The sequence below is a fragment of the Sus scrofa genome, chromosome 6 (assembly GCF_054392235.1).
Source record: "Sus scrofa isolate SSC_HxYL_T2T_F1_AM1 chromosome 6, Sscrofa_HxYL_maternal_Yorkshire_Landrace_v2.0, whole genome shotgun sequence".
In the NCBI taxonomy this organism is placed as follows: domain Eukaryota; kingdom Metazoa; phylum Chordata; class Mammalia; order Artiodactyla; family Suidae; genus Sus; species Sus scrofa.
The window spans coordinates 61,526,819-61,670,997 of NC_139388.1; the positions used below are offsets into that span (position 1 = coordinate 61,526,819).

Consider the following 144,179-nt stretch of genomic DNA (forward strand, 5'->3'; position numbering starts at 1 on the left):
AAATACTGAAAGACAACTGTGAATGCTAGTGGAGAGCGTCCACAAAGAAACAAAGAAGCACACCAGGACAAGGATGCTCTTGGTAGCTGTGGTCTCAGGGGAGGGTCTAGCAGGCTGAACTTTCCCGTGAATGTATCGGACCCGCTGCTTGTGCCTGTGCAGGAAAAGAACCATGGAACCACTGGTCCAGACCATCAGCCCCAAACGGAAACCATCATGGAATAATACAAATGGCACATAGACGGTCTCTGTGTTTTGGATGTAAACCACTGAGTAACAGTAGGAATGATCTATATACTTTGTTCTGCTCGTCTCGTTCCATCTGTCAGTTGTATAAAAAGGAGTAAAAATATTGAGCATCATGTTCAAGACCCAGCAGAGGATACTGAAGGTGCCCAGGTACCTGGGAGCTTTTCCCTGAAGCTGTGCCCACCTGGAGTCCCTGGGACTGATCATGATCACCTGAAAGACACTCAAGATGCAGGTGGTGCCAATGGACACACCTCTACTCACTCTGTGAATGTAAAAAAGAAGTTTGCATCCAAAATCATCGAGGAAGTGTTTTGACCCCAAAGCTGCCAGTGTTTCAGGGATTCCCTTGGAGAGCAGAACTAAGAGGTTGGCCAAAGTCATGTGCTTGAGAATCAGATCTGTGGACCTGGATGTGCCTCCTGTGAGGTAAAGGAAGAGAAAATGGTAGAGGAGAGAGCAATTCCCCAGGAGGCCAGCTGTGGTCTGTAACAAAAAGATCATTCCTATTGCCCAGTCCTTGGTGTCCATTCTGTCACATCCCGGGGATGAGCTTCTTCTTCTGAGCCAGGGACTATAAGGTAGAATTCTGTCACATCAGTGGAACTTGATCTTCTTGGGTCATCATCTTCACTTTGATTAGTTCCCACTAAAAAGTTATATGCAGTTCTTCACTTTAAACTTGTGTCTGGCAGTTGAGTGTGTAAGAGCATGAGAGCTTAAAAATATGGATTAGTATTAAAGTCATGTATGTAATATGTCTTGTCTATAAATTTACGCATCAATACCTGTATTTTCGTTGAGAACACACAGTACACTGAGGCAGATTAAGGTGAATGATGTTCCAAGTTTCAAGCCTTTAAAAAAAAGGTGGAGTCTAGAACCTTTTTAGATGGGTGAAATAACATTTAAACCAAATTATATTTCTAAAATTCTTATTATTTGATTGAAGTATATTTGACTTGATATTGTGTTAGTTTCTGATGTATAGCACAGCCATTTGGTTATACATCTATATGTATATATGTATGTTTACATCATTTTTCAATTCTTTTTTTTTTTCTTTCTGCTTTTTATGGCCAAACCCGTGGCAGCATATGGAGTTTCCCAGGATAGGGGTCATTTTTCAATTCTTTTCTGTTACAGTTTATTGGACGTTATTTAATATAGTTCCCTGTGGTATACAGTAAATAATTTGTTTATTTTATATTTGGTAGTATATATCTTTTAACACCATACTCCTAATATATCCCTCCCCTACCTTTTCCTGTTTTGTAACCATAAGTTTTTTTTTCTATGTGTGGGTCTGTTTTTCTTATCTTCATTTGTCCTGTTTTTTAGACTTCATATGTAAATGATGTCATAAAATATTTGTTTTTGTCTGCCTTAGTTCACTTATTATGATAATGTCTAAGTATATTCATGTTACTGCAAATGGCATTATTTTGTACTTTTTTAATAGCTAGTATTCCATTTAATACTTGTACCAAATCTTCTTTGATCCTTATCCACTGTACCACAAGGGAACTCCTGGTAGTATAAACATCCTCTTTGTAACAAGTTTTGCTTGACCTGTAAATACTTCTTATTAGGTCCATACCAATTATGAATAAAGTTTTAAGTAACTTTTAAGTAAAATGTGGATACCCTGATTTTAGCATACTTCCTGAGGCCTGCTCTTTGAGAAATGGAAATTTTAAAATACACTCTAAGCTTTCTATTCATTTGGCAACAGAAATACTAATTGGATTTATGGCAAAAAATGAAGGACATCTATCAGAAGCATCACTGAAGACTATATCAGATCTTGAACTATTATACTTGAAATATCAATATGTGATAAGGCAGTGTGGCTTAGAAGGTAAACATTGCTAATTACAAATCAGTAACCAATGGGTTAATTAACATGTCATGAAAAGTATCGATCTATCTGAAACATGAATATATCACATGTATGGAAAATGAAAATTTTAAACATGAATATATCACATGTATGGAAAATGAAATTTTAAAATTTTTTTTTAGCTTGAAATTTGGAGAATATTTTGAAACCAGAGACTAGGCCACATGCTACTTTTGTGCCTGATAGCTGCTATCTGAAATCTACTTTTTTTTGAAGTCTATTTTTGAAGCTACTTTTTCTTCAAATTCCCTTCTAATTTGAATGAAAATGGTCTGACCAAAATTAGCCAACCGTGGATGTTTTCAATAGGAAAAAATGTCTCTGGTAAGTACTTTATACAGCCAGAGTTAGAGAAAATATATCTGTCTCAGCAATTGCCAGTTGTATACACCGTTTCTATAGAAAAGTAGATGAAGGTTCCTGTAGGTTCATTCTAGTTTTTATTAACGATGGAGGTGCTGGTGGCACACCTGTGGTGATCCTAGTAATGTAATTAATGATTTCTAAAAGGTAACCTGACTACGGATACATTTCTGAGCTCCAGTCAGTAGTTTCATTAAAATCTGGTTTCATATCATTTGGATTAGAGTGACAATCACTGTTGCTAAGAATGACAGTAGCATTAGGAGGCATTGGGAACTGAAGTCTGGTCTAGCATCCTCATCTCTCTGAGAGCTCAGCTCAGTCGTCAGAATTCTTCCTCCTTTTGTGTTGCTTTGGCACCAAATTCTGTCAAAGCAGAAGAATCACTTTCTCCTGTCTAATCACTTACCCAGACTCCCGATACCACTTGCTTCTTGCAGATTCTTGCACTCAGATTGAAATAGCAAGTACTCACTTGGCTCTGCCTGGTTGCCTGGACCGTGGGCTCAATGTGCTGGTCACAACCCCCTGCTCCTGTGACAGGGAGGGAGGCAGGCAGGCCCCTAGATATGGATTGTGGTCTGTGACCTCCCCTCCCCTCAGGATTGCAATTACTTTTTCACTTGGAGTTGGCATGATGGGAGACAGGCTTGGGGGATGGGGAATATTTGTGAAAACCTTTATTCCCAGTTGCTAATTATACAACAACAATTAAAAGTTTGAAGTTATTACTTCTAAAGGGACTATTGCAATTTTGGGGGAAAGGCTCTATTCTCCTTGATCCCTGGAGGATGACAGGGACTCAAATGGAAGCAGCAGTAAGCCGTGAGCTGACACAGGAAGCCCTGAAAGGGGATTCCATGTGTCTCATTGTGTATTTTGCTCCCTTGAGAAGTATTTGTATGAAAAGTGAGTTGTTTCCTTCTTGAGACCACGGAGCGGTGCCTTTGTATAGGTTATGAGCCGAGAAATGGGACCAATAAAGATCTGAGAAAGATTTTCTAAGTGTAACAATTAAAAACAGGAATTTGTTGCAGTAACTTATTTAGCACCATAGCCCTTACATACAAAACCACTGGACTTTTTGCACAATTCATTGCTGATTAATATGGAAATCTGCATGATATGGAAGGTTTCTTGCAAATCATGCTTTATGAATAGTGACTCTTCCCTCCCCTCCCATATCAGGGGTAGAAAGTCTGAAGAGAAGAATAGCCATAGAAAGATAGAAATTTATATATGTTTCTCACATATAAAAGCACTGGGATTGGATGGTTAAAGGGGGCAGTTTTTCAATTTCTTGCCTCTCGGAAAAGTCAGTGTTCCTTCCTTAAATTAGGAGCAAAGAATATTTGTCAATGCTACAGGGCCGGAGGGTCTCCCAATTAGGGAAGAAGACTTTGGTCGATGTCACTGTGAAACAGGAGGAATTTCTCAAGACTGGAGGGGCTCAGGGTCGTGTCACACTATGGTCAGCAAGTCCATAGGCCTACGTGATGGGAATCAACATTTGCCAAAATATGTTGCGCGCTGTGCTCAGAGAATGAATAGACAAAAGGATGTGATTTTTGTTCTCAGGCAATCTGACACAGAGGAGAAACCAACTCTACTCTGTCCCTCACCCCTTTTCAGAAAGATGATGGATGGGAACCGATTTTCCAAAGGCCATCGGGGATCAGCAGCCCTGTGCCCCCTTGTGGGTAGGGGAATATGGGGGGTTAGACATTCATGGGGTTGTTGGAAAGAACCTAAGTGACGAGAATCCTTGCAGCTCCTGCAGGTAGAGGGGAAATAGTTGTTTTGGGTGGTTTTGAGGAAGGTGCAGTAACCCAGGGCAGACAGGTGCAGTGCTTTGGGCCACTGGATGCCAAGGAAGGTTATTTCCACTATGGAGTGGGAAATTGGCCTTGGCGTTTTTCCTGCCCTTGTCACTAAATATTGGTGTCTCAGGGAGTGTGTGCCCCTGCAGAGACTGGAGCTGCTGTAGTGGGGGTTGTTTTAGCACCTGAAGGCATTTGATATTCTATTGCTGGATTTTAATACTTGGGAGTAGGAGAAGATAGCTCTTCGAGAAACTATGAAAAGGAAATACTGGCCCATTCATTTTACTGTGTTTCTCAGGTATCTTTTTTTTTTTTTTTCCTGTTTTAAGCAAATGGAAGGTTTGTAACTACTCTGCATCCACCAAGTCTTTTGGGTCTATTTTTCCCAGAGAATTTGATCACGTCATGTCGGTCCCATTTGTCCTTCTCACAGTATTCCCCAATTTTTCCTTATATTTGCTTTGGTGACCTGTGACCTCTGACCTCTATGGTTTGCTGTAGCTTCAGAGGACAGTCAGCACTTCCTAGCAATAACAAAATGCTACATTAAGGTTTGTACATTATTTTGTTAGATGTACTGCTGTTGCCCACTCAACAGACTACAGTAGAGTGTAAACTTCACTGTTCCGTGCACTGGGAGACTAGATGTTTCTTGTCATTTGCCTTATTAATAGTCTCTTTATCGTGGGGGTCTGGGTCTGAACCCCTGTGATCTTTGAGGCAGGCCTGTAGCTTCTGTCCACAACCAGATTGAGCGCGGAAGCATAGTCTTCCCAGAGCCTGAGAGAGTACACAAGCCAGCTGACGCCGGGTGTCCTCCTTTTGGGCCAGTTTAAATGGAGGACCTTGCCATGCTCTCAGATTTTTATCAAGAAACTATGAGAAAGTTAAAGGGTGCTGGGTGAGGCGGCTGAGTTTTTGCTAACGTATAACAATAACAGAAAAATAGTACACGGAGAAATAAATTTAGAGGTAAATATTTAAGCCATAAAGTGAAAATCCCCATGAATTATCCCAAGGCCACACGTTGGTTGAGCTCCCAATTTAACAGCTTTCATCTGTTTTGAGGTGTTTCCTTCTTCCTTTGCAATTGTATTCTGTCTGAAGTGAGTCTTTTCTGTCCTTTTTAGGGCCTCACCTGCGGCATATGGAGGTTCCCAGGCTAGGGGTCGAATGGGAGCTGTAGCCACCGGCCTACACCACAGCCACAGCAACTCAGGATCTGAGTCACATTTGAAACCTACACCACAGCTCATGGCAATGCCGGATCCACAACCCCCCGATCGAGGCCAGGGATAGAACCCGCAACCCCATGGTTCCTGGTTGGATTCATTTCTGTTGTGTCATGACGGGAACTCCTGAAGTAATATTTTTAATTAAAAATAGTTGATGTACATCTTGGAAAAACTGATAAACTGAAACCGTAATTAAACTAGATCTAGGAGGCTAGCAGTGGGAGCTCTCACACCCTGTCAGGTTTTTAGACCCCATTAGGAAAAAGACAGATTCCCTCTTCCTGCTTGGCTAGAGCTCAGCCAGTGACAGACACTCACTTCAAGCTACTGAAAAGCCATGGATTCATTGTTTTCTCAACTTCTGCTGTCCTCCATAAATGAGTTCTCTCCACTTTTTCAGGGGACTTGTACATAGCTCACCATGGTTGCAGACCCTGAGTTGCAGTTCTTTGCTGATTCCAAATCCACCTGTTTTTGCCAGAGAAATCACTGTCATTCTATTTGATTTAGGTCAGCAAATATTATATTCATGTGTGCAACATATCATGTGTGACATTGATATACACTAGAAACTGATTGCCATTCTAAGCCTAGTAGCCATCTGTCACCATACAGTTATTCCAGCATTACTGACTTTATTCTCTATGCTGTACACTTTATCCTTATGACTTATTTATTTTATAATTGGAAGTTTTTAATCTATTGTTGATGAAATTTCAATTAATCAAATTAAGAGTCAAAAACAGAATTTTAGGAGTTCCAGTTGTGGCGCAGTGGTTAACGAATCTGACTAGGAACCATGAGGTTTCGGGTTGGGTTCCTGGCGTTGCTCAGTGGGTTAAGGATCCAGCATTGCCATGAGTTGTGGTGTAGGTTGCAGACGTGGCTTGGATCCCACGTTGCTGTGGCTCTGGCGTAGGCCGGTGGCTACGGCTCCGACTGGACCCCTAGCCTGGGAACCTCCATATGCCGCAGGAGTGGCCTTAGAAAAGGCAAAAAGACAAAAAAAACCAAAACCAAAACCAAAAACCAGAATTTTATTTGAATGAGATTGAGGATTACATCCCAGGAGACAGACTCTTACAAAGCTATGAGAACTGATCGACTTGTCAGAAATCAAAGCACAGTTGTATGTGGTTTTGTGACAAAGGGTGGTACCTCAAAATGACATACTGATATTTTCTATAAAGTTCATCAAAATAAACATTTCAGGTAAGCACAAAGTGAACAGTAAGTTGTTACGTCTTTTACTAATTTAACTTAGCTATGCTGTGAGACTGCAGGTTACTAGGGAGACTTGGGAACCTGTTTGGGTAGAAATACCATTAATAATTACTGTTAAAAAGTTTACCTAAAAGCTCTTATTTCTTTTCCTTCATTTTAATTTATTTGTTCTTAATAATCATACATATATTACTCATGAACATTTTATGAGACAAAAGAACTCATTATCTTAGATTTTTTATTATTTTGGTTTTTTTTTTTCTTTGCTGGCAAGTTTTGTAGTAGCTGAGCTTAGTTGAGTTTGGTTAGATACAGGTAGGATACATATAATACACATAATACTTATGTCTAATGACTTGTCTGTATTAATTTCACTAACAGAGTTAAACCAGCTTTTACTTACCCAAAATTATCCTAGATGGTGTGACGTTGAAAAGTATTGGGGAGAGAGGACAAGATGGCGGAGGAGTAGGGGGACACGCTCGCCCTCTCCCACAAACACAACAAAAAAAAGCACATCTACAGAATAAATGACTCGCACAGAACAGCAACCAATCGCTGGCAGAAGAACCTAAACTCCAATAACGGCAAGAAGTTCGTGACATTACTGGGCAGAACGGGAGAAAAGAGGAGAGTGAGAGAAGGTGAATCCGAGCGGGACGGGCGCTCCCGAAAGGGAACTGCGGAGGAGAAAGGGATCCCGCACCCTGGAAAGTCACCTTCCGGGGGAAAGATCAAACGAACCAGAGGAATCTCCAGATGCAGAGAAGAGTGTAGCAGTAAGTGGGAGTACGGAAAAGCCGATCAAGAACCCAACGGACCATCTGAACTACAGGCACAGTCACCAAAAATTGAGACACCTGGGTGGGGGCTGGGCACCGAGACCTCGGCTCCAGAGGTTAGTCCCCAGGCTGGGGGGGGGGGGGGGGCGGGGCAGAGCGGAAACTGCTTGGGAGGTCTAGAAACCATTTGACGGGGCAGAGACTGCCTGGGAGACTAGAAAACAAAGCTGTCCCAGAGGAAGGGAACAATACTCTAGGGGCGGGGAAGTGGAAAGCCACATCAGAGGGAACCTGGGAGAAGAGCCTGGTCAGCGCCCGTGCTGGGGAGGGGAGAGAAGAAGGGGTGGGTCCCCATAGAATACCCCCCACGCCACAGCAAGCTTACAGGCCCGCTAGCTAGCTGAAAGCTGTGCTTCCCAGTGCATCCCCTCCGCTGACCCCCGCCACCCCCTATGCTCTCACCGGACCTGGGGCTGCCTGCCATCCAGGAGGGCTGGCCTCAACAATTGCCTGAAGCCTACCACCACAGGGGCTGTCCCTGCACAGGTCTGCTTGCCCTTTGGAGGGGCTACACTTCCAGAGAGCAGCACCAAACACCACCAGCCCCCGAGAAAAGGCTTACAGCCCAGAAAAGCTAGAACAAGCTTAGCCAGGCTGTGACTAGATCGGCCTAATTCTCGGACGGTTTTTCTGAGTCAGGCTGCCCCGGGGAGGAGCCTCTTGGGTTTCCAATGGCCCTGCTACCCGCCCAAGCCCCCAGGGGATGCTCTAGTGGATCAGCTGCATAGGACTGCCAGCTCCAGGCAGGACCCCCTGCAGCCCAGAAAAGCTGCAACAAGCCTAGCCAGGCTGTAAATAGATCTGCCTAATTCTCGGATGGTTTTTCTGAGTCAGGCTGCCCCGGGGAGGAGCCTCTTGGATCTCCAACGGCCCTGCTACCCGCCCAAGCCCCCAGGGGGTGCTGAGACCTAGTGGATCAGCTGCATAGGACTGCCAGCTCCAGGCAGGACCCCCTGCAGCCCAGAAAAGCTGCAACAAGCCTGGCCCAGTCGGGAAAAGATCTCAGACGGTCTTTCTGAGTCGGGCTGCCCTGGGGAGGAGCCTCGTGGGTTTCCAGTGGCCCTGCTACCCGCCCAAGACCCTAGGGGGTGCCCCACTCCCATGGAAAAGCTGCTCAGCACCACCAGACCCCTGGAAGAGCCCCTGCAGCCCGGAAAAGCTGCAACTAGCTCGGCCAGACTGTGAAAAGATCCGCCTACATTCTCAGGCTGTCCTTCTGAGTTGGGCTGCCCTAGGGAAGAGCCTCTTAGGTTCTCAGTGACCCAGATAGCTTCTCCAGCCCCCAGGGGGTGCGCACTCCTGAGGAACAGCTGCCCAACACCGCCAACCCCCTGCAAGAACCCCACAGCCTAAAAACACCAGAGCAAGCTCTGCATGACCGAGTGAAATCTGCTACCATCGTGGTGTGGACCTCCCAGTCCTGTCTGCCCTCAGGAAGTCCTCCTTTGCTTCAAAGAAACACTGTTAGCCCCATCAACACTCCAGAAAAGCCACACTGCCTCAAAAAAGATTGACCAACAACGCCAGCCCTCAGGAAATATTCCACGGCAGTGACAAGGCAAACACTGCCCGATAATGGAGAGTACAACTCCCTCAGGAGAAAGAAAACAACAAGCAAGATGAAGACACTGAGAAACCACCCCCAGTCAAACCAACAGGAGAACTCACCTAAAACAGTCAACAATGAAACAGATCTCGGCAGTCAGACAGACCTGGAGTTCAAAAGAGAAATAGTGAAAATACTGAAGGAATTAAGAGAAGATATGGACAGTAATGCAGATACCCTCAGAAAGGAACTAGAAAATATAAGGAGGAGCCAAGAAAAACTAGAACATTCATTTGCAGAGATGCAAACTGAACTAGGGGCAGTAAAAACCAGAATGAATAATGCAGAAGAACAAATCAGTGATATGGAAGATAGAAAAATGGAAATCACTCAATCCGGTCAACAGACAGAAAACCGAATCAAAAAACTGGAAAGCAATATAAGAGACCTATGGGATAATATAAAGCGGGCCAATCTACACATAATAGGAATTCCAGAAGGAGTAGAAAAAGATAAGGGAATGGAAAATATATTTGAGGAAATTATCGCTGGAAACTTCCCAAATCTAAAGGATACTGGGTTCAAGATACAAGAAGCACAGAGGGCCCCAAACAAACTGAACCCAAACAGACCCACACCAAGACACATCATAATAAAAATGGCAAAAGTTAGTGATAAAGAGAGGATCCTCAAGGCAGCAAGAGAAAAACAGAATGTTAGCTACAAGGGAACCCCCATAAGAATATCAGCTGATTTCTCTACAGAAACACTACAGGCCAGGAGGGAATGGCAAGAGATATTTAAAGTGCTAAAAGGAAAAAATATGCAACCTAGAATACTCTATCCAGCAAGAATATCATTTAAAATAGAAGGGGAAATAAAAATTTTTCCCAACAAACAAAAACTTAAAGAATACAGCAACACAAAACCCAGGCTAAAGGAAATATTGAAAGGGCTTCTCTAAACCAAAAAGATAGGAAGGAAAGGGAAGAAAAAAGAAAAGAAAAAAAAAAAGAAGAAGAGGAAGAACTAGGACTGAGGAAACCGCAATCAGAGAGCAGTCACTCAAATAAGCCAGCATACAGATTTAATCATGAACAGGCTTCAAACAAAATAAAATTAAAGAGAAAAAAATAAAAAAGAGTCATCAAAACCATAAAATGTGGGCAAGGGATGTTAGGAAGTAAATAACCCTTTTTGTTTGTTTGTATGTCTCTCTTCTTAATTTTAATATAGTAATGAAGTGTTTGAACTTACAGGACCATCAGGCTAAAACACACAATTATGGGAAGGGGTTAGCATACTTAAACAACAGGGCAACCACAAGCCAAAACCAAATATTGCATTTGCAAAAAAATGAAAAAAAAATACACTCAAGCAGATAATAACAGGAGACCATCCAACCAAAAAAAAAAAAAAAAAAAAGAAGAAAGGAAGAATGGAGAACCATAGAATCAACTGGAACACGAGGTTCAAATGGCAATAAATAATCATCTATCAATTATCACCTTAAACGTCAATGGACTGAATGCCCCAATCAAAAGACACAGAGTGGCTGAGTGGATAAAAAGGCAAAAACCTTCAATATGCTGCCTACAAGAAACTCACCTTAGGACAAAAGATACATATAGATTGAAAGTGAAAGGGTGGGGAAAACTATTTCACGCCAATAGACATGACAGAAAAGCAGGAGTCGCAACGCTCATATCAGACAAGATAGACTTTAAAACAAAAGACATAAAGAAAGACAAAGAAGGACACTACTTAATGATTAAGGGATCCATCCAAGGAGAGGATGTTACTATCGTCAACATATGTGCCCCAAATACAGGAGCACCCAGATACATACAACAAATATTAACAGACATAAAGGGAGATACTGATGAGAATACAATCATAGTAGGAGACCTTAATACCCCCCTCACATCAATGGACAGATCCTCTAGACAGAAAACCAATAAAGCAACAGAGATCCTAAAGGAAACAATAGAAAAGTTAGACTTAATTGATATCTTCAGGACACTACATCCAAAAAAAGCAGAATACACATTCTTCTCAAATGCTCATGGAACATTCCCAAGAATCGACCACATATTGGGACACAAAGCGAATCTCAATAAATTTAGGAGCGTAGAAATTATCTCAAGTATCTTCTCTGACCACAATGCCATGAAATTAGAAATCAACCATGGGAAAAGCAAAGAGAAAAAACCTACTCCATGGAGACTAAGCAACATGCTACTAAAAAACCAATGGGTCAATGAGGAAATCAAGAAGGAAATTAAAAACTACCTTGAAACAAATGATAATGAAGACACAAGCTCTCAAAATCTATGGGATGCTGCGAAAGCAGTGCTCAGAGGGAAATTTATAGCAATACAGGCCTTTCTCAAAAAAGAAGAAGGATTCCAAATGGACAACTTAACCCTCCACCTAAACAAATTAGAAAAAGAAGAACAAAAAAGTCCTAAAGTCAGCAGAAGGAAGGAAATTATAAAGATCAAAGAAGAAATCAATAAAATAGAGACTCAAAAAACAATAGAGAAAATTAATAAAACCAAGAGCTGGTTCTTTGAAAAGGTCAACAAAATCGACAAACCCCTGGCCAGACTCACTAAAAAGAGGAGAGAAAGAACCCAAATAACCAAAATTATAAATGAAAAAGGAGAAATCACAACAGATACTGCAGAAATACAAAAAACCATAAGAGAATACTATGAACAACTGTATGGCAACAAGTTTGACAATCTGGAAGAAATGGACAACTTTCTAGAATCTTACAGCCTGCCAAAACTGAATCAAGCAGAAACAGACCAACTGAACAGACCGATCACTAGAAATGAAATTGAAGAGGTCATAAAATCACTCCCTACAGGAGTTCCCTTCGTGGCGCAGTGGTTAACGAATCCGACTAGGAACCATGAGGTTGCGGGTTCGGTCCCTGCCCTTGCTCAGCGGGTTAACGATCCGGCGTTGCCGTGAGCTGTGGTGTAGGTTGCAGACACGGCTCGGATCCTGCGTTGCTGTGGCTCTGGCATAGGCCGGTGGCTACAGCTCCGATTCGACCCCTAGCCTGGGAACCTCCATATGCCGCAGGAGCGGCCCAAGAAATAGCAACAACAACAACAAAAGACAAAAGACAAAAAAAAGACAAAAAAAAAAAAATCACTCCCTACAAATAAACGTCCAGGACCAGATGGCTTCACAGGTGACTTCTATCAAACATATAAAGAGGAATTGGTGCCCATCCTCCTTAAACTCTTTCAAAAGGTTGAAGAAGAAGGAATACTCCCAAAGACACTCTATGAGGCCACCATCACCCTCATTCCAAAACCAGGCAGAGATACCACCAAAAAAGAAAACTATCGCCCAATATCATTGATGAATATAGATGCAAAAATTCTCAACAAAATCTTAGCCAACCGAATCCAACAACATACCAAAAAAATTATACACCGTGACCAGGTTGGGTTCATCCCAGGTTCACAAGGATGGTTCAACACACGCAAATCAATCAGCATTATACACCACATTAACAAAAAAAAAGTCAAAAATCATATGATCATCTCAATAGACGCAGAAAAAGCATTTGACAAAGTCCAACATCCATTCATGATCAAGACCCTCGCCAAAGTGGGTATAGAGGGAACATTCCTGAATATAATCAAAGCCATTTATGATAAACCCACAGCAAATATAATACTCAATGGGGAAAAACTGAAAGCCTTCTCACTCAAATCTGGAACAAGACAGGGATGCCCACTCTCACCACTGCTCTTCAACATAGTTTTGGAAGTCCTAGCCACAGCAATTAGACAAACAAAAGAAATAAAAGGCATCCATATAGGAAGAGAGGAGATAAAACTGTCACTGTATGCAGATGACATGATACTATACATAGAAAACCCTAAGGACTCAACCCCAAAACTCCTTGAACTGATTAATAAAGTCAGCAAAGTAGCAGGATATAAGATTAACATTCAGAAGTCAGTTGCATTTCTGTATACCAGCAATGAAACATTAGAAAAGGAATACAAAAATACAATAGCTTTTAAAATTGCACCTCACAAAATCAAATACCTCGGAATACACCTGACCAAGGACGTAAAGGACCTATATGCCGAGAACTATAAAACTTTAATCAAAGAAACCAAAGAAGATGTAAAGAAATGGAAAGATATTCCATGTTCCTGGATTGGGAAAATCAATATTGTAAAAATGGCCATACTACCCAAAGCAATCTACAGATTCAATGCAATCCCTATCAAATTACCCAGGACATTTTTCACAGAACTAGAACAAACAATCCAAACATTTATATGGAACCACAAAAGACCCAGAATCGCCAAAGCAATCCTGAGAAAGAAAAACCAAGCAGGAGGCATAACTCTCCCAGACTTCAAGAAATACTACAAAGCCACAGTCATCAAAACAGTGTGGTACTGGTACCAAAACAGACAGACAGACCAATGGAACAGAATAGAGAATCCGGAAATAAACCCTGACACCTATGGTCAATTAATCTTTGACAAGGGAGGCAAGAACATCAAATGGGAAAAAGAAAGTCTATTCAGCAAGCATTGCTGGGAAACCTGGACAGCAACATGCAAAGCAATGAAACTAGAACACACCCTCACACCATGCACAAAAATAAACTCCAAATGGCTGAAAGACTTAAATATACGACAGGACACCATCAAACTCCTAGAAGAAAACATAGGCAAAACACTCTCTGACATCAGCATCATGAATATTTTCTCAGGTCAGTCTGCCAAAGCAATAGAAATTAGAGCAAAAATAAACCCATGGGACCTCATCAAACTGAAAAGCTTTTGCACAGCAAAGGAAACCAAAAAGAAAACAAAAAGACAACTTACAGTATGGGAGAAAATAGTTTCAAATGAGGCAACGGACAGGGGCTTAATCTCTAGAATATATAAACAACTTATACAACCCAACAGCAAAAAAGCCAATCAATCAATGGAAAAATGGGCAAAAGACCTGAACAGACATTTCTCCAAAGAAGATATACAGATGGCCAACAAACACATGAAAAAATGCTCCACATCCCTGATTATTAGAGAAATGCAAATCAAAACTACCATGAGATACCACCTCACACCAGTCAGAATGGCCATCATTAAGAAGTCCACAAATAACAAGTGCTGGAGGGGCTGTGGAGAAAAGGGAACCCTCCTGCACTGTTGGTGGGAATGTAAACTGGTTCAGCCACTATGGAGAACAGTTTGGAGATACCTTAGAAATCTATACATAGAACTTCCATATGACCTCGCAATCCCACTCTTGGGCATCTATCCGGACAAAACTCTACTTAAGAGAGACACATGCACCCGCATGTTCATTGCAGCACTATTCACAATAGCCAAGACATGGAAACAACCCACATGTCCATCGACAGATGATTGGATTCGGAAGAGGTGGTATATATACACAATGGAATACTACTCAGCCATAAAAAAGAATGACACAATGCCATTTGCAGCAACATGGATGGCACTAGAGAATCTCATACTGAGTGAACTGAGCCAGAAAGACCAAGACAAATACCATATGATATCACTTATAACTGGAATCTAATATCCAGCACAAATGAACATCTCCTCAGAAAAGAAAATCATGGACTTGGAGAAGAGACTTGTGGCTGCCTGATGGGAGGGGGAGGGAGTGGGAGGGATCGGGGGCTTGGGCTTATCAGACACAACTTAGAATAGATTTACAAGGAGATCCTGCTGAATAGCATTGAGAACTTGGTCTAGATACTCATATTGCAGCAGAAGAAAGGGTGGGGGAAAAAATGTAATTGTAATGTATACATGTAAGGATAACCTGACCCCCTTGCTGTACAGTGGGAAAATTAAAAAAGAAAAGAAAGAAAAGTATTGGGTTAGTTTTATTATGTTTTTGAGAATTTATCTGTACTTGCTTGTCTAAGTCCATTAAAAAGACCTTTCAAAAATTTAATTTTTATTTATTTTTATTTTTATTATTTTTATCTGGTGGCCACAGTGGTATGTGGAAGTTCCTGGTCCAGGGATGAACCTGTGACACAGCAGTGACCTAAGCTGCTACAGTGACAAAGCTCGATTCTTGACATGCTATGCCATAAAGGACTCCAAATAGAGTTGCTTTATTTTTTTTTATTTTTTAAGAAATTAACTTAGGCAACAATTTGCAGGGAAAAAAATACCATACCTACAGTGTATATAGATAGACATATAAATATAGACACAGGCAGAAATCTCAAAATTTTTATTTAAAACTTTTGTAATGGATAGGTTACAATAAAAACTCACTAGATTATAAATAACAGTTGGAATAAGTTAAGTCTACTACCTGAGACACCTAACCTCATTTAAATTTATTGAGAAGATTTTTAACATTTATTTTTGCCCTGAGAATTGATGTGTGTATATGCATGACTGAATGACTTTGTTGTACAGCAGAAATTATTACAACCTTGTAATTTAACTATACTTAATTATACTTAATAAAACTTAAAAAATAGGGTATTTATTTTATAATTGGAAGTTTGTGTCTGTTGTGGATGAAAATTCAATTAATCATCTGTTATCATATATTTTAGGGAATCTCTTATTTTTTTTCTCTTCTTATGGGCAGGACAATTTTGCTCCAATATTCTTATAGTTTATAATATATATAAGCATAGCGGTAACATAAGGAAGGTTTTGGGATTGGACAGATAAGTGGGCATTGAGTTATTTCTAGAGTCGCATTTGTTCTTTTCTGGAGATTTTCAAAAGCAGGAGAACTGTTTCTCTGAGTCCTTGAGTACTGGATTCCAGCTGATCTATTTCCTGAGTATTTGTAGGAGGGCCTGAGTACTTGCTGAGGAGACAGGGCAATGTTTCTTTATCTAAGAAAGAGAATTCATTTAGAATATTAAGTCTAATTTCTGGAGTTCCTGTCGTGGCTCAGCGGTTAATGAACCTGACTAGCAACGATGAGGACGTGGGTTCAATCCTTGGCCTCGCTAAGTGGGTTAAGGACCTGACGTTGCCATGAACTGTGGTGTAGGTTGCAGACACTGCTTGGATCCTGCGTTGCTGTGGCTGTGGCATAGGCTGGCGGCTACAGCTCCAATTCGACCCCTAGCCTGGGAAACTCCATATGCCGCAGATGCGGCCCTAAAAAAAGACACAAAAAAAGTCTAATTTCTGTTCTTTCATATTAATGAGTTCCCTAAAGTTAGATATTAGAATTTTCCTTGTAATTTGAAACTTTCTTATGTACCAATATTGAGTTGTTTATTAATTTTTCTTTTTAAATATAGCCAATTGAAGTGATTCATGTCTATCCCCAAACATGTAAATCTTATGTTACTTTCAAGTAGCAACTCAAACCAATAGGTTGTTTTTTTTTAATAGTTTATCCAAATATGCAAAAAAGCCTTGCTGTACATCAGAAAATTGACAGAACACTGTAAACCAGCTATAATGGAAAAAATAAAAATCATTATAAGTGAAAAAAACCCAAATATTCAAAAAAGGGTCTCATCAGATGTCATGTACCCCTTTAAAGATCCAGAAAGTTCACTGCCAAAAAGTTAGTCTAAGAAAGTCAATGTTCTTCATTGCTTTAGGAGTGAAGACTGGTATAGTGAAAACTGTGTCTCCACTTTCCCATGAGAATGTGATATCTTTCGAGTCATAGACCCACTAATCTGTGACACTGACTAGGCTCTGCTGGATGGGGGCTTTTCTAACACTATCAAGGCAGTGAAGTTAGATAAGACGAAGGCCCTTATGGACAGGTACCCTTTCTAAAAATTGCCCTGAAATCTGCATGGCTGGACAAAGAGAGTGGTGCTTGTGAGTCTGTGTCCTGGATCCCCAGTCTATTTGACTGATAACCAGAGGCATCCCATTAGTAAATCTTCCCGATGTCAGAAAGAAGAGAGCATTTTCACTGGTCATAAAGCCAGGTTCTTGGGTAATGGACTCACAGAAAAAATAAGAAAAGAAATCAGCTGGTTTTGACCTAGGAGATTGAATTGTATCTCTGTTGACTTCGTGACTACATGACGTTCCTCTTATCTTTGCTATGGATGATGATCATTTAGGAGTAAAACCCCAGTTTGTCTTGTGTATCACTCTCTTGTAATGTCAAAATTTTGTACATCACACGTTTAATGATGAATGAATTTTGTACATCACACGTTTAATGATGAATGAATTTTGTACATCACACGTTTAATGAGATGAATGAATAACCAACCACCCCTTGTCAGTGTATATATGGTTTACATATTTGAATAGCATTGGGGGGGTTGTATTCCCTTCTAAGCAAAGCAGAACCTGCATATTCTGGAGTCCTGTCTCATGAGAATGTAGGGGCTTACAGATGGGAAACATGCAGCAATTAGTTTGGAAGTGACCTTCAGCCAGAAACTGGGATTACAAAATACTGAAAGACAACTGTGAATGCTAGTGGAGAGCGTCCACAAAGAAACAAAGAAGCACACCAGGACAAGGATGCTCTTGGTAGCTGTGGTCTCAGGGGAGGGTCTAGCAGGCTGAACTTTCCCGTGAATGTATCGGACCCGCTGCTTGTGCCTGTGCAGGAAAAGAACCATGGAACCACTGGTCCAGACCATCAGCCCCAAACGGAAACCATCATGGAATAATACAAATGGCACATAGACGGTCTCTGTGTTTTGGATGTAAACCACTGAGTAACAGTAGGAATGATCTATATACTTTGTTCTGCTCGTCTCGTTCCATCTGTCAGTTGTATAAAAAGGAGTAAAAATATTGAGCATCATGTTCAAGACCCAGCAGAGGATACTGAAGGTGCCCAGGTACCTGGGAGCTTTTCCCTGAAGCTGTGCCCACCTGGAGTCCCTGGGACTGATCATGATCACCTGAAAGACACTCAAGATGCAGGTGGTGCCAATGGACACACCTCTACTCACTCTGTGAATGTAAAAAAGAAGTTTGCATCCAAAATCATCGAGGAAGTGTTTTGACCCCAAAGCTGCCAGTGTTTCAGGGATTCCCTTGGAGAGCAGAACTAAGAGGTTGGCCAAAGTCATGTGCTTGAGAATCAGATCTGTGGACCTGGATGTGCCTCCTGTGAGGTAAAGGAAGAGAAAATGGTAGAGGAGAGAGCAATTCCCCAGGAGGCCAGCTGTGGTCTGTAACAAAAAGATCATTCCTATTGCCCAGTCCTTGGTGTCCATTCTGTCACATCCCGGGGATGAGCTTCTTGTTCTGGAGCCAGAGAATCCTGTGTGGGGATATGAGGCAGACCTCTGTTGATCCCATCAATGGACCTTGACCTTCTTCAGGCACAGGCTTCCCTTTCATTCGTTCCCACTGAAAAATAGTTATTTATAGTTCTTCCCTTTCTACAGGTGTCTGATATTTTAATGAAGGAGCTTTGCAAAATATGGACCAATGTTTAAAAGTCAAGGATGTAGTATGTCCTGTATTCTTCATGAATTCTCGTGAGTATCCATACTATCACTTACATTGCAGACAGAATACTGTGGCAGATAAAGGTTAATGATTTGTCCAAACTTCAAGCCTTGTATGAAAAACGTGGACACCAGAACCTTACTATGTTGGTAAAATAATAGTGCATGTAAACAGAATGATATATTAACACAAGTTATTAGTTATGTTTAAATAAAACACAGATATCTATATATTTATATTTATATCCTTTTATACCTGACCATTTCTTTTTAGGTTTGGTGGTATGTTTTAAATTTACTTTTTGTAATGAGTTTCCGTTTATTTCTAAATGTATCTCGTTAGGTCCATATCAATTATGTTTAAAGTTTTAAGTACTTTAATAAAATGAACTTACCCTGATTGTAGTATAATTCTCAATGCCTGCTGTGTGACAAAGCGTAATTTATGAATGCACTGTAAGCTTTCTAACGGTTTGGCAACAGAGTTACTGATTGTTTTTATGAGAAAAATGGAATGACATCTATTAGAAGAATCACTGAAGACTATGTTATACCCTGAATTATCATACTTGACACACCAATTTGTGATGGGTAGTGTGTCTTAGAAAATAAACACTACTAACTTCAAATCACAAACTGAGGTGTTAAGTAACATGACATGAAAAGTATTAAGTGTAAGTCTAGATTTCTAAACCACGAATATATCACATGTATAGAAAGTGACAAATTTTAAAAGCGACGTTTTTATTTTGTAAAATGAAATGTTTGAGCTTGAAATTTTGAGAATATTTTGAAGCCAGAGACTAGGCTACACTCTACTTTTGTGCCCGATGGCTCCTATTGGAAAACCATTTTTTTTTTAAGTGGCACCTGTGGCATATGGAAGTTCCAAGGCTAGGGGTCAAATTGGAGCTGCAGCTGCTGGCCTACACTACAACCACAGCCACACCAGATATGAGCTGGATCATCTGTGTCCTCTGCTGCAGCTTGTGGCAGTGCGAGATCCTTAACCCACTGATTGAGGCCAGGGATCGTATCCGCATCCTCAGGGATGCGACATTCAATTCTTAAGCTCCTGAACAGCAATGAGAATTCCTGAAACCTGTTTCGGATGTTATCTTTGCTTTAATTCCCCTTCCTTAGTTTGATGCAAAATAGGTCTCACCAACTATGGATGTCTTTAGTAGGAAATAATTAATGTCTTCATTAGCATTTTATTACAATCAGAGTTAGAGGAAATATTTATATTCCAGCAATTTTCAACTATACACAGTGTTTCTATAAAAGATACATCATTCCTGTAGATTTATTCAAGCTTTTATTAATGATGGAGTTGCCAATGGCACACCTATAGTGATCCTAATAATGTCTTCTATGATTTCTGTAAGGTACCCTGATTACAGATGTATTTCTGAACCCCAGTTAGCAGTTTCATTAAAATCAGGTTTCATATCATTTGGGTTAAAGAGTAACAATCACTTTTGCTAAGAATGACACTAGGTAGCATTAGGAGACCTTGGGAACCGAAGTCTGGTCTAGCATCCTCATCTTTCTGACAGCTCAGCTCAGTCCTCACAATCATTCCTCCTGTCTGTGTTGCTTTGACACTGGCTTCCTTCAAACCAGAAGAAATCACTTTCTCCTGTCTAATCACTTAGACTCCTAATACCCCTCATTTCTTGCAGATTCTGCCCTCAGACTGAAATAGCAAATACTCACTTGCCTTCCTCTGGTTGTCTGGACCGTGGTCTCAGTGTGCTGGTCACAACCCCCTGCTCCTGTGACAGGGAGGGAGGCAGGCAGGCCCCTAGATATGGATTGTGATCTGAGACCTCCCCTCCCTTCAGGACTGCAATTACCTCTTCACCTGGAGCTGCCATGATGGGAGACAGGCTTGGGGAATGGAGGATATTTGTGAAAACCTTTATTCCCAGTTGCTAATTATAAAACAACAATTAAAAGTTTGTAGTTATCATCTCCACAGGGTCTATTGCACTGCTGAGAAAGGCTCCTTGATCCCGGGAGGCAGACAGGAACTCATATGGAAGCATCTGTAAATACTGAGCTGACAGGAAGCCCTGGCAGAGAATGTCATGTCTCATTGTATATTTTGTTCCGATGAGAAGTGTTTCTTTGAACATGAGTTCTTTCCTTCTTGGGACCACTGAACTTTGTCTTCATTTAGGTTATGAGCCGAGAAATGGAACTAAAAAAGATCTGAGAAAGATTTTCAAAGGATAACAAATTAAAGGAAGAACTTATTTCAGTAATACAATTGGATTTTTTTTTTTTTTGGAACAACCCATTGCCAATTAACATGGAAATCTACATGGTATAGAAGGTTTCTTGCAAATCACACTTTATGAACAGTGAATTTTCCTCCCCTCCCACATCAGGGGTAGAAAGTCTGAAGAGAAAAATAGCCACAGAAAGATAGAAATTTATAGATGTTTCTCACATGTAAAATCACTGGGTTCAGATGGTTAAATTGAACAATTGTACCATTTTTTGTCTATCAGAAAAGTCAGTGTTCCTTCCTTAAGAGTAAAGAGTGTTTGCCTGTGGCATAGGTCAGATGGAAGTCCCCCAGATTAGGAATCAAGTCTTTGTTCCATGTCATTGAAAAACAGGAAGCTTCTCAAGACTGGAAGGGCACAGTGTCACATTGGGGTCCTGTAAGTTCCTGCTCAAAGCCCAAGTAGGGGGAGTCACAGTGGCCAAACTATGTTGTTACCTATGCTCAGATCACGAGGAAGATGGACCTGGTTTTTAATGTCAGGCAATAGGATGGGAAGGGGAAACCCTCAACTCTTACTTTGATCCTCACTCTTAACTCCCTTTTCTTTTTCTTTTCTTTTTTTCTGTCTTTTTGCCATTTTCTGGGGCTGCTCCTGCGGCATATGGAGGTTCCCAGGCTAGGGGTCAAATCAGAGCTGTAGCCACTGGCCTACACCAGAGCCACAGCAATTCGGGATCTGAGCCGGGACTGCAACCTACACCACAGCTTACTTAACCCACTGAGCAAGGCCAGGGATCGAACCTGCAACCTCATGTTTCCTTAGTCGGATTGGTTAACCACTAACCAGGACAGGAACTCCTTCACTCCCTTTTCTAAAGATAATTTGGGTTGGAAACAATGTTTCCAGATGTCAGCAGAGGATGAACTGCCCTGTGCTCCCTTGTGGGTAGGAGAACATGGAGGATAGACACATTCATGAGATTGTTAGAACCAGCAAACATGACTGTACTCCTTGGCACTCACACAAGTAGAAGGTGCAGTAAGCATGGCAGACAGGTAGAACGTTTTGGGCCACTACAGGTGCTGATGAAGGGGATCCCACTGCTGAGTGAGAAATGGGCTTTGGTGTTGTTTCCACCAGCAGCACTGAACATTGCTGACTCAGGGAGTATGTGCCACAGGAGAGACTGAAGCCATTGTAGTAGGGACTGTGTTAGAGCATGAAGGCATTTGATGTTCTCTTGCTGGCTTTCAAAATGTGGAAGCAAGGGAAGGTGGCTCTTGGAAACCATGAGAAGGAAATAGCACACCTCCTTTAATTGTACTTCACCTTTATTGTGCTTCTCAAATATTTTTTGTATTTTTTTTAAAATTGAAGGCTTATGGCAACCCTCCATCAACCAATCTATTGAGGTCATTTTTTTTCCAACAGCATTTTATCACTTTATGTCTGTCACATTAGCTAAGTCTCATAATATTTAAAAATTTTTTTTTATTTGTTATGGTAATCTGTGATCATTAAATCTTTTTTTTTTTGTCTTTTTGCCTTTTCTAGGGCCACTCCCGTGGCATATGGAGGTTCCCAGGCTAGTGGTCTAATTGGAGCCTATGCCAGAGACACAGCAATGAGGGATCTGAGCCACGTCTGCGACCTACACCACAGCTCACGGCAACGCCAGATCCTTAACCTACTGAGCAAGGCCAGGGATTGAACCTGCAACCTCATGGTTCCTGGTTGGATTCGTTAACCATTGAGCCACCACGGGAACTCCTGTTATCATTGAATCTTTGATGTTACATTAAGACTTGCTGTAGACTCAGGATGGTTAGCATTTTCTAGCAATAACAAAACTTTAAACTAAGGTATGTACATCATTTTGCTAGATGTCCTGCTATTGCACAGTTAGGAGATGACAGCAGAGTGTAAACTTTTCTAGGCACTAAGAAACCAGAAATTTCTTTTGCTTTGCTTTATTTTAATATTTACTTTATTGCAGGGGTCTGGAACCGAACCCATAATATCTTTGGAGAAGGAACATTCTTTTAGTATAGGAGAAGGGGAAGTTGGGAGGAATTGTTATAAACAGAGTCCATTGGCGGAAACTGGGAGTTTGGTGTAGTGGATTTTCATTGGCTGAGTTGTGACAATCTTTTGTTGGCTAGACGGTTCCTGGGCAGGGAAAAAAATCTTCTTTCCCCTTTCTGGATAGTAAACAAACTTTGCCCTGCTAGAGATGCAAGGCACCACTCTTCCTATTGGGTCTGCAGGTGGCAAAGACTGGTAGGGCATGAGAGCTCCTGCTGCTGACCTGAATCCATTTTAAAAAAAGTTTCTCTTTAATTAATTTTCACACATCCTTACTCTATTTGGGGACCTCAAGGAAATGCCTTACTTTACTTCATTAATTTTATCAGTTGATAAGTTCCTGGTAATGGAATAACTGGCTACCCATCCCATTTCCACAGGCAGTAATTATCTGTGAACAGTCTAGGGGGTTATCAACTGTACAGATTAGGAGAACCAGGATAGCTAAAGTGAGAAGGATGCGTGTCTACTGTTATCTGATTTGTCTTTATTTTCTCTGGTGGAAGAGCTCTTCAGGGCACTGCTTCTCAGATTCGACTTTTATTTCCTGTCATACTACCTGACAAGCTTCACACACTTGAGGACTTCTTGGTGGTCATCATTCTCACCAGGACCTGGTCCAGGAATGTGTTTTCTGTCTTCTCTGTTCCCTCCAGGAAGTGAAGAAATGGGAAGAGGAGAGGAGGAAAAAGAAGAGAAAAACACCGTATGGAGGTGGGAGAGTAGAAGAAGTGACAAAAGGGAGGTGCAAAGGGTAGGAGAGAGACAGAGAAAGCAAAGGTGGTGGATTTAAGGAGAGGAGAGGAGAGAACACAAGGGGTAGAGGTGAGGAAAAGAGGAGGAGAAAGAGGGAAGGAGAGAAAACAAGCTGGGCAGAGCATACCTGGGAAGGTGAGTGCAGAGCAGTTAGTGTGAGTAACTTTCCCAAGTTTCCTAGGACTTTCCCAGTTTTAGCATGAAAAGTCCTTCTTCAGAACCTGTTCAGTCCTGGAGGAAGCACAATTAGTTGCTTGACCAGCAGCAACAGAAATGGCCACAGATCGACTGTGTAACCAACATAATCCGGCAAAAGTAACTATTTATCATTTCTGTGGTTAGGCTATCAAAGGTACTGTGGATTCCATCTTGCTCTCCCTTTCTCGTTCTCGAATCATTCTGGCAAAATCCAGCTGCCCCGTTGTGAGCAGGCTCTGGACGGAAAAGTTACTGAGGCTTCCTCCCAAAGGATCACCTGAGTGACATCATTCTACTTTCCATCGCTTACAAGCCACACATCTCCATCTATTTGCACAAAGAGCTTTTGAATTTTGCCATTTTCAACCTGTTGAGGAAAACATCTCAGCTTCCCAAACTCTACTCTTTTACCTTAAATTGTTGGAAACATTAACTTAGAACAGGAAGGAAGCACCGCTGCTCCACAGGAAATCAAAGAGCTTTGAAAGAATCAAAACGCAGACAATACAAGCACAGATGGACAGAAAGACCACCGGGATCCGGAAACAGCCAGGGTAGGCACAATGGGAGGCCAGGCCCCGCCCTCACTCTGGCCCCGCCCCTATCCAGTGCGCTTCCTGTCCAGTCCCACCCACTCTCCTCATCTGGCCTCTTGTTGGCCCTGGTGCAACCACGGCGTTGCCTTCTGTACTGCCTCTTCCGTCCGCACGTGCGTGCGCAGTAGCCTGAGGACCCGGAAATGGATCTGTCTGAACCCCGGTTATCGCTCTGCTGCATGGGCTTTGCATTTTCTTTTTTTTTGTCTTTTTTTTTTTTTTTTTTGTCTTTTGTTGTTGTTGTTGTTGTTGCTATCTCTTGGGCCGCTCCCGCGGCATATGGAGGTTCCCAGGCTAGGGGTTGAATCGGAGCTGTAGCCACCAGCCTACGCCAGAGCCACAGAAACGCGGGATCCGAGCCGCGTCTGCAACCTACACCACAGCTCACGGCAACGCCGGATCGTTAACCCACTGAGCAAGGGCAGGGACCGAACCCGCGACCTCATGGTTCCTAGTCGGATTCGTTAACCACTGCGCCACGACGGGAACTCCTGCATTTTCTTTTGTTTAAAACATGCATTTCGCAGCTGTACAACTTGTGTTTGTGGGGGGTGGGGTGTCACTATGGACATTTAGTCAGCGTCACCATGAGACGTTTTGTGCCCTTAGTTTCGCTAGCGGGTCCCAGGGGCCCATGTCCACTTCCGGTTACTAGCGCTCTAGGGCCTAGATCCTTCTCTGGAAGTTCTGCCTTTGATCCTGTAGAGGCTGCTGCTTAAAATGCTTCATTGTCCAACCCCTCTGTCTGTCTCTGGTCCACGAAGAGGTGATGGGGGAGCTCTTCTGTATGGAGTTTGGTCAGGGCCGGATCAATGGTTTAAAGGGTCGGCTCAGTCCAAAAGGTGGGGGTTCAGCGAGTTCTGAAGAAAAACCGAAGCAATTAACTTCACTTGACTTTGTTCCCAAAACCCTCCTGTGGCAGTGGCAGCAGGGGATTGTCTTTTCTACATGTCAAGGTTCTCTTTGTGTGGCTTGTCACAGGCAAGCGTGTGTGTGTTTATTCTCAGCATTGACCGGCCTGTTTTCAACACTTAGGATTTGCTTCTCAAGACTGATCTTACCTGAGAAAGAAGCCCGGGAAGAGGAAAGAAAGAGGGGTCAGAAATAACTCCTTCACAGGTCAGAGTCATATTCCTTGTTGTTCTGTCTCCCTTTCCTAAAAGACTGTTTTTCCCGACTTGGTAATCGTATCAGTCGCTGAAGCGTTGGGCCTAACGTGTTTGCTCGACCCACCCAGACGTCCTACTCTTCTCAACTTAGATTCTATTTCACCATGGTTCACTGAGAAGGAACTTGTGAAGAGGCTCTGTTGGGGAATCATCATAGGGAGGGTTTTATACTCACATGTGGTGTCCGTGAAGTTGGCAAAGGGGATTGCTTTGGGGGTTGCTTATGTGTGTACCATGAGTTCTCAGTAGACCAGTGTTAAAAAGAACTGCTCTAAAATGTATGTGCTGTATTAATGTACCAAAAGAACCCTTGGGGAAAAAAAAAAAAAAGACTGATGAGGGAAAACGTGTTCACCCTGATTTTATAAGGCAAAAGTGAATCAGCTTATTTTTGTTCTAAAATATTAATGATTTGGATTAGAATGAAAAGTTCTGAAACCAATATCAATGATAAAGGATGGTCTATTGTAAAATTTGTTTTAACAGTGAGAGGTTTTTTTTTGTCTTTTTGCCTTTTCTGGGGCCGCTCCCGTGGCATATGGAGATTCCCAGGCTAGGGGTCTAATCAGAGCTGTAGCTGCCAGCCTACGCCAGAGCCACAGCAGCTCGGGGTCTGAGCCGTGTCTGCAACCTACACCACAGCTCACGGCAACGCCGGATCCTCGACCCACTGAGAGTGAGAGGTTTTTAAAAATCATTCATAGCATATCCATTTAATGAAGACCCTTGTTCCTTCAGGGACCTTCGTGTAGCAGGTGTTCGAGGTAAAAATATTTGTGATTCATTTCTGTCCTTGGAGCAGTGAACTTCATTCAACTTTGTCATCAGAGTGGCTAGAACCAATTTTGGTTCCACCAATTGTTACTAAATACTAAATTAATTTTGTTTCAAATATCACATGATATAGGTCTTTGTCTTGAAGTAAAACTCCAAACAGTGTTGCAGCATGGGGACTAATAAAACATCTCGGAGTTCCCGTCGTGGAGCAGTGGTTAACGAATCTGACTAGGGACCATGAGGTTGCGGGTTCGATCCCTGGCCTTGCTCAGTGGGTTAAGGATCTGTTGTTGCCGTGAGCTGTGGTGTCGGTCGCAGATGTGGCTTGGATCCCGCGTTGCTGTGGCTCTGGCGTAGGCTGGCAGCTACAGCTCCGATTCAACCCCTAGCCTGGGAACCTCCATATGCCGTGAGAGCAGCCCAAGAAAATGGCAAAAAGGCAAAAAAACAAAAACTCAGCTCATGGCGATGCTGGATCCTTAACCCACTGAGTGATGCCAGCAATCAAACCTACATCCTCATGGTTACTAGTCAGATTCATTTCTGCTGAGCCACAGCAGGAACTCCCTTTTGGCTTTAAGTAAGAATGCTGTGGTGGCTGCCTCTGAACAGACCCAGCTTCTCTATAGATGTTTGAAAGTTCTTGGTTGGGCAAATTAAAGCATGATTACTGGGTCAAGGATGATACATTTTATGTTATGATGTATTCTGGCAGGATATCCTTACATAAAGCTGCAAAGATACCCATCCAACCAACCACATGTGAGTTTGCCTAAGATTTAGGCAAAACTTCCTACTGTCTATCTTTTGTGTTTAAAACATCTGAGAAAAATGACAACTTTTTGTGTTTATGTTTTCCAACTACTTGTGAGAAATGCAAAATGGATTTTCATGTTTTGCTGGGTTTTTATTTGATACAGTTTTAAGAAGTTTTACATTCTGTACTTCCAATTTTTTATATGTGCCCTGCTTTTATATTTTTTAATTAGCCATGGTTGGCTTAAACTTCAGAGGTTAAGTTACAGTCCTCCACCAGAATTCTCTTCAGACCACAATTTTGGAAATCCCTAGATAGTACCAACTGGCTACAAATTTGGTGATTGCCATTACCCTCGGATTCAGTTATCCACTGGAAAGACTCACAGAACTTAGGAAAATCCTATATTTTATGGTTATAGTTTTATTATAGCAAAAAGATACATATCAAAATGAGGCAAAGAAAGAGAAACATAGAATGAGATATGAGAGGGTTTTAAGAAGGTAAGAAGATTCCATCATCCTAAGGGGAGCATTACCCTCCTGGCATGTCAGTGTGACAAAACTCAGTGTTCCCAACCAAAGAAGCTTTACTTAAGCTTTGAAGTCCAGAGTTTTTATTGGAGTTTTAGTCATGATTGATAAGAATCTCTGGCATCTTTCCCAGCTCAGAGGACAGGCTGATCTCCTGGCTCAAAATACCAGACCTCTAGTTACATGGTTAGCATTGTGAAATGGCCAACCTGAGTCATCCCATTATCAAACTAGGGGCCCACCATAAGTCATCTTGTTAGCATAAATTATCAGGGCCCACTATGAGTAATAAAGACTCTTAGCAATTACAAAGGAAATTCCAGAAGTTGAGAGGTTAACTTCTAGAAACTGGGGATAATAACAGCCTGCCATATTATTTATTACACAGCATTGAAACCATTTTATTTCATTCATGTGAAAGTTTTAGATAGTATATGCAGTCATAGTTTCATTTTTAATTTGGTAGTTCCTTCTATTAGTGTTTTTTCCCTCCTCAAATTATGCTGGTTCTCCTAGATACAACAGAGGCTTTTATTTGAAATAACTATGTTTCTTTTGAGTTTGAATTGCTCTGAATTTGCAATCACTGAGGTATTTATGTCAGCACATCTTCTTGTGATTTTCAGACTTTATGATCTTTAGTAAAGTTTTATATTTTCTTCACATAGGTCTAGAAAGGTATTGTAAATAGGTGCTGTGGTATACTTGCTAATGGAAATGCAGACTGATTCTTATTTTTAAATTATGTTACTAAGGAAGAAAAATTGTTTTAAGTGAATAGTTATTAGTTCTTATGATTAAAATGCCTATTTCTATTTGCCATTATATCATTTGAATAATAGCATTTCCAACTCTTGGACTCTATTTTTAGGTTTCCTTCTTTTCCATCTTCTGCTGGTCCTAATTCAGGCATTATGTGCAATGGTGAATGGCACATCATATCCCTTGTGTCAGCCTCATCTTCAGCAGAAGTGCTTCTTCCATTATTTACTGCTGATCATGATGTTTGCTGGAATTCTCTTGATTAATAACACTTTTAAATTATCCAATAATTTCTTTTTTAAATTACTTAATGAATTGTATTACATTTATAGGTGTACAACAATCACCACAATCAAATTTTACAGCATTTCCATCCCAAACCCTCAGTGGATCCCCCCAGTCCCCAACCTATCTCATTTGGAAACCATCAGTTTTTCAAAGTCAGTGAGTCAGTATCTGTTCCGCAAAGAAGTTTATTGTGTCCTTTTTTTAGATTCCACATGTAAGTGGTAGCATTTGATGTTGGTGTTTCATTGTCTGACTGACTTCACTTAGCATGATAATTTCTAGGTCCATCCATGCTCAAATGCTGGTATTTCATTCATTTCAATGGCTGAGTAATATTCCATTATGTGTATGTACCACATCTTCTTGATCCACTCCTCTGTTGATGGACATTTAGGTTGTTTCCATGTCTTGGCTATTGTATATAGTGCTGCAATGAACATTGGAGTACATGTGTCTTTTCGAATCATAGTTTTCTCTGGATAGATGCCCAGGAGTGGGATTGCTGGATCAAATGGTAGTTCTATTTTTAGTGTTCTGAGGAATCTCCATACTGTTTTCCACAGTGTTTACACCATTTACATTCCCACCAACAGTGTGATAGGATTCCTTTTTCTCCACACCCTCTCCAGCACTTATTGTTTGTAGACGTTTTGATGATGGCCATTCTGGCTGGTGTAAGGTGGTACCTCAGAGAGGTTTTGATTTGCATTTCTCTAATAATAAGTGATGTTGAACATCTTTTTGTGTGTTTTTTGGGCCATCTGTATGTCTTCTTTGGAGAATTGTCTGTTTAGATCTTCTGCCCATTTTTTAATGGGGTTGTTTGTTTCTTTGGTATGGAGCTGTAGGAGGTGTTGATAAATTTTGGAGATTAATCCCTTGTCATTCAGTTCATTTGCATTTTCTCCCATTCTGTGGGTTGTCTTTTTGTTTAGAGTTTCCTTTGCTGTGCAGAAACTTTTAAGTTTAATTAGGTCCCATTTATTTTTGTTTTTATTGTCCTTATTATAAGAGGTAGATCTGAGAAGATGTTGCTGTCTTTTATGTCAGAGAGTGTTGGGCCTATGTTTTCCTCTCAGAGTTTTATAGTATCTGGTCTTATATTTAAGTCTTTAATCCATTTGGAGCTTATTTTTGTGTATGGTGTTAGGAAGTGTTCTAATTTCATTCTTTTCCATGTGACTGTCCAGTTTTACCAGCAGCACTTATTGAACAGGCTGTCTTTTCTCCATTGTATATTCTTGCCTCTTTTGTCACAGATTAGTTGACTGTAGGTGCGTGGGTTGAAGTCTGGGCTTTCTATCCTGTTCCACTGATCTGTATTTCTGTCTTTGTGCCAGTACCGTACAGTTTTGATGACTGTAGCTTTGTGGTATAGTCTGAAGTCCGGGAGTCTGATTCCTCCAGCTCCACTTTTCTTTTTCAGGATGTCTTTGGATATTCTGGGTCTTTGTGCTTCCAAACAAACTTTAAAATATTTTGTTTGAGTTCTGTGAAAAATGTCCTTGGTACTTTGATAGAGATTGCATTGAATCTGTAGATTGCCTTGGGTAGTATAGTCATTTTGATAATATTGACTCTTCCAATCCAAGAGCATGGTTTGTCTTTCCATCTGTTTGTGTCATCTTTGATTTCTTTCATCAGTGTCTTATAGTTTTCAGAGAACAGGTCTTTTGTCTTCTTAGGTAGGTTTATTCTGTTTTGTTTTGTTGATGTGATGGTAAATGGGATTGTTTCCCTAATTTCTCTTTCTGATCTTTCATTGTTAGTATATAGAAATGCTGTCGATTTCTGTGTATTAATTTTGTATCTTGCAACTTTTTCAAATTCATGGATGACTCTTAACAGTTTTCTGGTAGAATCTTTAGGATTCTCTAGGTATAGTGGTGTGTCATCTGCAAACAGGGATAGTTTTACTTCTTCCTTTCCAATTTGGATTCCTTTTATTTCTTTTACTTCTCTGATTACTGTGGCTAGGACTTCCAAAACTGTTGAATAGTAGTGGTGAGAGCAGGCATCCTTGTCCTGTTACTGATTTCAGTGGGAATTCTTTCAGCTTTTCACCATTGAGAATGATGTTTGCTGTGGGTTTGTCATATATGGCCTTTATTGTGTTGAGGTAGGTTCCCTCTATGCCCACTCTCTGAAGGGTTTTTAATCAGAAATGGGTGTTGGATTTTGTCAAAGGCTTTTTCTGTGTTTATTGAGAGGATCATATGGCTTTTATTCTTCAGTTTGTTAATGTGGTGTATCACACTGATGGATTTGTGGATATGGAAGAATTCTTGCATCCCTGGGATAAATCCCACTTGATCATAATGTACAATCCTTTTAATGGATTGTTGGATTTGGTTTGCTAGTATTTTCTTGAGGATTTTTGCATCGATGTTCATCAGTGAAATCGGCCTGTAATTTTCTTTTTTTGTGGTATCTTTGTCTGGTTTTGGTATCAGGGTGATGGTGACCTCATAGAATGAGTTTGGGAGTGTCCCTTCCTCTGCAATTTTTTGGAATAGTTTCAGAAGGATAGGTGTTAGCTCTTCTCTAAATGTTTGATAGAATTCACCTGTGAAGCCATCTGGTCCTGTACTTTTGTTTGTTGGAAGTTTTTAAATCACAATTTCAATTTCAGTACTTGTGATTGGTCCATTCATCTTTTCTATTTCATCTTGGTCTAGTCTTGGAAGATTATACTTTTCTAAGAATTTGTCCATTTCTTCTAGGTTTTCCATTTTATTGGCATATAGTTGCATATAGTAGCCTTTTATGATCCTTTGTAGTTCTGTGATGTCTGTTGTTACTTCTCCTTTTTCATTTCTAATTTTATTGATTTGAGTCCTTTCTTTTTTTCTTGATAAGTCTGGCTAAGGGTTTATCCAATTTTTTTGATCTTTTCAAAGAACCAGCTTTTAGTTTCATTGATCTTTTCTGTGGTTTTCTTCATTTCTATTTCATTGATTTCTGCTCTGATCTTTTTGATTTCTTTCCTTCTCCTAACTTTAGGTCTTGTCTGTTCTCTCTGCAGCTGCTTTAGATGTAAATTTATGTTGTTTATTTGAGCTTTTTCTTGTTTCCTGAGGTAGGCTTGTATTCCTATAAACTTTCCTCTTAGAACGGCTTTTGCTGCATCCCATAAGTTTTGGAGTGTCGTATATCTTTGTTGTCATTTGCTTCTATTTATTTTTTAGTTTCTTCTTTGATTTCTTCAGTAATCCATTGGTTGTTTAGTAGCATGTTGTTTAGTCTCCACGTGTTTGTGGTTTTTGCAGTTTTTTTCTTGTTGTTGATTTCCAGTTGTATAGCATTGTGGTCGGAAAAGATGCTTGATATGATTTCACTTTTCTTAAAGTTACCAAGGCTTGATTTGTAGCCCAGGATGTGATCAATCTTAGAGAACATTCCATGTGCACTTGAGAAGAATGTGTATTCTGTTGCTTTCGGATGTATATCTGGTCTAGTGCTTCATTCATGGCCTGTGTTTCCTCACTGATTTTCTGTCTGGATGATCTGTCCATTGCTGTAAGTGGGGTGTTAAAGTCCCCAACTATTATTGTGTTATTGTTGATTTCTCCTTTTAAGGTTGTTAGCAGTCACCTTATATATTGTGGTGATCCTATGTTGGGTTGCATAGATATTTAAAATTCTTATATCTTCTTGGATTGATGCTTTGATCATGATGTAGTGTCCTTCCTTGTCTCTTAAAATATTCTTCATTTTAAGGTCTGTTTTGTCTAATATCAGTATTGTTACTCTGGCTTTCCTTTGATTCCTGTTTGCATGGAATATTTTCTTCCATTCTCTCACTTTCACTTTGTATGCGTCCCTAGAAGTGAAGTGGGTCTCTTGAAGACGGCATATATATGGGACTTGTTTTTGTATCCATTAAGCCAGTATGTCTTTTGGTTGGGGCATTTAGGTAGTCCATTAACATTTAAGGTAATTTTTGATATGTATGTTCTTATTGCCATTTTATTAACTGTTTTGGATTTGTTTTTGTTACTCTTTTTTCTTTCCTTCTTCTCTTGTTCTCTCCTCTTCTGGTTTGATGACTATCTTTAGTGTTGTATTTGAGTTGATTTTTCTTATTTGTTTGTGTATTAATTGTAGATTTTTGGTTTGCAGTTTCCTTGAAGCCTTGATATAGGAATCTGTGTGTCTGTGCGTGTGTGTGTGTGTGTGTGTATATATATATATATATATATATATATATATATATATATATATGATTGTTTTAAGTTGTTGGTCTCTTAATTGCAAGTCCAGTGTCCTTCATTTGTACCCTCCTCTTCTCATGATCTCTGATTTTGGTAGCATAATTGTGTGTGGATGATTCCATATCTTTACTGTATATATACCTTTACTGGTCAGCCTTGTCATTTGTGGTATTTTTGTTTCTGGTTGTGACTTTGCTCTTCTGCCTAGAGAAGTTCCTTTAGTATTTGTTGTAAAGCTGGTTTAGTGTTGCTGAATTCTCTTAGCTTTTGCTTATCTGTGAAGCTTTAGATTTCTCCTTCAAATCTGAATGAGAGCCTTGCTGGATAAAGTAATCTTGGTTGGAGGTTTTTTCCTTTCATCACATTACGTATATCCCTTCTGACCTGCAAAGTTTCTGTTAAAAAATCTTCTGATAATCTTATCAGGGTTCCCTTGTATGTTAATTGTTTCTTTTCCTGAGCTGCTTTCAGTATTTTCTTTTTATCTTTAATTTTGGTCATTTTGATAAATATGTGTCTCAGGGTGTTCCTCCTTGGGTTTATTTTATATGGTACTCATTGTGCTTCCTGGATTTGAGTGAGTGGTTTGTTTCCCATGTTAGGGAATTTTTTGGCTGTTATCTCTTGGAATATTTTTTCTGTCCCTTTCTCCCTCTCTTCTCCTTCTGGCACCCCTATAATACGGATGTTGGTGAGTTTAACGTTGTCCCAGAGTTCTCTGAGAGTCTCTTTATTTCTTTTCAATCTTTTTTCTCTTTTCTGTTCTGCATCCATAATTTCTACTAATCTGTCCTCCACCTTGCTTGTTTGTTCTTCTGCCTCCTGTATTCTGCTGTTGGCTGCTTCTAATGAATTTTTATTTCAGTTATTGTATTTTGCATCTCTTCTTGCTTAAGTTTTAAATGTCGAATCTCTTTGCTCAGTGTTTCCTGTAAATTACCAATCTTTGCCTCCAGTTTATTTCCAATGTCTTGCATCATCTTCAGCATCAACAGTCTAAAGTCTTTTTCCTGGAGGCTGAAAATCCTCTGATCACTTAGCTGTTTTTCTGGGGTTTTTTCTTTCTCCTTTATCTGAGCTATAGTTCTATGTCTTTTCATTTTTAAAGGTTTTTGGTGTGGTGCCCTTTTTGCAGACAATAGAGTTGTAGCCTCTCTTACTTCTGGTGTCTTCCCCCCTTGTTGCTGAAGTTGGTATGGGGGCTTGCTGTAGGCTTCCTGATGGGAGAGACTGGTGCCTGTCCACTGATAGGTGGGGCAGATTCCTATCCTGCTGGTGGGTGGGGCTGATTCCTATCCTGCTGGTGGGTGGGGCTTTGTCTCTGGGTGAGATTAGAGGCAGCTGTGTGCCTGAGGGGTCTTTAGGCAGCCTGTTTACTGATGGGTGGGCCTGTGATTTCACCTGGATTAATATATGTGGCAGTGCTTTTATCCAAAGATCCTGCATTGGAGATCATCAGATAATTCGTAGTGGTGAGAAACCTCGCAAATATGTGTGGCAGAACCTTTAATGCAGGTTGAAGCCTGACTCAACATTGAAAGAGTCCATGCTGAACAGAAACCATATAAAAGTCATATATTTGGCAAAGCCTTTAGGGCTTACACTTAACTAGGCAACAGAATATACATCTTTGAAAGAAACCATATAAACATAATGAATATGGCAGGTCGTTTGTCTAAAGATCAAGCCTTATGTAATGTTAGAATTCCTATGGGAGAAAAACCTTATAAATGTAATGAATGTGTTAAGCTTTTATCACATGATACTTTTTGGGTCCTGAGACATTTTGTATGAGAGAGAAGCATACAGATGGATGTGGCTAGGCCTTTAGACATGGTCAGACCATAGGATTCGCAGTAAGGTTTATACTGAAGAGAAATCTTAGAAGTAATGTATATGATAAATTAACCATTTTCTCACAAAAGGCTATATATACATCAGATGATTCATACTAGAGGAAAGTAAGTTCTTATCAAAAGTTATTCAAATTCGGAGTTCCCGCTGTGGCACAGTTGGTTACAAATCCAACTGCAGCTGCTCTGGTGGCTGTGGAGGTGTGGGTTTGATCCCTGGCCCGGTGTAGTGGGTTAAAGGATCCTGTTGCTGCAGCTGTGGTGTAGGTCGCAGCTGAGGCTTGGATTCAATCCTTGGCTCAGGAACTTCCATATGCTGTGAGTGTGGCCATTAAAAAAAAAAAAGTTACTCAAGTTAAATTCTGTTTATTAATGAAAAATAAAAATCATAAAAACTGTCAAAGTTATAAGGATACCTGTGGAAAAGTCCTTTGATCCTCATTTATTATTTGAAGTTTCTTGAAAAGGCTCCATTTTGATGATTTTTACCCTGAGTTTTGAAATCTATTTATGTTAAACCTTCATTAGTGTTGTTTCATATGTCACTATGAAGGTCTCTGGGAAGGGTTTACTCAGATGAAAGAGCGTATTTCATTAGGTGAGAGTCATGTTTAAAGTTTCTTGGAAGAGCGAGAACATAATACAATATAGTATAAATTTGATTGGAAGGTTGAGTGGCATATCATAGATGTGAAACTCTGATCTAAGTCATCATGATTAATGTATTAGGAACCCTTTACTTCAGTTTTGATGATTTTTGTGGTGGTTAGGGGATGGGGCTGAAGAGAGGGTACCTAAATGTGGTTTAAATTTTCCACTATTGCCGAAGAAAGGAACCTCGGGTTTTCTAATTATTGTGCCTTGATGTTGGGTAGACCACAGAGAGGTGTGGGAGACTGGAAAGCTGTTAGTGGTGAAACAATAAAAAATGAAGTCAGACTAATGCAACAGTAAATGTTTATGCTTGAAGTTTCTCACTCCTTGGTTGGCAAAGACCACAATTTTCCTCATGCTGGTAACATTCTGGAGTTCTCTGGGGCTCAGTAGGTTAAGGATCCCTTGTTGTCAGTGCTGTGGCCTGGGTTATGGCTGTGGCATGGGTGTGATCTCTGGCCTGGGAACTTACACCTGCCTTGGGTGCAGCCACCCAACCCCCAGCAAAAACAAACAAAAAACACTATATGTTACTTTCTTCTGGACATATAAGACCTTTTATACAATATAATTGTTTAAATACTGTTCAGATAAATTACCTATGGTATTTTTGTGGTAATTTTATGAAAGTAATGTGTAGAAATGTTTTATCAGACAGTAAATGTGATTTAGTAATTTATTGGGAGACCAAGTTTTCCAAAGCTATAAAAATCTCAATTTGAGATTATGGTTATCAGCTTTAGGTTCGTGGTTGTTTTTCAACTGTTTTAAAGTTTATTTTTATGTTCTCATAAAATTTTTCCATACCACTGTTTTCTTCACATCTTTTTTTTATCTAGTTTACGTTATTTATCTAGTTTGCATTCTATCTCTGTGGTCAGTAAAACATTTGGAGGATACCTAGACAAATTGGTTGTTTTGAAACTTTTACAATATAAAATAATGCTTATATAACAATGTTAGGTACAAAGCAGATGCTCTGTGAATGTGAAGAATGTCTTTAGTTCAGATAAAGAACTGGAATAATACAGGTTGATGAAGTGAAATCTTGTAATGTGGAGGCAGGAGACCTGTTGGTATCTGAAAGTCACACTGGCATTCTGGTTAAAATTTTGCTTATTTTACCTTAAAATTATCTCTGATTATATCCCTTCTTGCCATTATTATTAGTTATCCCTTGATTTCATTGTTCCAGTGAATACTGAGCTCTTTATTGCCAAGGTCTTCCAGGCAGAGTCAGTAGATTGGAGTGTTTTCCTGACTTCAGTGTATAAATTAGATTTTTGTTCAGTCTATATATAATTCACATGACATAAAACTGACTCCTTGACAAGTAAGTGGGTTTTGTATATTCACAGTTTGGTGAAACTGTCAGCACTAAATGCAGAACATTTTCATCACCCCCAAAAGAAACCCCATACCCTTTAGCATTCTTCACTCCCACCCCTTTGGAAACCACCAGTGTAATTTCTGCCCCTTTACTGGATATTTCATATAAATGAAGTCACACTGTATGTGGTCTCTGTGCCTACCGTCTTTCAGTGAAAATATTTTCAAGGCTCATCCATGTTGTAACATGTATCATTACTTGATTCCTTTTTTATGGCTGAATAATTCTTCATTGTGTCAAGTTTTTTGGACTCTTCCATTCCTTGGCTATTTAAATGCTTGTTTGACTGTTCATTTACAGGTTTTTTTTTTTTTGACATGTATTTTCATGTGTCACATGTGTGACATATTTTATTGGGTTAGAATTACTGTCATCAGAGTATGATAGTTCAATTTTTATCTCTTTAGGAACTGCCAGACTTTTCTAAAACAGTGACACCAGTTTGTGTTCCCACCGGCAATGCACACGTGTTTCAATTTCTCCACTTCTCCAACAGTTATTTTCTGTCCTGGCAGGTATGAAGTGGTTATCTTGTTGTGGTTTTGATTTGCCTTTTGTAATGACTAATGATCTTGAGCATCTTTTCATGTGTTTGTGGGTCATTGGTGTATCTTGTTTGGAGAAATATCTATTCAAAGATTATACAAATTTTAAGTTATTTGTCTTTTTTAGATTGTTTTAAGAATTCTTTATATATACTAGATATAATAAATAATCTCCTTATCAGATATTATTTACAAATATTGCTTCCTGTTTTGTGGATTGTCTTTTTTTTTAACTTTCTTGATAGTGTCCTTTGACACAAGTTTTAAATTTTGATGAAACTTTATTTTGGGGAGTGGTTGCTTGCACTTTTGGTGGAATATTTAAGAAACTATTACCTAACCCCAGTGGCTGAAAGATTTATACGTATGTTTTCTTCCAGGTATTTTATACTTATAGTTCTTGCATTAAGTACTGTGACCTGTTTTGAGTTAACTTTTGTATAGGATGGGAGGTAGGGGTTCAGCTTTATTCCTTTGCATCTAGATATCCAATTGTCCCATCTTTCTTTCCTCCCTCCCTCTCTCCCTTCTTTCTCTCTTCCTTCCCCTCTCTTTCTTCCTTCCTTTTCGTTCATTCTTTCTTTCTTTCTCTCTCTCTCTTTCCCTCTCTCAATTCTTTTTTTATTTCCTTATTTCCATCCTCCCTCCCTTTCTCTCTCCTTCCTTTTTAAACTTTCTTCTCCAGGCATTCAATGAAATCTGTGTCAAACCACAATATGATTACTGAGCTAATGGAAAAAGACTACATTGATCATATATAAGATGGTCATTACAAACTTAGTTTGGAAAAATCAATAAACCAATTATAGTCCACAAGCAGCAAAAACCCTAAAGAAGAAGAAGACAACTGTGATTTTCAGAGTTTGATATTATATTTAAAACACCAATTTTTAACAAAGATTTGAGGAATGCAAAAAACAAAAAAGCAAAACCATGAAAGCATGGCTCACAAGAAAAAGTATTTTAAGGATACCTGGACATACTGGCTTTCTTCAGTTTAAAGATCAATGTCCAGATATCCTTAATGATCTTTCAACTGAAGAAAGCCAATTAGTAACATAAAAATAGAAAACACACTAGTAAAGTTAAGTATATAGTTAAATTCAGTATACTCTAATATTGTAATATAGTGGTATGTTACCACTTAGCTCAAGTATAAAAGTTAAAAGGCAAAAGTATTAAAACTGTAAGTACAGTATTTGTTAATGAACATACTAATTAAAGAGTTAAGTTGTGACATCAAAAACATGTGAGGGAGTATTAAAGGGTAAATTATTTTGTGCAAAGTTATCAGTGTAAAATAGACTTTTATGAATGAGATGGTTTATGTAAGCCTTTTGTGGTTATGTAACCACAAGGCAAAAACCTACAGTAGGTAGACAAAAAATGAAAAGGGAATTAAAGCATGCTACTATAGAAAGCCACCAATTCCTAAAGGAAGTCAGCAAGAGAGAAAGGAACAAGGGAACTACAAAACAGCCAGAAAAGAAACTGATAAGATGGCATTACTAAGTCTTTACCTATCAATAATTACTCTGGATGTAAATGCATTGGATTTTCTAATCAAAAGAAATAGAATGGCTGGATGGGTTAAAAAAAAAAAAAAGACCTGATTGCATGCTGGTTACAAGAGACTCACTTCAGACTTTCAGATTTAAGGATACGTGTAGGCTTAAAGTGAAGAGCTAGAAAAAGATACTCCATGCAGTGGAAACAAAAGAGCAGGAGTAGTTTTTAGTTATATTGGACAAAAACTTAAATCAAAAGCTGTAATAAGAGACAAGTTCATTATATAATGGTGGAGTCATTTTATCAAGAGGATGTAACAGTTGTAATATATATGCACTTGACATTGAAGCACCAAGAGTCTTTTCCAACCACAGTGTCTTAACACGAGAAAAACGATTAAAAATGGTAAATTTGGAGTTCCTGTCATGGCTTAGTGGTTAATGAACATGACTAGGATCCATCAGGATTCAGGTTCGATCCCTGGCCTTTCTCAGTGGGTTAAGAGTTTAGAATTACCGTGAGCTCTGGTGTAGGTGACAGATGCAGCTCCATCCCATGTTGCTGTGGCTGTCATGTAGGCCGGCAGTTGTAGCTCCGATTTGACCCCTGGCCTGGGATCCTCCATATGCCTCAGATGTGGCCCTAAAAAGGCAAAAAAGGGGTAAATTTACAAAGATAGGGAAATTAACATGCTCCTCAGCAGCTAATAGGTCAAAGAGGAGTTCAAAGGAGAAATCTATATCTTAAAAAAGCGAAAATGAAAATACATCATGCTAAACCTTATGGGATGCAGCAAAATCAATTCTAAGAGGGAAATTGATAACAATAAATGCCCATGTTAAAACAAACAAACAAACAAAAAAACCCCCCAAAAATAACCCCAGGAGTTCCTGTTGTGGCGCGGCAGAAATGAATCCGACTAGGAACCATGAGGTTGTGGGTTTGATCCCTGACCTCAATCAGTGAGTTAGGGATCTGGCATTGCTGTAGGCTGTGGTGTAGGTTATAAATGTGGCTCAGATATGGCGTTGCTGTGGCGTGGGCTGGCAGCTGCAGCTCCAATTGGACCCCTAGCCTGGGAACCTCCATGTGCCACAGGTGCGGCCCTAAAAAGACAAAAAAAAAAAAAAAACCAAAAAACCGCAAAAAAACCCCACCTAACTTTATTGCTTAAGGGACTAAGATAAAGAAGAAAAAAACTAAGCTGAAGTAGAAGGAAGGAAATATCAAAAATCACGGGAATAAAACAGACCAGGAAAAAAAAAAAAAGATTAAGGAAACTAAGGTCTGGTTTTTGAAAAGGTAAAGTTGATAAAAATTTTAGCTACACTAAGAAAAAAAGACTCGGCGTTCCTGTCATGGCTCAGTGGTTAGCGAATCTGACTAGGAACCATAAGGTTGTGGGTTTGATCCCTGGCCTTGCTCAGTGGGTTAAGGATCTGGTGTTGCCCTGAGCTGTGGTGTAGGTCGCAGATGTGGCTCGGATCCTGCATTGCTGTGGTTCTGGTGTAGGTCGGTGGCTACAACTCTGAATGGACCCCTAGCCTGGGAACCTCCATGTGCTGCGGGTGTGGCCCTAGAAAAGGCAAAAATACAAAAAAAAAAAAAAAAAAGACTCAATCAGAAATGAAATAGGAGATATTACAACAGATAACAAAAATTAAAAAGATCATCAACTGTGAAACAATCCAACAATTTGGATAACCTAGAAAAAATAAATTTCTAGAAATAAACAACCATGACTGAATCACAAATAAAAATCTGAACAGAGTAATGACAAGTAAGGAGATGGAGTCAGTTATCAAAAATCTCCCATCAAAGAAAAGCCCACTGCCTTGGAAGAAAACTTTTCTTCAGTGGTTGAGCACAGACATTTTTTCCCCCTTAAAGGCACAGTATTGAATGTGGAACAGACACTAACTCACAGAAGAGTATCACAGAAGAGGAACCTGTCGCCTTTCTCAGCATAGGGGTCAGGGGACTACTGACAGCAGTGGCTGCCAAGGTGAATTCTGGGGAGAGGCAGGTCCCTACCCAGGAGAACTTGAGGATGGGAACTCTAAAGGAGGAAATGGGAGCTACAGAATTCCAGGCCCAGGGAGAGGATGCAGTGTCCAGGGCTGCACTTGGGGCATGGCAGCAGGCACTGCCCTTAAAGAGCCTAGAGGAGCAAGACAGAGAGTTTGAGGGGCATGAAACTGTCTTTCTGGTAAGGGCTTTGAACAGCAAAAGGGATGTGTCTTGGAGGTCAGGAAAGAGATTTAAGTAGGAAAAAATACTCAACAATATAGAAACAGTTATAAATTAAAAAATGAGACTCCCTTTTGAAAATAAGGGAAGAGATCCTTCCCCATGTTTTTTTGTAGTGCTTTAGAAAACCTGTACTTTCTCCTTCCTTTGACATGTATAGAAATCCTTTTGGAAATAAGGCAGATCTTTTATCAGCATTATAAGCCAAGAATATCTTCCAAGGACTTAAGAGTCTTCTCTTTGACATGGAAACATCAAAGAAGATAGCATCCCTGTCTTCCAGTTTCTGTGGAAGGTGTCCAACAAAATTCACAGCAGAGCTGCAAAGAAGAGCTTTATTTGAGGTCTGAGAATTGCAGTTTGGTAGATACAGTTTCAAGTAGGCATTGAAAATGTGTTCCAAGGAGAAGAGAGAAGGAAAAAGTTGATAAAGGCAAAACCCAAAAAGATTGCAGAAGTTTTGAGAGAATTATGACTAATGCTGGCAAGCTGAAGGTATTCTTATTTATACGTGGTCACTAAAGGCAGAAATTACTAAACATCAGTAAATAAATGCCAAACAATCTTAAACTTAAAAAAAATTACATGTGTGGCAAAGTTCTCATCCAAAATTCAATCCTTGAGAGATCACCAGAATACTATTTTGAGAGTGAAATCTTTCAAATTTATGGGTAATGTTTGCTAGGCCTTACTAAGTATTAGTTAATTCAAATGTAATGAACCCTGAAAAATTATAACCAATGCTTAAAATTTATGAAACATCATATAATGTATACTGTAGTGAAACCTTACAAACTTAATATGTTAAAAGGCTTTTTATTCAAAATGCTCCTGTTGCATTAAAAAAATTCTTCTGGAGAGAAGTCTCTACATGTAGGGATTTGAAACATTTCATGGTGAATATTAACTCATTCATATTGCCTTAAATATTATTGAATGTATAAATGAAACCATTGGAAATTTGACAAATCTAGTTTTGTTTCCTTTAGGGTTTATGTCAACTAATATAGACACCCCACCCTTTTTTTTTTTTTTTTTCTTTTTATGGCTGGACCTGTGGCATATGGAAGTTCCCAGGCTATGGGTCGAATTGGAGCTGCATCTGCAGCCTATGCTACAGCTTGTGGCAATGCTGGATCCCTAACCCACTGAGCGGCCAGGGATTGAATCACATCTTCACAGAGACTACATTGGGTCCTTAACCTGCTGAGCCAAAAGGGGCACTCCGACATCCCCTTGTTAAGGTGAAAACAAATTCAGTAGTCTTCTAAAGAGCACATACAGGATTTGTTATCTTTACCTGAGAAATATATCTGAACATTGAGAAACAAAATAAAAGGGCTAAAATATAAAAACAGTATTTTTATTAATATTCTTCCTAGTGACCTTTGGATAAATGTAAAGTGAATTAAAAAGGCTATTCAGAAATTACTGACAAATTATAACAACATAACAGGTTCTCTCAAAGGTATCTGATTTTATTCACCTCAGGTGTGGAATAGAACAGCAAGTACTAAAATGAGCAACACAGTTTATATCGATTTTTGCTTTTTAATTTTTTTAAAATAGTGGCTGGTGACCTAAATCATTACATGCCTCATTCCTTTACCTCCCACTATCCAGGCTTGTCCCTATAAAAGTTTCTGGAACTGACCACGGATTGAGCACAGGATGAGTGGGAAATGGAAGTGGATATGATGTTTTGATAGATGCCCATGCGGTGGGCCCATTTCCCACCGGTAGCGTTTTGCATTTAACATTCCAGTTTGCATTTTGGGCACAGACAGTTGCACTCCTTCCTTAATTATATTGCTTAAATTAAATTCTAGTTGAGGAGCTATCACTGGATCCACCCATCGCCCTACATTGACTCCAGATGCAGGTTAGTGTTCCCTGACCTCAGAGTTACCCTTGTCACTCAAGCAGGATAGGCATCTTCTCTCCTTTGCAAAAGTGATTTGATGAAACCTATTCTCAGGAGTACCTGTTGTGCCTCAGCCGGTTAAAAACCTGATATGGTGTCCTCAAGTGTGTGAGGTGGATCACAGAGTAGGTGAAGAATCCTGCGTTGCCACAAGCTGCGGTGTTAAGTCTAAGATGCCGCTTGGATTCCATGTTGCAGCTGAAAACAAAAACAAAAACGTTTTCCACCTGTTTTCAGCAAGTGGCCCACACAACTCTAAGTTTACACCTTAAATTGCAAGGTCAGTTTAAAATAGGCAAAGAGGGTGTTACCTGTGGTGCAGCGGAAACTAATCCCACTAGTATCTATGAGGATGCTGTTTGATCCCTGGCCTCGCTCAGTGGGCCGGGGATCCCGGCTTGCTGTGAGCTGTGGTAGCTGTGGTGTAAGCGAGCTGTGGTGTAGGTCATTGTCGCAGCTCCAATCCCGAGTTGCTGGGACTGTGGCGTAGGCCAGCAGCTGCAGATCCTGTTCGACCCCTAGCCCGGGAATTTGCATATGCTGGTAGTGCAGTCCTTAAAAAAAAAAAAAAAAAAGCAAAGATCAGCCGAGCTCCTGAGATAAATTCAAATTGATCCAAACTCAGAAGAAGCTCCGCCCCCGCGAAGCGCTGAGGGGAGCCCAGGCCCCGCCCCCCCCACTGCCCGCGCCCAGGCCTGGCCCCTATCCAGGCCCATTTCCGGTGGATCTCTGCTTGGGCCCCGCCTCCGGGGTTCCCGGGAAGCAGTGCGCACGCGCAGCCTCGCAGACCGGAAGAGGCTTCTGCGGGTGTAAGGTCGTGTGGCGGGCTTTGGTTTCGGCCTTTTAAGTTTAAACCTGGGTTTCACAGTCCACAGTCTTACACACCTGGGGTCTTGGGGTTGCTACGGACGTTAAAATTCCGGCACCCACGCCTCCTACCTTCGGTAAGTTCAGGAGTGCCGGTGAGATGCCCAAGCCTGACCGCTTTGCTCTTGGGTCGGGGGTTGGCCTTCGTTTTCGGTTAAAATCTAAGGCCTTCGGGCCATTAGACCCGCTTGCCGCTTTTTCCTGTAAAACCCTTCACCGACCACCTCTCCCAATCCTCGCTGCCTTTTAAAGTCCTGGGAGATAGACTTCTTTCTGTTGGGGGGGTGGGGTGGCGGGGCGGTGGTGGTGGCTGAAGCATGTGGAAGTTCCAGGGATCGAAACTGCGTCACAAAGGAGCTCCCTGGACTTTTTTTTTTTTTTTTTTTTTTTTGTCTTTTTGCTATTTCTTGGGCCGCTCCTGCGGCATATGGAGGTTCCCAGGCTAGGGGTCCAATCGGAGCTGTAGCCACCGGCCTACACCAGAGCCACAGCAACTCGGGATCCGAGCCGCGTCTGCAACCTACACCACAGCTCACGGCAACGCCGGATCGTTAACCCACTGAGCAAGGCCAGGGACCGAACCCGCAACCTCATGGTTCCTAGTCGGATTCGTTAACCACTGCGCCAGGACGGGAACTCCTCCCTGGACTTTTGAGAGAGTTTCTAAAGCTTTACGCTTCTGCCCCAATGCTCGCCTCTTGGCCCCTATAGAGGCCCGCATTCTCTCCCTGGCCCTCGTATTCTGCAGGACCCCCCCCCCCCGCCCCCCGCCCCCCGCCCCCCCCCCCCCCAAGAGATCCAGTGTCCTGGAAGAGCACACTTTTCAGTACGGTAGGATTTAGGATTGCAGAACTCGAGGGGTCCCAAGACCACGTCGTCACCTCCTCTTGGGATCAGGGGCTTTGTGTGATGATGATTGCAAAGGTGGAAGCCGGGAATGCGGTAGGAGGCGGGGGTGAGGAGGATCAGGAGAAAGAGACAGAGGATGAATGAGGACAAATAGACAAGTGAAAAGGAGAAAAAAATCATTGAGGTGGCCCCCAAAGAGAAGGCAAAATAGAAGATGCCTGAAAGACTTGCAAGGAGACAAAGCGAGAGTAGTAATGAGGTAAGAAAACAGAGATGCGTAGAGGAGGAGGAGGAGGAGCTCCACAAAGACGAAGGGGAGCAAATTAGGGAAAGGGGCCCTTGGTGAGCAGAAGTGGGGACCACACGGGTCAAGGCACCTCAGACAAAATGGTTAGGATAAAAAGGCTAGGGGAGCTGAGTGCAGGGACTGAACGATGGCAGAGTGAGAGCGCCAAGCCAGTTGGGGGGGCCAGTGAGTCTGGGCAGAGGGGATGTAAGAGGAAAGACGGTGTAGTGAAGAGCAGAGGGAACACAGAAATGGGGGCAGGAAAAGGCAAATATGTATGGAGATTGGGACCAGAGTGGGGAGAAGGAGAGGCAGAAATTGAAATAGGTTTCAGGACTTGTGCAAAACAGGTGTAAGGAAAGGAACAGGAAAAAGGGAGAAGGAGTAGGCGGGGTGAGAGAGGAAACAGAAAAGGAAAAACACTGGAGAGAAGCAAGGAAAGGGAGACATTGAAATATGTACTAGAGTGAAAGAAGGAGAACCTGATTCTGGATGAGTGGTGAGTTGATGGGAAATGGCTGATTAGGTTGTGATACATTGACTTGTGGCTTTATTATCAATTTAATGCAAAATTCGCTTATTTGCTTCAGTTTTAGAGATGAGAATGGCAGTTGCAAAACTCCTGTTTATAAGGCTTGTGTATTTTACAGTTATTTGCTAACCAGGGTAGCTTCCATTTGCAACCCTTTTTCAGCCAGTTCTAATAACACATATGCTCAGTGGGGCCTTTTCTGACCCTCTCATTTGACTTTCCAGCCACACTCCTATCCCAGCCCTAGCCTGTAATGCCCTCTCTGCATGTTTCTCTTTGCTCCTTCTCCTTCCACTGTGCAGATACTGCCCCGGAAGAGAGCAGGGCCACAGGGTGGAAGTTGTGCCAGGGTTGACCCCTCTGAATGGTTCTCAGTGCTGACTTCACGTTGAATTGCTGAGGCGTTTTGCAGATACCTCATTTATGCCCCGTTTCCATAGATTTTCCTCTAGGTCAGGGCTGAATGGGGCTCAGCCTCAGTGATGTTAAAATAGCCTCAAGTAGTCCAGTCTGTATTCAGTATTGAACACCAAGGCTCTGGCTCCTCTGTTTCTGAGAACTGAAACCAGCCCCTAATCCTGAGAGAGATGAGAGGGGTTATCTTCTGCGTGGAGTTTGGTCAGGATGGGGTCTGTGACTTCAAGGGGAAGAGAGTCTTTCCTAGAGTCCCGCTGCTGCAGCTTCTGTGTGGGTTTAGCCAGGAGGGGAGTGTGTTCTGATGCAAGGGGTCAGAAACCTCACTTGTTAGTTTCCCTGTGGGAATGTATTGTCCCTTAATTCGTCCTGGGACAGTGAGCAGCAGAGGACTGTCTATTCCGCATGGTGAGGTCTTCCCTGTGTGTGTGGTTGTGGCACAGGAAATGGGAGTGTTGATCCGGAGTATTAAATAGCATATTTTGACACTCAGGATCGACATCTCAAGACTGAGAAGGAAGCCCTGAAGAGGACGAAGAGGAAAGAAAAAAAAGAGTCAGGAATGACACTTTCTCAGGTAAAATCTTATTCTTGGTTTATTGGTCAGTCCTCTCCGTCCTGAAATGCCATTTCAGATTTGATAATCTCTCGCTCTCAAGCAAGCCGCCTGACAGGTTTGCTTGCACCCACCCCAGGGTCTTCCCTCCACCTTCTCTCATTGCCGTGTAGATTCTCTTTGGTGTTTTTATGTACTATATTTATGGAGCTCGAAGTTAAATTTTTAATGTGGTTTTTTTAGTTTTTGCAGTGTTTTAAAATAACTCGGCTACTATAGACCAATGTTGACCATCTGAATTTAGTTTAGTACAGTTTATACAGGGTCGTTGTACCCACAATGCTGAAATGCACAAGTAAAAGGGAATAGAAAATGAAGATACAGTTTTTAAACATGTCGCTTAGATACTGCCTCTTTTATTTCGGTGAATTTCAGTGTTTATGTTTGTATGCACACCCTTGGCTGTGTGAGCAGGAGCCCCGGTGTGTAAAACATCATCATATTGTCTTTGGTTTATTTTAGCTTTGAAAGTATGCCTTACGTGCTTTTCCATGTCCTTAATTTTTTGTCTTCCCTCCCGTGTCAGTGAGTTATGAGCAGTAAGAGTAGTAACTCATTGTGTGTGTGTGTGGCTCTACGTGTGTATGATTGACCTTCAGTTAGCTCCATGTTTTCAGCCTTGAACTTGCTGCAGGTTTTCTCTGTTAGGAAATAAGTGTGTCATCATACGGATGCTGTAGATTCTATTCTAAGGCCACACAACCTTATTCAGGTGATGGCCCTGCTGTTTATTAACTGTTTCACCTGAGACGAGTTTCTTAGCATCTCCATGACAGAGTTGGGTCTCCTGTGAGGTGGGGACAAGTCTTTCTCTAATTGGATGCTATGTTGGTATATGAGCTAATACTTAACAGAAGTTTAGAATAATGCTTACCCCACAGTACTTTTAGTTATTGCTGTAACTATCATCATTTTTTTTCAGTTCTCACCTTGCTTTAAAGCTAATGTGAACTTCGTCATCCTTAAAGACCTTACTCTCCCTCATTGGGAAATTACCATTTGGTGTCTAATATCTCAGACTTGCGTATAGATGACCCTGTTGGATTTTTTTCAATTGTACGTATATTTTTTTCTTGCGTTCAGAGTTCCTCCGTAATTTAGTGGTTTAGTGGATTTGGCATCCTTTGATAGAAAAATATAATAAAATTAGAGAGTATTACTTGCTCAGAATTCTCTTTTGTGGCTCTGTCAGCATACGTAATTCTGTATAATTGACCCTGATACCTCCCTCCTCTTCTCATTTTGTGTGAAGATAAGGCTGTCCTTCCAGGCTCTTGGTAAAAATTTTTTTTCATTTCAGGCACCATTGACATTCAAAGATGTGGCCATTGAATTCTCCCAGGAGGAGTGGGACTGCCTGGACCCTGACCAGAGGGCCTTGTTCTGGGACGTGATGCTGGAGACCTACGGGAACCTGCTCTCCGTGGGTGAGGGTAACTTCCCTCTGAAGTTGGGATCTGCCCTTGGATGTCTTTGATATCTTTGATTCAGAAATGAGATACTACAAAGTGTCTAGAATTTAAATCTCCCTTTGCTTCCGAAGATCTGCCCACTTCCTGTTAGGTGATAGTGGTTCTGGAAGTTGACTAAGCACCAGACCTTACGGCAAAACCTTAAAATATCTGCCTGGTTTTATTCCTGCACTTTTGGTTTTGTAGTTCTTAGAAGAGAGCTACATATCTGTATACTCAGAAAACACTCGTGTGTGTGTGTTTGCCTTTTCTAGGGCTGCTCCCCGCAGCATATGGAGGTTCCCAAGCTAGGGGTCTAATCAGAGCTGTAGCAGCTGGCCTACACCAGAGCCACAGCAACACAGGATCCGAGCCGCGTCTGCTACCTACACCACAGCTTTCGGCAATGCCGGATCCCCAACCTACTGAACAAGACCAGGGATCGAACCCGCAACCTCATGGTTCCTAGTTGGATTTGTTACCAATGAGCCACAATGGGAACTCCTCAAAATATTCTTAAAGCGTTTGGAAGAAGACGGTCATTGAACAAATTTGTGAAATATTATTCTATCTCTGTAATGTCTCCCTCAGCTGAGCAAAGGGCTGGGATTGTATTATGGAAAAGCCACAGCACATCATTTACCTTTTTTCCTACAGTTGGGAATCTTCCTTCCTTCTTTCTTTCTTGCTTTTAGGGCTGCACCTGTGGTATATGGAAGTTCTTAGGCTAAGGGTCGAATCAGAGCTGCAGCTGCCAGCCTACACCGCAGCCACAGCAGTGCAGGATCCGAGCCTTGACTGCACCCTGTACCACAGCTCATGGCATTGCCAGATCTTTAACCCACTGAGCGAAGCCAGGGATCGAACCCACATTCTCATGGATAATAGTCAGATTTGTTACCACTGAGTCACGATGGGAACTCTGGGAATCTTTCTTGCTGAGGTAATATTATTTCCAGTTTGGAGCAAGGGAGAGAGAAAGAGCCCTGGCTTCTGAAGGGTGAGGTGAAAGTTGTTGGGGGAAAAAAATAACAGGTGGGTGGGAATATATCAAAGATGGGAACACAGGAATGCAGGTGGCAAAGAGGTGGCTGTTTCATCCAGTATTTTTTAGGAACTTCTTCCTGAAGTTAACTGCTGTGAGCTCTTGAAGGAAATGGTTCTCCCTCTTCTCTTACTCATTTGCCTCAAGGTTTCCTCCCATCCCACTGGCCTTCCAGCTCCTCGCAAAGACAGAGTCTTCATCCTGACCTGCAACATTCTGTTATCTGCCCTCTGTGACCCTGTTGGTATTTTGACTTTGGGGGGTGGCTTCTCCTGCTGTACTTGGTTCTCATTCCACACACGCCAGAGCTCAGGTCCCCCTGGTCCTAGCTCATGTCCCCCAGCTTCCATCCTATTTTGTGTACTTGAAGGACCTTCTTTTGGGTATTGGAACCTTGGCTGTTGGCTGCTTGTCCATTGCATCTGGGGCCCCATGCGAGTGGCTGGGCCTGTCTCAAGACCTCTCTGCCTGTTGAGGTGCCTCAGCCTTCTTCGTTTCTGCCTTTGTCGCTGGGAGCAGCATGTGCAATGGGAATAGCGTGACTCTTTCGAGATTGTTACTCAGCAGCACTGGAAATGCAGTGGACAGAAAGAACCTCCCCCCCCCACCTTCTTTTCGCCACACCCATGGCATGTAGAAGTTGCAGGGCCAGGGATCGAACCTGCGCCACAGCAGTGATGTGAGCTGCTGCGGTGACAGCACTGGGTCCTTAACCTACTGAGCCACATGGCAACTCCAAGGGAGAACCTTTCTTCGATCCCCAGTCCTTCGTGGGGACCACATCTCAGGCACAGCCTGGGGTTTATGGGCCCAGGACGCATGTTAGCACCCTGCCAAGTCTGAACCCCTTGTTTTACTCTCCTATCGTTTATCTTTCTCCCTCTTGCTGCTCCTACTTAGTGTGGGGATATGCAAAAACTTAGGCTCTACTTGACTGCATATTTTTTTGAGTTTTTATGATTTTTGCACGTGTAGCTTGCTTTTGAAATACACCTACTCGGTGTCTGAAATGTCACCCTCTGTTTTCTGCCGTGATAACCCACGCCTTCGGTGCTGGACCACTTCTGGTGATGTCTCCCATGGGGAGTTTAACTGGGTAAAAGAAAATTCTGAGTGGAGAAGGCTTTGATTTATATGTTACCGTGTCATCCTGCTGTGTGGGGAAGTGCCTGCTGAAGTAACTGAGTAGCATGGCCCGCAGGTGCCAGGCTGCTGAGATAGTGTCACGAGAGCTTGGCACTCGTTCCAGTTGTCCTTCTGGTTTTTGTGAATCGTCACCCAAGTGTCTCAAGGGCAGCACGGCAGAGTTGATTAAGTACCCTAATGATCATCCTCTTTGATTTGGGGCTGTCTCGAGTGTCGGGATTTATTCCCGGGAGAAAATTGCCAACTTCTGAACCCCGCGTCGGTGAGACCCTTGACTAGACTGTGTTCCCACCGCAGTGTTCGTTACCTGTGCATGCCATTGTTAATTCCAGAACAGAGAGGATTTTGATGCTTCTTGAGGGGATTTATGAAGTCATATGAGTCCTACATTATCGAATTCTACCCTGTTTGTTTTGTTTAAAACACAGTTACTTTCTTTTTTCTTTTTTTGTCTGCTCTGGGGCATATGGAGTTCCCAGGCCAGGGATCACATCTGAGTCACCGGCTCAACTTAAACTGCAGCTGTAGCAATGTTGGATCCTTAAGCCATTGTGCGGGGCCCAGTATCAAACCTGCGTCCCAGTGCTCCCAAGATGCCACCCATCCTGTCGCACCACCATGGGAACTCCTAAAACACTGTTGCTTTCATATTGCACATTTCTGTGTATTATAAATGAATTTGCTTTTCATTTATATAATCATTGGTTACATTTTTTTGATGACTTGCGTAGTGTTCTCTGTTTTATAGCTGTGCTTTGCGAAGCTTTTGGGGTAAGGGACGAATGCTGTTTATATATTTTATAAGATTTCCTTCTTGAGTGTGGAGGGTTGTGGCTCATCAGGAGTTTTCCCCAAAACTCTAACTTCTGGGGTTTTGTGAACCTGCAATGATCACAGGTGTTTGTTTGTTTGTCTGTTTTTTAGTGTTTTGCTTGATTTAGTACCTACTTACTAACAAATACTTTCCTCTTTAAGCAATTTGGATTTTTAAAATTGGGAATATTGTATATCTTCAGAGAATGCTTTTGTTATTAACTTAGACTGTTTTCATCCCAGAAATGCAGTTAAATTTTTGGGCCATAATTTGTTATATAAGATACCTTGATTTTTCTGTAGTATAGTGTAAGTTTTCTAAACATAGCTTTCTGGCTTTTATGTGAATTTTACAGGCTTTCTGTATTTTGGCTGAAACGCTTTATTGTACCGTGTCATTTTGTAGGAAACCTGGCCAGTGTCTTGCACTCGATGAACCTCGTCACTGTTACTTAGGACTGTTTTTCACAAAATTTCTGAAGTTCTGGAAATGGCACTTTTTGATTAACTCCCGAACACTCTTTTGTTTCCCGGCTTCCCCTGAAGCTGATTCTGTGTACAATTCACCTTGTCCTGGTTCATGCATATCAGTGTTCTCTCCTGTTGTTCTCTGGCTGTCGGTGGCTTCTTCCACTGCTGATCACCTCTGCCCAGCCACCTCCGTGGATCCCCTGGAACTGCCAGAAACTGTCTCTGCACTGAAATGCTGCTGAGAATACCATCTTTATTGATTGGAAGTCATTCCTTTCTGTCGGTCATATGCCTCTTAAGAGGTTATTTATGTTGTCCTGATGATCTTTCTCAAGTTAGAATTTGTTAAATTTCGGCAAGTGCATGTTAACTTTTTAAATAAATTGATGGTAACAGCATGTCTACTCATGAGCACCCCTCACCTCATGTCTGTTTCATGTGAGGGATTGTTAATAGACCCACAGATAACGAACTTCAGATAATTAGAAGACGTCAGCAAAAAAGACAGTTATTTTTGTATACTCTAAAGAGAATTAGCCTTAAAATTTTAACATATCAACATTAGTAAATGTATTTTTAAAATGTGAAATGAATCACTTAGATTGTTAGTTATTAAAAACAATTATGGTGAAATTCACATAATGTAAAATTAACCATTTTAAAGTGAACAGTTCAGTAGCATTTAGTGCATTTACCAGCTATACAACTACCATTTCTTTCTTGTTCCCCAGTATTTTCATTGCTCCAAGTTAGCATTCATTCCCCATCAAGTACTTTCTCTACTTTTTCCTCAGGCCCCAGTCCCTGGAAACTCCCAGTCTGCATCTTCTCTCTCTCTGAATTTATCTATTCTGCGTATGTCATACCCTTTTCTTTTCTTTTCTTTTTTTTTTTTTTTTGTCTTTTTGGGGCGCTCCCATGGCATACGGAGGTTCCCAGGTTAGGGGTCGAATCAGAGCTGTCGCCACAGGTCTATGCCACAGCCATAGCAATGCTAGATCCAAGCCACATCTGTGACCTACACCTCGGCTCATGACAATGCTGGATCCTTAACGCACTGAGCGAGGCCAGGGATCAAACGTGTGTCCTCATGGGTACTGGTCAGATTGATTTCTGCTGAGCCATAAGGGGAACTCCTCATATCCTTTTCAGTATTAATTTGACTATTCAGGGCACTTTGCAATATGAATTTGATCATCTCTTCCATTTTTCCAAAAGATGTTCTTGGAATTTTTCTGGTGTTTACATAGAATCTATAGACCATATTGGTGAATATTATCATCTTAAAAATACGAAATCGAAGTTCCCGTCATGGCTCGTTGGTTAACGAATCTGACTAGGAACCATGAGGTTGCAGGTTCGATCCCTGGCCTTGCTCAGTAGGTTAAGGATCCTGCATTGCTGTGACTGTGGTGTAGGCCGGCGGCTACAGCTCCGATTAGACCCCTAGCCTGGGAACCTCCATATGCCGCGGCAGTGGCCCAAGAAATGGCAAAAAAAAAAAAAAAAAACAAACCAAAAAAAACCCCGAAATCTTCCAATCCATGAACGTGGACTATTTTTGCATTTATTTAGGTCTTTAATTTCTACCAGCAGTGTTTTGTAGTTTTCAGTCTATATGTCTTTCACCTCCTTGCTTAAATTTATTCCTAGGTGTTTAATTCTTTGGATGTTATACATGGAATTATTTTCTAAATTTCCTTTTCAGATTGTTCATTATTGGCATTTAGAAATAAAATTATTTTCATGTGTTGATACTGTGCAACTCTGCTGGGAAGATTCATGACTAGTGGGTTTTGTGTGTGTGTTCTGTGGGATTTTCATTATATAGGATTGTGTCATCTGTACATAGAGATAATTTTTCTTTTTCTTCTACAGTTTGTGTACTTTTAATTTCTTTTTCTTGCCTAATCTCCTTTGAGTAGAACTTCCAGTACAGTGTTGGATAACTGGATAACAGTGGTGAAAGTGGGCATCCGTATCTTATGTTTTTATCTTAGGCAGAAAGCTTTTATTCTTTCGCCATTGACTGTGTATGATATTAGCGGTGGGTTTTTCATAAATTATCAGGTTAAGAAAGTTCACTTCTTTTTTTAATATGCTGAGTTTGTTTTGTTTTGTTTTTAATATGGTTGCACCTGCAGCATTTGAAAGTTCCTGGGCCAGAGATTGAATCTGAGCTTCAGCTGTGGCAATGATAGATCCTTTAACCCACTGTGCTGGGCTGGGTATTGAACCTTTGCCTCCACAGAGACCTGAGCTGCTACAGTCAGATTCTTAACCCACTGTACCACAGTGGGAACTCTGATATGCTGAGTGTTTTTATTATGAAAGGTTTCTGGATTTTTTTCACATGTGTCTTCTGCTTACCATGAGAATGATTATATGTTTTTTTTTTTTCCACCTTCTTGTTACTGTGTAGCTTATTACATTGATAGGTTTTTAAATGTTGAAGTAAGGGAATAAGGCCCCCTTGTTTATGATGTGTAGTCTTTTTTTTTTTTTTCTTTTTTCTTTTTAGGGCCACATCCATGGCATATGGAGGTTCCCAGGCTAGGGGTCAATTGTAGCTACTACAGCTGCTGGCCTACACCACAGCCACAGCAATGCCAGATCCGAGCTGCATTAGCTACCTACACCACAGCTCAAAGCAACACCGGATCCTTAACCCCCTGAGCAAGACCAGGGATTGAACCCGCAACCTCATGGTTCTTAGTCGAATTCATTTCTCCTGTGCTACAATAGGAACTCCTATGATGTGTAATCTCAGTGTGCTATATATTCAATTGGCTAGTATTTTGTTGATTTTTTTATCTGTATTCATAAAGGATATTAGTCTGTAATTTCTTTTCTTGTGTTTTTGTTTGGCTTTGGTATCAGAGTAATGCTGGCCTCAGAGAATGAACTAAAGAAGTGTTCTCTCTTTTGTTTCATATAGGGCGGGTCTAGTCAAAAGGAAATCCTTCATCTTTTACCTTGAAAGTCTTAATTTCTCCCTCATTTTTAAATATTGGTTTTGTTGGAGATAGAATTGGTTGACAGTTTTTTTTTTTCCCCTCTGTCAGTACTTTAAGTCATCCCATTATCTCTGGACTCCATGGTTTTGGCTAAGAATCTTAGTGTCTAAGAATCTTTTGCTTTTAATCTTAGTGTGACTCTTTTGTATATGATGAATACCTTCTTGCTGGCTTCCTTCCCTTTGTCTTTTAACAGTTTGATTATAATTTGTCACGGTGTGGATCTCTTTGAGTTTTCCTACAGGTGGTTCATTCAGTTCTTAGCTATGTAGATTCGTGTCTTTATTCACATTCAAGAATGTTTTGACCATATTTATTCCAATATACTTTGTCTTCTTTACCAGTTTCCTAGATTCTGTTCATTTATATGTAATCTTTTTTGTTCTGCTCCTTGGACTGGGTAATTTCAATGAATCCTCCGACAGGTTTGCTGATTCTCTCTTCTGCGTGATCATATCTCATGTTACCCTCTCTAGGAAATATTTCATTTTGGTAATTTTACTTTTCAGTTCCACAATTTCTGTTTAGTTTCTTTTTATAATCTCTATCACTTGCTTATAATTATTATTATTCTCTTATTTGTTTACGCATTGTTTTCCTTATTTTCACTAGTTCTTTGTTCTTCATTTCTTTAGCTTAAATAGTTGATCTAAAGTGTTTGTTTAGTGAGTCTGAAGTTTGGGCTCCATTATGGACAGTTTATGCTATTATTCGGTTTTCTGTATGAGTCATACTTTATTGTTACTTTGCTTGCTCTATAATTTTTTGTTTAAAAAAATGGGATATTTTGAATACAGTCAAACTTTGGAAAATTATAATCCCCTCCTCCCCTACTTGACTTTTTGTTTCTTGTGATTATTACTGTTGTGTGTTTCTTTATTTCTCTCAACTAATTTTGTGTGATGTGTTTTCATTGCTATTTGTGGTCACTTAAGGTTTTGTTGGCTTATTGGTTAGTTAGTGATTTGACAGATTTCCTTTAAACATCTGGAACGAAAACAAAACCACCTTACCCTTGTAGATGAGCTGTGTGTGTTGAAACATGCCTTAAATACTTAGGCAAAGACCTCACAGTTCTGCCTTAGCCTTCATTTCCTACTTGCAGAGAATCTGATGGTCAGCTGGAGGTAAGGGCCTAGGAGCTTCTCAGGTCTCTTCTCTCTCTCTCTCTCTTTTTTTTTTTTTGCTTTTTAGGGCTGCTCCTGCAGCATATGGAATTCCCAGGCTAGGGGTCAATCGGAGCTACAGCTGCCGACTGTGCCACATCCGCAGCAACTTGGGGATCCCAGCAGAGTCTGTGACCTACACCACAGCTCAGGGCAATGCTGGATCCTTAACCCACTGAGCAAGGCCAGGGATCGAATCTGCCACCTCATGTGCCTAGTCTGATTCATTTCCACCGTGCCACGATGGGAACTCCCGAGGGAGATTTTCAGAGCTGTTATTCCCTAGTGCAAATCACTTCCTGATTTTTTTCTCAGGGTTTTCACTTTGACCATTGTTTGCCTCAGTTGTTACCCCTTGCCCAAGGTAACAGGGGCTAACACATCCCAAGCCCTCAGGTTAGCACTTCCACATAGGTATAGTTTTGAGGCAGGCCAATAAAAGCAAATACTTTGAGCCAGTCCTTCAGGGCTCCACCAAGCAGATTAAACCAAAACAAAACACCAGCCAAAATTCTTTATAAGGTCAGTTCTGTTACTTCTGGTTCTGGAAACCTGTACCAAATTGTGGGCTGCCATCTTCAAGGCCACTGCCTAGCGGAGGAATAGGGATGGGCCAAAGTAAATAAAAACAGCTCCTGTTTTCTTGGTGAAGAGTGTTCCTGGTCACTGAAGACCTCTGGTTAATTTCCAGAGTTCTTATAAAGTTGATTTTGATGGTTTTTGTGAATTCATTTCTTGTTTCATACAGGGAGTACATTTGAAGCTCCCTGCTTTGTCATTTTTCGATGTCACATTTCCCCACCATTAATCTCTGTAACGTTATATACTTCCTTGGCCCTCTGATTTCAAAATCAGTGGTTTTCAACATGTTTTTGAGCTCTCCTGTTGCATGCTCCTTCTGAGATGTGTCCTTTCTTTTATCCTTATAGGTGAATATATATGTATACTCTGTGGATTTCACATTTATTTATTTCACAGATATAAATGCTTATTATTTATGGCTGGATTTGTCTCAGCCTGCTACAAATATTGATTGCCATTTGATTAACATATTTTTTAACATATGTAATATAAGCACGGTATACTAATTGTTTATGTTGCAGTGTGCCTGTTGTGCATGGATATAGTTGTGTAGCAAGTATTCAGAGTAATATTTGTTATTCTTTTTTTTTTTTTTTTTTTTTTTTTTTTTCCCCTGTGACATGCACTGGCTTGGTGTGGAATCTTAGTTCCCAGACCAGAGATTGTACCTGGGCTGCAGTGGTGAGAGTGCTGCAGCCTAACCACTAGACCACCAGGGAACTCTTAAATGTTGCTTTAATATTGTGTACGAGTACTCAATAATTAACTTGCTTATCTGTTTTTTATTTTTAAAATGTGAGACAGCTGTATGACTCTCATGAGTTGATGTATGCCTTAGGATGCTTGTGGAAAAAAAAATTCCTTCTTTCAGGGCTGTTGTAACTTTTGATAACAGAGCATTTGAAAATAGGTACCCCCTGGAAATAATTTGAATTGCCTGTAATCACCCTTTCTTTATAGAGGAATCATTTTTCATTTGTGTTTATAAATATTTTCAGACTATGGTTGGGAAGCTTGATAAGTCTGTTGGTCGTGATTGTTGAACACTTTTGGTGTGATATATTTTTCAGCATAAAATATCTCCCAACTGTGGTTAATAGGAGGCCTGTGATTATTTATATCTTACAGGTATATCTCCCAGATGTGCGATCAAAGAATTATCACCAAAAGAGGACGTTAATAATGGAGAATTAGTTCAGACACGGGGTTTTGAAAGACCTGTAAGTCATAACTTTGATGATTCTGACTTCAGGGAGGTCCAACAGAATATGCACCAGTTTGAGAATCAGTGGCAATGTGAAGAAAAAAGTGACAAAAGAGTGAATACAGCCTCTTGCAAAAATCTCACAGGTAGAAGAAATCAACATCGTAAATTCCAGAATAATTTTCCTGTAAAGCAGAATGTTTCTGTAAGAAGTATGTCTCATCACCAGTCATGTGTGAATGAGGAACTAAGAAATGACATAGGCTCTTCAGGAAACAAATCTTTGCAATGTTTAGGAAATAGGCTTGGAGTAAGCTTACATTCACAGCTAGGTGAACTGCAGATTTTTCAAACCAAAGAGAAAGTTTATGAATGTAATCAAGTTGAGAAGTCTATCAAAAATCGTTCCTCATTCTTACCACCTCAAATAATTCCTTCTGGTGTCAAAACCAACACTTGTAATAAAAAAGAGGAGGCTTTTATGCATGTTTCATTGCATACACAACGACGTCAGAAAACACACAGTACAGAAAAACCACACAAGTGTAATGATTGTGGGAAGACTTTTAGCCATTTATCAGTCTTAGCTAATCACCAAAGGATTCACTCTGAGGAGAGACCTTACGAGTGTAATGATTGTGGCAAAACCTTTAACAGATTCTCAAACCTCACAAGGCACCAGAGGATTCATACTGGAGAGAAACCATATAAATGTAATGTATGTGGTAAGGACTTTATGATACGTTCTCACCTTTGGGGTCATGAGCGAACTCATACTGGAGAGAGGCCTTACAAATGTGACGAGTGTGGCAAAGCGTTTTCTGAGCATTCAAATCTTGCTCAGCATAAGAGAATCCATACTGGAGAGAAGCCTTATAAGTGTAGTGAATGTGGTAAAGGTTTCACCACTCGTTCACACCTTTGGGGTCATGAAAGAATTCACACTGGAGAAAAACCTTACAAATGTAGCGAGTGTGGCAAAGCCTTCACCGGGAGTTCCAACCTTATTCAACACAGGAAAATTCACACTGGAGAGAAGCCATATAAATGTGATGTATGTGGCAAGGCCTTTAGTCAGAATTCAAGTCTCATAGTTCATCAGAGGATTCATACTGGGGAGAAGCCCTTCAAATGTTATGCATGTGACAAAGCCTTTAAGCAGTACTCAAGCCTCAACAGACACCAGAATATACACAGAGCGAAGAAAAAGACGTCGAGTGTGGGGTAAGGTTTTTATTAAAGGCGCGCACATGTGGAGGGAGGAGAGAATTTGTATTGGAAAAAAACTCACAAAAGCCTATGGTAGGGCCTTCAGGAAATGCCCCGGCCTCAGGATCACCGAAGATTTCATAATGCAGAAAACTCTTACAGGTATAGTGAGTGAGGTAAATTGTTTAAGCAGATTTAGGAATGTCCCATGTATTGGGATTCTACACAGGGAGAACTAAGTCTAGTCCTTTTTGAAAGTTAATCAAATCATACTACAGTCTTCAGAGTAATTAAAAGTGCAAATCATTTAAAGTGCAGGAGATGGGGTGGGGTCAAAGGATCAAGGACATCTGTGGAAAGGCCCACTTAACTAACAGTTGTTAAAATAGTTTTAGATTTCTTTATAAGGCTGCATTTTAAGTGACTTTCAGTCTGAGGTTCAAAATCAGTTAATGATGTCATCTCGTCACAGACCTCTCGTGTTGCCATGATGAAACACATCCTCAAAGGAACTTTTTTCCCCCCAATCCCAATGTAAAAGATGATTCGTCTTTAATTTTCACTTCCACGTATTCAGTGCTGGGATGTGGGAAAGGAGTTAACTTTGGTGCGTTAACCTTGCATCCTACAGCTTTGCTGTAATTGCATAGGAGTGTTTTATGTACCATCCTTCAGGCATCATGAGACTGTTCAGTAATTCCAGTTTTAGTTACCACCCTCTCTTTTCATGGTATGAAGAGTTCCTCTGCTACCATGATGTTGAACTAGTCTTAAAGTCATTAAATCCAAATTGGTCACAGGCCATGTTCCTTTTGTTCTCTGTTGCAGTCCGAGCATCTGCATTCTATTATGATCTCAAATGTTGGTGCATAATTAGTATTGGCATATAGAAAAATCTACTCATAAATGGAAACGTGTCATGGCTAAAATTATAAAATAACATACCACTAATTGAAAACATGAAGACAAGAGTTCGCTGGTGGCTCAGTGGGTTAAGAATCTGGTGTTGTCACCGCTGTGGCTCTGGTTACTGCTGTGGCTCTGGTTACTGCTGTGGCATTGGTTTGATCCCTGTCCTGGGACCTTCCACATGACGTGGGCACAGCCAAAAAAAAAACAAAACAAAACCGAAAAATAAACACGCTGCAAAGTTATGAAAACAACAATATAGACCTAGATAATTAGAACATAGCTATCCTGCTTTATTGTAATGGTTAAATCCTAAGTCACCGTCTCTGCTGCTCACCAAGGTGTGAATTTAGTGAAATCACTGAACTCCCTGTGCTTAAGTTTTCCTCTTTAGAATAAAAATAGCTGTAGTTCCACCTCCCAGGATTTGTGAAGAATGAGGATGTTACTGAGCTTCATAGCAGTGATTCTTAATATTGTAAGAGTTTTTCAGTGTTATGTATTCAACTCTTAGAAGGCTCTTCATGAAGGTAAAAAGTAAATGTTTCTTAGTTGGAACTAACAGTAGTGGAGAATATTGAATTTCAGTTGAAATGGTAAGTGTAACTAGTGCCTAACTTCTGTAGCATCTCCCAGAAGAGAAATGTTGGTCATTGGGAATGAACTGATGGCCTCTAGTTAGCAGTAGAAATGGTCTTCTTATCATAGACCAAGATTAGAATCTTAGGGAAGTGTTCTCTTTCCATTTTGTATCTTCCTTTCCTTCACTAGGTGAAGGTTAAGGTCCAAAGATTTGATATTCAAACATGTGTTTCTTCATCTTTGTAAGAATCTCCAGGCCAGTGATAGATTTTAGGTAGAAATATTTTCTCAGTGATTTTAGATGCACATTTGTTTACTGTGTTCACAGAGTGAATTTATGTAAGATGTAACTATCAGAGAAAACTAGATGAAGCTTTTAAGGACCTCTACTGCCTTTGTGCTTTCCTGTGCATCTGTAATTATTTCAAAATAAAAAGTTAAAGGGAATGTGGTTTGCTGTGGCTTTTATAAAACTCAAATCCAGTGCTTTGTTTACATGAGAATAAAGGATATGATACCTGAGTCTGAGTACTTAGGACTGACTGTCTGCTCATCACCTCTTGTCTGCATGTTTCATGAGTGTTGTAAATGTAGATACTGCCTACATTCTATATGATACGGGTCTGCTTCCAAGAACTCCTGCGTCAAGAGCGTAGGGGTAGAACCACTGGGCGTTGAAAGTGTTTGCTATGTTGTGGATTGGTGGATGCTCGTTTTGGAACCAATCCTGCATGAAGTGAGCAGACCTTGTGAAGAAAGTGGAAGACTGCAGTCTAGAAGCACCATTGTGATTCTTCTCAATTCTAAATCAACAAAGCTTTCGTCTTAAAAGCGGGGATCCGAAACTTGGTCATGTCAGGCAGGGGTTCTCAAGAGACTGACCATGGAGGAAGATATACAAGAACAGATCCTACCTTATGGTTGGAGTGTGTCCTCTCACAGGAAAACCACGTTTCTGTAGTTCTCTAGTGTATCGTTGGGTCCCTGCACTCTCTGAACAGGGCCCAGGCGTTCCTAATGCTTGAGGAGACTTACATAGATACGTTGGTGGATGTCACAGTTCCTGAAATTAAAAAAATGCACTTCCAGAAGTGGCAATTGTGGAGATTCTTTGAGTTTTATACAAGATGAAGCAAGAATAGGAGTACGAAGATGGTTCTGGTGTAGTGTGAGGATTGTTGTTTGGGTTTCATGGCGGAACTCGTGGGTCCTGACAAGTTAGCCTTCGTAAATCTCAGATTGCCCCTTTTGAGATGCGTCTGCCCTCAATGTTCATCTCAGTTGAATATTGTGAGGGCTTACAGGAGAGCTTCCTGTGAAATTACTTGGTAAATAGAAGGCATGGTACTTGGGTGCCTTCCTATTAAAGGGTATGTGGCTCTCCTAATTCAGGGAATTCTCAGTTTCATAAGAGCATACAAAGCCATTCTCCTCTCAGCCTCCCTTATTTCCTGTCTGTGCCTACCTTCACTCCATGTAAACTGGCCTGTCTTCCCATCAAGGGTTTGCTGGGGGTGGGTGGGGTAGTGAGGAGACCAAAGCGCCAACCTCCAGGAGGGCACACAAGTGAGACGTGAAGTCTGTGACTGGCTTAGCAACGCGATTGATGTCTTCAAAGAACATGCCCTTACCTTGAGATTCTAAGTAAGTGACCCAGACAGTTAAATCAGCAGCAAAGATTTGTTTCTGTAACTTCTGACCCAAAGAGATGTACTTAATGTGCCACCTACAGTTGTCCAGGTGGCAGGTCAATCAGCTCTACCATGGGATGGGCAGTACTCAAGATCTTGGATTCCCAGCACCGAGTAAAGCAACCACATTTTTCATTTCTGGACATCTGGCATTCAGATTAAACATCCACCCAGCCCAGTTTTCTTGTCTTAGTCCAGTCAGCTGAGCTGTAATCCATCATTAGATGCTTAGCTGAACAAAGGCTCTTGGTGCTGGGGTGTTGCTTTGAGCTGCAGACACAGCTTATTCTTGCAAACCATGGTGTTGCTGAGGCCAGCAACATCCTCATTGGACACAGCTCTTGGGAACCTTTCTACCTTCTGTGTTGTGGAGTCACAACAAAATGGAAATTTCAGACCTGTATGTCTGTCACAGGGCCTCTGTGGTTCAGGCTTCAGTTTCTGCAAATGCTCAATAGCAAGTTAATCATTAACTTCAGAAGGAGTTGGCCTGTTGTGTCAAACCTGAATCCAAATCCCAAGGGGGTCTTCTAAGTAGAGGCTGCCTTGCTTTACTAGAGACTCTAAATAGCAGAGTCAAGCACAGAGACAGACCTGTGTTGTCTCTAATTCTCTAAGTCTCATGAAGGGCATGGGCCGCCCTTTTTTTTTTTTTTTTTTTTTTTTTTTTTGCCATTTGGGCCGCTACCATGGCATATGGAGGTTCCCAGGCTAGGGGTCTAATCAGAGCTATAGCCACCAGCCTATGCCAGAACCACAGCAATGCAGGATCCGAGCCGCATCTGCAACCCACACCACAGCTCATGGCAACGCTGGATCCTTAACCTACCGAGCGAGGTCAGGGATCGAACCCTCAACCTCATGGTTCATGGTCAGATTCATTAACCACTGAGCCACAATGGGAACTCTGACACCTGTAATGTAAATGTTAGTAAGTTTAATGTTGTCCCAGAGGTCCCTTAAACTGTCCTGAATTTTAAACTTTTGTTTTTGCTGTTCTGATTAGATGAGTACCATCATTCTATCTTGTAGATCACATATGCTTTCTTCTCTATCACCTAGTCTGCTATTAATTCCTTCTAGTGAGGTTTTTGTTTATTTTATTCTTCAGCTCTGACCAATTTTTTTTTTAAATTGTATTTTCTGCTCCTTGTTAAAATCCTCCCTGTGTTCATCTATCTTTTCCCCCAAGTTCAGTTAGCATTCTTATTCCTAATGCTTTGAACTTTTTAGCTGGTAAATTATTTGTCTTTCATTCGTTGTTTTTTCAGGTTTTCTTTTTCTTTCATTTGAAACTAATTCCTCTGTCTTCTTTTAACTTCCTCTGTTTCAGTGAAATTAGGTGAATCAGTAGCCTGTCCTGGTCTTGGAGGGTGTGTGTGTGGGAGCATCCCTGTGCAGTGGTATGTGCCCAGAGGCTTTGGTGGGAGACCTGGATCCGAAGCAAGCATAAGCATGGGTCACCTCTTCCCCAGGATGTGTTAGTAGCTGTCACTTTCATGGGAAGAGTGGCTGGAGAGGGAAGGGATGGAGCCAGAGCCAGGAGTGAGCAGGAGCTTTCCTTCTGCTCAGTGGCCATCACTGCCTTATTAAGGGTGGGGTCTGGTCCCAAGGTGCTGGAGCAGAAGCTGGGTCTGAGCTGGTTTGTTTTCTCTAAGTGTGTGCTCTCTACCCTCTTGGCAACAGCACCTTTACCCCAAAGGGCAGCAGTGTTGCAGCAAGACAGGTCAGAGCAGGTGCCAGGTGTGGGCTGGAGTGTGCTGGGATGTGCCCAGCATGTCAGTTCTAGACAGCTCCTAATAGTTGCCCCTCTGAGTGCCACTATTCACTGCCCTCTCCACTGTTCAGAAGAGAAGTGCCTGGGCTGAGCCTGCTCTTTGCCCCTCAAGTGCACCCTCCCCCCTGCAATGGCAGGCTTTGCCCTAGTGGGGAGCTGCGCTGGAATTAGAGGGACTGGGGTGGCCGCATGGTGCGGGATGGGCCATTCACTGGAGTGGTCCTGGGAAACCAGCAGAGCTCTGGGCAGCTTCGATCTGCTTCCGCCACCTTGTTCTTGGTACAAAGAAAGCATGAGTGCTCTTTACAAATGGAGTCTGTTTCTTGCAGCCCTCCTACAAGTCCCACTGGTTTTCAAGCTAGCCAAGGAGACTTGTCTTCCTGGGGTTGGACCCCAGGGCTGCTGTTCCCATTAAGTGGTTTGAACCTTCACTCCCCTGGGAGGACGTCTGAGCCTGTGATATCCCTGCTGTTCTCCTATGGCGGAGGTCCCAGCCTGATGCATCTCCTTCCTTCCTACTTGACTCTGCATACATCTTTCTTTACAGCCTGGGTTATACAGGAGTCCCTTGGCTAGTTTCCACTTAGTTTTGCATGAGGATTGTTCCACATGTAGATGGGCTTTTGATGTGTTCGTGGGAGGAGGTGAACTCGGCGTTCTCCTATTCCATCCTCGCCATCTCCTCCTCTGGGTCCAACATGGTTGGACTATTCACTTGGATTTTTTTAAAGTGATAGTTAAAACATTTGGATTAAAGGAAAATAATGAAATATACTTCTCATGGCGATTTAACCTGTTAAAAACACAGCATGACCATATAAAAGACTTTAAAGTATATTGTTAGTATAATTACATATTGTCAGTGTATTATACATGGTACTAGTGTGTGTGTATGTATATATATATATATCTGTGTGCATATGTGTGAACTCCATCTTGGTTTATGGCCTAATGTAGGTAAATACATGACAGTGTCTTCTGAGCTAAAAATTTATCTATTTTCCATCCGCAAGGTTCAATATGTCAGTATCCATTATGTCAAAGTAATTCTTAGCTTTTAAAATGGTCGCATCTTTAATACTTCATAGAGATAGCTCTATTAAATTATTTCCTCTCTCTGAGACATAACTATTTTGTTTCTGTGGCAATCCACCTGTCGTTAACTCCATATGAACCATAGGATTCATGACTTACTTCCTCTAACTAAATATTCCTCCACTGCTCTTGGTTTAGTGAAAAGCACCACTGAATTCCTCATCTATTTAATACGAGAGTCCTCCTTCAAATCACTTTCTTTCCAGGATGACCAATTGGCATTCTCACCTTATGCAGAAAAATCTATCTTCTCTGGGTGCCAAAACCTGTGCCATTTTATCCCAGACGTCATGGCTTTTAAAATTCTCTTGCTCACCTCATGTTGGTTGGTTTGTTTTTTCAATTGTCTGAAACATCTTAATGCTCTCTCTCTTTCCCACTCCATTGATTCTGGCCAATTCTACATAAAAAAAAAATGTTGTCTTTGTATAATTATACTTCAGATGACTACCATCTTCATAATGATGTAACGTACAAATGTCATAACTTGGCCCCTAATACACCTGCCGTCTGAAACTGATTTCCATTCTAGCTTCACCTCATGCTGTTTCATTACTCCCTAAGAATGTTTTTTCCTTCAGTTTCTTGGATGACCATCACACATGATATTCCTTTTTTTTTTTTTTTGGTGAAACATTTCCAGAAATTCCACGTTTAGTTAATTTCTGGGTAAGTTCATGATGTGAAATTGAAATGTATGCACCTAAAGACATCCTCATGGTGTCCAGATTGTATCAGGATCTACTTTCTTTAAAATTTATTGATTCTGGAGTTCCCATCGTGGCTCAGCAGTAACAAACCCGACTAGCATCCATGGGTTCACTCGCTGGCCTTGCTCAGTGGGTTAAGGATCCGGCATGGCCGTGAGCTGTGGTGTAGGTCACAGAAGTGGCTTGGATCTGGCATTGCTGTGGCCGTGGTGTAGGCTGGCATCTGCAGCTCTGATTCGACTCCTGGCCTGGTAACTTCCATATGCTGCAGGTGCAGCCCTAAAAAAAAGCAAAAAGAAAAAAAAAATCTATTAATTCAAAACTACTCCACTACAAACATTAATACAGTTTAATTGCATAAGTAATTATGTAAGTACATAATCTTTTATTTATGGTCGCTGGTACTTTTATTTATTATGGGGCAGAATCTCACTCTGTCTTGTATACTGTTATGATGTGACTCTCTCATTATTGTGTTTACAACTCTGACGATGAGTGAAGAGACAACTGAGCATGGTACAAAACCAACTTTATTTCTGATAAGGTCAGGAGGCTCTGGATCCCTTATACAGAAAAAGCAGAGCCTGAATCCCTTGATGTCACGGCTCAGGAGAAGAAAGGGATTGACTGCTGGGAACCAGGCCGCCACCAATAGAGATGTTCACTAGCAACCAACAGGCTTGTTAAAAAGAGCAAGACCAATTTGGAAGGTGGAGGAGAGAGTACAGTGTCGCAAAGGTGCTTCCGAGGGTAAGGATTCTCCGGGTTGCTCTGGCCTCAGGGAGGAACGTGGGGGAAAGACTGTCCCTGTGAATGTGTGGGACCCTCTGCTTGTGCCTTTGTGAAAACCATGGAGCCTCTGGACCAGATCATGACTCCCAAACAGGACACATCAGGGAACGACAGGAAGGCGGCATGTAGTGATCGTGTGATCATGTCGTGACCTGCCCCGGCATAGAACCCGAACTCCTTTGGCCTTGTGATGTTTCTCTTGCTCCATTTGCCAGTCACACACATCAGAAAAGTGATGTTTAGGTGTTCCCGTCATGGCTCAGCGGTTAACGAATCCGACTAGGAACCATGAGGTTGGGGTTCGATCCCTGGCCTTGCTCAGTGGGTTATGGATCCAGCGTTGCCGTGAGCTGTGGTGTAGGTTGCAGACATGGCTCGGATCCCATGTTGCTGTGACTGTGTAGGCCAGTGGCAACAGCTTCGATTCAACCCCTAGCCTGGGAGTGGCCCTAGAAAAGGCAAAGTGACAAAAAAAAAAAAAAAAAAAAGATGTTTACTAGCATTTGCAGGATCCAGCACGAGCAAATAAAGGAACCAGTGTGCTTGGGGGCTTTCACTTTCAGTTGTGCCTCCCTGGAGTTCCCGGGGCTGCTGGTGAAGGGACTGGAAGACACTCAGCAGGCAAAAGTACTGCCAGTGGACACACCCCTGCCCACTCTGTGACTGTAGAAAACAAGTTTGCATCAGATGTCATTGAGGAAATCTTGCCAACCCAAAGCTGCCATTGTTGGGGGGTCGCCTTTGGAGAAGATGACTAAGGCGTTGGCCACAGTCGCGTGCTTGAGAATCAGGTGTGTAGACCTTAACCTGCACTCAGCGCAGTCAAGGAAGAGGTAATGGTAGAGAAGAGAGACGTTTCCGAGGACTCCGAATACCATCTGGGGGAAGACGATCACCCCTGGTGCCACATCCCTGGAGGCCACTTGGCTAGTTTTCCGTGACTGATACTTGTCCTCAAAGCCAGAGGCTCCTGCATGGGAATGAGATGCCTGTGCTGCATTTACCGTGGCACCTGAAAGATAACATCCTCTCCACTTACCATGCGTTCCCTGTAGATGTAGTGATAGTTTTATTAATCTGCTTTCAGGATTTGAACATACAACCTTTAGGACCCTGTCCATTGGCATTCCCCTTGTGGCTCAGTGGTAATGAACCCGACTAGTATCCATGAGGATTGGGGTTCCATCCCTGGCCCCGATCAGTGGATTAAGGATCTGGTGGTGCCGTGAGCTGTGGTGTAGGTCGCAGACTTGGCTCAGACCCCACGTTGCTGTGGCTGTGGTGTAGGCTGACAGCTGCAGATCTGATTCGACCCCTAGCTTGGGAACTTCCAGTATGCCATAGATGTGGCCCTAAAAAGAAAGCAACAACCACAACAACAAAACGCTGTCCATGTTTGAACAACTGTTATGAAAGTACTTGGGACAATTTTTCTTTTCCTCACAAACCCATGAGGCAGACACTAGTACTACTTTCCTTGTTAAGATGAGGAAAATAAAGACACAGAGAGGGTGGGTATTGAAAATAGACCTTGCTTAGGGGCAAAATGGAGATTTTAATTTGGCTGTGCCTTTTTTTTTTTTTTTTTTTTTTTTTGGCAAGGGGCTTGAACAACTGAAGTTTATTGCCTCACAGTTCTAGAGGCCAGATGTCTGAAATCAACGTTTCATTAGGTTTGGTTCTTTTTTAAAAAATTTTTATTGGAATGTAGTTGACACGTGTATTAGTTTCATGTGTACAGCAAAGTGAATCAGTTAAATATAATGTTCCCATATTGGATATTACAGAATACTGAGTAGATTTCCCTGTGCTATATAGCAGGTCCTTTTGGCTGTGCCTAATTTTAAGATGGGGGATTGCCATGCTATACTAAAAAGCTTGTTAAGTTAATTGAATTCTTTGAATAATTCAGGTGTGCATTTTGTTTTGATACCTTGTGATTTTATATTTTATTTTATATTGCTGATGTGTTATTTTAAAACTTGCTTACAAGCTTCAATTTAATTGTAAAAATTTATTCTCTAAGATAGTATCAATTACAAACGAGAACTTAGAGGAGTTCCCTCTGTGGCACAGTGAGTTAAGAACCTGACTGCAGCAGTTCCAGTTGCTGAGGAAGCGAGTGTTTGATTCCTAGATTGGCGCAGTGGGTTAAGGATTTGGTGTTGTCTCTGCAGCTGTGGCATAGGTTGCAGCTGTGACTTGGATTTGATCCCTGGCCTGGGAACTTCCATATGCTGCGGGTGTGGCCATAAAAAACAAACAAAGGAAAAAATTTGGAATTTAGAGACCTTAAGAAAATGTAGATGCACTGATTGCAAGAGTCCTGCCCTGTGACGAAGATGGGCTGAATGAATTCAAGAATTGCTCTATATTAGGATGATAAGAGAAAATGTGTTTGCCTTCATGCCAGGAAGTAAATTATAATAGCACCTATCACAGGAATAATGAACAATCTCATGTCCTGCTCTAAACTGTGAGATAGAGCAGATAGTGTCTGTGATCCTGGTAAAGTAGGCTGGAAGGGATCAAGTTCAGAACCCCAGTCCTTAAGCACCTGAAAAATCAGGTTTTATTATCGTTTGTATTAAACTTCAACAACCCCTGGCGGTAAAGATTACTCGCAGTCCCATCTGGAGACCTTGAGTGATTTGGGACATCTAGAACCCCCATTTCTCTTTAACAGTTCAGTCAATGCCTCAGGAAGATTTCTCCTTCCTGTGGGGCTTCTCAGACCCCCAAAGAATCTCTGTTTCCAATATGATCACTAACTGACTTCCAATATGCCTATTTCCCTGGCAGACTCTGCCTGCCAGGCTAAAATAGAAAACACTCACCGGATTCTGTCTCTCTCTCTGGACAGTGAGCTCAGCGTGCAGGTCACGAATCCAGCATGTTTGTGGGAGAGAGGGAGCCATACCCTGATATATGGGCTAGTGATTCTGTGAGCTCACCTTCCCATAGAAGCTCAACTATTTCATCTCTACTGGCATTGATAGTGCTGAGAGCATTTCTGAACAGCTTTTGCCCAGTTGCTAATTACTAAAATCAATGGCAAGTTTCTAATTAGCATCTCCAAAGAGACCACTGCAGTGTTTGAGAACACATCTTACATACCCTTCCCCCTTTTTTCAGCCCTGCCCACAGCCTGCGGAGGTTTCTGGTCAGTGACAATGCCCGACCCTTAACCTGCTGTGCCACAAGGGAGCTCCAAGCTCTGACTTTTTGATGATTTGGGGAGCAGACAGGGTGCTGAGGTGTGACATGTGAGGGAGGGACTGTGCAGCACATGTGTCTCATGGATCCTGTTTCCCAAGAGATTTTTCAACATAAAAGTGAATTTTTTCCTAATTTTCATACCAGCGAGCCCCATCATAATTTAATGAGCTAAGAAATGGAAACAAGCAAAATACCCAGGAAAAATTTTTGAAGAGATACAGTAGAAGGAAGTCCATGAAGTCAAGCACTTGTTGACAGTTAATTTGGAACTCTAGATGGTATGGAAATTCTGTAGGAAAATACACTTTACTGATGTTGAATACTCAGTGGTGATAGGAGATCTAAATAGAATAATGACAATAAAAAGGGAGAAGCTTATGAGCCCCGTACAAATAAAAGCATTGAGCAGTTGTCATTGACCTCTCTCCATGTTTTTTGCTGGATTTTCTGTAATGAACCCTGATTACTCTTGTAATTATTCAAGAAATATAACACATGACTTCAAATCCAATCTTTGGTTTTTCTACACACAAATTACATTTGATCCAGGTCCATTATCTAATGTCTCTCAGTAAGTACGGACGGTACTAGATCCATAATTGTGGATTTTCCCTATTATACACAACCAGCCACCCCAACACCGCACACTGATACACCCACAGTTGCAAAGCCACTCACTCATTCACACTCAATCAAAATTACAGTCATGCCCACTCACGTGCTTAGTCACATACATCCTCAAACACCCGCCACAAACCACACTCATCCCCAGACTTGTATTACTCCGCACTTAGTGTGATGCATCCTCATGCAAACACCTCATCTCTTTTTTATTCAAAAAATCAAACCCATACAGCCAGCCTATGTCATGGGGATGCTGAAGATGCCTGATGATTTAGGAATGTACGTGAAAGTGAGAGTATTACTGAAGTGGGGTCTGGCTGCTTGCTGCTCTCAAGCCAATAAAGGGGCAAGTTTGGTGGAAAGGAAAGTTTGTTTCACTTTGGATGCCCCAGTTAGGGAGTGGCGGGGGGTGGGGGGGACTCCTATCTAAAGGCCAACTTTACCCACTGACACTCAGTGGCCAAGAGCTTTCATATGCAGAAGGAGGGGGCTACCTGCAGAAACAGCACAGTCAGCTCCGACAGTTATCTCGAAGTTGGTCATTCAATGATCTGACCAGCATCATCTCAATTTTTTTTTTTCTTTTTGTATTTTCTAGGGCCGCACATTTCTCTGGCACATAGAGATTCCCAGGCCAGGGGTCTAATCATAGCTGTAGCTGCTGGCCAGAGCCAGAGCCACACCAATGTGGGATCTGAGCCGCATCTGCGACCTACACCACAGCTCACGGCAATGCCGGATCCTTAACCCACTGAGCAAGGCCAGGGATCGAACCCGTAACCTCATGGTTCCTGGTCAGATTCGTTAACCACTGAGCCACAGTGGGAACTCCTTGATTGTTTTTTAAAATGTGAAACAGCTTTTTATTTTTATAATAGCACTTCTTTTTCTTTTTTCTTTTTTTTGTCTTTTTAGGGTTGCACCTGCGGCACATGGAGATTCCCAAGCTAGGGGTCTAATCGGAGCTGTAGCTGCTGGCCAGAGCCAGAGCCACACCACTGTGGGATCTGAACCACATCTGCAACCTACACCACAGCTCACGGCAATGCCGGATCCTTAACCCACTGAGCAAGGCCAGGGATCAGAGACCCGAAACCTCATAGTTCCTAGTCGGATTCGTTAACCACTGAGCCACGACGGGAACTCCAGTAGCACTTCTTTTTCTTTTCTTTTCTTTCTTTTTCTTTTTCTTTTTTTTTTTTTTTTTTTTTTTTTTTGTCTTTTTGCCTTTTCTAGGGCCGCTCCCGCAGCATATAGAGGTTCCCAGGCTAGGGATCGAATCAGAGCTGTAGCCGCCGGCCTACACCAGAACCACAGCAACTCGGGGTCCGAGCTGTGTCTGCAACCTACACCACAGCTCATGGCAACGCCGGATCCTTAGCCCACTGAGCAAGGCCAGGTATCGAACCTGCAAACCTCATGATTCCCAGTCGCATTCGTTAACCACTGCGCCACGACGGGAACTCCAGCACTTATTTTTCTATGTGACCTACAACTTCTGCTTTTTTTTCTGCTTTTAGTCCAGATATGATAATTTTCTTTAAAAATCAACAATAAAAGAGTACTTTTAAGTCATTTTACAATCTAAAGTATAATCAGAAATACCCATTCAATGATTTTTCTCTTATTCTTTTAAAATTTTTATGTATGTATTTTTAAAATGATTTTTATTTTTTCCATTATCGCTGGTTTACAATGTTCTTTCCATTTTTCTACTGTACAGCAAAGGGACCCCGTCACACACACATATATACATTTTTTTTCTCACCTTCTCCTCCCTCATGCTCCATCATGTCTAGACATAGTTCCCAGTGCCGTACAGCAGAATCTTATTGTTCATCATTCCAAAGGCGAGAGTTTGCACCTATTAACCCCAGATTCCCAGTCCATCCCGCTCCCTCCCCCTCCCCCTTGGCAACCACAAGTCTGTTCTCTAAGTCCTTGATTGTTTTACCTACAGTTAAGCTTCAGTTCCAGAGTGGGTTTGCTCCCATTTTCTTGAGGCGAGTCCTTGGAATCGTGGCAGCTGATGTCAGGGCTACACTGTGATCGTTACGTAGTTAACTTCTTCCACCTGGCAGGGGGCTGCAGTATCTGCAAGACAGCTCACAGGGTATGACTCCGAATATTATCTATAGCCCTTGAGGAGGAACTAAAGGCCCTTGACATCGCTAAATGACTAAGCTGTGATTATTTGGCCTTGTTTGACTATTTTCCTTTGCTTCCGTAATTTTCCCACTTCTCTAACCTTTGGCGAAAGTTTTTCTATAGAGAAAAGGCAGGTGGAGGACATAGTGTGGGGAGAACCCTAGGGTCCCGCTCTGTTTCAGGAGGGCCCAGAGGGTGAAGGATGCTGGGGCAACGGAAGACAGAAAGCTTTGGCTGGTATCCCTGGAATGGGGACATCAAACGAATGTCAGCCAGACCTTAAAATGGTGAAAACCGATTTTATTCAGTAACAAAAGAGCTGAGCTCCCTTCCAATATGTGCAAAATGGAGAGGGTGTTTTAAAGGGAGAATGAGGGAAGAGGGTGAGTGAAGTCTTGGTAGAGTCAGAGAAGGGAAACATCACCAAGGGTGGGTCATTGTCAATGCCATTAGGCCAGTTGTGTTCACAAGCCGGCAGTTACTGGAATTAGCATCTCACCCTCCCAAAGACACTGAGAGACAGAGGCGCTATCCTTCGCAATGATTACATATTGAAGGAATCCCTCGCCCCTGCTTGAGGAAGACAAGATACATCTTCACAGCCATAAGCCCTGTAGGTAAGTGCACTTAGAAGGGGGTCTCCAGTCATTAGGGGCTGGCTAGAATATATGTGAAATTCTTCTTAGCAGCTTTGAGACTTTTCAGGAGGGTAGGGAGGGGTAAATGTAGGGTCATCCTAGGGACATGGCATTATGCAGATGGGTGCTATTCTAGAGTTTATTCATGTCTCAGGCAGGAGTTTTGGACAGAGTCATTACATGCAGAAAGTTCTGCACTTCTCAGGGGTACAGGTTTCCATGGCGGAATAAAGGTCAAAGGGGGTGTGAGATGGAACTGAAGTCCAACACAGAAGTCTAGAAATGTCTGGTGAATGTGGGGTGACATGCGAAGGTCTTAGGTATGGTTTGAACTCCCACAAGAGGAAGATGGGGGTCACTAAAGGAGATAAAGGAGGAGGGAGGGGTGGAGTGGAGGATGGAATGGTTGGAGTCCTTTGGGCGGATTGGAGGGCATGGGTTGTAAATCCGAGAGTTTGAGGTTGATCACAAAAGAGGCAGGAACACACACCCGGCTGGGTGTGTCCTGGGTGGTACTTGGATGGGGTTGCATGAGTCCCTCCCAGCAAGAAACCTTGCAGAGATGGTGGCAAGTGGTTGACTCCCACAAGGAATCTAGGATAAGGGACCTCCTACGGGAGAACAGAAATTAGGGAGGAGTCTTTTGTGGTTAGACCGTGCTGATAGAAGCAAGGTAGGGAACCTCTGGATTAGATGGCTGTGTATTGTAGCTGCAGTTTTGAGTTCTACTGTAGCTATGGGATTTGTCTGATGTATGCTGAGCAGATGTTGGGTGTGGTTTTCAGTGTACCTAACATAGCCAGCTTTATTTTTTTTTTCATTTTTTAAAGTTTTCTTGACATATATTTGATGTACAATGTTGTGATAATTTTTGCCTTACCCTAAAGTGATTCACTTAGACATATTCACTCATCATTTCTTTTTCAGAGTCTTTTCCCATATAGAGTATCATAGAAATTGGGTAGTGTTCTCTGTGCTAAAATAGCCAGCTTTAAATGGCTGAAAAAGGTATATTTGGTCCTTGGTGCACTGGGCAGGGCCGGGGATCAAGCCTGCGTCCTCATGGATGCTGGCTGGATTCACTGCCGCTGAGCCATGCCAGGAACTCGGAGCCTTAGTTTCTTTATTTTCAAAATGGAGCAGTAGTATTGACCTTGAAGTGTTCTCAGGATTAAATAATAAGTAAAATGATGCATATAAAAGGCTTAGCAGTTGCCGACACCCTTTCTACTGTTGGTGGACGTTTGGGTTATTTCCAGATTTGGAGTGTTTTGAATAAAGCTGATGTGAACATTCTCGCATAAATGTTGTTTGGTGGACATGCACATTTATTTCTCTTAGGAATGTACCGAGGGGTGGAATTGCTGGATCACAGTTAAGCATGGTCTTGGTAGGTACTGCCTAACAGTTTCTTGGAGTAGTGCTATTCCCATCAGAATGTATGGGAATTACACTTGTTCCACATTTTCTCCCACAGTTGTTCTTGTCAGTCTTTTAAATTTTAGCCATTCTGGAGTTCCCACTGTGGTGCAGCAGAAACGAATCCGACTAGGAACCATGAGGTTCGATCCCTGGCCTCCCTCCGTGGCTTAAGGATCTGGTGGGTGCCCTGAGCTGTGGTGTAGGTTGCAGATACCGCTGTAGCTGTGGTGCAGGCCAGCAGCTGTAGCTCTGATTCAACCCCTAGCTGGGGAACCTCCAGATGCTGCTGGTGCGGCCCTAAAAAGAAAAAAAATTTTTTTAGCCATTCTGATGGGCAGGCAGTGGTATCTCATTATGGTTTTAATTTGCATTTCTTTGTAACGATGGTATGGAAACACTTTTTCATGTGATTATTGACTATTTGGATATCATTTTTTTTTTTTAATGAAGTGCCCGTTCCCAGTCTGTTGCCCATTAATATTTTTAAAGTTTAAACTATTCCAGTCGTCTTTTTCTTAGGGATTTCTATGATGATTCTGGATATGAGTCCTTTGGACTTAGATGTTATGGATATTTTCTCCTAGCTTGTGACTTGCAGTTTTACTCCCGTAATGATGTCTTTTAATGAATAAAAATTCTTAATTAAAAAACGTATATTTGGGCTAAATTTAAAGAAGTTGGATGTGCAAGAATTTGAGCTTGGTGTCATTGGGCTTTGGGCTTATATTCCAAACCTACTTGGAGGAAGTAAGGAACAAGGGAGCCAGAGGGGCTATCTTTGACCCATTTAAATGATCCTGATTAATTCCCTCATTCTTCATTTCCCTCATTTACAATTACATCACAACTTAGTCATTGATTCTAATTCGAGATCATGAGGCAAAACCTGGTTTATATCAAATAACCCTGAAAACTTTGAAATTGAACCTACAAGTAAATCACCACAGGAAGAATGCCACAACTCTTCTTTCCTTTTTTGGAATACCAGGTATAGGTTGTGACCATGGTGGGTCTGGCAGGTGAGGCTGTTTCCTGGTACCTGGCACCCAGTGATGACAAGAGCTGACAGGGCATCCCCGTCCAGGCTCTGCCTGTGTCTTGATGATGTGATGAAAGTCACCTTACTTACAGTGCTAGTACCAAAATATAGTAATATTTTCTAAGAAAATAAAATACGGCAAGGCAGAATTGAAAATTTAAATTAGAGGATCAGGTATTTACTCATGTACATCAGAGACAGTAATAGGTAAATGAATAAGTGGAAATTTCCTTAAATATGTTTCCATCTATGATACATTGATTAACTTATTGTTTAGCCTCCTCTCACATTTCAACATTTGTTACACATAAATATTTAGGGGCTACATATTCCACCTTATTGAGTTCTGTGCTTATTCTTACCCCATGACTGCCTTCTCTTTATTATTGTTTATGAAAGCATTTGCTGGTATGTGGTGGGGTGAGTGCCTCACAGTGTGGTAGCTCTTCAGACTTATTTCTCTTCCGTGTTTTTGTCCCTGTGCACTTGTTTGTTAAGTTTTTAACCACCTTTTAGTGTGCTAAGAGAACATCGTTAAGATGTTCTAATGCTCCAAGAGAAACTTTTTTGAGATTTTGATTGAAATTAAATGAATTCCATTTTAATTTTGGGAGAATTGAATGTTTAGGATTTTTCCAATATGGACATACATCACTCTCCTTTTATTTAAAGCCCTATTAGGTCCACCAAAACTATAATTTTGTTTTTTTCCCCCAGTTATATTGAGGTAATATTGAAAACAAAAATCATAATATGTATGAAAAGTGTACAACTTGGTGACTTTATATATATATATATATATATATATAAAATAGTGAAAGGATATCCACAATAAAGTTAATTAACACATCCATTACTTCACTGAGTTACTTTGTTCTTTGTTTCCCGTCAGAATGCTTAAAATTTATGCTCTTAGCAATTTAAATATACAACGAGATATTGTTAACGAGATATTGCATACAACGAGATATACATTACTGAGAGCCTCAGAAATTTCTCATTCTGCCACCAAATGTTGGTACGCTTTGATCAGCCTCTCCCCATTACCCCACCCTCTATCCTTTGGCAAACATCATTTTGCTCTCTGTTTCTAAAAGAAAAACTTAGAAAAAAATTCGGTTCCACATATAAATGATACCATACTGTGCTTGTCTTTCTCTGGCTTATTTCATTTAGCATAATGTCATTCAGATTTATCTATTTTGTTGCATGTGGCAGGATTTCCTTTTTATTTTTTTATTTTTTTGTCTTTTTGCCATTTCTTGGGCCACTCCTGCAGCATATGGAGGTTCCCAGGCTAGGTGTCGAATCAGAGCTGTAGCCACCGGCCTTCACCACAGCCACAGCAATGCAGGGTCCGAGCCGCGTCTGCGACCTACACCACAGCTCACGGCAACGCCAGATCCTTAACCCACTGAGCAAGGGCAGGGACCGAACCCGCAACCTCATGGTTCCTAGTCGGATTCATTAACCACTGCGCCACGACAGAACTCCACGTTTACTTCATTTTTTAGCTTGACCTAGTAAATCTTTAGCTTCCTTGATTTTGGCTGCTGTATAAGGATATCCTCCCTTGTCTGGATGACTTAAAAACAATTCAACAATGTGCACCTGTTATTTTTCTTTTATTGGCAGTAAAGCTTACACCTAGCATTAATGCTGCTTCTCATTTTGTCACTCCAGATTCAAACCCATCTCTGTAACAGCCACCCACTGAAGGCTATTGCGAAATGGGAACTGGAAGTTCCTCATTTTCCATTTTTTCATTTTGGAAGTCATCATGACCATCCACAAATCAAGAAAAAAAAAAGCTGAAAAAATTAAAATCAGCCTATTTTCTTTTTTTTTTTTTTTGTCTTTTTGCTATTTCTTTGGGCCGCTCTCGCGGCATATGGAGGTTCCCAGGCTAGGGGTCGAATTGGAGCTGTAGCCACCGGCCTACGCCAGAGCCACAGCAACGCAGGATCCGAGCCGCGTCTGCAACCTACACCACAGCTCACGGCAACGTGGGATCGTTAACCCACTGAGGAAGGGCAGGGACCGAACCCGCAACCTCATGGTTCCTAGTCGGATTCGTTAACCACTGCGCCAGGACGGGAACTCCAGCCTATTTTCTTAATTTCATTGGAGAACTAATGTAACAGGCCAAACTGTTTCCCCAGAACAGAGGCAGGTGGACAAAGAAGAAAATCCCAGCTTGCCAGAGCAGAAACTCCGAGGAGAAACTGCAGGAACTAGCCGCATGTGACAGTAAGAGCAAAGGCAACAAAAGTGGAAATAACAAGTGGGACTATATCAAAATAAAAAGTGTCTTCACAGTGAAGGGACCAAGAAAATAAAAAGGCAACCTGCTGAATGGAAGAAAATATTTGCAAAATATGTCTGATAAGCAGTTCTAATACAAAATGTATAAGAAACTCACCCAACTCAATAGGAGAAAAAAAACATGATTAACATATGGGCAAAGAGGGAGTTCACTGATGGTTTAGTGTTTAGGACTCTGTGCATTCACTGCTGTGGCCTGGGTTCAATTCTCGGTCTGGAAATTGAGATCCAACATCAAGTTTTTGCACAACGTGGCCGAAAAAAAAAAAAAACAAACAAAGCAACACAGATAAATACATAGATACTGAGAACAGAATAATGCTTGTACCAAATTACATTCCCAACTGTATAGAAATGTTCCCTTTTCTCCACACCTTCTCCAGCATTTGTTATTTGTAGACTTACTAATGATGGCCATTCTGACCAGTGTCAGGTGGTACCTCATTGTAGTTTTGATTGCATTTCTCTAATAATTAGCAATGTTGGGCATCTTTCATTTGCCTACTGGCCATCCATATGTGTTCTTCAGAGAAATGTCTATTTAGATTTCCTGCCCATTTTTCAGTTGGGTTGTTTGGTTTTTGTTGTTGTTGAGTTGTATGAGCAGTTTGTCTATTCTGGAGATTAAGCCCTTGTTGGTTGCATCATTTGCAACTATTTTCTCCCATTCTGTAAGCTGTCTTTTTTTTTTTCCTCCCAGTGGTTTCCTTTGCTCTGTAAAAGCTCGTAAGTTTGATTAGGTCCCATTTGTTTATTTTTGTTTTTATTTCTATTGTCATGGGAAACTGACCTAATAAAACACTTGTAATAGTTTATCTCAGGGAATGGAAAATAGTATGGAGATTCCTCAGAAAACTAAAAATAGAACTACCATATGATCCTGAAATCCCACTCCTGGGTATGTATCCAGACAAAGCTATAATTCAAAAAGATACATGCACCCCTATGTTCATTGAAGCACTATTCACAACAGCAAAAACATGGAAACAACCTCAATGTCCACCGAGAGATGAATGGATTAAGAAGATGTGGTGCATATATACAATGGAATAGCACTCAGCCATAAAAAAGAAAGAATGCCATTTGCAGCAACATGGATGAAATTAGATATTGTCATACTAAATAAGTCAGAAAGAGAAAGACAAATAGCATATGCTATCACTTGTGTGTGGAATCTAAAATATGGCACAAATGAACCTATCTACAGAACAGAAACAGACTCACAGACGTAGAGAACAGTACTGTGGTTGCCAAGGAGGAGGGGAGGGAGTGGGATGGACTGGGAGTCTGGGGTTTGTGGATGCAAACTATTACATTTAGAATGGTTAAGCAATGAGGTCCTACTATACAGCACAGGGAACTATATCTAATCTTCTGGGATAGACCATGACGGAAAACAAAAATTAGAATGTATAGGGAGTTCCTGCTATGGTGCGGTTGGTTAAGAATCTGACTACTGAGACTCGGGTCACTGCAGAGGTGAGGGTTGACCCCTGGCCCCCATGCAGTGGGTGATCCAGAGTTGCAGGTGTGGTGCAGGTTGCAACTACAGCACAGGTTCAGTCCCTGGCCTGGGAACTTCCACATGCTATGAGTGCAGCCAAAAAAAAAAAAAAAAAAAAAAAAAAAAAAAGAAAAGAAAAGAAAAAAGATAAATGTAGATGAGATTGTAAGGAAAAGACAACCTTTGTACACAGCTGATCGGCATGCAAATTGGTACAGCCCATTTGTGAAACAGCACAGGGAGGTTGATCTTCAAAAATTACAAACAGAACTATCATATAATATTCAAAAGAAATTGAAACAGGAACTCAGGGATTTCCCTGGTGACCTAACAGTTAAGAATCTAGCATTGTTACTGAAGTGGCTCAGGTCACTGCTGCGGTGAGGTTCGATCCCTGGCCCAGAAACCTCTGCATGTCATAGGCATAGCCAAAAAAAAAAAAAACAAAACAAAACAAAACAAAACAAAACAAAAAACCCAAAACAAAACAAAACAAAAAAAACCAACCAAACAAAAAAAAACCAACAACAAAATAAAAATCAGGAGCTCAAAAAGATATCTGCACTACCATGTTCTGCAGCAGTATTCACAATAGCCAAGATATGCAAACAAACATTCATGGAAGGGTGAATGGATATAGGAAATGGGAATATTATTCCACCTTTAAAAAGAAGGAAATCCTGGGAGTTCCTGTCATGGCTCGGTGGTTAACGAATCCGACTAGGAGCCATGAGGTTGCGGGTTTGAATCCTGGCCTTGCTCTGTGGTTTGGGGATCCGGCGTTGTCGTGAGCTGTGGTGTAGGTCGCAGGCACGGCTGGGATCCCGCGTTGCTGTGGCTCTAGCATAGGCCAGTGGCTATAGCTTGGTTTAGACCCCTAGCCTGGGAACCTCCATATGCCTGTGAAGCGGCCCTAGAAAAGGCAAAATGACAAAAAAAAAAAAAAAAAAAAAAAAAGAAGAAGTAAATGTATGAGGAATTTTAAGTTCTTATTTATGTATGTGAGAACTGGCTTTTTATAATAAAATGCCTCAAAGCTACACATGCAAAAAAAGAAACTGGAAGTTATGTGCAAAATGGAAATTGAAAGTTTCCACCTTCATTTTTGCAAAAATTTGGGGGGTATAGAATTCTATTTGCATAGTTATGCTCTTTCAATTCTTGAATGCTATTACCATTTCTCACTTGCATTATTTCCAGTATGAATTTGAGCACTCCATCTTCGTCCCTGCACTTCTGTATGTTACAAGTATTTTCGTTGGCTCATTTTTAGATTTTTTTCAAAAAATATATTTTCTTATAAGTTGGGATCAGTTTGGATTTTTTTTCCTTATACTTATTGAACTCCTTGAATCTGAGCTTATAGTTTATATTAGATTTGGAATGTTTTCAACCTGAATTTATTCAAAGATTTTTTAAGAGTTCCTCTGTGAAATAATAGAAAATACATTGCCCAGCATTCCTGGCACAGAGTGTATAAAACCCTTGTAAATCTCTGAGTGATAAAAGCATAAATATTTGTCTTTGAGTTCATCCCTGACATTGGGCTCCTTATGAATACCTCAGTGATAAGAGCACTAAGAACCATCATTTGCTCTCTTGAGATTGCAGGTGGGCTCCTGGGTGGCTCCAGGCTGCAGTCTGGTTACTAGAAAGACCAAGCCATAATGAGAAGCTTGGACTTTTCTGCTTTACCATCCACCCACTAGAAAAGACAAGGAGCTAAAGATGGAATTAATAACTGATCATGCTCACATGAGGAAGCCTCCCTAAAATCCTAATAGTAGAGGTTTAGGGAGCTTCCAGGTTGGCAGACACACCCACCCTGGGAGGGTAATATACCCCAGCTCAATGAGAATAGAAGCTCCTGCACTCGGGAGTCTCCCAACCTCAGCCTACATATTCTTTATCAGGCTGTTCATCTGTATCCTTTATCATGTCCTCTAGTAAACTGGCAAAAGTGTTTCCCTGAGTTCTGTGAGCCACTGTAGCAAATTAGTTGAACCTAAGAAGGGCATCATAGGAAATTTTGTAGCCAAATCAGACAGGGGTTATGAGTAACCCCGAGACCAATTACTTTTGACTGGCATCTGAAATGTGGAGAGTAGTCTTCTGGGACTCAGCCCTTATCCTATGGTTTCTGACAGTCTCTGCAAGCAGATAGTGTCAAAATTGAGTTAAACTTAGGACACCCAGTTGGTGTTGGAGATATGCTTGTTGTTACGGAGACATTTGGTGACCAGAGCCATCAGAAGAGAGGTGTTCTCTGTTAGGTAAAGAAGGCACATAGGACAAAGAAAGACACGCTAGAGAAGAACTGTGTTTTTGTTTTTGTTTTCTACATAGGCAAGGAAAACTGGTATTTTTTTTCTTTATATCCCCTAATGCTGCTGTCTCCATTTGGGAATCCAATTACTATATACTCATTTTCCAATATCTCACTGCAGTTCATTTTATTTTTTTGGATTATTTTTCTTTGATTTTGTTTCGCATAGTTTTTACTACTATGCCTTCAGTTTACTAATTTTTTTTCCTTCTGCAATGCCAATTGCCCATTAACCTCATCTAGACTAATTTGCATCTCAGAAAGTTGTGGTTTTCATATCTAAAATTTCAATTTGAGGAATTCCTTTGTGGGGCAGCAGGTTAAGGATCCCATAGTGTCACTGCAGTGACTTGGATTGCTGCTATGGTGTGAGTTTGATTCCTGGCCAGGAAACTTCCACATGCCATGGACATGGCAAAAAAAAAAAAAAAGTTTTTTTAAAGAATAGGTTAATGTCTCTACACGCCCTTTTGAAAATGTAAGAATATCAGTATAATAACTTTTAATGTCTACTTCTGCAAATTCTAATACCTGTTAGATGTAGGTCATTCCTGACCTAGGAAATACCCTTAACGTGTCAGGTTTTCTTGTCTTTCGAATGCCTAGTAATCTCTGATTGGATGCTGTACATTGTTTTACCTGGTTGTACTCTGCGTTTTTGTATGCCCATAAATATTCTTGAATTATTTGTTCTGTGATGCAATGAAGTTACTTGTAAACAATTTGACACTTGTAGATTTTACATTTAAAATCTATTTGTCAGGGCTCAAGGAGAGCTCAATTTAGGAATAATTGTTCCTCAGTACTGAGACGAGGCCTTTTTACTCAATTTACTCAAGACCCCATGCATTTTGATTTTTTTCAAGTCTAGTTGTTTAGAATAGTTACTGTTCCTGGCCCTGTGTGAACTCCAGGCACTATTTTCTCTAATCCTGTTGTGTTTTTTTTTTTTTTCCTGTAGTCTGAGCTAGTTTCCTCACATTTGTATAGTTAGTACGCTTCCTGAAGGGCTTCAGAGAACCTTCTGCAGACTTCTGGGGTTCTGTCTATATGTAGATTTCTCCTGCCTGGTAGTCTGTTCTTTGAACTCTATCTGCCTAGATCTCCAAGGACTCTCAGCTCTATCTCCCCTCTCCCTTTTTTAAAAATTATAGTTGACTTACAGTGTTGTGCCAATTTCTGCTGTACAGCAGAGGGACACAGTCATACACATATGGACATTCCTTTTTTTTTTCTTTTTTTGGTCTTTTTGCCATTTCTTGGGCTGCTCCTGCGGCATATGGAGGTTCCCAGACTAGGGGTCGAATCGGAGCTGTAGCCTCCAGCTATACCAGAGCCACAGAAACGTGGGATCCGAGCCGCTTCTGCGACCTACACCACAGCTCACAGCAACGTGGGATCCTTAACCCACTGAGCGAGGCCAGGGATCGAACCCGCAAACCTCATGGTTCCCAGTCACATTGGTTAATTTTTTTTTCCTTTGGCTATGCCAAAGAAAGGAAAAGAGCTCCTTTCTTTGGTTAGCTTCTGAAATTTATTTTCCAATCATCTGTCAGTGAGCTGTATGCAGATAACACGCTATTTTATTTACAGAGGCTGTGTAATATGATTTAATGTCTGGTGAAACTGGTTTTCCTCATTTTTCCCCCCAGAGTTCCCTGAATACATTTTTTTTTTGCTTGTTCAATAAAATCTCCCAGAGAAAGTTCTGGTATTATGTATATTGGGTTTATCTTATCTTTGTTCACAATATTCACAATATTATTTCAGTTTTCACTTTCTTCAAATATATGTGTGTGTGTGTGTGTGTGTGTGGCATATGAAACGCTTGGTAATTTTTCACATATAGGCTTTCCACACTTCCTGTTAGATTCCTTTTTATCTTATTTTATACTTTTATTAATTGTGGCTCCTTTTCATAATAACTTAAAAAGCATTTTTTGGCCACACCATGGCATTTGGAAGTTCCCTGGCCAGAGATCCAACTGGCTCCCCAGCAGTGGCCTGAGCTGCTGCATGACAATGCCAGGTCTTTAACCAGCTGCTCCATCAGGGAACTCCTTATAATAACTTTTAACTGAGTAGACTCTGTATGTGTGAAGACTTGTGCACTGTATATTAATACTTTATTTTAATATTTTATTTTTTTATTTTAAAATAAAACATAAATTAATACTTTGGGATTATATATGTGTATAGGTTTTACAATATTTGTATATTCATATATTCTGTAAGCAGATATGAATTTATCCCTTTACTTTATGTGATTAATTGCCTTCACTAGTGCCTCCAATCAAGTGGTAAACATTTGAAACAATGTGGACCTTCTTATTTTCTTTCCCAGTGACTTTAGTGGAAATTAATCTACTATTTCTCTGTGGGTGGAGTATCAGCTGTAGAACTCAGCAACACTGATCAATTTAACAGCATCGTAAGTAATATTTTATTGGCTTTTTTTGTTATTATCACCTATAGAATTCTGCCAGAAACTGTTGGCCACTATCAATATAATTGTATGTCTTTCTCTAATGTTTGAAGCATAATTGTATTAATGCATTTCCTAATAATTAAACCATAGCATTCCTGGTATAAGCTGCATTTGATTATGATATCGTCTTTTATGAATAGCAATATTTGTAAATATTATATCCAATAATTTTGGATCCCTGGATATATGTGATATTTTTCAAATATTCATGGCAATCTTTGTAAAATTTTTAAGAATTTATTTGGAAGCATTATTCTTTGTTTTAATTTTTTAGCTTTTTAGGGCCACACCTGTGGCTTATGGGAGCTCCCAGGGTAGGGGCTGAATCAGAGGTGTAGCTGCCAGCTTACACCACAGCCACAGCAATGTGGGATCTGAGCCATGTCTCTGACCTACACCACAGCTCACAGCAACACTGGATCCTTAACCCACTGAATGAGGCCAGGGATAGAACCCACGTCTTCATGGATACTAGTTGGTTCATTACCCCTGAGCCGTGACAGGAACTGCCTCCTGCCTTTGGAAGCATTATTCTTTTTTTTTTTTTCCTGTCTTTTTAGGGCCACATCCACAGCAAATGGAGGTTTCCAGGCTATGGGTCTAATCAGAGCTACAGCTGCTGGCCTACGCCACAGCCACAACAATGCCAGATCTGAGCCGTGTCTGCGACCTACACCAGAGCTCACAGCAATGCTGGATCCTTAACCGACTGAGTGAGGCCAGGGATTGAACCTACAACCTCTTCCTTCCTAGTCAGATTCGTTAACCACTGAGCCATGACGGGACCTCCACAAGCATCATTCTTTAATACTTCTGAATGGCCTAAGTAGCATGGGCTTATTTCATACTTAAGAGTTGTAGAATAATACTAATAAATTTTATCATCTGGTGCTGTTTTTATGAGAGCATTGCTTTAAAATATTGCTTTTTTTTGTGGACAGGGATCAGTTTGGACTTTTTATTCTTTTAAATTGAAAATGATAAAATAAATATGTATTACTAGAAAATATCCATGTCTGCTGGACTTTCCTATAAATTTTCACTTTGTTCAAATCTTCTCTATGATTTCTTATCTAAGTTCATTGCATCATATTCTTCCTTTCACACCTCTTTTCTCACAAATTCCATCTCTAGCCCTTTGTATCCTTCCATACCTCTACTTATAATCTTCCTTATTTTGTTGAGCATAAATGCAGTTATATTTTGGGAATGAGCATCTCAGGGAAGTACAAGATCCAGTTAAATATGTGTGTTTCATTGCTAATCTCTTTCTGTCAAATCTCAAATTTTTCTGTTTTCACCATGTGAGAGGCTGCCAGCCTCCAGGTGTTACTGAAAATGAAAAACTTCTCCCAAACACTTACCCTGTCTTTTTGGAGATGCTAGGTAGAAACATTTAATCATTTCTGGGAATTGAGAACTGGGGAAGAACTTTTGGAGACATAGTCTCAAATGCCTAATTGTGCAGTGTCATCGAATGTACCGGTAGAGTGATAACTGTATTTCGTTGGGGGCGTGAGGTCACAGAATTACAATCCCGTATCTCATGGCCTGGCTGCTTCCTTCTCAGACAAGCAGAGGGCATCATGACTGTCACACGGAGTCCACTGTCCTGGCAGAAGAAAGGAGTCAGGTGAGTATTTTCTACTCAGAACATAGAATGGAATAATCATGGAACGGAAATGGAATGCATCAGCATCTGTGTCTGCATCAGTCTTCATCTCTGGAAAAGGGACTTTTCTGGAATAGAGGCTGGTTCAGTGCCAGGCCCATGTAGGAAAGTATCACATCCGTGAAGCCCAGGCTGAGCTTGTGAAGTGAGAATGGAGGTCTGAGACCCCAAACCAATCACTAACTGCTCCTAACATATTTTTTAAAAATTATTTTTATTAGAGTACAGTTGATTTACTGTGTTGTGTCAATTTCTTCTGACAGCTGAATGACCCAGTCATAGATAGATATACATTCTTTTTCTTATATTCTCTTCCATCATGTTCTATCCCAAGAGATCGGATATAGTTCCCTGTGCTACACTGAAGGACCTCATTGCTTACGTTTTTTTTTTTTTTTTTTTTTTGGGGGGGGGGTGTGCTGCACCTGCGGCATATGAAGAGTCCCAGGCTAAGGGTCTAATCAGAGCTGTACCTGCCAGCCCACACCACAGCCATAGCAACGCAGGATCTGAGACAGGTCTGCGACCTTTCACGTCCCGCGCTGCAGGGCAAAGGGAGATCCTGAAAGAGGGGCGACGTGTATGACAAAACACACAAGACTCTTTTACATTTAGAAAGTGGCGGACCAGGAGGCACTCTGTTCTGCAGGACAAAGGTGCCTAGGCTTTAGCCCTCATGACTTTTATGAGGGAAGGTAATGTAGGGAAAAGAGCAAAATCAGGTGCAGGCAATGACAAAGCCATCTCTTACTGAATAAAAAAGAAACTAGTTACAGGTGCATCCCTCTAGGGGATAGTGCAGCTGCTCCTGGTTAATGCATAACTCCCTTATCTTGTCTTTGAAGGAGACCCTGTACCTTAGAACTCTGCATCAGCATTCCTTAGCTTGTGGTGCTTTTGCACGTGAGCCACGTTTGCCTTCTACAGAGTTCGGCAGTTCAGGGGTCTCCAGCAGCGACCTACACCACAGCCCATGGCAACACCAGATCCTTAACCCACTGAGCAAGGTCAGGGATCAAACCTGCATCCTTATGGATGCTAGTCAGATTCGTTAACCACTGAGCCATGAAGGGAACTCCTGCTTACCTATTTTAATGTAACCCCCATTGATTTCCCAACAATCAATGGGGGTTGATTTCTTCCAGGTAGTAATAAAGTCTAATTTTTATGTTCTTGAAGACTAGTGTAGAAATTAATCTGATGTTCAATATGCTCTATACAAATTACAGAGAAGTTTCCATAATTAGTACAGTTATTTCAGTAAAAGGTCTATGTATGTGGTAATGAATTTGATGGAGCTAACTTAATCCTTCATCTCTGTATTAAAAATGGAACTAAATGACATTTGCTGAAGTATAATTATTTGTCTGGTATTGAGTTTGGATGTGTTTAATGGAGATAGTAATTAGCTCTCTCCTGAAATTAATTGTGGTCTGTTGGCCAAGGTAGGACAACTTCCTTCCTGAAGTAAATAGGAAAGGAGACTTCAGGAGAAATCTAACTTTACACTTGAGGGATTCAGACAGTAGAAAAAATAAGGATTTCAGCACTTTCCAGGATCAAATGTTTCTTGTGACATTTTCTATTGTTTATAAAATTCGAATGCCATTTTTCAGGCTTAGCCTTGTGTTTCTCCTATTTCAATATATAAAATGCACAAGATTTCCTGACTCCAAACTCCATTTTGTATACTTGTTTGTGTTTTATTATCTTTCAAATCTCATATTAGTTAGAGAGTTTTGGCTATTTTTCTAAAACAATTAGATCATTTTATGTTCATTAATGTGGAATAATTTAGATCCTATTCTAAATATTTTATTACTTCTTAAAATGTCAAATACCATAGCTCAGAGCAAAGCCTAATATTATATGATACGTTCTATGGTGAGTACCACTGGCAAAAAAGGTGTGATTATATCTGTTGCTATTTAAATATTGACCCATATATCCAGTTTGGTCATGAAAAAAATGTCTGGTGTATCTATATTTTATTAAGACTTTTCAATTTTTATTCACAAGTAATACTGATAAGAAGACCAAATATTTTATTTTATTTTTTTTGTCTTTTTTTCTTTTTAGGGCCATACCCATGGCATATGGAGGTTCACAGGCTAGGGGTCCAATCGAAGTTGTAGCCGCCGGCCTATGCCAGAGCCGCAGCAATGTGGGATCCGAGCAGTGTCTGTGACCTACACCACAGCTCACAGCAATGCCTGAACCTTAACCCACTGAGCAAGGCCAGGGATCGAACCTGTGTCTTCATGGATGATAGTCAGGTTCGTTAACACCTGAGCCATGATGGGAACTCCAAGACCAAATATTTTTAAAAAATGAAAAATTTATACACTCACACATAAAACAAATTTCAAATATGAACATGTTTATTCCTATCATATATTTATTTAAAGACCACAAAAGAGTTATGAGAGTATAGTGCAATGGAAAACACAAACATTTTAAAAAGGCAACCCATATTCCAGCCCTGACTACCTGTATTTAGACAAATCACAAACCTAGTCTCAGAAAAAAAATTGTATTGGGGAAATAACAATAAAAAATTATAAAAAAAGGAAATACATTTTAACAATGTAAATTATTGCCAAACTAATGTGTGATTCAGTAGGCTTCAATCAAAATACCGACACATTTTAATGAGAATATAAAAAAACAGTTGGAAAATTAACTGATAAAACCAAAGTGCCAAAAATAGAGAAAATAAAAGTAAAAAAATAAAGCAGTATGTAAGGACTTCTCCTAGCAGACACTATGATTTTTGTAATGAAATATAGCAAAATGAAGTTAGTGATGCAATAATATTTACCCTGAGATTAATGAACCAGAACATTTATCCCCTAAGCCAACTTTCACATATAATACTGAAATGTCTGAGGTGAATTTGCTCATTGGTAAAGAAATAGGGGTCATTCAATAATCATAGATGGGAGTTCCCATTGTGGCTCCGTGGAAACGAATCTGACTAATATCCACGAGGATGCAGGTTCGATCCCTGACCTCGCACAGTGGGTTAAGGATCCAGCATTGCTGTGAGCTGTGGTATAGGTCATAGATGCAGCTCGGATCCCACATTGCTGTGGCTGTGCATAGGCCAGTGGCTACAGCTCCAATCTGACCCCTAGCCTGGGAACTCCCATATGCTGCAGGTGCGGCCCTAAAAAAAGACAAAAAAAGTCATAGATGGATACAACTTTCATTATATCCCTACCTTAAATAATATATGTGGCTAAGTGCCAATTAGACAGAACAACACACAGGAAATAGAAATACAGAAAAACATTCAATAGAAAATTTAGAATAAACATTTTATTATTTCAGGGTGGAAGACAATTTCTTTAAGAATATATAAAATACAGGGATTTCCCATGTGGCGCAGTCGGTCAGGGACCTGGTATTGTCACTGCAACAGCCCAGGTCACTGCTGTGGCTTAGGTTTTTTCCCTGGCCCAAGAAATTCCATATTCTGCAGGAATGGCCCCCAAAAAAGAGAAGATATAAAATACAGACCACATAGGACATGGTAAAAACTATAACATTTAAGTTACTAAATGATGTTTGAAAATAGAAGTGGCAGCCAGCTACAAAAATAGAAGGATATATTTACAATGCTGAACACTCAGAGAAAAAAGTAGTGTTCAGGTTAGACTTTAAAAAATTTTCTACCACTCCTAAAAGGAAGACAACCCACAAATAATGGAAAAATGAGTATGACCTGATTATTCATAAATCAGTACTATGTCATGTGGAGAATAATAAATGGCAAAATAAATGGCATTAATAATAAAATGAATGCAGATGAAATCAACAATAGTATGTCACACACATACAGTTTATAAAAATGCACACGCTACCCAGTGTGTGCTTGACGTAGGGAGACTGAGATGCTCCCTCAGCGAGAGCAGAGATGTTATTGATTTAATCACCTTGGAGGACAGACGTGGTATATGGACTAAACTTGAAGATGCACAAAATTGGCAATCCAGCACTTCTACTCCTCACTGTTCACAGCAGCAGGATGTGCCCAAGAATATTTGTGGCAGTCTCACTAGTGAAAGCAAAATATTCACCAGCACAGCCTCACAAACAATAAACAGTGGTGAGACTCCATGAACTAGAGATACATATGTCAACATGGAAATATAGTTAAGAAACAAGTATTTGAGAGCAAAGGAAAAATGCTTGATAAAACAGTCTATTTAGATATCTATAAAAATTATAAACATTCAGAAAGTAGTGTTTATTGTTAAATGTGTATATGGTAAAAATTTTAACTGCTTGGGAATGGCAGACATTGAATTATAGTATATTATTTCAGAAGTAAGTTTGTGCAACCTAAAGTCCATCGACAGAAGAACAGATAAAGAAGATGTGCTACCTATATTCAATGGAATATGAGCCATAAAAAAGAATGAAATAATGCCATTTGTAGCAACAGGGATGGACCTAGAGATGATCATATTAAGCGAAGTTAGTGAAAGACAAACATAATGTGGGATCACTTATACATGGAATTTTAAGAAGGATATAAATTAACTTATTTGCAGAACAGAAACAGACTGACAGACTTACGGTTACCAAAGGGGACAGGTTGTGGGTGGGGAGGGATGGCTAGGGGTTTGGGATTAGCATATGCACACTGAGGTATATGGAATGACTGGTCAGTGGGGCCCTGATATATAGCACAGAGAACTCTATCAATAGTCTGTGATGGTCTCTGTAGGAAAAGAATCTGAATGAGAAAGAAATGTGTGTACAGGTGTAACTGAATTACTTTTTTGTCCAAAGGAAACCATCACAACATTGTAAATTGACTCTACGTCAATAAAACTTTAAAAGAGGGAAAAAAGTTTATGCAATGCCGTAGAAAAGGAAAAGGAAAACCAAATAAAATATATTGTCAAATCTGGGAAGATCAAAAGATTATTAGGTCAGATATGGTTGCATTGCCATGATTTCTTTAGCTCACCTGCTGAACTTCTTCCTGGGGGATAATCTGGGGGTGGGGCTCACATCCTTGGTTCCTATTTCTCAAGGATCATTTTCCTTCATTGCTTGATGTCTAGTTTCTTGAATACCATTGTGGCATGTGTTATTTCTCTGTGTTTGTAGTTTCCAGAAGAAGGTAAATCTGTACTCTGTTACTCCATCATGGCTATAAGCGAAAGTCTGTGCCATTGAAAAAAATTGTACTAAAATATACATTGCATAACATTTACTGACATAACCCTTTTGGAGTGTAAATTCAGTGTCATCAAGTACACTTGCACTGTTTTCCAATCATTATCACTGTAGAGCTGCATCCCAAACCGAAACCCTGTACCCATTAAACGTTGACTCCCTTTCCCCCCATTTTATCACATGGTAACTACTCTCCCATTTTCTGTCTTCATGGATTTGACAGTTCTTGGCACCTGATATAAGTGGAAGCGTAGAATACTTGTCTTTTTTTTTCTGGTTTATTTTACTTAGTTCACTGTCTTTAAGGTTTACCCCTGTAGCATGTTTCAGAATTTTTTGTCCATTTATATTTATTTATTTATTTTTGTCTTTTTTCTTTTTAAGGCTGCATCTGTGGCATATGGAGGTTCCCAGGCTAGAGGTCAAATCGGAGCTTCAGCTGCTGGCCTACACCACAGCCACAGCAACTCAGGATCCGAGCTGTGTCTGCAACCCACACCACCGCTCACAGCCATGCTGGATCCTTAACCCAGTGAACAAGGCCAGGGATCAAACCTGTGTCCTCGTGGATACTAGTTAGGTTCGTTAACCACTGAGCCAGGATGGGAACTCCAGAACTTTTTTCCTTTTAAAGGCTGAATAACATTCCATTGTGTGTACAGGTGTGGGTGTGGGGGTGTGTGTGTGGGGGGGTGGGTGTGTAATCTCTCCATGGACGTTTGGGTTTTTTAAATCTTTTGTATGCTATGAATATCGCTACAATGAAAATGCATGTGCAAATGTCTGAATCTCTTCTTTCAATTCTTATAGATTGAATATTTTAGGTATATATTCTTTTAGATATATACCTAGAAGTGGAATCGCTGAATCATATGGTCATTTTTTTTTTAGTTGAAAAGCAATCAAACATTTTCATATGGTAATTATATGTTTATATTTTTGAGAGACAATCATAGTATCTTTCAACATGGTGCATCATTTTACATTCTCACCAGAAACGGACATGGGTTCTAATCTTTGCTAACACTTATTAGTAGCAGTATTTTTTAAAAGTAATAGCCATCCTAATGAGTGTGAAGTTGTGTCTCATTGTGGTTTTGATTTACATTTCTCTAATGATTAGTAGTGTAGCATATCTTTTTATGTGTTTAGTATTCACTTTTGTATCTTTGGAGAGGTGTCTATTTAAGTCCTTTGTCTTTTTTTTTTTTTTTTTTTTGGCCACCCCCATGGCATGCAGAAGTTCCTGTACTAGGTTGAACCCTTGCCATAGCAATAACCAGAACCACAGCAATGAAAATGCTGGATGCTTAACCCACGAGCCATGAGGGAACTCTCCTTTATCCTCTTAAAAATTGGGCTGTTTGATTTTTTCATTGAATTGTAAGAATTCTTTATGTTCTGGATATTAATCCTTCATCAGATATATGACTTGCAAATATTTTCTCCCACTTTATGGGCTATATTTTCACTATATTCTTTTACGTGCAAAATTTTTAAATGAAATCCTATCTTTCTATCTACTACCTATCATTTATCTATCTATCTGTCTATCTATCTATCCATCCATCCATCCATCCATCCATCCATCCATCCATCCAGCTATCATCAATCAGTCTATTTCTGCTTGTGCTTTTGGTGTCATATCCAGGAGATAAATGGCAAATCCAATTTGCAAAGCTTTTCCTTTATGTTTTCACCTAGGAATTTTATTGTTTGAGGTCCTATTTAGGTCTTTGATACATTTTGTGTTGATTTTGGTATAAAGTGTAAGGTAGAAGTCCAATTTTATTCTTTTGCATGTAGATATGCAGTTTTACTGGAACCATTTGTTGAAAAGACTCTTCTACATCAAATGGTCTTTGCACTTTGTCACAAATCTTTTTGTTTAAATATGTGAGGGTTTATCTCTGACTTTTCTATTCTATTTTATTAGTCCATATGTTTGCTTTTTCACCCCAATAATACCCTGTTTTAATTATTGTACTTTTATGGTAAGTTTTGAAATTAGCAACTATAATTCTACTACTTTGTCATTCTCATGATTATTTTGACTAGTTGGGGTCCCTTGAGAGTCCATATTAACTTTGTAATGGGTTTTTATACTTCTGCAAAAAACATCCTAGGGAAATTGATAAATATTGCAGAGAAATTATGTATCATTTTAATAATTCTTAACATCTTAATGATATTAAGTCTCCCATCTATGAATGCAGGGTTTCTTTCCATGTATATGTATTTTTAAAAATTTGACTTAGTAACGTTCTGGTGTTTTTAGTGTGCAAGTCTTTTACCTCCTTGGTTAAGATAATTGCTAGCCATTTTATTCTTTTTGATCCTATTGTAAGTTAAATTGTTTTTTAACTTATTTATTTTTTTGCATACACCCATGGCACATGGAAGTTCCCAGGCTAGGAACTGAACCTGAGCCACAGATGCCACCTACACCACAGCTGCAGCGATGCCAGATCCTTTAACCCATCACACCGGGCTGGGGATCAAATCTGTGCCTCTGCAGTGACCCCAGCTGCTGTAGTCAGATTCTTAACCCACTGCACCACAGTGGGAACTCCAACTCACTTTTTCATTAGTGTATAGAAACACAATTGATTTTCTATGTTGATTTTATATCCCGCATCTTTGCTGAACTAGTTTATTCTAACAGGGTGTGTGTGTGTGGAATTTTTAGGGTTCTCTTCATATAAAATCATGTCATCTGTGCACAGAGATAGTTTTACTTTCCAATTTGTATCTTTTTGTCTTTTTCTTGCTTGGGTGTTCTGGCTAGAATTTCTGGCCCTATGCCAAATACAAATGGTGAAAATAGGCACAACTTTCTTGTTCCTGATCTTAGATGGAAAAGTTTTCAGTTTTTTTTTTTTGGTCTTTTTGTTTTTTGCATTTTAGGGCTGTACCTGGGGCATATGGAGGTTCCCAGGCTAGGGGTTGAATTGGAGCTGCAGCTGCATCTGTGACCTATGCCACAGCTTTCAGCAACATTGGATCCTTAACCCACTGAGTGAGGCCAGGGATTGAACCCATGTCCTCAGGGATACAGCATTTTTACTGCTGAGCCACAATGGGAACCCCTCAGTTTTTTTTTTTTTATCATTGATTATTTCTTAGCTGTGGATTGTTCATATATGACCTTAATTATATTCAAGTAGTCAAAGGCACTGACACCGATTCCAATGTGTGGAGGGAGGGTTCCCCCACTACACAGTGATTCCCCAGATGCTAGCTGAGTGTACTACAACTCGCTCAATTCTGACACTATCTACCCAGATGGATCAGCTCCACAAGACTGCCCTCCAATTCAGACACCATTTTCAGGATTGTTACCTGTCCTTTTGACTCACTAGCTACAAATTGGAGGTTCCAAAAATCCCCCTCAACTCAGAATGCCAGCTTTAAGCTCACTTGGTTACCTGTAGTTCTGAGCAACTGGCTATCAATCAGAGGTTCCCATGATCCCTTACCTGGGTTCATTTACTTTGCTAGATCAGACCTCAGGAAACCTGTTTACTCAAGAGGGAGCCAGTTGATTATGAAATAATTTAACTTAGGAACAGCCAGATGGCAGAAATTCACAGGACAAGGAATGGGGAACTGGAGTGGAGTTCCATGCTTTCTCTGCATGTGCCATTCTTCCTAAATTTCCATGTTAACCAACCCAGAAGACCTCCAAACTCTCTACTCTTGGGATTTTAGGCCAGGGACTGAGCCTGTGCCACAGCAGTGACCCAAGCTGCTTCAGTGACCATGCTGGATACTGAACACGCTGAGCCACAAGGGAACTCTCCTACTCTTGGAATTTTTTGCAGGCTTTATCCTGTAGGCATGATAAATTATCAGCTTCATTTCCAGTTCCTCTTTCCTCTCAGGATGATGGAGAGTGGGGCTGAAAATTCCAAGCTTTTAATCATGGCTTGGTCTTTCTGGTGATTAGCCCCCCTCCAGCAGCCAGCCGGAAGCCCTTTTAGAGTCATCTCATTAGAAAAAAATAGATGCTCCTAGTGCTGTTTTCACTTAGGAATTTACAAGGGTTTCAGGGCTCAGCGTCAAGGACAGGGTCAAAGAACAAGTGTTAGAACAAGAGATGCTCCCAGTGTTTTTATCACTAAGGAAATGACAGGTGCTCTGTGCCAGCAATTGGGAGCAGAAGTCAATACATACATTTTAAATTATCTCCCAGGTATTTTTGCCCAGTTTCGAGTTTGTTGAATGTTGTGAGTGTGTGTGTGTGTGTGTGTATGGAGGGTTTGACATGAAAGAATACTGAATTTTCTTAAATAGTTTTTCTACCTCAAATGTCATTATGTCTTTTCCCTTTTTATTCTGTTAATGGTGTGCATTAACATTGATTGGTTTTCTTAGGTTGAGCCATTCTTGCATTTTGAACATATATGGATTCATTAAAAATTTTGAAACTCATTTGAGGGCGAGCAGAATACATAACCCCCAAATATGCCCATTTATATGTGGATTATTTTTGAACTGAAGGCCATTAATGTGAATGTATGTGTGTGTTTGTGTGTTGTATAGGGAAGTTTCTTAAATAGTTTGTCTACTTTAATTGTCATTATGGTTTTTCCTTTATTTTTTTGGCTGTGCCCAATACACGTGGAAGTTCCTGGCCCAGGGATGAACACGCTTCCACAGCTGTAATGAGAACCACAGTCAATGCCAGATCCTTAACCTGTCGAGCCACCAGGGAACTCCTTCACTGTTTTTTCTTTCTTTTTTTATTACTCAATGAATTTATTACATTTGTAGTTGTACAATGATCACCACAATCTAATTTTATAGGATTTTCATCCCATAACCCCAGCGCATCCCCCCACCCCCCAAACTGTCTCCTTTGGAGACCATAAGTTTTCCAAAGTCTTTGAGTCAGTATCTGTTCGGCAAAGAAGTTCATTCTGTCCTTTTTTCAGATCCCACATGTCAGTGAAAGCATTGGATGTTGGTGTCTCATTGTATGGCTGACTGACTTCACTTAGTATGATAATTTCTAGGTCCATCCATGTTGCTAAAAATGCTGGTATTTCATTCCTTTTAATGGCTGAGTAATATTCCATTGTGTATATGCACCACATCTTCTTGATCCACTCCTCTGTCGATGGACATTTAGGTTGTTTTCATGTCTTGGCTATTACATAGTGCTGCAATGAACATTGGAGTACATGTGTCTTTGCGAGTCATGGTTTTCTCTGGATAGATGCCCAGGAGTGGGATTGTTGGATCAAATGGTAGTTCTATGTTTAGTTTTTTGAGGACCCTCCATATTGTTTTCCACAGTGGCTGCACCTCACTGTTGTTTCTTGACTGCTCCTTCCTGGACTCTGCATGCCCTCCCTTTCCTGATTAGCAACTGTTTGAACCTACCCTTTGGAACTCAGGGAAGGTCATGGAGGCTGAAGTCTATTCCTTGCAAATAAGAAATAGGGGATGTTGAAAGGCTTCTGTGCCCAGAAGCCCCACAGAGTCCTGCTTGGTTTCAAGCTAGGAAGGAGTGGAAGAAACAGAAACAGCCTTGGGGAAAATATAGGACACCTAGTACCCAACCATAAAGATTTATGAGCATTAATTCACATAAATGCATGCGAGGTTCCCAGCACTGTGCACTGTAACCTACTTATGAGTACATAGTAAATGCTCAATAAACACTGCATTGATGCTATATTGACTTTATTTTCCAAATACAGACTTGCTCCGACATTGCTGCCATCTCAAGGTTTCTTTAAACTTTAAAGGGCCAGCAGAGAATGGGCTGTTTTAGGACAGTGATTGCTAGTCTTCACTGAGAACCCACAGTGCTGTGCTGAGATGATATAGTGGGTGTAAGGAGCTCAGGTGTGTTATCTACACTTTCTCTAGCTTAGTGCAACTTATAATGGGTCTAGGTGGTCCAACATCAGCACTAACATGGAACTTGTTAAGATGCCACCTCATAAGGCCCCACTTCAAACCTGTAGAATCACAGTTTTTTAGCATGGGGAACAAAACACAAGTGATTCGTGTGTACATTAAAGCTTGAGAAGCAAGGTGTAGATAAGCATTTCTTGGCCCATGCTTTCAATTAAGATCTTAAGTGGAGTTTTAAAAATGATCTTTACCTGTGCTCTACTCAACAGATTCATCTGGGCAGAACATTCATGTTGTCTTAATTAAGTGCTCCAAGTGATTCTAAGGCGAGATCAGGTTGAGCACGAGCACTCTCTGGTAACTTATGAGCATTGCTTGCAGGCATTTATCCAAGGGGAGGTAACAGGATCTGCTCTACAGGAGCCTGGAAAGGGCAGGTGAGTGTGGTGATGTTTCCCATTGCTGTAGTGGAATTTGTGGGCCGATGTGCATGGGGAGAGCCCTTGATGACAGGGGAGGAGAAACTCACATGCTGGTCTCAAGTAGGAATTCATGTTTCTAAACCTCTACGGTGACAAAGGACTGGAAAATTTGGGCTTTTCTGCATTTTGTTGTATTTGTATTTGTATTTTAGGGCGGCAATGCAGTACATGGAAGTTCCCAGGCTAGGGGATGAATTTGGAGCTATAGCTGCCAGCCTATGCCACAGCCACAGCAAGGCAGAATCTGGGCCCTGTCTGTGACCTACACCACAGCTCAAGGCAATGCCAGATCCACTGAATGAGGCCAGGTATGGAACCCAAGTCCTCATGAATACTAGTCAGGTTCATTACCACTGAGCCACAATGGGAACTCCTTTTTCTGCAAAGTCCTGCCTGTGGGTGAGGTGTTATCAGGTAAAGAGGTTTTTCTGGTGGCTCAAAGGTATATTCTCAAGATGCAATATGACTTCTCTATACGAGAGAAACCCAGAGAAGGAGGAGGAGAAAGGAATGGCAGGTTCTTAGGTCCCAGGTCAGAGGCTATGTCATCTTTTCCTTCTGAAATGCCATGCATTTTGATGTTACAAATGCTTATTTCTCTACTTCTGAATGTTCCTGTCTTCTGAGTGTTTTCAGCTATTTTAAAAATTTTTATTTTAATGATACTTGAGGTTAGTTCTTCAGAGTAATCTCTCCTCTCTCCCATAGCTTCTCCATTCTCTCAATCCAGGCTTCCTACATGGAAGGAAGAACCCACACCTTGAATTAAGATGAGGTGCAGGGGTTCCCTTCATGGCTCAGTGGTTAATGAACTTGACTAGAAACCCTGAGGTTGCAGGTTCAATCCCTGGCCTGCTCAGTTGGTTAAGGACCTGGTGTTGCCGTAAGCTGTGGTTTAGGTTGCAGACCACTGCTGTGGCTGTGGTGGGGCTGGCAGCTGTAGCTCTGATTCAACTCCTAACCTGGGAACCTCCATATGCTGCGGGCATGGGTGCAACTGCTGAAAATTTTCTCTTGATCTGTCCCATTAACAGATCAACAGAAGAAGGCATTTAATCCAATATTTTTATTGAGGATGGGGTTAGATTCTGGGATATCAGTTTAAAAAAAATTTCGTGTTTGGGTTCCATATGATTCCTTTATCGGCTCTGTGTAAGCCAGGATTAAGAAAATGCACAACAGCATAGTTATGTAGCCTGGACTATCTCGGAAAGTTCTGAAACAGAAAGAAAGGCTTTCTCTCTAGAACATTAAAGAAAGACTTCTATTTAAAATACAGTAAAGTGGGAGTTCTCATCGTGGCCCAGCAGAAACAAATCCGACTAGCAACCATGTGGTTGCGGGTTCAATCCCTGGCCTTGCTCAGTGGGTTAAGGATCCAGCATTGCCATGAGCTGTGGTGCAGGTTGCAGACAAGGTTCGGATCTGGAATTGCTGTGGCTCTGGTGTAGGCCAGCGGCTACAGCTCCAATAAGACCCCTAGCCTGGGAACCTCCATGAACCGCAGGTGTGGCCCTAAAAAGAAAAAAGAAACAAACAAAAAAACACAGTAAAGTGGAGTTCCCACTGTGGTGTGGTGGGTTTATGATCTGGCTTGTCTCTGTGGTGTTACCATTCCAATCCCTGACCCAGAAGCTTTCATTTACTGTAGGTGTGGCCAAAAAAGAAAAAAAAAACCACTAAAGATTATAGGACATGGGACCTAGCTGCAGCTTAAATTTTGCATAAAACTTCTGTTTTCTCAGGATGAGATCCATATTATGAAGTTCAATTTCTTTTCTTTTCTTTTGCTAACAGTACAGTAACAGTAATAGAGTGTCTTTCAGCAAACATCAGGCACTTGATATCAGTTTGTCCCATCACAGCTGCTGTTGTTTATTTGGTTCAGATGCTCTTTGCCAGCTTCCTCTACTATAGGGTTAATATTATTCCTTTTATCTTTCATAAGGAGCTTAGACAAATTTACTGAAAGATATGCAGAAATCATTAAATTTAATCTGGAAGCTCTCCTTTCTTCTTAGCTTCTCTTTGCTGTAGTTTGCTTTGGAAAGTTAAGGCTTTCACCTTTGTTTACTGGAGATAAAGGTTCTACTTAAGTAAACTTAATAAAGGTTCTAAATTAGTCAAGACTTGGTCCTTTAAGTTTCTATTCCTTTCCAAAGCCTAGTGCCAGGAAATTGTGAATCCCAGCTCTGAGACAAAGTGGAAGTACCCAGAACTTTGTTCTCTGAGTGGTTCTGAGCAGGGAGGGGGCGATCAGGGCAGAGCGAGGACAGGGCCACTTCTTGGTCTGAGGTCTTTTTCAATAGAAACTGAATTGGAGATTTTGTATTAGGCTCTGCAAACTCCATTAGACAGAGGGACTGTTGCCAAAATCTGCTACTTCTGTACTCCAAGGCCGAACAGAAACGTGGAGACAGAATTGGAGGAAGCAACAAGTAGCTTTAATTTCCAGGCAGAGAGGGAACACAGCAGGCTAGTGCCTCAATGACTGTGCGCCCCCCACCCCCCAGGGGTTAGTGAGGAGTCTTAGAGTGTTGGAGGTGCAGGGTGTGATCAGCTCATGGACATTTTTCCTGATCGGTAGGTGGTGAGGTCATTTGGAGTCAGCATCATCAACCTTCTAGTTCCAAACAGTCTGGGATCTACCTGCTTTTGGGCAGCATCCAGTTAACTTTTCCCACCTGGTAGGAGCTTCAGCACCTGCCAAAATGCTCCAAGGACATGGCTCAGAATATTATCGATAGTACTTGAGAAAAAACTATATGTTTTTGACTTTGTTGAATGGCTAACCTACTGTTATTTTGTCTTAAATGAGTGATTTATTTTTCTCTGTATTTTCTCATGACTCTGATTAAATTGATTCCTTGATTGAAGTTTTCCTATAGACAAAAAGGCAGGCAGAGGACACAGTTTGAGGTCTGTTCTGGGAAGGCCTCAAAGGGTCCCGCTCAGCGATGGAGCCTTATTTCTGGAGCAAATTCTAGGGCAGTTGAGCTGTACCCCCGTGTTGGGCCTGAAGTATTAGGAATCTGGGGACATCAGAGGCCCACACTAGAGGAGGAACCAATGGGCACCTTATGCTTTTATATTATACAGGGGCAGCTCTGGGTGACCAGTCCCTGATCGCCAGTCTGCTCTGGGATCATCTGTTTTGTTGGAGGTGCTGGATTCAGACCCTTGAAGGGTTCACCTGCATTACTCGAGTGTGAATACATGAAGATCTGTGCAAATGGAAAAGGCATAAATGTGAGAGGGTGTCCAGTACCCTGGGGGTAACAAGGCAGGTTGGAGGGAGGACTCTTCTTTGTTACAGACTGTCATCCCAGCTTACGTCTGAAATAAGGCGTGTGGGCTTGAGGCAGGAGTCAAAGCTGGTAGTCTGGAAACGAGACTGGGAAGAGCTAGCGGCTTCAGGCTTTGATCCTGGGAGGGGAGGTGTCAGAAGCACTCTGTGCGCATGTGCAGGATGTGACGGTGGCGGGGATCTCTGTGCATGCGCCATGCTGAGCGATTACTATGGGTGAAGTCTGGTCAAATGAGGGACGTATGTGTCAGTATCTTGTAGGGGGGCCCACGCCAATCAGGGGGAAGTGGTTGAGGTCCCTCTTTGCATAGACTACCTGTGTGGGGGTAGCATAAATGCACCAGGTGAGATGAAAAGTGGGGCGATGTAGAATCATATTTGGTGGAATGTTAGGCTTTCTACCCATTTGCAAGGAGATTTTCGCAGTCATTCACCCACAGTGAGTGTGTTCAGTCATGGTGATGCAGGATCTGGAACCTAGAAACACCCTGAAATCCACCCTGGTCTATATTTTATGATATATATATATATATATATATATATATATATATATATATATATATAATAGCAGTAAACATGCACATTCAACTCTGTAAATGTGTAAATGGGAAATGGTTCAATAGATATGTTTTATTCATAATTACCATGGAATTTGTGGTTTAGGAATGCAGTAGATCCATTTATTCTGGTGTGAAAATATCACCTTAATTTATCATTGCTTAAGGAAAGCAATTTGATAATTTGCTATGACAATATTTATAAGACTGTTGAACCATGAAAATAATATTTTTGCGTATGTGTTTTGGGAAATTCTTTACCCTCTTTGGGTCTCTGGCTGAATTAAACTAGTGGAAGACAAATTAACAGGAGGAAAGAATACACTTTTTATTAAATTTTTACCTGTACATGGAGTTTTCACAAGAAAATGAAAACCAAAGAGAAGTGACCAGAACAGAAAGCTTTTATACCTTTTAGAAAAATAATAAATTTTAGAAGAATTGGCAAGACAAAGGGGTTTGGGCTAGAGGCAGTTTAGATAGTGCTTATCCTAACAAAGTCTGTTTGCATGTTACCCTGGCGCCATCTCTGGGCTGATGAATCTGTCTTCAGAAAAAGGAATATTTATTTCTCATGTCTGGGCAGCATAGGGAGAAATTTTACTGCATTTATTGCATCATAGTTGAGTTCAACTCAAGATAATTTTATGTCAACCAGGCATATTTTGGAATGACATATTCTGGTTTCCTTCATTTGTGTATATATTATGAAATTTCAGTTGCAGTTTGAGATACGCTCTGAAATAGTGCAAGAAGGAGAATACATCTCAGAGTGGTAAGGCTGTTTCATCTGTAGATTAAATTATTATAGATTGTGGAGTTATTAATGGGAACTTTATACTTATTTTATAAATTATTTTTTCAAAATCAAACTTTATCCTCCATAAAGTAGTTCTCTACCACTGTCATAAGATAGTATTTAGCACCTTACAATCTCACAAGGTTGAAATCGAGGTTTTAGCAAACATAGCTCTTAAGCTCTTATCTGCAGCTTCTAGGTAAAAATCCACTTCTGGGGCCATTCAGCTTATTGCCAGAATTCATTTCCTTCTCATGATTTTCACATGACCCTTCCATGGTCACACCTTGGTAGTGGTATCCTCAAAAAAGAGAAAGAATTTTTGGCTCTCTTCTCATTCAAAATTCTACTGGGGTCCTCTACAGTATGTTCAAGTAAAGGGATTGCTAGGAATATTTTATAGAAATGGAATTACTGCCTCAAGGCTATAGTGAAAAACTATTCACAAGTAATTTGTGAATCAAATGCAGGTCAGAAAATTAATGATTGGGAAAATAAGTAGGTGACCTCCAATAAGCCTCCCACAATCTCCATGCCTTAACTCTGTCTCTTCCCATCTCCTATGTTAACCCCCATTGTGATGTCACCCTCTCCGCCCTAGTGACCTTGAACCACATCCCGGGTCTCATTCTTCCCTTCCAAATGGCCATTCTGGACTCCTGTAGTGATCTCCACCTCCATCCTGTGTACTTTAGACCTCCATCCCCAAGAAATCATTGTCTTGTCTCCTGAGCCCTCAGCCCAACCTTTCTGACCTTCCATTTCTTCTGAATCCTATATCCTCCCTTGATATTTATCCTCCCCCTACTCCAGTGAGTTCAGCCCATTTCTGTGTCTTCTATGTCCAACTTCCATCATATGTGCCCACCATAATGTCAAGATCCACAGCTTTCCTATAATGCTGTAGCCATGACCCCAAACCCTACAATTCCTAACAATTTCTACTGAGCCTTTTATTTCATGGGGACCACTGAAATGGAGTGGCCTCCATGAAACAGGAAATGATGGAACTCCCTTCATCTTCCTCCACCACTTTAACTGCCTGTGTCCGTTATGTACCAGGCTTTATCTCTGTTTAGAAAACTAAATGGGACTCCATTCACAACCAATTATCCCTTTTCCACCTCTGTGTCCTCTAAACCTGCATAGACATTAATATTTCTCTATCTTTTATCCAACCTTGTCTTGCATCCTTTTTTGCCAATTAACTCCTCATCTCCATTGTCCCCCTCATTCCCTTGACCATCTTCACACCCTCAACCCCTCAACACACTCTTCACCCCTTTACCCTTAAACCCTGCAGTGCACTTCAATCCCTTAGAGACATTTAACTCTTTTGTGCTTTTTAGCCCTGTAGTATATCAAATCATGCCTCTCAAATAAATACATTATTATGACTCAGCCATTAAAAAGAACAAAATAAGGCTATTTGCAACAACATGGATGGAACTGGAGACTCTCATACTAAGTGTAGTAAGTCAGAAAGAGGAAGACATATACCATATGATTTCACTTATATCTGGAATCTAATATATGGCACAAAGGAACCTTTCCACAGAAAAGAAACTCATGGACTTGGAGAACAGACTTGTGGTTGCCAAGGGGGAAGGGAAGGAAGTGGGATGGACTGGGAGTTTGGGGTTAGTAGATGCAAATTATTGCATTTGGAGTGGAAAAGCAATGAGGTCCTGCTGTATAGCACAGGGAACTATATCTAATCACTTGTGATGGAACATAATGGAGGATAATATGAGGAAAAAAATGTATATATGACTGGGTCACTTTGATGTACAGTAGAAATTGACAGAACATTGTAAATTGACTATAATGGAAAAAATAAAAATCATATAAAAATAAATATGTTAAAATCCTAACCTGTAGTATCTGTAGCCATAAACTCATTTGGAATTAGGGTCTTTGCAGACATGCTCAAGTTGAAATGAGGTCATACCGGATTAGAATAGGTCCTAATTCAATGACTGGGATCCTTCAAAGAAGAGGGAAATTGGGACACACAGGTGTATAGGGATCACCTTGATGATGGAGGCAGACACTGGAATGATGAATCTGTAAGCCAAGGGAGGCCAAGAATACTGACCTGCACATGGAGTCCAAAAGAGCCAAGACTCACCCCTAGAGCCCTAGGACAGAGCATGGCCCTGACAGCAACTCAATTTTAGTCTTGTTGCTTTCAGAATTGTGAAAGAATACATTTCTGTAGTTCTAAGCCACTCAGTTTATGGTAGTTTGTTACAGAAATTTGCTATATATCCTCGGTAACCTCTTGCCCTGTGCTCTGTTACCCTGTGGAACCCAGTTTCTGCAGTTCCAATTTATCCTTATGTCCCTTTTCCCCGTGCCATCTTTTTTTCACTCTGTCATCTTCTTCACCCACACCCTGTCATTGTCCAAACACTTGGATTCTCCCAACCTAAAGTGGTATCTCAATATCCACAGGGGATAGGTTCCAGGACCCCAATGTATACCAGAATCCTGGGACGCTCAAGTCCTTTACATAAAATGGCATAGTAGAGTTGGCCCATGCTAACCACGGGTTCTGCATCTAGAGATTCAACGAACTACAATCAAATCTGCAGATAGGGAGGACCAACTATACTTTTAAAATTCTATGCATTGGAAACAATTTCTGTATGGGTTGTTGTAGTGTTGGATGTTCCATGAATGGTGGAAGGGGCCTCTATGTTCAGGTAACCAGAGTACTGTAGTAATACCTTTTTGAGCTATGCTGACTTATGGTGATTGTTTGAATACGGCTTTATAAACCTGAGCATAGCTCTGTGAATTTCTGTTGTTGTAAGCTTCTGTAAGAGTGTCTGTGAGTGTGTGCATGAATATGTATGGGGAGAGTGGAGTGTGTGAGGAGATAATGTAACCATGTGTGTGACTGAGTGTATGTATGTGAGTACATGTGGATGTGTCCATACATGTGTGTGATTTGCCTATTTGTGTGTCTGGTGTGAGTATTTGTGTATAAAACATGTGTTGTCCACTGTTATGGCTCAATCTATGCCTTGTAAACTGTGGTGGCTTTGGATATAGGACAAGGGGAATGTGGATTTGGTTGAGATGTGAAAGATTGATTCACTCAATTTATATTTCTTCATTAATTATAAGAGAAAGCTTAGTGGACATTCAATTAAAAATCAGTGTGAGGGGAGTTCCTGTCATGGTGCAGAAGAAACAAATCCAACTAGGAACAATGAGGTTGCGGGTACAATCCCTGGCCTCACTCAGTGGGTTAAGGATCCGGCATTGTGGTGAGCTGTGGTGTGGGTCACAGATGCGGCTTGGACCCCGTGCTGCTGTGGCTGTGGCATAGGCCAGCAGCAACACCACCAATTAGACCCCTAGCCTGGGAAACTCCATATGCTGTGGGTGTGGCCCTAAAAGGACAAAAGACAAAAAAAAATAAATCAGTGTGAAAACTGTTGTAAACGTTTAATACTTTCAACTGAATAAGCAGAACTGACTTCTCTGATATTTAAAAAATGGTAAAGTCTGCCTGTTAAAAGTTAAAGTCTGGCCTTTATTTTGTGTGAGACACTCTTTTGTAACTTTCCTTCTGTTTTCTACAATACTGCAAGAGAGAATCTCTCTTATAACTTTGGTCAATATTGTGAAATTATTTTTCCCACCAAATGTCCATCTTATCTAATTTCTAAATGAGTTTGCCTAATTTGAGTTGTGCAAATTAGGCTAATGTTAACTCTCAGCATCATTTCCATCATTTTAATTGTTTTGTCAAAGAAAATCTTTCTTAGGTTATTCATTTGATTCCAATTCTGCTCACAGTATTCATGGTGCATTTCAGTGGTTTGAATTTTAGGGAGGAACTGAATCTCTGGTGGAAGAATTTCTCAGGCACGCACATTGGAACAAACAAGCTTTTCTATCCATTCTTCTTGTTTCAGACCTCAGCATTATCTGCTCCTCTCCAGGAGAGACATTGCCTCAAGGGGTGAAGGAAAGGAAAGGGCTTCTCCCAAACACTAACAGTTTCTTTAGTGTTCTGTCACATCATAATGGAAAGTTGTATTTGTCTTTGCTAGTTAACAACTGAGAAAAATGTTGTAAGAAATAGTCTTAGCTCCCGAGCTTGCAAAACCATTGTTCCTTCACTTTTATGCCAAAGGTTTTGAAATATATATCTGTCAAGTCATTTTGTCTAATTTTTGAATGCTTCATATTTTAAATCAGCTTTTAAACATTTTACATAGACACTTTAAACATTTTACTATGTTAAAATATTTCAGATATTGAGGAAATATTCACTTTCCTCCCATAGAAATCTACAATCTACAAACTTTCCAAAACCAAAATGGATTTGTAACTTCTCCTCTACTAATGATTGTTTATCCCTTCTTCAATGTAATGTAAACTTCCACCATAAACTTACTTTTCACTTTGAAATCATTTGAATGTACCCTAAAAACCCATTGTTACATTACCAATATAGACAACTATCATAATCACTATAGAAAAAATTTACTTTTAGTGATCCAGAATCCATGAAGTTTATTCCTACATGTTTAAAAAATTTTTGAATCTGACCTGATATCTTTTAAAAATTAGTAAAAACACCTTTTTGTGTTCTCCTTTGCCGCAATCCAGTGCAATACACTTATTCTCTACATCAAAATTTTAAAAATATGGTAATCTCCCCCTAATATTCATTTATATTTCAAATGAATATCATTTCTAGGTTCTGATGTGTAAAGTCCATAACTTAGTCCTCAGTTACTCTGTGACATGATCCTGAATATGTCATCAGCTTGATCCCAGACTAATTCACTTTTCCCTGGGTCAGTTGGTTTTTCCCCAATTTCCTGAATGATCTTGGCATGTGCTCTTTCTTTTTGATGAAATTTCTCATAAAATCTCATGCTGAGTTAACATTTGGAAATTTTGATTTGTCAGATTGAAGTAGCATATTTAAATATTTCTCCATAATCTCTAGATTGTTTAAGAACATGCTGTTTTATTATTTCCAAAGTGTCTGAACTTCTCTGTTATAGGCATTAATAACAATTATGTAAATATCTAGATAATAAAAGTATAACCTTTCCCCTATAGTCATTATAACAGTTTCTTTTTTACTCCTGGGGAAAAAGTCAAGCTATCTGGGTCTTACTGCTCACCCATGTGACAGCTTCAAAATCCTGCTTAGGGCTGGGAGAGGGATGAGTGAATGAAAAACTGAATATTGAAAAAATATCCAATTTACACTTTTCCAATACTTGTAGAGGATTTTATATTTCTTATCCAGGCAGAGAAGGGCAAAGACACTCCAGAGTCACGGCTCATTAGAATGTAGGGGCTGACCATTGGGAAACATGCATCAGTTAGTACAGAGACATTCACAAACCACAAGTTGGGATTACTGGAAACAGCTAAACACAGGTGAAAGATGGAGGAGATGGTATAAAAGGATACAAAGGTGCTCACCAGGACAAGGATGCTCTGGGAACCTCTAGTCTCAGGGGCTGATTTGCAGGAGTACTTGTCCTATGAATATACCTGACCTGCTGCTTATGCCTGAGTAGGATGAAAACCATGGAGCTGCTGGTCCAGGGCAGAAACCTCAAACATAAAATATCAGGGAGGACCCAATGTACCTGGGAATTTTTACATTAATTTCTGTGCACATGGAGTTCATATGGCTAACTGTGATGAACTGGAAGATGCTCAGGAGGCAGGTGGTACCAACGGACACACCCCTGCCCACTCTGTGAACATAGAAAACGAGTTTGCATCCACTATCACTGAGAAAATGGGCCCACCCAAATGCTGCCATTGTATTGGTGATCCCTTTAGAGAGAATAACCAAGGAGTTGGCTATGGTCAAGTGTTGAAGAATGAAATCTGTTGACCTTAACTTGTGTCCAGTGTAGTGAACAAAGATATAGGGGTAAAGAAAAAGGAAATTCCTCAGGATTCCAACTACATTCTGCAATAAAAAGATCATTCCTATTGCCGTATTTCTGGAGGCCATGCTGCCAGTTCCAGGGGACTGATATTTCTCTTCATGGCCTGCCAGTCCTACCTGGGAATTTAGGCATGAATTACATGTATCATGTCAATTGCAATACAATATTCTATGTTTACTGTTAATTCCTTTTCAAAAATACTTACATTGTTTTACTATGTTGAGGTCTCCAATTTTTGATCATATTAATATTTAAATAACACTTTGAATGTATCACTGGTATGAACATTGTACATATGATGCACTTTTTAATATTCACAACTATGTGATGTGGCATTTGTATGGTATTTCTTTTATGTAATGCACATCCTACTTAGGGATGCAGTGGCTGGACTGGTACAAATACTGTGGCCATAACCACTTTGTTACCCTAATAATTCAAGACAGCTGGATTTCCAAATAATTCACTCCTATATTTAGTTTTACATATTATGCCCTGACATTGTACTGTAGATTGTTAGATTTTAAGATCAAAATGATAAAATACTATTTGTGTATAAAGATTAACTCTTTAAGTCAATGTCAATTAAGAGTAAAGCTTTATTTTATATTCCACATGTAAGTGCTATCATATGGTACTTGTCTTTCTCTTTCTGACTTGACTTTGCTTAGTTTGCAAATCTCTAGTTGCATCTACTTGGCTGATTCACAGAAGTAGATAACAGACTTGTGGTTGCCAACAGGGAGAGGGGAGGAAGTGGGATGGGTGGGGAGTTTGAGGTTGGTAGATGCAAACTATTATGTTTAGAAAGAGTGGGCACTGGAGTTCTATTGCATAGCACAGGGAACTATATCCAGTGTCTTGGGATAGACCATGCTGGGGGATAATGTGAGAAAAATAATGTATATATGTGTATGTATGCTGTACAGAATTTGGCACAATACTGTAAGTCAACTATACTGACATTTTATTTTATTTTTATTTTACTTTTTAGGGCCACACCTGCAGCACACGGAAGTTCCCAGGCTAGGGGTCAAATCAGAGCTGCAGCTGCCAGCCTACACCACAGCCATAGCAATGCAGGATCCAAGCCATGTCTGCAAACTACACCACAGCTCACAGCAATGCCAGATCCTTAACCCACTGAGTGAGGAAAGGGATAGAACCTTTCCTTGAGTGTGTGAATGAGGGCGTGCATTCTTAACATCGTTTTGAATATGGAGAAAAAACTTTCGGTCTTTCCCTGTTGAGCATAAGGAAAACACTGTTCTTTTCATATACTATCTTTGTTACCTTTTGATATTTTGTCAATTCCAATTTTGGTTTATTTATCATGATAGGATAAGGGGTATTCATTTTTTTGTTTTATTTTTTATTAAGATTTTAATTTTTTCCATTATAGTTGATTTACTATAATATATATATATATATATATTCTTTTTCTCATATTATCCGCCATCATATTCCATCATAAGTGACAAGATATAGTTCCCTGGGCTATATAGCAGGATCTCATTGCTTATCCACTCCAAATGCAATAGTTTGCAACTATCAACACCAAACTCCCAGTCCATCCCACCCTCTTCCCCTCCCCCTTGGCAACCACAAGTCTGTTCTCCAAGTCCATGAGTTTCTTTTCTGCAGAAAGGTTCATTTGTGCTATATATCAAATTACAGATATGTGATATCATATGGTATTTTTCTTTCTCTTTCTTAGTATGAGAATCTCTAGTTGCATCTGTGTTGCTGCAAATGGCATTATTTTGTTCTTTTTATGGCTGAGTAGTATTCCATTGTGTGTATATACCACATCTTCTTAATCCATTCATCTGTTGATGGACATTTAGGTTGTTTCCATGTCTTGGGTATTGTGAATAAGGATTATTGTTCCTTCATCTGAATCATTTGATATAATTGTGTGGTACCATTTTCATTCTGTGTATTTTCACTCAATATTTAAAAAAAATTCATATGTTGAAACACCTTTGAATTCTCCAAAACATGCTGAATTTTCATGATGAACAATGCTTTGTGTGTGCTTCTAAATTTATTTTTCTGCTGTTTTATTTAAGACTTTTTCACCAGTATATATCACATACTGGCTTATAGTTTTGCGTGTGTGTGTGTGTGTATGTGTGTGTGTGTGTGTTGTGTGCTTGTTTTTGTTTTTGTACTTTTTATTGTCTTTCTTTGGCTTTAACATTGGGTTAACACTGCTCTCACAGGACCTGCTTTAATAACTTTTGCTTCTCTTCACACTTTAGAAATAGGCATTGAGAATTGGTATTATTTTTTCTTGAAGTGTTGCCAGAATTATACAGTTAATTCAAGTCTAAGAAATTTCTTTGTTAAGAACTCTTATAAAATAATTTTTCAGTCTAAAGAGTTGTAGGTTTGTTGTGTGTGTGTGTGTGTGTGTGTTTGTATTCCTTCATTCTAATGTTTGTGTAGTTTGTATCTTTCTAGAAATTCATGCTTTTTTTTCAAGGCATCCAGTTTGTTGCTGTATTCATAGTGCATTCCTATAATTGCTTTCATATCTATGGAGTAATTTACAGGGTCTCTTCTTTCAGTTTTGATTTTGGGTGATTCTTTTCTGTTTTATTCCTTTTTTTTTTATTTTCCCACTGTACAGCAAGGGGGTCAGGTTATCCTTACATGTTTACATTGCATTTACAGTTTTTTCCCCCACCCTGTTTTATTCTTAATCTAGTTAAGGTTTCATCAATGTCCTATAAAACCACTTAGTATATTCACAGAGAATAGTATGTGAAATAATTTATTTTTTGGTAATGTATTTCAGCTGTGTCTGCTCATGACAACCAGTGTTTGATGCCAAAAAAGCCCAGCTTAGAAGATTTACTCCCAACGGTGCATCTGGGAAAATATTAATTATTTTGCCTTTGAAATTTATTCTCAATGAAAGACTGGGAGTACACAAGGGACTATGACAGGCAGAAAGAATATAATTGTGAACATTACCACAGCGGGTCGGTTTCCTGTAAGGCAAATATTAGTGCCAAAGGAAATCAAGGATATGAATCAAATTTGGAAAATCACCAATTTAAGTCATTAACATTTGCAGAAAAAAAATATGTCAACAGAGACACACATCATTTTTGAAACATACAAGCTCTCTAAAACGAAATTTGGAACATCTGGATAGTCATCTAGTTAGTATTGCAAATAGTCCTTCAAAACATTCTGAACAGAAGCCTCCATTAAACGTTCTAATGTTCATCTGAAAATGAGGAACTGAAAAATGAAGACTATCTCAACGTAATCAATTTGAGGGATCCTTATGAAAAGGTCTATTATTATTCAACCAACCCCACATATCTTCTCCCTTTTAAAAAGAGAGTAATCAAAGAGAATTTATCCAACGAACATTGTTTAATACATATGGTGGAATAGTTAGTGTGGCAGAGCTTGGCGTATGTAATAAAACAAGCAAAGTCTTAAGCAAGAGCTCCACTTTCAATAGATACAAGTATATTTATAACAGAGGAGGAAGTTATTCATGCAATGAATCTGGGCATGACCTTGACCAAGACTCAAGTCCTATGAAACATCAGGGAACTCAATTTTCAGAGAACCATTGTAGAAGGGAAAAATGTAGGACTGTCTATTATCAAAGTTCAAATCCTACTTTCTGTGAGAGTAGTCATATTGGAGAGAAGACTCATAATTGTCATAAAGACAGAGGAGTTTTTAACCGTTCTTCAAACCTCAGCCAACATCAGAGTATTCATACTGGACAGAAATGTTATAAATGTAATAAATGTGGAAAAGTAACAAATCATCAGCTCTAAGTAGACATAGGAAAATCCACACATTTCACTGGAGAGAAATGTTATAAATATAAGGAATGTGACAAAGCCTTTAACAGAACTGCAAGCCTTAGTGAACATCAGCAATTTCATACTGGGAGAAACCTTATAAAGGTACTGAATGTGGTAAAGCCTTTATCTGGCATGTAAGCCTAACTCAACATCATAGAATTCATAGTGGGGATAAACTGTACAAATGTAAAGAGTATGGCAAAACCTTTAACTGGCCTGCCAGCCTTATTGACCATCACAGAATTCATACTGGGGAGAATCTTATAAAAGTAAAGAATGTGGCAAAGCCTTTAGAATTTGCTCAAATATTACAAAACATTTGATAATTCATACTGCAGAGAAGCCTTACAAATGTACAGAATGTGGCAAAGCCTTTAATCATAGCTCAAATATTACTAAACATCACAAATTCACACTGGAGAGAAACGTTACAAATGTACAGAATGTGATATAGCCTTTATCTGGCATTCAAGCCTAATTTAACACCAGGGAATTCATACTGGGGAAAAACGACATGAATATAAAAAATGTGGAAAGCCTTTAGAAGTAGCTCAAATCTTATTCAACACCAGGTAATTTACACTGCACAGAAGCCTTACAAATATATACAGACTGTGGTAAGGCTTTTAAGTATTCTTTAAACTTACTCTCCATCAGTAAATTCACACTGGAGAGAAACCTTACAAATATAAGTATGGTGTAAAGCCTTTACTCAGAGCTATGGCCTATCTAGACATCAGAGAGTACATACTGGAGAGAAACCCTATAAATATAATAAGTGGTGAAAATGGTTTGTCCTAAACATACAGTTTAAAAATCACTAGACTGTTCTTACTGGAAAGATACTCGAATGATATAAAAATATAGACAATTATTTAATCAAAAACCAAAAAAATATATATTAATACAGGGAATACATATGAGAAAGCCCCCAGTCAGTAACTCTTTTCTAGAATTGCTCTAACCTAGAATAGTATAGAAAGTAATCCATAGATAAAACATAAAGACTGATGTTCTTTCTAGATCACAGGATAAAATGGGTGATATTCAGACAAGTACAATTATTATCATTGTGTCCTTATTTATCTTGACATTATTTGAGTTTATTTGAAAGCCAAAATGAATGTTATACAGCTCTCACATTTATTTCTTTTTAAAATAATGATTTTTATTTTTTCCATTATAGCTGGTTTACAGTGTTCTGTCAATTTTCTACTGCACAGCGAGGTGACACATACATGTATACTTTCTTTTTTCTCACATGATCATGCTCCATCACAAGTGACCAGACATTTCCCAGTGCTATGCAGCAGGATCCCATTGCTTATCCATTCCAAAGGCAATAGTTTGCATCTATTAACCCCAAATTCCCAGTCCCCTTATACCCCCTCCCCCTCTCTCTTGGCAACCACAAGACGGTTCTCCATGTCCATGATTTTCTTTTCTGTGGAAAGGTTCATTCGTGCCATATATTAGATTACAGATATAAGTGAGATCCTATGCTATTTGTCTTTCTTTTTCTGATTAACTTCACTTAGTTTGAGAGTCTCTAGTTCCATCCATGTTGCTGCAAATGGCATTATGTCATTCTTTTCTATGGCTGAGTAGTATTCCATTGGGTATATATACCAGATCTTCCTAATCCATTCATTTGTCGATGGACATTCGGGTTGTTTCTATGTCTTGACTATTGTGAATAGAGCTGCAATGAACATGCGGTGCATGTGTCTTTTTTAAGGAAACTTTTGTCTGGATATATGCCCAAGAGTGGGACTGATGGGTCATATGGTAGTTCTATGTCTAGTTTTCTAAGATACCTCCATACTGTTCTCCATAGTGGCTGTACCACCTTACATTCCCACCAACAGTGCAGGAGGGTTCCCTTTTCTCCACACCCCCTCCAGCACTTGTTATTTGTGGACTTATGAATGATGGCCATTCTGACTGGTGTGAGGTGGTATCTAGTGGTAGTTTTGATTTGCATTTCTCTTATAATCAGGGATGTTGAGCCTTTTTTCACGTGCTTGTTGGCCATCTGTATCTCTTCCTTGGAGAAATGTCTATTCAGGTCCTTTGCCCAATTTTTCCATTGGCTTGTTGGCTTTTTTGCTGTTGAGTTGTATAAGTTGCTTGTATATTCTAGAGATTAAGCACTTGTCAGGTGCATCATTTGAAACTATTTTCTCCCATTCTGTAAGTTGTCTTTTTGTTTTCTTTTTAGTTTCCTTTGCTGTGTAAAATCTTGTCAGTTTGATTAGGTCCCATGGGTTTATTTTTGCTTTTATTTCTGTTGCTTTGGGAGACTGACCTGAGAAAATATTATAAGGTTGATGTCAGAGAATGTTTTGCCTGTGTTCTCTTTCAGGAGTTTGATGGTGTCTTGTCTTATATTTTAGTCTTTCAGCCATTTTGAGTTTATTTTTTGTGCATGGTGTGAGGGTGTGTTCTAGTTTCACTGATTTGCATGCAGCTGTCCAGGTTTCCCAGCATTTCTTGCTGAACAGACTGTCTCTTTCCCATTTTATGTTCTTGCCTCCTTTGTCAAAGATTAATTGCCCATAGGTGTCTGGGTTTATTTCTGCATTCTCTATTTGGATCCCTTGGTCTGTATATCTGTTTTGGTACCAGTACCACACTGTCTCAATGACTGTGGCTTTGTAATATTGCTTGAGGTCTGGAAGAGTTATGCCTCCTGCTTAGTTTTTGTTCCTCAGAATTGCTTTGGCAATTCTAGGTCTTTTGTTGTTCCATATAAATGTTTGGATTGTTTGTTCTAGTTCTGTGAAAAATGTCATGGGTAATTTGATAAGGATTGCATTGAATCTGTAGATTTCTTTGGGTAGTATGGCCATTTTTACAATATTGATTTTCCCAACCCAGGAACATGGAATATCTTTCCATTTCTTTACATCTTCTTTGATTTCTTTGATTAAAGTTTTATAGTTCTCGGCATATAGGTCCTTTGCCTCCTTAGTCAGGTGTATTCCCAGGTATTTGATTTTTTGGGGTGCAATTTTAAAAGGTATTGAGTTTTTGCATTCCTTTTCTAAAGTTTCATTGTTAGTATACAGAAATGTGACTGATTTCTCAATGTTAATCTTATATCCTGCTTTTTTGCTGATTTTTTTGATCAGTTCAATTTGTTTTTGGATTGAGTCCTTAGGGTTTTCTATATATAGTATCATGTCATCTGCATACAGTGACAGTTTTATCTCTTCTCTTCCTATTTGGATGCCTTTTATTTCTTTTGTTTGTCTAATTGCTGTGGCTAGGACTTCCAATACTATGTTGAATAGCAGTGGTGAGAGTGAGCATACTTGTCTTCTTCCAGATTTTAGCGGGAAGGTTTTCAGCTTTTCTCCATCAAGTATTATATTTGCCGTGGGTTTGTCATACATTGCTTTATGTTAAGGAATGTTCCCTCTATCTCCCACTTTGGTGAGAGTTTTTATCATAAATGGATGTTCTACTTTGTCAAATGCTTTTTCTGCACCTATTGACATATCATGTGGTTTTATTTCCCCTTCTATTTTAAATTATATTCTCGCTGGATAGATTATTCTAGATTGCAGATTTTTTCCTTTCAGCACTTTAAATATCTCTTGCCATTCCCTCATGGCCTGTAGTGTTTCCGTAGAGAAATCAGCTGATAGCTTTATGGGGGTTCCCTTATAATTGACACTTTGCTTTTCTCTTGCTGCCTTTAGGATCCTCTCTTTATCATTAACTTTTGGCATTTTTATTGTAATATGTCTTTGTGTGGGTCTATTTGGGTTCAACTTGTTTGGGGCTCTCTGTGTTCCTGTATCTTGAATCTGCTGGCTGCCAGGCAAGCATGCACGCTAGGGTGCAAGGAGTATTCTAGGGTGGCCCACCCCTCCTCCTCTCCCCTCCCCAACACTGGACCTTGTCTCTCCTTTGGGTCCAGACCCTCTCCCGGTTTCCCTCTGTTGTGGCTTTCCACTCCCCAGCCCTTAGTGTATTGCTCCCTCTGCCCACGAGGCACTGCTTCCTGGTCCCTTAGGCTGTCTCCACACCACCAACTCCAGCCCACTCCCAGGGACTAACCTCCAGAGCCTAGGTCTCAGCGCCCAACCCCCACCTGAGCGTCTCAGTCTTTGGTGTCTGTGCCAGTGGTTTAGATGATCTGTGTGGCTCTCACTCTGCTTTTCAGTTCTCAGACCTGCTGCTGTGCTTTTTTTTAGCATCTGGAGATCCCTCCAACTTGGTTGATCTTTCTGTCTGTTAGGTGACTTTCCAGGGTGTGGGTTCTCTTTCTCCTTCACATCTCCCTCTCAGGAGTGCTAGTCCAGTCCTGATTCCCCTTCTCTCTCTCTCCTCTTTTCTCTTGTTTTACCCAGTTATGGGAAGAGATTCTTGCCATTTTTGGAGGTTAAGTTCTTCTGCCAGCATTCGGTTGATGTCCTGTGTGAGTCATTTTCTGTGTAGATGTGTTTTTTTGTTGTGTTTGTTGGCGAAGGTGAGTGTGTCCCCCTACTCTTCTGCCATCTTGCTTCTTTGCCCAATTGGTTTTTCAGTAGCATGTTGTTTAGTCTCCATGTAGTAAGTGTTTTCTCATTTCTTTTCCTGTAGTTGATTTCTAGTTTCATGCCATGGTGGTCAAAGAAGATACTTGAAATAATTTCTATATTCTTAAATTTATTAAGATTAGCTTTGTGCCCCAGTACATGATCAATCCTTGAGAATGTTCCATGTGCACTTGAATGTGTATTCTGATTTTTTTGGATGTAATGTCCTGAAAATGTCAATTAAGTCTAATTTTTCTATTGTGTCATTTAGGATCTCTGTTGCTTTATTTATTTTCTGTCTAGAGGATCAGTCCATTGATGTGAGTAGGCTCTTAAAGTCTCCTACTATGATTGAATTCCCATCAATTTCTCCTTTTATGTCTGTTAGTATTTGTCATAAGTATCTGGGTGCTTCTATATTAGGGTTATATATATTGACAATTATAATATCCTCTTATTGAATGGATCCTTTAACCATTAAATAGTGTTCTTTGTCTTTCTTTATGGCTTTCATTTTGAAGTCTTTTTTGTCTGATACGAGTATTGCAACTCCTGCTTTCCTGTCCTGTCCATTGACATTAAATACCTTTTCCCACCCCCTCACTTTCAATCTATATGTGTCCTTTGTCCTAAGGTGAGTTTCTTGTAGACAGAAGATTGAAGGTTTTTGCTTTTTTATCCAATCAGCCACTCTGTGTCTTGATTGGAGCATTCAGCCCATTGACATTTAAGGTAATTATTGATAGATATGTATTTATTGCCATTTTAAACCTTGTTTTCCAGTTGATTCTGTTTGTCCTTTCTTCTTTTTTTTGGGGGGGGGTTGGATGATTTCCATTTATTTTATATTTGAGTACTCTTCTTTGTAGTTTTTGTGAATGTAATGTTCAGTTTTTTTTGATTTGTGGTTGCCCTGTTTTTTAAGCATGTTAACCCCTTCCTATTCTGATTGCTTTAGACTAATATAGGCTCAAACACATTCTTTTTTAAAAAAAGGAAAAAAGAAAAAGAAAAATGACTCTATATTTTTTTACTTTCCTCCCCCTCATTCTATGATTTTGTAGTCTTTTGTTAACATCTTCATCTGTATCCTTTTGCTGTTCCTCGTGTTTATCATTGCTTTTACAGTAGTTTTTTTCCCCCATTTTTTAGATCTATATGCTGGCTTATTTAAGTGATTGCTTTCCAACGGTGGTTTCCTTCATCCTATTTCTTCTTACTTCTTTTTTATTTAGAGAAGCTCATTCAGTACATCTTGTAGAATGGGTTTAGTATTACTGTAATCTTTTAGCTTTTGTTTGTTGGAAAAATTCTTTATTTCCCCTTCTATTTTAAATGATATTCTTGCTGGATAGAGTATTCTAGGCTGCAAGTTTTTTCCTTTCAGGATGTAAATATATCCTTCCATTCCCTTCTGGCCTGTAGTGTTTCTGTAGAGAAATTAGCTGATAGCCATATGGGGGTTCCCTTATAATTAGCACTTGGTTTTTCCCTTGTTGCCTTCAGAATCCTCTTTTTGACCTTAACTTTTGCCATTTTTATTACAATATGTCTTGGTGTGGGCCTATTTGGGCTCACCATGTTTGGGCCCCTCTGTGCTTCCTGTATCTTGATATGTTTCCTCTGAATTTGAAAAGTCTTCAGACACAATTTCTTCTAATATATTTTCAATCCCCCTTTCTTTTTCTTCTCCTTCTGGAATTCCTATTATGCATATATCAGTCTGCTTGTATTATTCCATAGATCTCTTATATTGCTGTCATGTTTTTTCATTTGGTTTTCTGTCTGCTGTCCTGATTGGGTGATTTCCATTACTCTATCTTCCAAGTCACTAATTCGTTCCTCTGTATTATTCTTTCTGCTCTTTATTGCCTTTAGCTCAGTTTGCATCTCTGCAAATGAATTTTCTAATTTTTCTATGTTCCGCCTTATATTTCCTAGTTCCTTTCTAAAGGAATCTGCATTACTTTTTCTCTCTGCTCTTAATTATTTGATGTTAAGCCTTAATTCCTTAAGTATTTTCATTATCTTCCTTCTTTTTTTGTTTTAAACCTGAATCCAATATTCTTTATTATGTTTTTTTTTATTGTGCAATAATTCAAACATCCTTCCCCCCCCCCAAAAAAAACCCAGATACACATGGACAGACAATCTAGATTTAACAAGATAAATGTTATGCCATTTGTGCATCCATTCCTTCTCTTAAATAAATAAATCAGTGCAGATATAACACACATTCCCCAACCTAACCCTCAGGCTTCCAATGTTTCCTTGTCTTTTCTTTTATCCCACCCACGTCTTTTTTTAAAAAATGGGTTTATTACATTTATAGTTGTACAATGATCATCACAATCTAATTTTATAGGATTTCCATCCCACAGCCCCAGTGCATCCCCCCAACCCCCGAGCTGTCTCCTTTGGAAACCATAAGTTTTTCAAAATCTGTGAGTCAGTATCTGTTCTGCAAAGAAGTTCATTCTGTCCTTTTTTCAGATCCCACATGTCAGTGAAAGCATTGGATGTTGGTGTCTCATTGTATGGCTGACTGACTTCACTTAGTATGATAATTTCTAGGTCCATCCATGTTGCTAAAAATGCCAGTATTTCATTCCTTTTAATGGCTGAGTAATAATCCATTGTGTATATGTACCACATCTTCTGGATCCACTTCTCTGTCAATGGACATTTAGGTTGTTTCCATATCTTGACTATTGCAGATAGTGTTGCAATGAAAATTGGAGTATATGTGTCTTTGTGAGTCATGGTTTTCTCTGGATAGATGCCCAGGAGTGGGATTGCTGGATCAAATGGTAGTTCTATGTTTAGTTTTTTGAGGACCCTCCATATTGTTTTCCACAGTGGTTGCACCAGTTAACATTTCCACCAACAGTGTAATAGGGTTCCCTTTTCTCCACACCCTCTCCAGCACTTATGGTTTGTTGACTTTTTTTTTTTTGGTCTTTTTTGCCTTTTCTAGGGCTGCTTCCATGGCATATGGAGGTTCCCAGGCTAGGAGTCTAATCAGAGCTATAGCCACCAGCTTATGCCAGACCCACAGCAACATGGAATCTGAGCCACGTCTGCAACCTACACCACAGCTCATGGCAATGCCAGATCCTTAATCCATTGAGCGAGGCCAGGGATTGAACCCACAACCTCATGGTTCCTAGTCAGATTCATTAGCCCCTGAGCCATGATGGGAACTCCTATTGTTTGTTGACTTTTTGATGATGGCCATTCTGGCTGGTGTAAGGTGGTACCTCATTGTGGTTTTGATTTGCATTTCTCTAATTATGCGTGATGTTGAACACCTTTTCATGTGTTTTTTGGTCATCTGTATGTCTTATTTGGAGAATTGTCTGTTTAGATCTTCTGCCCATTTTTTGATGGAGTTGTTTGTTTTTTTGGTATTGAGTTGCAGAAGTTGTTTATAAATTTTGGAGATTAATTCCTTGTCAGTCAATTCACTTGCAAAGATTTTCTCCCATTCTTTGGGTTGTCTTTTTGTTTTGTTTAGAGTTTCCTTTGCTGTGCAGAAACTTTGAAGTTTGATTAGGTCCCATTTGTTTATTTTTGTTTTTGTTGTCAATACTCTGATAGGTGGATCTGAGAAGATGTTGCTGTTGTTTATGTCAGAGAGTGTTTGGCCTATGTTTTCCTCTAAGAGTTTTTATAGTGTCTGGTCTTATATCTAGGTCTTTAGTCCATTTGGAGCTTATTTTTGTGTATGGTGTTAGGGAGTGTTCTAATTTCATTCTTTTCCATGTGGCTGTCCAGTTTTCCCAGCAGCACTTATTGAACAAGATGTCTTTTCTCCATTGTATATTCTTGCCTCCTTTGTCATAGATGAGTTGGCTGTAGGTGTGTGGGTTTAATTCTGAGCTTTCTATCCTATTCCACTGATCTATATGTCTGTCTTTGTGCCAGTACCATGCAGTTTTGATGATTGTTGCTTTGTAGTATAGTCTCAAGTCCGGGAGCCTGATTCCTCCAGCTCCATTTTTCTTTTTCAGGATGTCTTTGGCTATTCTGGGTCTTTTGTGCTTCAAAACAACCTTTAAAACATTTTGTTTGAGTTCTGTGAAAAATGTCCTTGGTAATTTGATAGGGATTGCCTTAGGTAGTATAGTCATTTTGATAATATTAACTCTTCCAATCTACAAGCATGGTATATCTTTCCATCTATTTGAGTCATCTTTGATTTCTTTCATCAGTGTCTTATAGTTTTCAGAGTACAGGTCTTTTGTCTCTTTAGGTAGGTTTACTCCTTAGGTATTTTATTCTTTTGGATGTGATGGTAAATGGGATTGCTTCCCTAATTTCTCTTTCTGCTCTTTCATTGTTTGTGTATAGAAATGCTGTCAATTTATGTGTATTGATTTTGTATCCTGCAACTTTGCCAAATTCGTGGATGAGCTCTAACAGTTTTCTGGTAGAGTCTCTAGGATTCTCTAGATATAGTATCATGTCATCTGCAAATAGGGATAGTTTTACTTCTTCCTTTCCAATTTGGATTCCTTTTATTTCTTTTACTTCTATGATTGCTGTGGCTAGGACTTCCAGAACTATGTTGAAGAGTAGTGGCGAGAGCCAACATCCTTGTCTTGTTCCTGATCTCAGTGGGAATTCTTTCATCTTTTCACCATTGAGAATGATGTTCGCTGTGGATTTGTCATATATGGCCTTTATCATGTTGAGGTAGGTTCCCGTTATGCCCACTTTCTGAAGGGTTTTTTTTAGAAATGGGTGTTGGATTTTGTCAAAGGCTTTTTCCACGTCTTTTGAGAAGATCATATGGTTTTTATTCTACAGTTTGTTAATGTGGTGTATCACACTGATGGATTTGTGGATATTGAAGAACCCTTGCATCCCTGGGATAAATCCCACTTGATCATGATGTACAATCCTTTTAATGGATTGTTGGATTTGGTTTGCTAGTATTTTGTTGAGGATTTTTGCATCGATGTTCATCAGTGAAATTGGCCTGTATGTAAAAGGTATTTTTTAGACTATATGTGAAGTTAAGATATGTTAATTAACAAGGCTGAGTGATTATTAAGTGTTAAATTGATGTGTAATGAAGGAAGTGTTATCCACCAACATCATTAACCTCTCCCACCTCATTTAAAATTGTAGGGGAGTTCTCTTCATGTCTCAGTGGTTAACAAACCCAACTAGGATCCATGAGGATTTGGGTTTGATCCCTGGCCTCACTCCGTGGTTTAAGGATCTGGCGTTGCCATGAGTTGTGGGGTAGGTCACAGACACAGCTCAGATCCCATGTTGCTGTGGCTGTGGTTTAGGCCAATGGCTACAGCTCTGATTCAATCCCTAGCCTAGGAACTTACATATGATGTGGGTGTGACCCTAAAACAAATAAAATTGTAGGGGACAGATGGTGACACTAAACTATTTGGTAGTGTATTCAAATATCATCAGTAGTAATTAGTTTTCTTACTGGCCTTAAACCTCAAATTATGTGTTAATGTGTTTTCCATAATTTGTGTATCATATATTATCTTCCTTTCTGTAACTACTGGGGCATTGTGGTGATTATAATAAACATTAAATGTTATTGTTGAGTGTTTACTTGTATGGCTCCATGATGTTGCTACATTAGTTTTGGGTAGCTGGGAGCTGGCAGGCACCTTGAAATGACATCAGACTGTCAGTCCTCTGAGCACATGTACTGTGACAACTGTGCTTGAGATGAGCAGTCTTCCTTAATCCCAGGTTCAACCTCAAATGCACCCCTTCCATGACACCCACATAGAACTTAACAAAATCTTGGTTTGAATAACCAAGCCCATAGCAGTTCACCTCTTGTTATTTATAAAGGCCTGCCAATTTCTCTGCCTCGTTCTTGCCTTGGGCTCCTCAGTGAGCCCCCATGTCTTGACCTTAATTCTCTAAGAACCTGTGAATCATAAACCCCCCTCCTACAATTTCCATTTGTGGTCTTATGTAGATCTGAGACTCTCCATGCACTGCTGGGCCTCATTGTAACTAATGTAAATTTAACAAATTCACAATCAATTTAATGAGAAGCCATGCCTGTGAAAAAAATTATATACACATCTTATGTATTTCTTTGTACGTGTTCTTTGTCTTGGCTTATGGTATAGTGTTTTTTATGGCTTTGAAATACATCGAAGGCAAATTGTACATGAAGATATTCTTAAGGAATAGGAAACCTAGAGAAGGAAGAGCATGTGTGTGTATGTTTGTACACTTCTTTCAAGGAATTTAGAAATATTAATTCCAAACTGGTGTGGAAAGTAACGTAATGTCTTTTCTATCAAAGGAAATCTTGGTTACTCCATTTTACTTCTGTTTGCCTTCCTGCGACCCCCCCTCCTCTTTCTCTCTTCTCCCAGTAAAAATTTGTTTCAAATTAGTCAACTGGGAAGAATGTGTGCCCTGACCTGACCTATAGGAAGGGGACAGGTAAGTCATCTGCATTAGGGATAAATAGGGGAGGGTCCTTTGTTTGGCAGGCGTGCTTTTTGGACTACCTGTGCCCTTCTGCAGAAGTAGAGACCCTTGTTGAGATCTCCCCATGTTCATGTGTCTCATTTTTCAACACTGACGATCCGAGCCATGTCCCCAACACTGGTAATTTCAAAAATTTTGCTGTATTCTCACTGAATTCATTTCTCCCAGATGTCATGACCCTTGTTTTTAGAGTCTCCCCATGCAGAACCCATCTTGTTTACTAGCCTATTAATTATGAAAAATTTCCTTTATGTTTTATTAGTTCAAAACTCATAAACTATTATGTATATCATCTGCTCAAGGATTTTAGGAATAGTTTTTTATTTCATTTAATGTTGGTAGAAAGGAACTTCAAGATGAGAATTATTCTCCAGTGGGCATATGAAATTGATTTTGTTTAATTAATACATTTCATTTCCTCATTGTAAATTGCAGAAGATCACTTTGACAATGCTTTTTGTTCATTGTATCTTACACTTCTACATGACTTCATCAAAGTTAATCATGTTTCTTTCATAAAGCAACCAGGAGAAACCCTGGGAAATTCGTAATTCATGCATCTGTTTAGGCAATTATAGGAAGTGCATAGACACAGGTGAAGATGAATAGTGTATAATAGATTTAAGTTATAGGAACAATACTCCAATAGCAATGCAATAATGTGAAGTCAGAGGCAAAGAATACACAGGAGGAAGCATTCCATGAATTCTTCATTAGGAGAGAGGATACCTGTTCTCTTGTTACACAAATGACATTCTGGGTTTAGGAGGGAAATATACTTGTTTCACTTCCTAATTACTGCCAGTTTTTGTACTTATTTTATTTTCTTATTTTGGTACATTTGATTCACAGTCATGATCCTTCTTTGTCTGGGCTATGACTATGGTGTTCTCACCTTGTGTCATCCATGCAGGACATTTTGCATTTTAATGAGTGCTTTTGTATTTTTCTAAAGCAATGAGAATTTAATTTTAATTGAAGGGCTTGAGGCCACTTATCACATTTCAAAGTAATATTCCAATCATGTAATTGAGATAAGAGTGGAACATGTCCACAGATCATAGTTTTAATTCAGGCAGTAAGGACTGAGAGAGATGTGAAGAGCAGTAAACTATGGTGTTGCTGTTATTCTTAGGAGTATATGACTTGAAACAAATATGGAGAACTCCTTGGAAATGTGTGATGGAAAGGCTTGGATGCTCCCTTTTATCACTTCACGGTCTTAGGTGGCTAGTGGTGGTGTCCTCTGATGCACAAACGACAGAGATGGAGACATGGCATATGTGGAATTTTGAGGATGTGGCAAATCAACTTCACTTTCCTGATTTCACAGTATTCTGGGCAACACTGAGGAACTGATCCTGTTATTAGTCAGAGGTTATTATAATTTTTTTTCAGGCCTAAATTAGTGGCAGTGTGATGGAGAGGGATTTTGTTTTTTGTTTTTGTTTGATTGGTTCTTTTAAAAATTTTATTTAAAAATTTTAATGGAGTGCATTGAATTTAAAATGTTGTTTCAGGTGGACAGCTAAGTGAATCAGTTACACACACACATCCATTCATTTTCCCCAATTAAGTTTTTACAAACTCTTAAGTACATTTTCTTGTACTCTAGAGTGTGTGCTTATTAATTGTCTATTTTATAAAGTAGTGTGTTTATGTTATTCTCACGGTCCTAATATATCTCTCCCCATCATGATTTCCCCCTGGTACCCTCAGTTTGAATTTGAAATTGAATTTGTTTCTGTTTTATAATAAGTTCTTTTTTCCATTAGAACAGGGAACTCTGTCCAATATCTTGGCATAGAACATGATGGAACATAATATGAGGAAAAAAAGTATAATATTATTATATATCATATCATTGTCATTAATGATCATTAAATCATTAATGATCATTGATATTGTAAATTATTGTATATCATTATCATATATATATGAGTGGGTCACTTTGCTGTACATCAGAATTTGGCACAACATTATAAATCAAATCTACTTTAATAAAAAATATTCCTCATATAAGTGATATCATATGATATTTATCTTTATCTGACTTGCATCATTTCCTATGATAATCTCTATCTCCATTTATATTTCTTTCAATGGCACTATTTCATTCTATTTTTGTGGCTGGGTAATAGTGCATTGTAAATATTTACCATATCTTCTTTATCCATTCCTCTGTCAATGGACCTTCAGAATGCTTCCTTCTCTGTTTATTGTAAATACTGCTGTAATGAATATTATAGTTCATGTGTGTGTTCAAATTATGGTTTTGGGAGTTCCCATCGTGGCACAGTGGTTAACGAATCTGACTAGGAACCATGAGGTTGTGGGTTCAGTCCCTGCCCTTGCTCAGTGGGTTAACGATCCGGCGTTGCCGTGAGCGGTGGTGTAGGTTGCAGACACGGCTTGGATCCTGCGTTGCTGTGGCTCTGGCGTAGGCTGGTGGCTACAGCTCCGATTCGACCCCTAGCCTGGGAACCTCCATATGCCGCGAGAGCGGCCCAAAGAAATAGCAAAAAGACAAAAAAACAAAACAAAACAAAACACACACACACAAAAAAAAAACCCCTAAAAAACCACTTTAAAAAAAATTAAGGTTTTGTCCAGACATATGCCTAAGAGTGGGATTTCTGGATGATATTGTAAGTCTATATTTAGTTTTTGAAGGAATCACCATAATTTTCTCCATAGTAATTTTCACATGGGTTGTGGTTGTGTGACAATCCCAAATTGTTTTTACCATTCTCCCCACATTCTTTACAATTTGATAATAATGGGTTTGATATCTATTTCTGTGAGTCTATTTAAGTTTTGTAAATCATTTCATATATACATTTTTTTTAGATTCCACATAGAGTGATATGATTATTTGTCTTTGATTTGTTTCACTTTATCAAATAATTGCTAGGTTCATTCATGGTACTGGAAATGGTATTTTATTTTTAATGGCTGAATAATATTCCCTTGTATTTATATACTACATCTTTTTTTTTTTTTTTTTTTTTTTTTTTTTAGTCTTTTTCTAGGGCTGCATTGGCGGCATAAGGAGATTCCCAGGCTAGGGGTTTAATCAGAGCTGAAGCTGCTGGCCTAGGCCACAGCCACAGCAACACACCAGATCCAAGCTGTGTCTGCAAACTACACCACAGCTCATGGCAATGCTGGATCCTTAACCCACTGGGCAAGGCCAGGGATCAAACCCACAACCTCATGGTTCCTAGTTGGATTCATTAGCCACTGAGCCACGATGGGAACTCCTATATACTACATCTTTATATATTTATCTGTCATTGGGAATTTAATTTGATTCTATGTCTTGCTATTGTAAATGGTGCTCCTATGAACATAGAGGTGAATGTATCTTTTCATATTAGAGTTTTCTCTGGATATACGTTCAGGAGTGAGATTGTAGGATCATATGGTAACTCTATTTTTAATTTTTAAGATCCCTTGATAGAGCTGTACATAGTGGCTGTACCAGACTACATTCCCACCAGCACTATAAGAGGGTTCCCTTTTCTCCATATCCTCTCCAGCACTGATTATCTGTGGACTTCTTTGAGGTGGCCATTCAGTTTGGTGTGGTGATATCACAATGCTGTTTTCATTTTCTTTTCCTAATAGTGATGTGGAGCATCTTTTCATGTGCCTATTGGCTATCTGTATATCTTCTTTTGATAAATAAGGCCTTCTGCCCAATTTTTGACTGGGCAGTTTTTTTTTTAATATTAAGCCTTATGTGTTCTTTATATAATTTGGAGATTTTATCCCTTGTTGGTAACATTATTTGCTAATATTTTCTCCCTGTCCAAAGGCTAACTTTTCATTTTATTTCTTTTTATAATTGCTATGCAAAATCCTTTATGTTTAAAGTCTCATTTGTTTATTTTTATTTCCATTACTCTAAGAGATGGATTCAAAAAATATTGCCATGTTTTCTGTGAAAGAGTGTTCTGCTGATGTTTTCCTCTGAGAGTTTTAGAGATCCATTTTAGAGTATCCAGTCTTTCATTTATGCCTTTCATCTATTTTGAGTTTATTTTTGTACATGGTGTTAGAGGACATACTCATTGTATTCTCTTACATGGAGCTGTCCAGTTTTCCTAGCACCAGTTATTGAAAAGACTGTCTTTTCTCATCTTCACTGTTAAATATCCATTGTCTGTACCTGCATGGGTCTGTTTCTGGGTTTCTCTCTTGTTCCCTTAATCTAGATGTCTGTTTTTATGTCAGTACCATACTCTTTTAATGACTGTACATTCATAGTATAATGTGAAATCAGGAAGATTGATTCATCCAGCTCTGTTCTTCTTACTCAATATTTATTCTGCAAATTGAGTCTTTTCTTTTTCCATAAAAATGAAAAAAGTGTTCTAGTTCATTTTGTTAAATAGAGATAAAAAAACTTAAGGCATATCTCACACTGAATGATGAGAATGAAGAAATTTTACCCCTAAGTTCATGTAGGAAGCAAGGTTGTCCCCTTTCCCCAAATATTTTCAATATTGTACAAGAAAATTATTCTATGCAATTAGACAAGGAGAGTAAATAAAATAAAAGACAAATTGGGCAGGAAGAAAAAAATAAGAAAAGAAGAAACTGAAATGTAAAAAAATGGGCTAATATATTTAACAGATACCCCACCAAGGAAGATAGAATCTGAGCATATAGCTATATGGAAAGATAAGCCCCATGATCTTTCAAAAGAGAAATGCAAATTAAAACTGCAATTACATACCACTACATGCCTCTTAGAACAGCCAGAGTTGAGAACACTGACAATATCAAATGCTGTGGTGGATGTGGAGCCATGAGAACTCTCATTGCCACTTGGAATCCAAAAAAGAAAAAAAAGTCTTCACTGGAAGAGAGATTGGAAATTTTTACAGTATTAAACATATTATAGACTCTAGCAATTGTTGTCCTTGATGTTTACTGAACAGAGTGTAAATCATATTTGCACACAAAATAATGTGCATGGATATTTATAGCAAATCTGTCCTAAAATCAAAACCTGGAAGTAAAAAAGATGTGCTTTCAGTAGGTAAATTGATAAGTATTTTATGGTATATTCTGGGAATGGAATGCTATTCAGCACTAAATGTTTAAACCTATCAAGATATAAAATACATTGATTGTCATTATATATATATATGGCTAAGTGAAAGAAAACAATCTGAAAATGCTACAAAACTATGATTTTAACAAGATGACATTTTGTAGGCTAATGTAGAAGACAAGAAGAAATACCAGTATTTGCCTGTGATTGGCAAATGTGGGGCTATGGGTATTCTGAGTCTAGATGATTTTCAGGATAATAAAATTAATCTGCTAAATATTGTAATGATTGATGCAAGCTATTATACATTAACCTGGACTTATAGAAAGCATATCCCTAAAGGTGAAAGGAAAGAAACTGTGGCGTTTAAATATTTAATATCACTCTAGATTCATCGATGTTAAGAAATGTACCACTCTGGTGGGGATGATGGTAAGGGATTCCTGTGTGAGAGTGTATATAGGAAAACTCTTTACCGTACTCTCATTTGCTGTGAATATAAACCATTTGTTAAAAAAAAACAAAAAACAAAAAAACAAACTTAAAAATGCTTTTGTATTGGCACATGCAACTTAATATTTTAAAAATTCTGTGATCTTAAATAATATGATCAAAATGGATGTGTTTCTCATTAATTTTCCCTTATTTATTACAGTTGGTAGGTTTGAGAAAATACAACTGCAGGGGGGCAGAGAAAACAAATGGTAGCCCATAATTCAAAAAAATAGAAACAAATAATGTACAATGTTGAGCAACAACAACAACGATATTCTCATGTGTTCATTCACTTGTAATGTGACATGAATTAAGAGAACACAGTTAAGGTTGTTGATTAATAAGTGTACATTGATGGCATCATACACAATAGGTTTTGTCCCTTCTCAGTGCCCAAATGTAACCCATCCTCCATTGTGGTCTTCGGCTTCTTTGCCAAGAGTGCTTCAGTGGAAAGCACTTCAAGCCCCTGGTCTCTGAAGATGGAAGCACCCTCACCTGCAGACAACTGGTCCCACTGCACAATATTCTGTGAGTACAGGTGGTATAGGGAGGGAAGAAGGTGAAAAGACCTAAGGACTCAGGGTAAATTTGGGGAAGATTTCTGAGAGAAAAGCCTTTCAGAGCCCCCATGTGAGTCCTGACAATCACACACCTCAAAGGTCCCCTTCCCCAAATTTTTATGCATTAGGCAGTGACAGGACAACCCCCATTCCAGGAAGAGCCCCTCCCCAGGGAATCAGGCTGAAGGAACCTGTCTTTCCAGAAGTTCCAGCCCCAAATTCCCACACACTCTCAGAGGTCAGGTGTGCTGGGTGTGATATCTCTAGTACCATAACCATGAATACAGGTATTGTAGAAGAGACAGCCCCAAGATGGACTCTGTTAAATTTGTCATTTGGGGGCGCCACCACACACCTGGAGATGCAGATTCTTAAAGTGGACAGCTTCTCTTATTCACTGTAAATCTCCAGAAAAAATAAGTTAGGCACAGAGTTTTTCTTCTGGTTTCCCCTTAGGGGCAGAAGACCAGTATGAATAAACATCCTCACCTGACCCCTTCCCACAGCACCTGTTTATTGGTCTGGGGGAACATCAGTGGTCTTTTAAATAGGTGCTCCAGGTGATTCTGAGCTGAGGCCAGGGTTAAATACATAGGCTTTTGGTATGTTTCAGAGAGGTGAGCCAAGGTTTTCATGCAAGGAGAGGCAGCAGTGTCTGCTGTGTTTTTGCTTGCAAGGGAAAGTCAGTGCAGGCCACCCAGTCCATGTTAGGAGACTGCTGGGACATCTATGTGAGGAAAGACCTTGTGTGGACAACAGAGAAAACTAAGCAGTGTGGTCTCCATGTAGGAGGAGATTGTTCCTAGACCTGTCTTGAGGCAAAGCGCTGGAGAAGTGGCCTTTTCAGCATTTCCATATCTTTCCACCTGCGAATGTTTTGGGAGCCAATGAAGGATCTTTGTTGATACCATTTGAAGGTATATAATCAAGATTTTGATGTGATTTCTCAACATAACACCGATGAGAAAAGGAATTGGGCAGGAGGAAGAGGAGGAGGAAATGGCAGATTCCAAGGTAATGTTTCTGTTTGCTTCAGAAGCTTGTGCCTGCTTTTCCTCTTAAAATACCTTGGATTGAGACCTCGAAAAACTCATTCTCTATTTGGTGTGATCCTGCTTAGTGAAGTTTTTTTCCAAGTACTTCTCTCCTGTCTCCCCATTTATTCTTTAGATAGTCAAGAGCCATATTTTTTAAAATTTTTTAATTTTAATTTTTTGTCTTTGCTAGGGTCACACTCTTGGCATATGGAGGTTCCCAGGCTAGGGGTCAAATCAGAGCTGTAGCTGCCAGACTATGCCTGAGCCACAGCAACGTGGGATCTGAGCTTCCTCTGTGACCTACACCACAGCTCAGCAACGCTGGATACTTAACCCACTGAGCAAGGCCAGGGATTGAACCTGCAACCTCATGGTTCCTAGTCAGATTCATTAACCACCGAGCCAGTATGGGAGCTCCAAGAGCTATATTTTAGAGATAATTCTCCTTTGTACCATCTTTCCTCAATAGACTGCCTCAGGGCTTCTTATACAGAATGAAAAATTCTCAAAATGAATTAATGATTTGTAAGTATTGGTAATACTCCCTTTGTGAGAGATGAACCCAGGAATGCATGGTGGATATAGAGTTGGGTTTGGGCTATTTAGGTAAGAGAGATATAATGTAGTGTTAAGCTTATATTTGGATCATTATCAGCTTTCTGGATAGGATTTCAAAAATATACCTCTAAATACCAACTTAGTGGTCTTGGATGCCTCAGAGTTCTAGAAACAAAACAAGCAAAAATGTTGGGTAGTCTCTTTCCTATATTGATAAAGATACCTTACTATTTATTTATTATTTCATTATTTTTTTGGAAAGCTTTACAAGTTAAATGCACTGTTTGAGGCACACAAGCAGTGATATTTTTTCTGGCTTTGTGCTTCATTTCCCGATGCCTTACTCTTGATGCTTACCACTGCAGGTGATTTCTAGGTTTGATGATTCCATTCTCCTCCACACTCCTGTCAGAGACATGCTCATCTTTATCCCCACTTTTTTTATTTCCCAAAAAGTTTACAAGAATACTATGACTGACCTATGTTTCTGTTCAGTTTTATGTAAATCTAGCATAGCAGAAATGTGAAAGATTCAAAGAAATAAAAGACTCATGTCCAAGTGCTCTCAATTATTATACATGAATATTAATAGAAACACTAAGTGTATTTGATACCAAAGACCTGAATGTTTTCTTCAACATCACTTTAAATATGTAAAAAGAGCTCACTTAACTATGTGTACATGAAATGGCAAAATAAATGATCACTTTGCCTTTTTGCTTTCTACTATTTTTCAGTTCCAGAGACTGCTATAAAGCTTCACTCAGAATGTCTCTGTGAATCAGGATGTGTTCATTTTACAGAAATTTTATCTCAAGTAAAGTGGAGTAGAACCAATGCTAATTTTTAATGAATGTTTGATGCAATATTACAAAGTGAGAGTCATCTTTTCTTAAATAATTCACATGGTTTATTAAAATATGTGAAAAATTGTATAAAGACTATATAGTAATATTCAGAAAGGATGTACTTCTTATGGTTCCTATTAAATGTGTAGAATCTGTAAAACATTTTCAGTTCAAAATGAACTGTGTATTTGTCCCTTTGCCTACTCTATATGAAATTTTGGTTCATGGACCAAAGGATTTGGCCTCACTAGTTATGATCTGACGCCATTCCAGAACTCCTGAATCAGAATTTACATTTTTTTACAATATCCCCTGTTTGATTATATACCAATGAGAAATGGAAAAATACACCTCGATCACATCATGACATTTCATCTTAGAAATGCACACGATTTGTCCTGTATGATAGAAGGACCATGCTGAAAAATGCCCATGCCCATGGCTGTGGCATCAGGTTATGATTTGTCTACCACAGAATTCTCATCTCTAGAGTGGTTTGATGGATCATTAGTCATTCATTTGCTTGGAGTTAGACATCTGGTTGTGAATCTTACTGTTTCCACGTTTCTTTCCCCAGATGAACGCATAGACTCTCCTAAATGTGACCTGTTCTCTTAACTCTGAGTTTTCCTCTTGGGTCACAAGCTGCCCTGTTCCCATGGGCCCTTGGGAAATGTCCTTTTTATTTCAGGGACTGTTGACATTCCAGGATGTGGCCATTGATTTCTCTCAAGAGGAGTGGGAATGCCTGGACCTAGGTCACCGGAAATTGTACAGGGATGTGATGTTGGAGACCTATGGGAACCTGGTCTCCTTGGGTGAGGATCACTTCCTTGCGTAGCTCCTTATCCACCCAGAGGGTTTTGGTTCCTTCGTTAGTGGAACATCTGCTGGAACCTACTTCCAACCAAGAGTTTCAGATCCCTGTGTTGGGGAAAAAGAAAAAGGAAAAGGCATCGTAACTTGAGAAACAAAGGCTTTGGGATGATTCACCATGATCCTAATTTTCCTCTTTCTTAAGGTAATCTGCTTCTTTCACTCTCACTTAGTGGTAATTGTAGCAGTTGAGAGAGAGAGAGAAAACACTGCTTCCCACCTCTTCAAATGGGATTTCCACGGGTGTTTTTGATGCGGTATTACTTGGGTAGTGTATCCCAGGGTCATATTTTTCACTGTTGCCTAATGGAGTAGAGGTGCTTTCAATGCACTATCTGGAGCAATCCTTCTCTAGACATTTTGAACATTCTACAGTGCCTTCTCTTGTCACCTGAGCACAGTATTGGATTGGAAATGGGAGGTTTTCCAGCTAAACTTTGGTTGCCTTTTTGAACGAACAGGTCTTGTTGACTCTAAGCCAGACGTGGTCATCTTTTTGGAGCAAATGAAGGATCCCTGGAGTGTGACCAGAGTGGAGGCAAGAGCCATGCACCCAGGTATGTGATTGTGGGTGAAGCCATGACACAGAGGAGAGGTGCAAAGACCAGAGAGATTTTCAGAGCTTGTAGTGTGGCATGGGAAGATCTGCTTCACTAGAATTGTTTGTGTGTGTTTGAGGGGGCTACGTTTGTTCCTTTGCTGGTGTAGAGGGACATGTGCTACCTGATTGTTCACTCTTAAATCCTCCATGTGTTCTCCTTTAGTTCCTGTGATTATCTTTCTCATTCTCCATGAGAGTGTAAATCCTTGTCTCAGAGGTCACATTCTGATCAGGGCCTATCAAATCATCCAGGATTTTAGATTGAAAAGAGCTAAGATGAGTTCCTTGGATGAGCGTATGGTAGGTAAGAAGTGAGTTAGATAATTCATAGGCAGCCTTGATTGATGAAAATATTCTATTTATAAAGAAAGGATGAGTTCAGGTCAAAAACCACAGGTAGGTATTTCATTTATCTTCTTCAACGTGTTTTTGTAGTATCATATGTTTGAATCTGAAAGACTTTGTTTATATATCAGTGATTATATATTTGTCAGTATTCAGGTTTCTATTTCATTTTAAAGTTTTGTACATTTTTATTATAAAATATGAACTATGGACTTGATCCTGTGTCTCTATTGTCTAGAATTGGTTACTAACATATCAGGTTTCTCCAGTCTCTTTTAAATGCTCATTCTCTGTAGCTTTAAGGGTAAGGGTTGCTCGCCAACTGTTGGGAAGCAGCAGCTGCTCCAGGGTGGATGCTAGAACTGGGGCAGTTGGTGGTTTGCCTCCTGAGAGCAGTCTCAGGGGATAAGGCTGTAGTGGTGCATCCTGCCTCTTCCCCCCAGCACCCACGAACAGTGGTGGCTGGCCTCCAAGCCCCCAAACAGATTCCCTCAGCCGACAGGCTCCAATGTGGACACTCTAGCCTCCAGTCCCTCCTGGCTGTCTCCTTGTGAACCATCCCAGTTTTTCCCCAAGGTAGCCAGTTTCATCTGTCTGTCCCCACCGGATTTCGAGAGGTGGAGTTTCTGTTCCCCAATATGAACTGCACTGATCTCCAGATGTGGCATTTCCATCACCGAGCCTATGTTTGGGGAATGCTGGGTGGTGACACTGACCATTTGTAGATGCCTGTTGCCATTGCAACTGCTTCAGCCCTCTTGCTGTGTTCTCCTCCAACACCCTAAGTTTCTTCCTCCGTCCTGGCTGATCTCCTGACTGGTGGGGGGCATTCCCAGGGTGCAGGAGCATTTCCCACTTTACATCTCCCTCCTTTGGGTGCAGGTCCTGTCCCTCTTCATTTCTCTGTCTCCCTTTGTCTTGTTTCTTTTGTCCTACCCAGTTCTGTGAAGGTTCTCTGGCTCTCTCAGAATCCTGGAGTCTTGTGTCAGCATTCAGCAAATATTCGGTGCCAACGGTTCCACATGTAGATGGATTCCCAATGTATTTGTGGGAGTAGGTGAACTTCATGTCCCACTCCCCCACCCCCTTCTGTGCTCCATGACCCCACCCCATTCCATTTTATTTTCCTTGCCAGGAAAATGCACAGCATAAAATTTACCATGTTACACTCTTTTAACTTTAGAGTCCAGGGTGTGAATTATGTTCCTGTGTGTGTGGGTCAACCGTCTCCTTAATTATCCCCCCTGAACAACTGCCTGAATACTCGTAATACAAATAGTCCATTATTGTGCAGTACTCCAAGCCCCTGATCATTCCCATTCCAATGTGTTCCCTTGTGCGTTTGACTCTTTTAGGTGACTCACATTTCTGAAATCATGTACCATCTGTCCCTTTGTGAGTCTTTCATCCCACCTCACTTGCCCAAAGTTTTTTTCATGGCTGATGATGTACAAAGTTCAACTTTTCAGAGCTAAATAATAATCCCTTGCATCATGATGATAAACTTCCTGTAGCTCCCACGTGTCTGTGAACATTGGCTACCTCTTCTATTGTTGGTTTTGTGCAGAATGCTAAATGGAACTTGGGGTTCAGACTTCTCCTGCCCACGTCTTTTGGGGACCTTTGTGTATGTATTCAGATGAGGGATGTCAGGATCCTGTCATCTAAGAATGTTTTTAATGTCTCCCATGATGTATTGTTTTTTATAATGGTTCTATACTCTTGATTTTCTTTAAGAAAGCAAAAATATTCCAGTGTCTTCATATGATTGCTATCATACATGCATGTGTTACATGATTAACTACATGTGTGTTTCTGTGTCATCACACCTCTGAAGTTGTACTTTCTTCATGAGATGAGTTTTGGATGTGTCATGTTTTTGGCTAAGGCACATACATTTTTGAAGGAGCTTTATGCTTCTTGCCAAAAGGGTCATTGGGACTTTGAGATTGCTTTGAAAGGGATCGATCAGCCCCTACCCTCTGGACCATGAGTGATCTTAAATGTTCCTGTCCAGAAAAGGGATGTATGTTTTTTTTTCCCACACTCTCTACAGCATTTGTTAGTTGTAGATATTTTTTTCTTTGTCTTTTTGCTATTTCTTGGGCCGCTCTCGCGGCATATGGAGGTTCCCAGGCTAGGGGTCGAATTGGAGCTGTAGCCACCGGCCTACGCCAGAGCCACAGCAACGCGGGATCCGAGCCACATCTGCAACCTACACCACAGCTCACGGCAATGCCGAATCGTTAACCCACTGAGCAAGGGCAGGGACTGAACCCGCAACCTCATGGTTCCTAGTCGGATTCGTTAACCACTGTGCCACGACGGGAACTCCGGATGCATGTTTTTTAATGTATTCTCTCCTTAGTTCCTAATGTACTAATAACATTCTCATTATAGAAATCATTTACTGCCTTCATTCATTAACTCCTCGTATTGGTTCTCTTTGATGAGCGTATTCATGAAAACATAGTCTTAATATGCTTCCTGGCAGTCCTGTTAGTGTATAGGAACACAAGTCATATTTGTTTGCTTATGTATTTTGAGTTTTGCACAGTTTGTTCCTGATTTCTCTGCTGATGAGTTCTTTCATTTGGATGCTTAAGATGTTTATATTTACTTTTTTCATTGTGGAAAGAGATCTTTTACTCTCTCCTTTCTTGTTTGGATGATATTGTTTTTTCCCCTGCTTGATTGTCTTGTGTAGGAAATTCAGTATTCGGTTGCCTCAAAGTTGTGAGCATATGCATTTTGGACCTTTTTTGAATATAGAGAAAAAGCTTACACTCTTCCCTTATTAAAGAGAAAAACTCATCTTTAGACCTGTGGTCTTTATTACCTTCTGATATTTTGTCCATTCCACCTTTGAGTTTTTTCATAGTGAGAGAATAAGTGCATGGTTTATTTGTGTGTGTTATTTGATAATTGTGTGGTATGACCTTCCACCTGTGTGTTTCCTCTCAATACTTAAAAAAAATTTGTTGAAACACCTTTGAATTCTCCAAAACATGCTGAATAGTTCATGATGCATAATAAGCTTCATGTGCATCTACATTAATTTTTCTCCCATTTTATTAAAGAGATTTTCATTACTATACATGGCATACCGGCTAAGAGTTTTGGCTCTGTGTGTATTTCTGTTTTAAAAAGTTCATAATGTCCTTGGCTTTAGTATTGGGTGAGTACTGGTCTCATAGAAAGGGCTTGATGATTACGCATCTCTTCACACTTTGGAAATGGTTGTTGAGAATGGGTGTTAACTTTTCCTGAAATGTTGCCAGAATTATAGAGTTAATTCCTCAAGACCAGAGTATTACTTTGTTGGGAATTGTTATAAATTTATTTTTCAGTCTGAAGAGTTGAGGGTTTGTTGTGATTTTTTGTATTCCTTTATTCTACTGTGTATGTGGTTAGGGCCTTTCTAGAAACTCATGCCTTTTTGAAGGCATCCACTTTGTCCTTATATTCCTAGGGAATATCTCTGAATTTATATATATAAGGTGCATCTTACTTCACTTCAGATTATACTTGAATATTGTCATTTTTATTCTTCATCCTATATGAGGTATCCCCACAGTCTTCTAAAAGTGTTTAGTGCATTGCCTGAGAAGAGTTTGTGAAATAATTGAATTTTGGGTATTATCTTTCAGCTGTCTCCTTGCAGGACAGCGAGATTTTGAGGCGAAAGGAGCCCAGCATGGAAGATGTATTCCCAAAAGGGCATCTGGCAAAATACGAAAGATTTCAACTTGGAAATGTATATTTAATGAACCCCTGGGAGTACACAAGGGGACATGCAGGGCAGAAACAATGCCATGGTGGACTTTACCCAAATGAGACAGTTTCTGGTAACACAAACAGTACTGTGCTTAGAAATCAAGGATATGACTCAACTTTGGCAAGTCACCAGTATAAGTCATCAACATTCGCAAAAACCTATGTTTGTCAACAAAGACCCACATCAAGTTTTGAAACATACAAGTTCTCTAAGCGGAAATTGGAACGTCTGGAAAGTCACCTAGACTCTATTGCAAACACTCCTTCAAACCATTGTGAACGTAAGCCTCCCTTAAAGGTTCACTCAAATGTGTCTGAAAAACAGGAATGGAACAAGGAAGAACAAACATCACAGTATAATGAAGGTGAGGGATCCTTTGGAACGGGTCTATTAGTCTTCAACCAACCGATATTTTCTGCATGTTCCAAAGAGCATAATCAAAGGGGATTTACCCAACCAATAGTGTGTAATACCTATGGCGGAAGAGGTAATGTGGGAGAGCTTGGGCTGTGTATAAAAACAAGTGACGTCTTAACCAAGAGCTCTGCTTCCAATAGAGACAATTGCAAGTATAATGGAAGGGGAAGAGATTCACGCAATGCATCTGGGCATGATGTTGACCAAGACTCAAGGCTTATGAGCCATCCGGGACCCCAGGTTTCAGAGCCCAATTGTCGAAGTACGAAACGAAGGAGTGTCTCTTATCAAAGTTCAGATCTTATTGTAGGTAAGTGTTTTCAGGTTGGAGAAAAGACTCCTAGGGAATATAGTAACATGTTTAACAGGTCATTAAAACTTGGTGAACATCAGAGAGTTCACAGTAGGCAGAAACATTATGAATATAATAAATGTGGGATAGTTTTGAATGAGTCACCTGCTCTAGGTAGACATATGAAAATCCACACTGGAGGGAAAGCATCCAAGTGTAGAGAATGTGGCAAAGCCTTTAAACATAGCTCCCTCCTTACTCAACATCAGAGAATTCATACTGGAGAGAAACCTTATACATGTGAAGAATGTGGAAAAGCCTTTAAACAGAGATCACATCTGAGTGTACATCAGCGAATTCATACTGGAGAGAAACCTTATACATGTGAAGAATGTGGAAAAGCCTTTAAACAGAGATCACATCTGAGTGTACATCAGCGAATTCACACTGGAGAGAAACCTTATCAATGTGAGGCTTGTGGAAAAGCCTTTAAACGGAGATCACATCTTAGTAGACATCAGCGAATTCATACTGGGGAGACACCCTATCAATGTAAGGAATGTGGAAAAGTCTTTAATTGGAGCTCACATCTTAAACAACATCAGAAAATTCATACTGGAGTGAAGGTTTACAAATGTACAGAATGTGGCAAAGCCTTCCTTTACAGGTCAAGCCTGATTCAGCATAAGCGAATTCATACTGGAGAGAAACCTTATCAATGTGAGGCTTGTGGAAAAGCCTTTAATTGGAAGTCAAGTCTTACTCAACATCAGCAAATTCATACTGGAGTGAAGGTTTACAAATGTACAGAATGTGGCAAAGCCTTCTTTTACAGGTCAACTCTGAGTCAACATAAGCGAATTCATACTGGAGAGAAACATCAATGTAAGGAATGTGGAAAAGCCTTTAATCGTTACTCAAATCTTGCTCGACATCAGCATATTCATTCTGGAGAGATACCATATCAGTGTAAGGAATGTGGAAGAACATTTAATCAGAGCTCAAGTCTTAAAAAACATCAGCTAATTCATACTGGGTTGAAGCTGTACCAATGTATAGAATGTGGCAAACCTTTCAATTCCAGGTCAAGTCTTACTCGACATCATCAAATTCATACTGGAGAAAAACCTTATAAATGTGGAGAATGTGGAAAAGCCTTTAAACAGAGATCACATCTTAGTGCACATCAGCGAATTCATACTGGAGAGAAACCTTATCAATGTAAGGAATGTGGAAAAGCCTTTAATATGAGCTCAAGTCTTAAGGAACATCAGCAAATTCAAACTGGAGTGAAGCTTTACAAATGTATAGAATGTGGCAATGCCTTCATTTCAAGGTCAACTCTGACTCGACATCAGCGAATTCATACTGGAGAGAAACCTTATCAATGTGAGGCATGTGGAAAAGCCTTTAAACAGAAGTCAAGTCTTAATCAACATCAGGAAATTCATACTGGAGTGTAACTTTACAAATGTACAGAATGTGGTAAAGCTATGAATTCCAGGTCAACTCTGCCTTGGCATCAGCAAATTCATACTGGAGAAAAAACTTATACATGTGAACATGTGGAAAAGCCTTTAAACAGAGATCACATCTTAGTGGACATCAGCGAATTCATTCTGGAGGCAAACCATATCAATGCATGGAATGTGGAAAAGCCTTTCATCAGAGCTCAAGTCTCAGTTTACATCAGCAAATTCACAGTGGATCAAAACTATACAAATGTACAGAATGTGGCAAAGCTTTCAATTCCAGGTCAAAAGTTACTCAACATCAGCGAATTCACACTGGAGAAAAACCTTATACATGTGAAGAATGTGGAAAAGGTTTTTAATGGGGATCACAACTTAAGGTACATGAGCAAATTCATCCCAGAGGGTAACCTCATCAATATACGGAATATGGAAAATCCTTGAATGAGTGCTGAAGTCTTAGTTTCCATCAGTGAATTCATAGTGGATTGAAACTTAGCACATGGACAGCTTTTGTCCAAGCCATTAATTATGGGTAATACTTACCCAGCATCTGTGAATACATACCAGAAAGAAACCATCTCAGTGTAAAGAAAGTGGGAAAGCCTTTCAATGGAGATCACATCTTAGTGTACATCTTCCAATTCACACTGGAGAGAAGGCTTAAATATGCAAGGAATGTGGAAAAGCCTTTCATCAGAATGCATGTCTTAGTAAATATCAGCAAGTTCATACTGGAATGAAACATTATGTATGTACAAAATGTGGCAAAGCTTTCAATTCCAGGTCAACACTTACTCACCATCAGGGAATGCATAGTGGAGGGCATACTTTTCAATGTAAGGAATGAGGAAAAGCCTTTACTCAGAGCTCAAATCTTACTATACCTCAGCGAGTTCACACTGGAGAGAAACCCTGTCACTCAAGGAATGTGGCAAAGCCTTTCAAGGGCACTCAAGTCTTCATGTAGTGCAGCAGGTTCATAGTGGAAGGAAATCTAGTAAATGTAAGGAATGTGGGAAAGCCCTTCATCTGAGATCAAACCTTAGAAACCATCAGCATATGGATACAGGAATGAAACCTCACATGTGTGCCGAAGGTGGCAAAGCTTTCCGTTACAGGGCAATGCTTACACCACATCAGGTAATTCTTACTGGAGAGAATCCTTTTCAGTGTAAGCAAAGAGGACAATCTTTTCATCAGAGCTCCACTCCCAGTATACATCAGCAAATATGCACTGGAAAGAAATGGTAAAAATGTAAAGAATGTGGCAAATCTTTCTGTTGGCTGCAGGCTTACTCAACATTAGAGGGTTCATACTTCAGAGAAAACCTATCCATGTACATACAGAATGTGGCAAAGCCTCGTAACCTCTTCCCAACCTTACCAAACATCAGCAGATTCACACTGGAGAGAAAGATTAATAATACATAGTATTTGGCAAAACCTTTACACACCGACCCATTCTGACTACACATTGGCAAATTCATACTGCAAAAAAACCATATGAAAGAGCAGTATGTGGTGAAGGCTTTCTCAAGTCCTCACATCTTACATGACAGGAGATATCAGAGAATTCACGTGGCAGAGAAGCCATATATTCAGAGATTGTGGCACAATTTGGAAGATTGTTCTTAGCTTACTTGACATCCATGAATTCATACTGAAGAGAAACCTTCACAATGTAAGGAGAGTGCTTGAAGCCTTTATCTGTCATTCAAGCTTAATTTACCACCAGAGAATTCATCGTGTGAAAATATCATACACATGTAAAGAATGTGGAAAGCCTTTTCATAGACTTTCAGATCTTATTCCACATCACAAAATTCAAACTGCATAGAAGCCTTACAAATGGACCTAATGTAGTAAGGCTTTTCATTGTGCTTCCAAAGGTTCCCCACATGAGCAAACTCACCCTGGAGAGAAAACGTTCAGAGGTAAGGAATATGCCAAAGCCATTAATCAGAGCTCTGACCTAGCTGGACACCAGAGAATACATACTGGAGAGAATCCCTACAAATGTAGTAAGTGAGGAACATGGTTTCTCCAAAAGAGATAGTGATGAACACACCAGGGAGTTCACCCTGGAAAGTTACTTGAGTGATGTAAAAATATAGGAAAATACTTAATGAAAAGTCCAATCTAAAGGAATTTATCCTGGAAAGCCCTCAGTCCATAACTCATTTCTGGACTCGCTCTAAAGCAGAAGAGCATAGAAAGCAGTCAGTAGTGCAAAGACCTAGAAATTGCTGTTTGCAGAGATCACAAGATAAAAGGGGTGATATCTGGATGGGAACAAGAACTATCGATGCATCCTCATTGATGTCAACATTAATTGAGTTTCCTTGAAGGCCCAAAGGAGTGCAATGGAGCTCTCAATGTTCGGCATGCTATGCTTCTTGTTCCATGTGTGGGTGATTGTATGGTTTGGATGGTTCCTGCCTCAAAGATAAGAGAAGCCCTTCTCCATGAGGTGGGCATCATTTCCCTTCACTTCCCCATGAGATGACTCAGGACGCCACCGTGAACATGGACATCGAGGTGTCTGTCATTGATTCCCAACACCCCCGTCAGTCACCATGATGTGTGTTCAGGAACTGCCATTCCCTGTGGTCAGGTTGGCAGTGGTGGGTTTCCAGCGTTCAGTAGTTCTGTGCCCTGCTTCCTAAGCATGAGTTGGTGACAGTTCATTCAGATCCTGATGTGTCTTTCCAATAGCAGCAGCCAGAGGTCGTGAGTGTTTGTGGACACGGTTGAAATGAAGACATCTTCAGTGATAGCCAAGAACTGTGTAGGTGTCCCTTCCTGGAAAAGTCCTAATTAAATAGCTCCATGTGAACTAAAGGATTAGCCTCTGTTTGGTCAGCCACTGAGATCACAATCCTCCGATGGTTATATGAGAGGCGGAGAATGTTTCTGAAGGTTTGTTGTCAGGATTTTGATCAAGGATCACACAGTGGTTTGTAACAGGTTTTTTTTTTTTTAAACTCTATGTTTAATTAAGACATGTTAGTTAATAAAGCATGGTGGTTTTTAACTGTGAAAGGTGAAGTGTAATGAAGGAGGGGTTATCCGCCACCATCAAGAACTTGGTACACCTTATTTAAATGTGTAGGGAACAGATTGTGACCCTAAACTCTTTGGTAGCACAGTGAGATGCCATCTCTAGCAGTCGCTTTTCTTACTGGCCTAAGACCTCAAACTATGTGTTAATATGTATTTAATAATTGGTGTATCTCATATTTTCTTGCTTTCTGTCCCTATTGGGGTACGGTGGTGATTTGAATACACATTCATCTCATTGCCGGGTGGTTCCTTGACCTGCTCCATGCTCTTGCTGCATTAGTTTGGTGTATCCAGGAGCCTGTAGGTGGTGTCTGGAACTCTTATGAGACGGTCCTGTGAGCACATGCACTGGCTGACCCCTTTGGTTGAGAGAAGCAGTCTCCCTGAATCCAGGTTCTACTCCAAATGCACCTCATCCATGACACCCGCACAGAGTTGGACAAAGTCTTGGTGTGAAGGACCAAGCCCACAGCCGTTCACCCCCTGTTGCTCCTAAATTCTCTGCCCCAAAGACGGCCACTTTATCTGCCTGGTTCTGGCCTTGGGCTCCCTCACTGGGCCCTCAGGTCCTGTCTTTAATTCTCTCAGGGCCTGTGAGTCCAAAACTCTCCTACCCTAGTCTCCACGGTGGTGTTTTGCAGATCTGAGCCTCTCCATGCAGGGCTGGGGGTCATTGAACTCACGTAAACATAAGAAATTCACCATCAGTTTGATGAAAAGCCATGCTTGTGACCTCTATGTGCCATGTGGTTCCTTGTACATGTGCTTTGTTTTGGCTTCTGGAATAGAATTTTTCATGGCTTTGACACACCTTGAAGGCAAATTGTTTCTGAAGATATGCTTAAGGAGTAGGAAATCCAGAAGATAGAGCATGTGTGTGTGTGTGTGTGTGCACTCCTCTTTTGACCAATCTAGAGATATTAGTTCCAAACTGGGGATTTCAAAACTCTGATGAGTTACTCACTAAAACGTGGCCATTTTGCCATAGAAGCTCTTTTGTAAACTTCCACTGAATTCATTTCTCCCAGATGTCATGATTCTTACTTTGAGATTCTCCCCACACAGATCCTCTCTTGTTTCCTCAGCTGCGAATCCTGAACATTCTCATTTGTGTTTGATGAGTTAAAAATTCACTCACCATTTTGTACATCATCTGCTCAAGGGTTTTCAGGAGGTATTGTATCCAATTTAAAGGTTTGGTAGAAATGAATTTCAAGATGAGACGTATTCTCCAGAGGGCATATTAATGTGATTTTTAAAAATCGATACATTTCATTGCCTCCCTGTAAATCACAGAGGAATACTTTGACAATGCTTTTTGTCCATCATTTTTACACTTCTCTGTGACTCAGTCAACATGTATCGTGTTTCTTTGACAAAGCGACCAGGAAAACCGTGGAGAATTCATCATTCATGCGGTTGTTGGGGCAGTTGTAGGAAATGAATAGACGCAGGTGAAGAGATGAAGAGAGGATCATATTTCACCTATGATTCCAACAGTTAGTGCCATAACCTGAAATCAGAGTCAGAGACACAGGGGAGGAAGCCTTCCTTGAATTCCATGAGAATCACCTGTTCTCTTGTTACACAAATGACACTCTGTGCTTAGGAGGAAATGGTACTTGTCTCATTTCCTAATGACTGCTTCCAAAAGCTTATCAAGTTTTGTACTTACTTCGTTGGCTTATGTAGGTACATCTGATTCACAGTCATGATCCTTGCTTGTCTGGGCTCTTGGCTATGGTGTTCTCACTCTTCTTTTCCCTGTGTGTCATCCACACAGGACCTTGTGAGTTTTAATGTGTGCTTTTGTATTTGTGTAAAGCAATGAGCATTTAGTTTAAATTGAAGGACTTGAGGACACTCATCAGTTTTCAGAGTAACATTCTGATCATGTGATTGAGATAAGAGTGGAACATGTCCATGGATCTTGGTTTTAAATTAGGTGGTGAGAACGGAGAGGGACGTGAAGAGC

General features: G+C 40.2%; 4 protein-coding genes, 1 long non-coding RNA gene and 2 pseudogenes across 5 annotated transcripts in view; 2 read left to right on the forward strand and 5 right to left on the reverse strand.

The window, feature by feature from the left end:
* The window catches only part of LOC110261364 (vomeronasal type-1 receptor 4-like), a 900-nt gene extending 120 nt beyond the window's left edge, over positions 1-780 (reverse strand). The window contains exon 1 of the mRNA XM_021097566.2: positions 1-780. This exon is cut by the window's left edge and continues 120 nt beyond it. Within this exon, the coding sequence (XP_020953225.2) occupies positions 1-780 (780 nt within the window).
* A 16,725-nt stretch (positions 781-17,505) lies between these two features.
* LOC110261363 (vomeronasal type-1 receptor 4-like) lies at positions 17,506-18,405 on the reverse strand. The gene has a single exon (XM_021097565.2). It carries the CDS (start codon positions 18,403-18,405, stop codon positions 17,506-17,508), a length of 900 nt encoding a protein of 299 aa, XP_020953224.1.
* Positions 18,406-42,757: 24,352 nt separating this feature from the next.
* LOC146402441 (uncharacterized) lies at positions 42,758-43,947 on the reverse strand. Its single transcript, XR_014806625.1, has 2 exons — positions 43,454-43,947; positions 42,758-43,340 (listed from the first exon to the last, which is right to left on the reverse strand). It is a non-coding gene; the product is annotated as an uncharacterized LOC146402441 (long non-coding RNA).
* On the forward strand, positions 43,926-60,737 carry LOC100624495 (zinc finger protein 677). The gene is made up of 4 exons (XM_013991866.3): positions 43,926-44,086; positions 46,584-46,667; positions 48,007-48,133; positions 57,526-60,737. Exons 2-4 carry the CDS (start codon positions 46,653-46,655, stop codon positions 58,827-58,829), a joined length of 1,446 nt encoding a protein of 481 aa, XP_013847320.3. The 5' UTR covers positions 43,926-44,086; positions 46,584-46,652; the 3' UTR covers positions 58,830-60,737.
* A 5,520-nt stretch (positions 60,738-66,257) lies between these two features.
* Positions 66,258-69,039, reverse strand: LOC146402442 (vomeronasal type-1 receptor 4-like; annotated as a pseudogene).
* Positions 69,040-107,218: 38,179 nt separating this feature from the next.
* Positions 107,219-107,990, reverse strand: LOC146402443 (vomeronasal type-1 receptor 4-like; annotated as a pseudogene).
* A 29,729-nt stretch (positions 107,991-137,719) lies between these two features.
* LOC110261286 (uncharacterized) lies at positions 137,720-139,253 on the forward strand. Its single transcript, XM_084961709.1, is given in 2 exon segments — positions 137,720-139,102; positions 139,105-139,253. Coding segments are annotated over 2 exon segments (1,422 nt in total). The 5' UTR covers positions 137,720-137,731; the 3' UTR covers positions 139,156-139,253.
* Positions 139,254-144,179: the final 4,926 nt, after the last annotated feature.

Excerpts from the sequence above, each read along its gene's own strand:
- LOC110261363 (XM_021097565.2), bottom strand. The coding sequence starts at position 18,405 with ATGGACACCAAGGACTGGGCAATAGGAATGATCTTTTTGTTACAGACC.
- LOC100624495 (XM_013991866.3), top strand. Across the intron at positions 48,134-57,525 it reads CGGGAACCTGCTCTCCGTGG|GTATATCTCCCAGATGTGCG; the intron begins GTGAGGGTAACT and ends TATATCTTACAG.